At 44.2% G+C, this 144,179-nt stretch overlaps 1 protein-coding gene, 1 long non-coding RNA gene and 1 other non-coding gene across 6 annotated transcripts; 2 read left to right on the forward strand and 1 right to left on the reverse strand.

Annotated features, from left to right (window-relative positions):
• Positions 1-820: 820 nt before the first annotated feature.
• On the forward strand, positions 821-40,700 carry IL20RB (interleukin 20 receptor subunit beta). 3 transcript variants are annotated; one of them, XM_086356895.1, is made up of 8 exons: positions 821-1,039; positions 11,532-11,688; positions 18,327-18,453; positions 20,296-20,486; positions 24,500-24,624; positions 26,788-26,938; positions 31,118-31,260; positions 39,757-40,700. In XM_086356895.1, the coding sequence occupies exons 3-8, from the start codon at positions 18,380-18,382 to the stop codon at positions 39,862-39,864; spliced, it is 792 nt and encodes a 263-aa protein (XP_086213021.1). In that variant the 5' UTR covers positions 821-1,039; positions 11,532-11,688; positions 18,327-18,379; the 3' UTR covers positions 39,865-40,700. The 3 variants fall into 3 exon arrangements, with proteins under 3 accessions (XP_086213021.1, XP_086212932.1, XP_086213102.1); XM_086356806.1 differs by lacking the exon at positions 11,532-11,688; XM_086356976.1 differs by lacking the exons at positions 11,532-11,688; positions 31,118-31,260.
• An 8,173-nt stretch (positions 40,701-48,873) lies between these two features.
• LOC147379146 (uncharacterized) lies at positions 48,874-68,570 on the forward strand. Of its 2 annotated transcripts, none has more exons than XR_015147537.1 (3): positions 48,874-48,943; positions 66,578-66,730; positions 68,075-68,570. It is a non-coding gene; the product is annotated as an uncharacterized LOC147379146 (long non-coding RNA). The 2 variants fall into 2 exon arrangements; XR_015147535.1 differs by lacking the exon at positions 48,874-48,943 and adding an exon at positions 65,540-65,776.
• Positions 63,399-63,505, reverse strand: LOC147379147 (U6 spliceosomal RNA). Its single transcript, XR_015135550.1, has one exon. It is a non-coding gene; the product is annotated as a U6 spliceosomal RNA (small nuclear RNA).
• Positions 68,571-144,179: the final 75,609 nt, after the last annotated feature.

Here is a 144,179-nt window from a genome sequence, read left to right on the forward strand (position 1 = left end):
TTTACAAGATGAAAAGAATTATGGGGATGGATGGTGGTAATGGTTGTATAACAATTTGGATGTATTTAATACCACTGACTGTATATGGAAAAATGGTTAAGATGGTAAATTTTATGTGTATTTTACCACAATAAAAACAGTTTTTAAAATTCCCCAAACAAGTTACTGGAAAGAGTCTGGTTCCCATTTTTCTCCTCCATCTTCCCAATTCCTACTCCCTTTGCCCCCAGATAAACAACCTTGGTAGTTTCTCTGTCTCCTTCCAGGTTTTCTTTTTGCAAATGCAAACAAATATGAAGCTATATATTCTTCATCTCCTGACTTTCAAAAAGATATTAAAAAAAATTTTTTTTAAACATCTCTACTTCTGAAGTGGAGATGTAGCAAAAAAAGTACCCACCTCCAATGAACTCACAAGAGGGAGCCTTGTGAAAGAGAACAGCTATGATGAGAGGGTCAGATAATCTTGCCTGCTACTGCCCAGGAGACCTCTAGAGGTCTATCCAGGGTCCCCCCGGTTAGAGCCTGTGATCCAGGCAGATTTTTTATCTTTTTAAAAAAGATAACAGTAATATTAACTTTATTTACACGCAGGATCTTAGTTCCCCGACTAGGGATCGAATCTGTGTCCCCTGCAGTGGAAGCACAGAGTCCTAACCACTGAACACCAGGGAATTCCCCCCACCACGCTTAAGCTTCCCAGGTACCTTTTCTCTGGAACTCTCCTAGGCCACTCCCACTTGACGCAATATCTAGGTTTAGGCGGAAAGGAGGGTGCTGCACAGCCTGCCTCTTCGGAGCCGGGCTGGTTCCTCTTTCCAGAACAATTCAGGCTTTACAGCAACTCAGACTCAGCTCCAACATCTGTGTCCCGAAGCAAGGATGGCTGAGATGGAAAGCATACTTCATTCTGGAAGGAAACGGCATTCCAGGTCAAGCTGAGTCTGCCAAACACCGACCCTCAAAATGGTTCTAGAAGAAATCAAGACAAGTCTTATCATGTGGTTTTCCTACGCCTTGATTCCTTGTTTGTTTGTGGGTAAGTATTAGAATACTGCCAATAGGCTGGGATTCAACTATAGGTTAAGAAACTGAAAAATGCTTTCCCAGGGGGGGTTGTAATATATGTATAGATCACCTTATGTCTGTTTTTAAAAAGGTTTTTCACTTCCTAATCCTCCATCCCCACAAAGAAGAGGCCTGCATTCTATTAAGAAACTTCTGTTAAATTCCACAGAGCAATCTAGAAAGATAAAGCATCAGAACAAATAGTTTGAAGGTGAGCAGAGATCCACATGCATTTTATTATTCGTTTCATTATCGAGTTTTAAAAGCCACAAAACAGTATTATTTCAGTCTTTCTGTTTGTGCCTCAGAGATGTTCTCTGTAAGGAGAGGCTTAAGTAAAATAAAGATTCTAACAAAACACAGGCGAATAAGAAGACATACTTTGCAACCTTAATATTGGGTCTAAGACTTATGAAAATTGGATTCCTCTCCTGGTCAGGTACTCTGTAACATTTTTAAAAGTATTTGGTTTGGAGCATTTTGCCTGCCAGTTAAGATTACATAATTTTCTCTGCTCCATTTCTGGCTGCTTGCACCTACATGTTTTATTGTTATGAAATCGCAGCTCTTTTGCTTTTGATGTTTCTTCCTGTCAGCATTTAAGAGAAATTTCTAATTTGAATACATCAAGGTACTAGACACTTTGCACTGTTGATGGGTATATTGAATACTTTCTTTTTCATACTTTCTTTTCTTTTTTGGGGGTAACATTGAGAACTAATCATCCAGTGAGTTTAAATCAGGCAACAAATCAGTGCCAAGGTGATTAGCAGATGTTTGGAGCTGACTTAAACATCAAATTTATGCCTGTGTAGCTCACAGCCCTTCACAGCTCTGTGTCTCAGCACGTGATATGTAAATTTGCTCTTTGTTTCGTGACCCACTGTATTTAGACTCCAATCCTCTTTCTCACAGCTCCTTGTAAACAAGTATAGGCCACAGGCAGCTGTTGTCTTCACAGTTGGCATGTAACCCCCTCATTTCCTCCTCCTGGACTTTATTATTGTTCTTCTCCACCAGAAGCTCGATCTCTAGTTCTTACTCCACCCCAAACCCATCGTCCCATCATCATTCCAGGGGGACCCTGCTCCTGCAGATCCATACCAGACCTCTCTCCTTTGACCCTTGACCCCGTGTATTCTGTTTCAGTGGGTTATTTCTGTTTCCTACACTGGCCTGAAGGCAGGGCCAAGGCATCTTTCCTGGTGTCCCCATGGCCCATAGCATAGGCTAAGCGTGTTGGTTGATTGGTTAGTTAGTTGATCGATTGATTAGTTGGTGGGACAAACAAGTTGCCAGGAAACTACTCCTCCACTAAGCCCAAGGGAGAAGATGGGGAGGCTGCATGAGAAGGGGAAAAGCCAGCATATTTTTCCTAATTTTTTTAAACAGGAAATTTATGTTTTTTTGATCCCCTTGACCCATTTGTTAATTTGACATTTTCTTCAATGAAGCAGTCCAGCCTTTTAAGGAAAACTATTTTAAACAGACCTAGAGGTGAGTACTCTTCTGATACCTGTAAACTTGCACAGAAAAACAAGGAAACGAAAACAACCACCACTATCCTTGTCTCTCCCTGCCCACCCCCCCCCAAAAAAAAACAAAACGTGCTAGAAGCCGCAAGAATGTCAGAGTGAGAAGGACCTATGGGTGAGTCTTGATTTTTATCACTTGCTAGTTCAGTGAATGTATCACATCACTTCAATTTCCTTGTCTGTAAAATGGTCAAAATAGCTACCTTGTGGTTGGGAGGTGTCAAACGACGTTATGCAAACAAAGGCACTCTGAGGATGTCAGGGTGCCCACCCCATGTTACCATCTGTTGGTTGTGCAAACTGGTGGTGGTGTCAGCAAATATTTGCTTTAGCTGAGGTTACCTTTATGTGATTTTGATCATTTCCTCTGAATTGTGTTGAAGCCTGAAATGATTTCAGCAACATCTAAATGAACTATTACTTACTCTAGATCCTTGGGAGAGATGGGTAGAGTTCTTGCTCTCTTTTATAGAATTATTTTGCCTTGCCCTGTCCCTTTCAAGTAATTTGTGTGATTCAAGAAACTGATTCCCACTACCAATAATAATAATAAAAACAGCAACAACAGTGACCATCACAACTGCCATTTATGCACACACACTGTGTGCTAGATTAGTAAAAACATTCTCTTGACATCTCACACCAGTCCTGCAAAGGAGGTGATATAATCTCCATTTATACACTAGGGAACAGACTTAGATTCAGTTAGTTACACAATAGTATACATCTTGTAAGTTGGAGAACTGGGATTTGAGCCTGGTTTGGGTGCCCACAGAGCCTGTGCCCTTTTAGTTCTCTGCAGAAGAAGCTGGCACATAAGCAGGACAGGAAAAGGTTGGAGGCACAAAGTGAAAGTAATAAAGAAGATGCTTCTACATTTTCTGACACTTGGCCAGAAGGACTATTGAGGTAAAAGTGACAGAAGCAGATCCAAATGAGGGGAATTGACAGCAGACCCCCTGAGGAGAAAGCCAGTGTGGAGTCATGCAAGGAAGAAGATGCAAGGTTTTCTGCTGGGGAAATTTGCCCGAGGACTTTGTGGTGAGCGTAAACCTCAGAAGGGCACAAAGGTCTAATGTGAGATAGGAACTCTTGTTGTTGTTCAGTTGATCAGTCATGTCTGACTCTTCACGATCCCATGGACTGCAGAACATCAGCCTTCCGTGTCCTTCACTACTTCCCAGAGTTTTCTCAAACTCATGTCCATTGAGTCGGTGATGCCATCCAACCATCTCATCCTCTGTTGTACCCTTCTCCTCTTGCCTTCAATCTTTCCTAGTATCAGGGTCTTTTCCAATGAGTTGGCTCTTTGCATCACATGGCCAAAGTATTGGAGCTTCAGCATCAGTCCTTCCAGTGAATATTCAGTGTTGAATTCAAATCAGACTTGAAATCCTTTAGATTTGACTAGTTTGATCTCTCTGCTGTCCAAGGGATCCTCAAGAGTCTTCTCTAGCACCACAATTCAACAGTATCAGTTCTTCAGCACTCAGCCTTCCTTGTGGTCAGCTCTCACATCCATTCATGACTACTGGAAAAACCATAGCTTTGACTATACGGACCTTTATCCACAAGGCAACGTCTCTGCTTTTTAATATCCTGTCTAGGTTTGTCATAGCTCTTCTTCCGAGGAGCAAGCATCTTTTAATTTTATGGCTGCAGTCACCATCTGCAGTGATTTTGGAGCCCCCAAAATAAAGTCTGTTACTGTTTCCATTGTTTCCCATCTATCTGCCATGATTGGACTGGATGCCAGGATCTTAGTTTTTTAAATATTGAGTTTTAAGCCAGCTTTTCCACTCTCCTCTTCAACCTTCATCAAGAGGCTCTTTAGTTCCTTTCCGCTTTCTGCGATAATGGAGGTATCATCTACACATCTGAGGTTATTGATATTTCTCCCAGCAATTTTGATTCCAGCTTCTACTTCAACCAGTCCGGCATTTTGCATGATGTATTTGGCATATAAGTTAAATAAGCAGGGTGACAATATACAGGCTTGACATACTCCTTTCCCAATTTGGAACTAGTCCATTGTTCCATGTCCAGTTCTAACTGCTGCTTCTTGACCTGCATACAGGTTGCACAGGAGGCAGATAAGGTGGTCTGGTATTACCATCTCTTTAAGAATTTTCCACAGTTTGTTGTGATCCACACAGTCAAACGCTTTGGTGTAGTCAGTGAAGCAGAAGTAGATGTTTTTGTGGAATTCTCTTGCTTTTTCTGTGATCCAACAGATGTTGGCAATTTGATCTCTGGTACCTCTGCCTTTTCTAAATCCAGCTTGTACATCTGGAAGTTCTCGGTTCACATACTGTTTAAGCCTGGCTTGAATGATTTAAGCATTACCTTGCTAGTGGGTGAAATGAGTACAGTTGTGTAGTAGTTTGAATGTTGTTTGGCATTGCCTTTCTTTGGGATTGGAATGAAAACTGACCTTTTCCAGTCCTGTGGCCATTGCTGAGTTTTACAAATTTGCTGGCATATTGAGTGCAGCACTTCACAGCTTCATCTTTTAGGATTTGAAATAGCTTAGCTGGAATTCCATCAGCTCCACTAGATTTGTTCATAGTGATGCTTCCTCAGACCCCTTTGACTTCATACTCCAGGATGTCTGGCTCCAAATGAGTGATCACACCATTGTGGTTATCTGGGTCATTAAGAACTTTGTGGTTAGTTCTGTGTATTCTTGCCACCTCTTCTTAATATTTTCTGCTTTTGTTATGTCCATACCATTTCTGTCCTTTATTGTGCCCATCTATGCATGAAATATTCCCTTGTTATCTCTTAAGTTTCTTGATGAGGTCTCTAGTCTTTCCCATTCTGTTGTTTTCCTCTGTCTCTTTTCATTGTTTGCTTTAAAAAGGCTTTTTATCTCTCCTTGCTATTCTTTGGAACTCTACATTCAGATGGGTATATCTTTCCTTTTCTCCTATGCTTTTCGCTTCTCTTTTCTCAGCTATTTGTAAGGCCTGCTCAGACAACCATTTTGCCTTTTTGCATTTCTTTTTTTGGGGGATGATTTTGATCACCGCCTCCTATACAATGTTACAAACCTCTGTACATAGTTCTTCAGGCAGTCTGTCTATCAGATCTAATCCCTTGAATCTATTTGTCACTTCAGCTGTATAATAGTAAGGGATTTGATTCAAGTCCTACCTGAATGGTCTAGTGGTTTTCCCTACTTTCTTCAACTGAAGTCTAAATTTTGCAATAAGGAGTTCATGGTCTGAACCACAGTTATTGCCCACTCTTGTTTTCACTTACTGTACAGAGCTTCTCCATCTTTGGCTGTGAAGAATATAATCAATCTGATTTCAGTATTGATCATCTGGTGATGTTCCTGTGTAGTGTCATCTCTTGTGTTGTTGGAGGAGGGTATTTGCCATGACCAGTGCATCCTCTTGGTAAAACTGTTAGCCTTTGTCCTGCTTCATTTTGTATTCCAAGACCAGATTTGCCTGTTACTCCAGATATCTCTTGACTTCCTGCTTTTGCATTCCAGTCCCCTATGATGAAAAGGACATCTTTTTTTCATGTTAGTTTTAGAAGGTCTTGTAGGTCATTATGGTACCGTTCTACTTCAGCTTCTTCGGCCTTAGTGGTTGGGGCATAGACTTACATTACTGTGATATTGAATGGTTTGCCTTGGAAATGAACTGAGATCATTCTGTCATTTTTGAGATTGCACCCAAGTACTGCATTTTGGACTCTTGTTGACTATGATGGCTACTCCATTTCTTCTAAGGGATTCTTGCCCCAGTAGTAGATATAACGGTCATCTGAATTAGATAGGAATCAGAGGGGAAAAAAATTCAGGCTGAGGCCAATTTCACTGAGCCAAGATTTGGTTCACGTATTTTGTTTTCATTCATTTTAAATTTCTGAGCACCCACTATGTCCCAGTTTCTGGATTAGGTGCTGATTAAAGATGAACAAAACAGAGTGTCCTGTCTTCAGGGAACATAAGAGCCTACTGGGAAATACACTCAAGTCTAAGGATTTATCATTCATAGTTCTTAAAATTGAAATATAGTTGATTTATAATTTTGGGTTAATTACTCCTGTATAGCACAGTGATTCAGTTATACATATATATCTTTTCCATTATGGTTTATCGCAGTATATTAAATATGGTTCACTGTGCTATACCAGAGAAGGTGATGGCACCCCACTCCAGTACTCTTGCCTGGAAAATCCCATGGATGGAGGAGCCTGGTAGGCTGCAGTCCATGGGGTCGCTGAGGGTCGGACACGACTGAGCGACTTCACTTTCACTTTTCACTTTCATGCATTGGAGAAGGATATGGCAACCCACTCCAATGTTCTTGCCTGGAGAATCCTAGGGACGGGGGAGCCTGGTGGGCTGCCGTCTATGGGGTCGCACAGAGTCGGACACGACTGAAGTGACTTAGCAGTAGCAGTGCTATACAGTAGGGCCTGTTGCTTATCCATTCTATTTATAAAACCTTACATTGCTAACCCAGACTCCTACTCCACCCCTTTCCCCATCCCCTCCCCCTTGGCAACCACCATTCTGTTCTATGTCCATGATTCTGTTTCTGTTTCATAGACAGGTTCTTTACTGTCGTATTTTAGATTCCATATAAAAGTGATACCATATATCACTCATAGTTTTAACTATCTTTCAGGCCCCAGAAGTAAGGTCTAGGTCAGTGGTTCTCAATCTCAAATGCACATTGGAATCACCTGGAGCACTTTTAAAAATACAAACACTTTCACTTTTCACTGGCATGCATTGGAGAAGGAAATGGCAACCCACTCCAGTGTTCTTGCCTGGAGAATCCCAGGGACGGGGGAGCCTGGTGGGCTGCCGTCTATAGGGTCGCACAGAGTCGGACACGACTGAAGCGACTTAGCAGCAGCAGCAGCAGCCAGGATTTCAAAGCCAGAAATCTGACTTAATTAATCTAGGGTGCTGCCTTGGCTCTGGGATTTTTAAAAACTTCCTGGGTCAGACTCCTTAGAGAAGGGTTTATTCCATAACTGGGAAGAGAAAATACAAGTTTGGAGCATCTTGTGGTAATGAAGGAAGTGCTCAAAGAAGGATGGGGGCCAAGCTGCCACAAGTATCCTGGATTGGAACCTGGGATGGAAAAGAGTATCAGTGGAAAATTTGGCAAAATCCAAGTAAAGTTTGGAGTTTAATTAAAAGTAACATATCAATGTTAGTTTCTTAGTTTTGACAAGTATATCATGACTATATTAGATGTTAGCATCAGGGGAAGCTGAGTGAAGGGTTTACAAGAACCCTGTACTTACTGTCTGTACTTTTTCCTATAAATCTAAAATTATTCTAAAAATTAAAAGTCTATTAATAAAAACAACATGAAAAAAGAGAAGGAGAGATGAAAGTAAGTCAAAAGCACACAAAATCCAAAATAGCTCCCAATAACCGAAGAGGGAACAATTTGAGTAACATAATCAACATTGATAGAATAAAATAAATTTCTATGAGTCCACACTGATTATCACAAATCACAAATGGTAGAGCGGGAAGAACTCTTCCTTACAAAATTCCAATTAACACAACAAAACCACTGCTAGAACATCATAGCAATGATCGTTGCAAGTATCATCCACCAATAAATATAAAAATTAATGGATGAAAGTTTGAGGAGAAAGAATCACTGCTCAGTATCACAGTATTTCCCCTAAATTATTTATTAATTATAAGGGGGAAAATGGTAATTTTATAGTGAAGACACTGCCTTAACCAAGTGGTCAAGGGTAACTCCACCAGTCATAAGATATATGAGTACATGGCAAAAATGTACAACCATAATCAAATTATGAAAAAATGTTAGACAAACCCAAACTGAGGAATATCGTACAAAACAACTGACCTGTTCCTGTCAAAAATGTCAAGGAAAGACTGAGGACAGACTGGGGAAGACTAAGTAGATATGACAACTAAATGTAGGACCTGGATTGGTTCCTGAAAAAAGGAAAAAGGAAGGAAGGAGGGGAGAAAGGAAGGAGGGAAGGAAGAGAGAAAGAGATTTACGGGAAAATTTGGTGAAATTCAGATAAAGACTGAGGCTTCATTATGGATATTGGGCCAATGTTAATATCTTCCTTGTCATATTTGTTTCCTGGTTGTGTACATGTGGAAAACTGACTGAAGGGTATATGGGAGCTCTCTGTACTATTTTGTAACTCTTCTGTTAAGTCTGAAATTATTTCAAAATAAAACTTAAAAGCCTCTTCCCCAGTGATTCTAATGGGCAGCCAAGATTGAGAAAGGTTAGTTTAACCTCTATATACCAGTGCTTCTCAAACTTTAATGTTTATGAATTACCTGGGATTTGGGGTGGTGTGTCTTGTTAAAATGCAGATTCTGGTTCAGTAGGGCATAGGTTGCAGGGTTTTGTGCTGCTGCTGATCCAGACCATACTTCAAGATCCTGAAACAATAGACCACTTTCCTGAGGCATGAACTGGTTTGCATACCTTTTGAAGCTGGGATGTGGGCACTAGTTACTAGGCAGCAAGTGATGCCAGCAACTTGTTTAGCAGCCATGTCCTGGCTCGGCCTTGCTCTTTTGTTCAGATCACATACAAGGGGATTCTCTTGAAATAATCTACTGTAATTGAGAGACATGTCATGTCAGTTTGCAGTCCCAGTATCCCCTAAAGTGCAAGCCCCTGTAGTGGTAGTCAAAATGATGGTCCCCCAGTGATATCCACATTCTTTTTCAAAAAACATTTATTTGACTGTGTGGCTTGTGGGTTCTTAATTCCCTGACCAGGGATTGAACCCCTACCCCTGCATTGGGAGCACAGAGTCTTAACCACTGGACCACCAGGGGAATTCAAGATGTCCATACTCTAATTCCTGGAAACCAGTGGATATGTTACCCTGTGGAAAAGGGGATTTTTTTCCCCCACATTAAGATGTTACCCTGTGGAAAAGGGGATTTTTTTCCCCCACATTAAGATTAATGTTATGGGATTTTGAGATTAGGAGATTATCCTGGATTATTGGATGGGCCCAATCTAATCATATGAGTCCTTCAAAGCTGAGAAGCTTTCCTGGATCCAGGGAGAGAGGGATGGGAGGACAGAAAAAGAGGCAGGGAAATATTTGAAACATGAAAGGGACTTAACCAGCCATTGTTGGCTTTGAAAATGGAGGAAAGAGGGGCCGTGCGCAAGAAGGTGGGGCCTTGTCCCAGCAAATGGAAATGGCAAGAAAACAGTCTTCCCTGGAGCCTGCTCTTCTGCCAACGCCTTGATTTTAGCTCAGTTAGACCTGATTCAGATTCCTGACCTATGGAACTGGACAAAAATAAATCTATGTTGTTTTAAGATACTGCCTTTGTGGAAATATATTACAGTGCAATAGAAAATGAACAGGCCACAAGAAAAAGGGATCAGCTTTGTGAATGCAGCTCTGTGCAAAAAATGTTGCTCAGCTAGTTTTGCCACACTGAGCACCAAAATCTTAATAGTCAGGTCACAGTCACCCAGCTCAAGTTTTTGTTGGAAACACCATCCAAGAGGCTCCACCCCATGGGCCTTCTTGAGATACTGAGTCAGACGGTTAAAAGAGAATAATTCTCTATAGTGACAAGAGTGTAACTATTCAGAGGAACCAAATGACCAGAAGATATTCCAACATCTCACTCCAGCTCCCGGGAGAATTCTCATCCAGTGTGGCTGAGCAAAAAACTTCCCCATTTTGTACCCTCCTCCCTATGGCTAATGTGTCTTTCCCATTCTCACTACAAGCTTACTCTCCCCTTCCCCCTTGACTGTATTCTTTTTTTTTTTTAAGTACTTTTTAAAAGTGTTTATTGAATTCGTTACAATGTTACTTTTGTCTTACATTTTGTATTTTTTGTCTGTGAGAGCTGTGGGATGTTAGCTCCCAGACCAAGGATGGAACCTGCACCCCTTGCCTTGGACAGTGAAGTCTTAACCACTGGACCACCAAGGGAAGTCCCTTAACTGTATTCTTTGTTTTTGTATTTGCTTATTTACATCAGGGAGAGTGTCTATTAACTGGTTTATTCAGGGACTTGACTTCAATACATATTACTCCTGGCTCTTAGATGACATTTCTTGTTAATGAGATTGCTGGGTGGATGACAAAGTTTTGTTTTTCTCCATTGAATTGCGTTCTAAGGACCACCTTGTGCCTTCTCAAACAACTGGAGGGGATTTTAAAACCTCTCATAGGTGAAAGGAGTCACTCTCGCTTAGAGTTGAGCTGAAACTAGAGTTCCCTATTTAGTGTCCTAGCATAAAACGGATCCTTCCTCATGTAGTACCACCTTAGTTGTGTGTGTGTGTGTGTGTTTAATTTAAAATTTTGGCTGCACGGCATGTGGGATCTTAGTGCCCAGACCAGGGACTGAACCTGTGCCCCCTGCCTTGGAAGGTAGATTCTTAACCACTGGTCCATCAGGGAAGTCCTCTTCCATACTTTCTATGTGACCCAATTAAACATACCCTGGCATCAGTAGTTCACTGGCATTACTGATTTTCCATCTCATTCCCAATGTGTGTGTGTGCTACATAAACTACAGTGAAACAAAGATAGAATTTGGAATATACTATACAAGTGGAATAAAGATATTGAAGATGTTGCTCATAGGGCTCAGAAAGAAGCAGTAATTTTCATTTTAATATAGGAATGAGACAGTATTTTGCCCATAGTGGAGTTAGATTTGGAATTTCACAGCTAGGTGAAGACAGTTACACAAGTGCAAACTGTTGCATAGCATAATGAAAGAAAGTGAAGTTGCTCAGTCGTGTCTGACTCTTTGCAACCGCATGGACTGTAGCTCACCAGGCTCCTCTGTCCATGGGATTCTCCAGGCAAGAATACTGGAGTGGGGTGCCATTTCCTTCTCCAGGGGATCTTCCTGACCCAGGGATTGAACACAGATCTCCCGCATTGCAGGCAGACACTTTAACCTCTGAACCACCAGGGAAGCTCTATAGCATAATGGAGTGACCTAAAAGTTGGGACATCTCTTGCTGTTGTCCTGCCTGTGTGCCCTTTATGAAGAAAGACATATCCAGAAATTCAACCTCAGAGTGTCTTCCTTAAAGCCTTGGTAAGTGCCCTAATCATTGGGACGGCTAATCATTAGGTCTCCCTCTGTAAACAGTCTCCCTCGCTGATTTAATTGACTGCACTCAATTATACAACTTTTTTCCTAGATGCATTTCATCCTGTTTGCGTTTATCCTATCATGGTCTTTTAAAATGTATCCTGTCATTCAGATAATCAGAATTAATGTTATTTTTTTAGGTGTGATGGCACTGTATTTTTTAACTGAAATTTTGTTGTAATTCTAGATTTTTATGCAGTTATAAGAAATAAGTGGGCTTTCATGGTGGCTCAGATGGTAAAGAATCTGCCTGCAATGCAGGAGACCCTGGTTCAATCCTTGGGTCAGGAAGATCCCCTGGAGTAGGAAATGGCAACCCAATCCAGTATTCTTGCCTGGAGAATCCCATGGACGGAGGAGCCTGGCAGGCTACAGGACATGGGGTCGCAAAGAATTGGACATGACTGAGCAACTAACACTTTCACACTTTTCATAAGATATAACACAGAGGGACTTCCTTGGTGGTCCAGTGGCTGACTCCACCCCCACAATGCAGGGGGCCCTGGGTTTGATCCCTGGTCAGGGAATTGATCTCACATGCCACAACTAAGAGTTTGCATGCCAAAACTTAAAAAAAAAATCCTGCATGCTGCAACTAAAAAAGATCCCTCATACCTCATAAGACTTGGTATGCTACTGCTAAGTTGCTTCAGTCGTGTCTGACTCTGTGTGACCCCATAGACAGAAGCCCACCAGGCTCCCTCATCCCTGGGATTCTCCAGGCAAGAACACTGGAGTGGGTTGCCATTTCCTTCTCCAATGCATGAAAGTGAAAAGTGAAAGTGAAGTCGCTCAGTCGTGTCCGACTCTTAGCGACCCCATGGACTGCAGCCTACCAGGCTCCTCCATCCATGGGATTTTCCAGGCAAGAGTACTGGAGTGGGGTGCCATTTCCTTCTCCAAAGACTTGGTGTAGCCAAATAAATTTTTAAAAAAAGGAAATAATACAGAAAACCCAGTTTCCCCAGTGGTATTTTGCAAAACAATAGTATAATACTACAACTAGAATATTGAAATCCTTGGTATTGACAAAATCCACACATCTTATTCAGATTTCCCCAGCTTTACTTGCATTTGTTTGAGAATGTGTATGTGTGTGTGTGAAGGTTTGTATATTTATCACCGCAGTCAAGATACTGAACATTTCCAATATCACAATGATATGTCTTGTTGCCTTTTTATAACCTCACCCATCTCTCACTACTGTGCCTTTCCCAACTCTTCCTAACTCCTGGCAACCATTAATCTCTCAAAGTCTAAAATTTTGTCATTTGAAAATGTTATAAAAATAGAAATATACAGTATGTAACTTTGGGGGTTTGGCTTCTTTCAGTTGGTGTCATTCACTGGAGATTCATCCAGATTGTTTCGTGTAGTTTGTTCCTTTTTCTTGGATATACCATATTTGTTTAACCATTCACCTGTGGGCATCTGGGCTGATTCCATCTTGTTTATGGACATTTGTTGTGCAAACTTAGTGTGATATAAATTTTCATTACCTTGGGATAAATGCCCAAGAGTGCACTTGCTGGGTTGTGTAGTAATTTACAAGTTTAGTTCTGCAAGAAACTGCTGAACAACCTTCCAGTGTGGTGGTGCCACTTTGTTCCCACCCAGCGATGGATGAGGGATCCACTTTCTCTGCGTCCTCACCAGGGTTTGGTTTTGTCACTGTAAGAATTTTTAGTCATTCTGATAGCTGTGTGGCACTCTCTCATGGAAGTTTAAATTTGCATTTCCCTAATAGCTAATGATATTGAACATATTTTCATGTGCTTGTTTGCCATCTGTGTGTGCTTTTTTGGTGAAATTACTCTTCACATCTTTTACTCATTTTCTAATTGAATTGCTTGCTTTTTTTACTGTTGGGTTTTGAGTATTCTTTATATATATGTTCTAGATATCAATCCTTTGTGAGATATTGTTTGCAAATGTTTTCTCCTAGTCTGTATCTTGTCTTTTTATCCTCTTAACAGGGTCTTTGTGGTGCAAGAGATTTTAATTCTGGTGATGCCTGTTTATAAATGTTTCCTTTTATGGATCATGCTTTGATGTCAAGTGTAAGAAATCTTTGTCTGGCCCTAAAGATTTTCTCCTATGTTTTTTCCTAAAAGTTTTAGACTTTCACATTTTACATCAAGTCCACGGCCTACTTTGAGTTAATTTTTGCTAACATGTGAGATGTAGGTTGAGGTTTTTTGTTTGCCTGCAAATAGCCAATTGCTCTAATATTGTTTGTTGAAAAGGCTATCCTTCCTTCAGTGAATTGCTTTTGTACCTTTGCCAAAAATCAGCTGAGCATATTTGTGTGGGTCTATTTCTGGGATGTCTATATTGTTTCATCAATCTATGTGTCTATTGCTTTGTCAATACCACACAGTCTTAATTATTGTAAGTTTTAAAATTGGGTAGATTGAGTTCTCTTACCTTTTGCTTTTTCAAAATTGTTTTATTCTTGTGCCTTTGCCTTTTCTCTTAAATTTTAGGAAAAGCTTACCTATCTCCACAAAAAAACCTTGCTGGGTTTTTGATAGGAACCCTGTTAAACGTATATATCAATTTGGGGAGAATTACCTTTTTAACTATGTTGAGTTGTCCAATCCATGAGCACAGTATGCCTCTCCATCTATTTAGATTTTCTTTGAAATTTTTTCACTGGCATTGTGGTGTTTTCCCCATAGAAAGATATGTTTCATTCGATTTACACATGAGTTTTTCTTTTGGGGAGGGGCAATGATTGCAAATAATATTTTAAGTTTCTGCATATAAGTTTCCATTGCTAGTATTTAGAGATACAACTAATTTTTTAACATTTATCTTATATCCCATGAACTTGCCAAACTCACTATTAGTTTTCAGAGGCTTTTTTGGTAGATTCTGTGGGATTTCCTACATAGCCTAACATGTCACCTGGAAATAGAGGGAGATTTATCACTTATTTTCCAAGCTGTAATGTCTTTCACTTCCTTAGTTTGCCTTATTACAGTTGCTAGAACTTCTAGTACAATGTCAAATAAAAGTGATAAGTGTGGGCATCCTTGCCTCATTCTTGATATAGGGAAAAGCATCCAGCCTTTTACCATTGAACAAGATGCTAGCTGTAGGTGTTTTTTGGCTATGCTGGATCTTCACTGATTTGCATGGGCTTTCTTTAGGTGCGGTGAGCAGGGGCTATTCTTCATTGCAGTGCCTCTCACTGTGTGGCTTCTCTTGCTGTGGGCACAGGTTCTAGGTGCACAGATTTCAGTAGTTGCGGCTGGCAGGCTCGAGAACTTGGGCTCAGTAGCTGTGTTGTACAGGCTTAGCTGTTCCACGGCATGTGGGATCTTCCCGGATCAAGGATCAAACCTGTGTCTCCTGCATCAGCAGGCAGATTTTTATCCACTGTGCCACCAGGAAAATCCAGCTGTAGGTTTTTTATAGATGATCATTATCAAATTGAGATAATTCCTGTTGTTCATAATTCAAAGAAACGGTTTCTTTTTTTCTTTTTGTTTTGTTTTTAAATTATGAATGGGTGTTGAATTTTGTAAATGCTTTCTTGGTGTCAGTTGAAACAATTATATGGTTTTTCTTCTTGATCTTATTGACGTGGTGGATTACATTAATTGATTTTCAAATACTGAAGCAGCCTTGCATACCTGGAATAAATCCCACTTGATCAGGGTATATAGTCTTATACAACACCAAATCTGGATTGTATTTGTCAAAGATTTTTGCACCTAAGTGCCTGAGACATATTGATCTGTAGTCTTTCGCTTTTAAAAATATATAAATAATCTTTGATTTTGGTATCAAGGTAATACAGACCCCATAAAGTTAAGTTTTTTCCTCTTTGATTTCTGGAAGATATTGTATAAAATTGGTACTACTTTCTCTTTAACTATTTCATAGTTTGTGGTGTTGTTCAGTTGATAAGTAGTATCCGACTCTTTGTGACCACATGGATCGCAGCATGCCAGGCTTCCCTGTCCTTCACCATCTCCCAGAGTTTGCTCAAACTCACGTCCATTGAGCTGATGATGCCATCCAACCATCTTATCTTCTGTTTCCCCCTTCTCCTCATGCCCTCAATCTTTCCCAGCATCAGACACTTTTCCAATGAGTCAGCTCCTCACATCAGGTGGCCAAAGTACTGGAGCTTCAACTTCAGCATTAGTCCTTCCAATGAATATTCAGGACTGATTTCCTGAATGGACTGGTTGGATCTCCTTGAAGTCCAAGGGATTTTCAAGAGTCTTCTCCAGCACCACAGTTTGAAACCATCAATTCTTCAGTGCTCAGCTTTCTTTATGGTCCAAGTCTCACATCTCACATTCGTATTCTCCAGTATAATTATCTGGGCCAGGAGATTTCATTTTTGAGAGTTTTAGAATTATGAATTCAAGCTTTATGTTTATAGTTTTAAAATCCTCACATATCTGACTAGAGAAATGTTTTGTCTACTTCACCAGAGGAAGCATGTCAGAAGGGACTACACCCTGCCCTCCTGTGCTATCTTATTGCAGCTGGCTCTTTTCCCTTTCTTCCCTTGGATGACGACAAGTATAAGGGTGGGGAGGGCAGGAAGCCTCCCTTGAGGGCACCCCAGGTGTTTCCTCACAGGCCAAGCCCTGGATGCTGAGAGTGAGATTGGGCTGCATCACCAGGTCCTACATTAGTGCCCACAAGGGCACTAAGTGGGATGTTCCTGGCAGCCCCCATCCCCTCATGGTTACAGGACTTGATAACGAACAGCAGGTGCCAATTTGGAGACAGACACAAAGATGAAAAGTCCCAGGCGAGGGTCCCAGCCTTATACACACTGTGCTGTTGATGTTATCACTGCAACTGTAACAGCAAAAGGAGGCAGGTGTTGGGCATTAAAAGAGGAGTATGTAAAAGTCAGAGGGGGAGACCACAGTAGGAGATCCGGACTGGGGCTGCAAAGTCCTTATTAGGGATCAGCTTCACAGATGATTCTGTGAAGAATCACAAGAATCACAAATCAGCTTTGATTCTGTGTGCAAGCTGTAGACCCACTGTGTGCACACTCTGGGCACACAGCTGCGTGAGCAGATGCTTGAGTCTCATCTGGCTCAGAGGCCTGCAGGCTGTCTGGGGTGGAGTCTCCAAACTGGCTTGGTGCCCTTCTGTACTGGACTCCTTCCATGGCAGACCTGAGCCTGCACTTCCCAAATAGCAGCTGTGCCCCGTTTGGCCATTTTGGGGACACAAAGGAATTGCTCTGATAGCTGAGGATGGCAGTAGCAAGAGGGGGTGGTGATGAGAAGCTGGCAGGAGCCGATATGGGTTTGCCATGTAGAGGTGGGGAGCTCAGGTTTACGCAACGTGTTTACAGTCACAAATTCAGTGGCAAAGTCCAAACAAAGTCCAGGCCTGCATCGCGGCCAGTGTGACACAAGGGTTGTATATAATGTGCTTCAGTTTTCTCACTTGTACACCAGAGAAACTGATGGTCCTTACATCCCAGTATGGTCATGAGAATTAAATGAGAAAATCATGTGATAATCGAGCTCACGGCATAGATAGAGCTTGGTAAGTGCTCAGTAATATTGTTGTTCAGTCGCCCATTCATGTCTGCTTCTTTGCGACCCCATGGACTGCAGCACGCCAGGCCTCCCTGTCCCTCACCATCTCCCGAAGTTTGCCCAAGTTCATGTCCATTGCATCAGTGATGCCATCCAGCCATCTCATCTTCTGATGCCCTCTTCTCCGTCTGCCTTGAATCTTTCCCAGCATCAGGGACTTTTCCAATGAGCTGACTGTTTGCATCAGGTGACCAAAAATACTAACCATTATTAATGTCAATAATGTTAGCTATTATTATTAATATTAACTGGGTTTTCCAGATGGCTCAGTGGTAAAGATTCAGCCTGCAATCCGGAGATGCAGGGCATGTGGGTTTGATCCTTGAGTCAGGAAGATCCCCATGGAGAAGGGCATGGCAACCCACTCCAGTATTCTTGCCTGGAAATTCTCATGGACAGAGGATCCTGGCAGGTTGTATTCCATAGGGTCACAAAGAGTCACAACTAAGCACCCATACACATACATATTAATATTAATGTTAATATGCTAATCACCAAAGGGAGAATTACAATGATGATAGCAATATTTAGCATGAACACAAATATGGTAAAATTAGAGTTTCTTCTAGTTCCAACCAGTCCATCCTAAAGGAGATCAGTCCTGAGTGTTCATTGGAAGGACTGATGTTGAAGCTGAAACTCCAGTACTTTGGCCACCTGATGCAAAGAGCTGACTCATTTGAAAAGACCCTGATGCTGGGAAAGATTGAGGGCAGGAGGAGAAGGGGACGACAGAGGATGAGATGGTTGGATGGCATCATTGACTCAATGGACATGAGTTCGGGTAAATTCTGGGAGTTGGTGATGGACAGGGAGGCCTGGCGTGCTGTGGTTCATGGGGTCACAAAGAGTCGGACATGACTGAGGGACTGAACTGACTGACTGACTAGTTCCTAAGCATGTCTGACTTTTCGTTAGAAACTAACCTGAAGCTGTGGCATTCCCTGAGGTGAACTCGCCTTGTCAGCTTGTCTGTCTCCTTGGTCCCAGATGGAGTGGCTGTTCTACCTGCCCCTCAGAACCTCTCTGTGCAATCAACCAACATGAAGCACGTCTTGACATGGAGCCCAGTGACTGTGCCTGAAGAAATAGTACACTATTCTGTCGAGTACCAGGGGTAAGCGTTTGTTGTTGTTGTTGCTGTTGTTTTGTTTTTCAGTTTCTCTCCTTTAGGCAGTAGTTGATTCCTAGAGGCACAGCCCTCATTCCAGAGCTCAAGAAGGCTTTGTGAGCCCAGAGAAAGATGATTTCCTATGATCTGCCTCCTCTGTCTTCATGGGCCCTAAGAGAATTGAAGCAACAAGGGAAGTTGTCCCATGGATTTGGCAGTGAACTCTCTGGGAACACAAAAGTATATAAACACATTTTCGTGAAGTTTCTTTCCAACAGTGAGTCAGTTGTCTAAAGCTGAAGAAAATCTTAAGATGAAATGAGTTTGGCTCTGACTTGAGGAAGAGAAATTATTTGGAGACTCAGATATTTTAGGGGTCGGTGAGACCTCAGTTTTCCTGACAGTACACTTGCCCCCAGGAGCCAAAACAAATTGTGACCCTATAGGTCAGCTGGTCCTTCTCCAGGTGTCCAGGCTCTCAGAGCTGTCAAGGAGTGACAGGGATGCAGAAAGTACTCAGTAAAGCTCACTAACAATTCATACAAACCAAGCAGCTACATGCATAGACATTCTCCTAGGCTCAGGGGTACAGACCACAAAGTTTCCAGGCAGAAGAAGATTACATTTAGAGGAGGAGACAGTAAAAACTTAAAGAAATAAGTACACTAGGTCTGCACTGTCCAATGTGGTAGCCACTAGACATGGACAGCTATTTATACTTAAATTAATCAAAATTAAATTCAAAAGTCTGTTTCCTAGTCATATGAACCACATTTCAAGTTCTTAATAGCCATCTGTGGCTACAGGCTACTGTATGCTATGCTATGCTAAGTCACTTCAGTCGTGTCTGACTCTGTGCGACCCCATAGACGGCAGCCCACCAGGCTCCCCCGTCCCTGGGGTTCTCCAGGCAAGAACACTGGAGCGGGTTGCCATTTCCTTCTCCAATACATGAAAGTGAAAAGTGAAAGTGAAGTCGTTCAGTCGTGTCCGACTCTTAGCAACCCCATGGACTGCAGCCTACCAGGCTCCTCCATCCATGGGATTTTCCAGGCAAGAGTACCAGAGTGGGGTGCCATTGTAAAACAACACAAATACAGAAGGTTTTCACCATCACAGGAAGTTCTATCAGGCAGCACTGCTGTGGGTAAGTTCAGATAGAAATCAGTTCTAGGAGGGAGCTAAAATCCATTGCACAGTGAGTTGGCTCTGTGGCAGCTTTTTATCTGATGGTTAGGGAAGGTCTGTCTGAGGATGTGATATTTAAGCCAATATCTGAAGGACAGGAGCGGGCAAGCAGTGTGAATGCAGGGCACTCACACTGAGGGCAGGGCACTGAGACACAGCAGCACGTTGCCAAGTTGGAGGAATCGTGAGGAGGACCGTGTGGAGGGAGTATCAACTTTAGGGGCGGAGCAAGAAGGCCAGAGATTCTTGTCAGCCGGGGAGAGTATGCATTCCATTCTAGGCTCTTTGGAAGTCACTAAGGAGAGAAATGCTCTGCTCTGCTGAGTGACAAATGGTCTGAAGACTGGCAGGAAGGGAAGTAGGAAAATCTGTCCAGAGACGCAGCAAGGCAAGGGGTGAGTCGCAGAGACTAGGGTGGTGACCGTGCAGATGGAGAGACCAGGACAGAGTGGGGTTGATGCCTGAGGCTCCCTGTCTTTGGAGAAGGAGTCAGAAAGAAGGGATGGTTGGTGACGGAGGAGAGGGGAGGAAAGGAATGTGGAGCAAATACTTGTTTTCCTGGCCCATAAAAAGTTAGCGGAGGAGGCGGTTACTTGAAACCATCATTGAGCCAGGGTGGAAGGGCCTGGTGTGACGCTGTCCCCTCCTCTCTTTGGCCAGGGAGTATGAGAGCCTGTACACAAGCCACATCTGGATCCCCAGCATCTGGTGCTCACCCACTCAAAGGCCTGAGTGTGACATCACAGAGGACATCACCGCCACTGTGTCGTACAGCCTCCGGGTCAGGGCCACCCTGGGCTCGCTGACCTCGACCTGGAGCACTCTGAAGCACCGCTTTAACCAGAACTCAAGTAAGGCCCTTCTCTCCTTACTCCCCTGACCCCAGCAGCCTCCCCTGCAGCAGCTGTGCTCACTGAGACTGTTGGGATTCTCTTCAGCATCAAATGAGTCTTATAAAGTCAGAATGCTGCAAACATAGACAACCCTAACTGGTCTGTTGAAAACATTGCCAGCTGCTTCCTCTCTCTCATTTTGAAATGAGACTTTGGAAGTTATTCCTGACTGTCTCTGGAAGGAAAAGTGCTCTGGAAGTGGGTAGAAGCGCTAGGACGGCCTTTCCCTACCATGATCACACATCATTAACTCTTAACACTGCCTCCCATCTGAGGCTTACTGGCCCCATCTTTGTTGCCTGTGTAAGCATCTTCTTTGGCAATAGGGTCTATACATGATCACAGTGACCAAAAACAGCCCTTTGGAAATAAATAACTTTTCTATAGCAATGGAACCTGGCAAACATACTGAGGAAGAAGTAAGGGAAGAATCTGGATTGGTGACCAAACTGGCAGAGTGCAAACAATACCCAGTGTGTAGCAGGGTGTGAGGGGAAAGAGCAGGAGCAGGGTCTGGATGGCTGGGGGTGAGGAAGCAGCTGGTCACACGGTGAAGGGCTTCGACATGAAGTCTCATCAGATCAGTAGAGGAGCGTCATGGAAGAACAGGGGATCTGGTCCAGGTCTGCCTACAGAACAGTCGCACTGGCTGTGGTGTGGAAAGTGAGCTGGAGTAGGAGAGACCTGCAGGCCATGGGAAAAGTGAAGAGAGGGCTGTAACATTCCAGCTGAACCAGGGTGGATCGTGATCCTAGAGGAGGGGGAGGCATGGGAAGGAGAGGACGAATTCTAGAGACATGGTTGAGTTAGAAGGGACAGAGCTCGGTGACCAGTTCCCGTGAGACAGAGGTGGGGGAGATGGTGATGGCACCCAGCTTCCAGATGGGGTTAGGAGGAGTGCCATCCAAGGAAGAGGACCCAGGAGGGGCGGCTGGTCTGAGGAATAAGAGATGCTGCTGGCTTTGGGCTCTTTGAGGTTGAGATTCCTATCAGACATCATCCCATGGATGTCTGATTGGCAGTTGGGAATCAGGCCCTGGGACTCAGACAGGTCACAGACACACAAAATGAAATTAATAGCTAACGGCTTGAGAGCAGGTGAGGGTGTCCAGGGACAAGATATGAGGACAAATAGAACCAGGCTAGGATTCTGGGAAACCTAGGGTTTGAAGAGAATGGAGGACAGGGAGAGAGTCAGAGAAGGGAGAACAGACGGCTGCTGCTGCACCTGAGGGAGTCCCCCAAATAGGTCCTCTTGAAAGTGGTCTCATGGAGCAGGAGGAGCGGGGATGTTGGGCAGGCTGCCAACTGGGGGATTGAGTGGAGGTACAAAGACAGCTGTGGGTGATGATGTGACCCCCGGGGACACACAGGAAAGGCAAATGAAAGGTCTTTGGGGACCTGTATTCTCTGGGTGACAGGTGACCCTCTGCTGGGAGTGAGGACACGGGGAAGTCAGGGCAGCCTCTAAATTAATGGAGTGAGTCAGAGCTTCCTGAGGAGCGTGGGAGTTGGGAGAAACCAGGAGGGTTAGAAGGTGAGGGAGCCCCTGCTGGAGGAGGTGAAGATAGAGCTGAGGGAGAACTTGGTCCTCCAGAGTCAGACAGATGGGATTCAAATCCCGGCTCAGCCACTTGAGTGAGAGGGGCAACGGCTTGCCTTGGTGGGTGGTTGGGGGTGAGATGAAAAGTGTACATGCTCAGGGCAGTGCTGCCTTGTAATAGCACTCAGCTGTTTGTATTATTATTATTACCCTAGGGATATGCCCAGAGTTGAGAGCCAGCAAGCAGAGGAAGAAGGGATGAGCTAGGGGGTGGGAGTGGGACCATTGGAATGGGTGTGTGTGTGTTAGTCGCTCAGTCGTGTCCAACTGTTTGCCACCCCATGAACTGTAGCCCACCAGGCTTCTCTGTCCATGGAATTCTCCAGGCAAGAATACTGGAGTGAATTGCCATTCCCTTCTCCAGAGGATCTTCCTGACTCAGGAATCGAACCCTGGTCTCCTCCATCACAGGCAGATTCTTTACTGTTAGAGCTACAGGGAAGTCCTTTTGGAATGGATACCAGTAGGAATTTTGGTGCAGGATGTGGGCTCCTCTGCCTGCCCTCTCTCCCATGGTAGGACATGGTGGAAGCAGTGGGATCCCAGTGCCAGGCCCTGGGGTAGCCGGAGGGGCACCGGAGGCTGCTGTAGCTCTGCCTCCACCCACAGTGCCTGGGCAGCACCAGCACCACCTCCCTCTGGCTCCTGGAAGCACAGGGTTCCAGCCAAGATCATTGCTGGAGGCTGGCAGCTGTTGTTGGAAAGGCAGGCATGGGGCATTTGGAGATAAGGAAGTGTCTACACAGCTCTGAGGGTGGGTGTGTGCAGTAGCAACTTGTGCTTGAAAAGGCAAGTATTAACAGGAAAAGGGCTCGCTGCTGAGGAGCTGAGGAAAGGTGTCTCCATACCTGCGCCAGAAGCAGAGGATGAGGGTCCTCACACAGGTGGAACCAGCTGCAGAGCTGGGAGGAAACTGAGACTCCTCAGGGCATGACGTCTGCTTTTTGGCCTTTGTAAAACCCCACCCCAGCTTCTCCTCATACATGAAAAATCTGGTTTTAAGGCTGTCTTGGAAAGGATCCCCAGTTCTTAAAGGGAAGCCTGTTGAGAGCAGAGGTTCTTAACCTCAATGCAAATTCAAGTCACAGGAGAGCTTGAGAACCCCTGATCTCCAGGACCCATCCCTAGAGTCTGATTTAAGTGATCTAAGTGCATCCTGTTCCTTGGGAGTTAAAAATCACCCCACACAACAGAGTCTAGAAACGTGGAAAGACATGAGCTTAAAGTCTGGCCATTCACTGGGTGACTCTGGGAATGTCATGTAACCTCTCTGAGGCTCTGCTATGTCATCTGTAAGTAGGAGTAATATTTACTTTCTGAAGCTTGCTGGTTGGATTAAATGAGATGAGTATGTAGAGTACATAGGAGAGAAGTTCCTGCCCCAACGTTGTCAGAAAATCATCTGAACGGAAATGACATGTGGTCATTTTGTCTAATTCTATTCTCTACATAGATGGAGATCAGGGGATCCAATTCTAATCATGTTTAACTTAAAAGTGGAGGAGTCAAACATCTCCTTTCTTACTGGAGGTGTTTCAGAGGCAATTCTAGTGGTGCTGTGTGCTCATATGAAACCTCTAATCTGGGTATGTTTTGCACAGTTGGCCCCTGACTTCCCAAGTCCTCCTGTCCTCTTTCCAAGCAGCTCTTTAGATGCCAGGAAATACTTTGTTCTCTGAAAACTCCCTGCAGGAACTGCCTTTCTGTTGAGTGTCCACTGACCCTGGTGCAGGAGGATTTAGCCAGAACACACTCCCAAGCCACAGCCCACAATTAGGGTGGCCCTTCCGGTCTTGCAGTGTCTGGATCTGAGAGGAAGGTCTGGATCCATCATCAGTAGGCAGGGACTGAAGACTGTCTGTGTGGGCTTTTTGGTTCCTGGTCTACTAGTGGAAAGTATCCATGGGGCCTGCGGGGTCTCTCTGTTTTGGATCCAATAACATGAAAGATGGTGTTTGTGCTTAGGCTGTAATTACTAGAGCTGATTCTTGGAATTTGTAAAACCCTCTGACTTTCCATAACGCTATGAGATGAAGACTCCTTGGACTGGGACTAGAAAGGCCAACCCATCCACAAGCTGCTGATCTGCTGATGTTTGAAAGTTAGCAGCAGACGGTATATGTCACTGATCTATGTGAATTGTACTACATGGCTGTTGTTTGTTTTTTTCATTTGCGCGTCATTCACAAAGAGTTTGCTGAGCACCTGCTGAGTACAGTCTTGCTTCTGCATGCCATGAAGCCGCATCAAAACCCCTCCCCTCCCATGAGCCTGGCGTGTTTCCACTGATGGTTTGGTCATGGTCTCCCTGGACAGAAATCAGTCCTGTCTGGGACTGGCTTTGACTCTCCCCTTGTCTTGCCAACAGCCATCCTCACCCCGCCTGGGATGGAGATCACCATGGACGGCTTCCACCTGCTTATTAAGCTGGAAGATCTGGGGCCCCATTTTGAGTTCTTCGTGTCCTACTGGAGAAGGGAGCCCGGTGCCAAGGTGAGACTTGCAGCCTGGGCCTTCGAGTTAGACTTTGGAGAAGCTCTGAGAGCTGGATGAGGAAGGCTGGCCCCTGCAGTGCCTGCTGTCTGGGGTGGCCGGAGGATGAGCAGGCCTGGGTGAAATGAGGGAACACAGGAATCGGTGTAGGCTGACAATGCTGGCAGCATCAAACTCAAAGGACTGCCTTCGTCCCACCCAGACTTTAGCTGGGAGCCGTCTTAGGACATATTCGCTGAAGTAGAGGGGCCACCTCCTGGCTTTAAACTGTCATAGTTGGATCCACAATACCTGTGCAATGCATTTCTTCTCTCCCATCAGCATGTCTTCTCAGCCATTCTTTCTGCTGTTTAGGGGCAGCAGACAGGACTGTTGCAGATCAACTGGATGATTTCATAAGTATACGAGGCTGGTCCCAGCTTCTTGAGGGTGTGCATCTGGGCTGGGTGCAGAATTCGGGGCAGAGAGCCAGAAGCTAGCTAATAAACAACCCTAATTGTGAGCCAATGGGCCACCGGGAATGCCTAGATGGGGCACGGCCCCTCCCTGTGGGGTGGGTGCTGCAGGCCAGGCTGGGTGGGAGGTCAGCTCTCTCAGAGGGAGTGCCTGAGCTGCAGCAGCAGAAGGCATGAAGTGTGGGTGCACCTATGGAGCCCTGTCCAAGCTGAAATAGTGATAAAACCCACTCGAATCAGCGCAGGGAAAAGTAGGCTCTGTCACAAGGATTGCTGTTGTTTAGTCACTCAGTTGTGTCTGATTCTTTGCGCCCCATGGAATATAGCCCATCAGGTCAGGTTCCTCTGTCCATGCGATTTCCCAGGCAAGAACACTGGAGTGGGTTGTCATTTCCTTCTCCAGGGGATCTTTCTGGCCCAGGGATTGAACTTGCATTTCCTGCCTTGGCAGGAGGATTCTTTACCACTGAGTCACCTGAGAAGCCCTGCCACAAGGATTAACACGGTGCTGTTGGGGGCTCTCACAGAATCTGTGACTGGAGCAGGCCCAGAGCCAGGCTGCTGCACAGCCTCGCTCACCCAGAGGCCCCCGTCCACCTGGGGAGCCCTTGCTTCCCTCTGGGGGTCCTCTCTATGTGCTCTGTCCGTGGCCCTCACCCCAGCTTGCCCTGACCCCTCATCACTCCTTCCCGTGAGTGCCTTTGGTTGCGACTGACTCCCCTCACCATGTCCTCTCCCCTTGGTCCCTGCTTCTGGCTGGGTATTCAGTTCCTCAATACCAGTTCCCAGGACAAGAAATCTGACTGGTCCTGCTGATTTTATCAGGCCAAGCCTAGGGGTTGCCAGATGTTGGCTGGCCTTTGATAGACCCTTCTCTGGCCAAGGGTACCCCTGAGCTAATGCCAGGACATGTGCCCCACCACATGCCCCTGGAAGGGGAGTAGCCACGGTTCCTAGCATTTACTCCTGCTGGGTCAGGGCCCAGTAGTAGGGCCTGGCACTGTGAGCCAGGCGGATGCAGTCATGTGGGAGCAGATTGGGGCCTGGGCTGCAGGGAATGGGCAGGTCCCTCAGGTTCTTTGGGAGAGGAGCACCTGCCCTGAGTCACCTGGGCTTGGCCCAGACAAGCCTCTGCAGGTCTCAGGGGTGGCAGAGGTGGAGGGCTGTGCAGATGGACGGACAGACAGTGGATGGGTGCATGCATGAGGAGGCACTGCCCACTGGCTGAAGTGCTCCTCTTCACTGACCCTCTGGAAGTCATGGCCGGGCCAAGCACCCAGTCAGCTTTCTGTCGAAGTATGAGCCTATCAGAGAGGCCTCCCCGAGCCACTCTGCTGGTGCCTCCTCGTCACTCTCTACCTGCTGGTCCTGCTCCATGATTCCTCATAACCCTCATCACCACCTGATGTGTGTTATCAATGGTCTGGCTTCCTCATATATGACATAAGCTCTGCGAGGGCAGGAACTTTTTGTTCTCTTCGGTGCTGGGTGCCCCTGTTTTGTTCAGTGCCTGAGACTGTGCATGGCACACAATACGTGCTAAATAAATGAGTAATTTTTAAAAAATGAGTGAATGTATAAATGAAAGAATGAGAGGAACATTATGTAAGCATGCTGGAAAGGAAGTATTGACAGCTTTCCTTCCCTCCTCCTCTCCCTTTCCTGGCCTGCTTGGCTCAGGGTGTGACTGTTCTCTGGTTTCCTAAAGGAACACATCAAAGTGGTGAGGCCGGGGATCCTTCCCGTGTACCTGGAGACGGTGGAGCCCGGGGCGGCATACTGTGTGAAGGCCCGGACGTTCGTGAAGGCCATCGGGCGGCACAGTGCCTTCAGCCCGACAGAATGTGTCAAGGTGCAAGGTAAGGCAGCCTGCCTGCCCTCCTGGGGCTGCACGGCGCCTGCTACTTCCTCTGGCTCTGAGTCTCCCCTTGGTTTCCCTGACCTGCTCCCCCAGGCTGCATGGGTTCTGGTGGTGAAACTGTGCTGTGTCCTAATCCCCACCCCAATCCTGAGGTGAAAGTCCACCCTCGGGCTGGGTGGGGGTCCCTTGGCAGCTGTCTGGCACGCTTTCTCCCTGAAAGCTTCCGAGGCCTGAGGACAGACTTTGCAAAGCTGGTTGACCAGGTGGCCGCTGCCTGCGAATCAGGGGCCAGTGCAGGTGAGGCGGCTGGGGCCCCTGAAGGTCAGACCTTGTGAGAGGGTGCCCGCTGTGTATCACAGCTCTCAGCTGGGAGGGGCCTGATGGAAAGTCTGTAGAATCCTCTTCTTTAATTTTTTTCCCTTAAATTTTTTATGGTGTACAAACCTACAATGAAAATGAACAAAATGAAACCCCATATCCCATGATTCTGCCATACAGACACTGCTAGTGACATCTGTGTATAGCTTTTTAGTTTTTAAAATATAACTTTGAATATTTGGTACATATATATTTCAAAAAATATGATAAGAATTTGGAATTGGCTTCCTCCTCCTCTTCCTCATCCATGTCATTCCTATCCACTCCCCCATAGGGGTTAGCTCTTTGTATATCTTTCTGAAAACTTCCCAATGCATTTACAAGTAAATGGAAATAAATTATTATATATGTTTCTTCTTTTTAGCACAAATGGTAGCATACTCTGTGCACTGTTCTGGATCTTTTTATAGATCTTCTGGATCTATAAAGTCTTTTTCACTTTATACATATTATAGATTTTTTCATATCTAAAAAAGAATTTCTTTAACCTTCTTTTACTAGCTACCTAGTTCTCCATTGTGTGTTGTATACCTATAACTAATTTAACTACCCCTCTATTGAGGGGTGGGCTTCCCTGGTGGCTCAGCAGCAAAGAATCTGCCTGTAAGGCAGAAGACACAGGAGACGGGGATTTGATCCCTGGGTTGGGAAGATCCCCTGGAGGAGGGCGTGGCAACCCACTCCAGGATTCTTGCCTGGAGAATCCCATGGACAGAGGAGCCTGTCAGACTATAGTCTGTAGAGTAGCAAAGAGTTGGAGATGACTGAAGCAACTGAGCTCACGTGTGCGGTATTGAGAGCTATTTAGGATTTTTCCTGATATTTTGCTATTATAACCAATGCTCTCATTAGTTACCTGGTACATAGATCACTTGCTGGTGTATGTGAAGGATAAATTCCTGGCAGCAGAGTTGCTGGGTTGAAGGGATACACATTTGAATTTTGACTGCTGTTTCCAAATTATCCTCTACAAGGGTGTTATCCTTCATGTAGACATATGTTCCAGTTGTATTATACATATGTTTTGTGTCTGCTTTTTCACAAATATCATATTAAAACATTTTTCATGAAGACTTTCTGATTACCATTTTATACTATTTTTTAGAACCATGTAGGTCAAGCTTGTTAAAAAAAATTCAAACAACAGAGAAGTATGTAGAGTAAGAAGTGTGCATATGTGTGTATGAGCTCAGTTGCTCAGTCGTGTCTGACTCTTTTGTGAGCCCATGGACTATAGCCGGCCAGACTCCTCTGTCCCTGGAATTTTCCAGTCAAGAATCCTGGAGTGGGTTGCCATTTCGTCCTCCAGGTGATCCTCCTGATCCAAGTTTTCCATTCTCCCCACACCATTGAGGAGGTTTCCTTTGGCAAGTGTGGTGTTTAATTTTGCAATCATCGTGTGAGGCCAGAACTCACCAGCACAGCTGGGACTGTACTGTGCTTACTGCTCCGCACCACCCTTGCCGTCACTTGGTGTTGCTGTTGTGAACGCCTGTTCACGTCAGCACCTATGGATCTACCTCGTTTTAAAGATGCATAACAAGCCGCTGTGTGGATGTGTCACAATACGTGTAACAGAACCCCTCAACTAGGTGTATTCTGTGCTCCCCAGTGTTTTGTGACTGCCACCCATGCTGCAGTGGACATGCTTGTGCATATTATGTGTCCTAATTCTCAAGGAGATGCAACCAGTCCATTCTAAAGGAGATCAGCCCTGGGTGTTCTTTGGAAGGAATGATGCTAAAGCTGAAACTGCAGTACTTTGGCCACCTTGTGCGAAGAGTTGACTCATCGGAAAAGACTCTGGTGCTGGGAGGGATTGGGGGCAGGAGGAGAAGGGGACGACAGAGGATGGGATGGCTGGATGGCATCACTGACTCAATGGACATGAGTTTGAGTGAACTCCGGGAGTTGGTGATGGACATGGAGGCCTGGCGTGCTGTGATTCATGGGGTCGCAAAGAGTTGGACACGACTGAGCGACTGAACTGAACTGAACTGAATTCTCATTTTAATAGCTGACCTCCTGACCTGCCATGCTGATATTTGATGATGTAATAAATCATCCTCTACTTGGGGATATTTAGGTCATTTCCATCTGCTTTTTAAAGAAAATTATTTAGTTTTTGTCTGTGCTGGGTCTTCCTTGCTGCATGTGGGATTTCTCTAGTTGTGCCAAGCAGGGGCTGTGCTCTACGTGCGGTGCTCAGGCTTCTCGTTGCAGTGGCTTCTCTTGTTGCAGAGCACGGGGTCTCAGTAGTTGCAGCTCGTGGGCTCTAGAGCACAGGCTCAGTAGCTGTGGGACATGGGCTTAATGGTTCAGTGTCATATAGGATCTTCCCAGACCAGGGATCAAACCCATGTCCCCTGCATTGGCAGGTGGATTCCTAACCACTGGCCTACTCCCGGAAGTACCCATTTCCATCTGCTTTTGAAGATGATGTTCATTTTCACTGATTCATTCATTCATTCAGTGAATAATTACTGAGCACTGTCACTGGGATATAGCAGACAAGTCCCTGCCCTCACTGAGCTTACCTTCTAGTTGAGTAGACAGACAAGTAAGCAAATGCAATGGTTTCCTGTCGTGGCTCGTGCTATGAGGGAATGCACCAGAGCATGCTGGGGTGGAGGGAGGTGCAGGTGTGCTGCTGTGGGCTCCGCGGACAGCTGGTTATGAAGCTGAGGCTCTAATCTAGACGTTGCTGTGAATTGCTTTATGTGTATGTTTTGTCCTCTTTGGAATTATTCTTGGGAATCTACTCAGAGGAGGGGATGAAAGAGTCTGAACATTTGTGTGTCTCCTGATGCGTGCTGTGTGCTCAGTCACTCAGTCGTGTTTGACTCTTTTGCAACCCCGTGGACTATACCCCACCAGGCTCCTCTTTTCATGGGATTTTCTAGGCAAGAATACTGGAGTGGGCTGCCATTTCCTTCTCCAGGGGGTCTTCCTGACCCACGGATTGAACCCACGTCCCCTGCATTGGCAGGCAGAATCTTTACCACGGAGCCTCCTGGGAAGCCCCGTCTCTTGATGTGTGCTGCCAAATAGTTTCCAAAAGCACTGAGGAGACCCTCCCAGCTTCTCTGCAGCTGCATCAGCTGTGCCACCCTTCACACTGTGGGTGAGCAGCCCAGCTCAGAGGGGCTACACGAACAGGATGGAGAGATGGGGAAATAACCCATCCCCCACTTCCACATCTCCAGATGCTCAGACTTGGCACTCTCTGATACATCACTTAGTAGCATTTGGAGCATAGCCCTCCCTGTGTGACCTGGGGTAAGTCACTTAACCGTCGCCAGGACTTAATACATCAGAGTTATTATGTGACTGTGTTCTGAATTCAATATTTTCCTCCGTAATACAGATCAACGCCAAGAGAAAATTGTGAAGCACACTTTGTTTTCAGTTACCGCCCAGCTCCCTTCTGGGCTGTGCTCTTGGGCACCGCCCCCTCATCCTGCCTGGGGGCCTGGCTCTCTGCCTTCCTTCTGGCAGTGGTGCCAAGGTGTGTGCAAACACAGCTAGTGCTTAATGCATGAGGCTCCTCCCTTTTCCTTCCCAAGAAAAAGACTGTAATCTTCCTTGGCTTTCTGGAAACCAATCTGGATTCTAGAAAAACGATTGAATGGTGGTCACTCTTGTCCCTGGGGCATATGTCAGATCTCAGGGTGCCGGAGTCTGCTCTCTTGATCCGTCTGCAGAGCCAATCCCGGGAAGGCCAGGGAGGCCCAGGACTGGTGAGTGAGTTGGTCTTCAGGGCTGTCTCCTAAGCCGGTTCCTGTCTTTCTGTTTTCAGGAGAGGCCCTGCCTCTGGCGCTGGCCCTGTTTGCCTTCGTGGGCTTCATGCTGATCCTGGTGGTGGCGCTGCTCTCCGTCTGGAAGATGGGCCGGCTGCTCCGGCACTCCTGCTGCCCCGTGGTGATGCTCCCCGACACCTTGGTAACTGCTCTTCTTCCTTTCAGTGTGATGCGCTGTCCAGATGTCATCTGGGCCTGAGCGGGGCATGGACCTCCGCTTCGTGGGTTTACAAGCATTTGCACCAAGAAGGGAGAAGGACCTCCCTTCTAATCAGCGGGGCTGGGAGACCACCCTTCTGGGTGGAGGTTGGCCTCCCCCAGGCTCCCATCAGGCCTCTGCTGCTTGCCCCTAGGGCCTGGCACAGCCAAGGCAGCAGGTGTGAAGCCCAGCCCAGGAGCTCGGCGTTCCAGGAATCATGCACAGTCTTACCCTGAGGACTGGCATGCCAGGCCTTCTTTGCCCCCTCCCATCATTGTAACAGCAGCTACATCCAGAAACATGTTCCAACACAACAGGGTCAATTCATACACCAAGAGTATCCTGGGTTCTTGGGGTGAGGCGCACGTGTGTGAGTGTGGGGCATGTGGACAGTGCTTCACCTTTGGCTGGGGCAGGGGAACTATCCGCACCTGCCCAGTGATTACCCAAGGTGAAGGGTCCCCACAGCTCACAAGCCAGGAGGACCCTGGGCCATCGATCTGAGTCTCCCAGTTGGGGCAGGCCCTGTGTGCTTTGCAGGGGTGGGGGAAATGCAAAGCAGGCCTCCAGAGCTCCCTCCGTGTTGCATCTGTACAGAACTTCAGGAGTACAAGGAAAGCCCTCAAATGACAAGCGCTCCTAGGAATCCTAATGCATTCTGTTCTTGTTGCTGTTCAGTCTCTAAGTCATTTCCAACTCTTTGCCGCCCCATGGATTGCAGCATGCCAGGCTCCTCTGTCCTCTGCTATCTCCTGGATTTTGCTCAAATTCATGTCCATTGAATCAGTAATGCTATCTAATCGTTTCATCCTCTTTTTAAAATTTTTTTTACTTTACAATATTGTATTGGTTTTGCCATACATCAACATGAATCCACCACGGGTGTACACGTGTTCCGCATCCTGAACCCCCCTCCCACCTCCCTCCCCATACCATCCCTCTGGGTCATCCCAGTGCACCAGCCCCAAGCTTCCTATATCCTGCATTGAACCTGGACTGGCGATTTGTTTCTTATATGATATTATACATGTTTTAATGCCATTCTCCCAAATCATCCCCCTTCCCCTCCCACAGAGTCAAAAGACTGTTCTATACATCTGTGTCTCTTTTGCTGTCTCGCATACAGGGTTGTTTTTCCAGCTTTCTAAATTCCATATATATGCATTAGTATACTGTATTGGTGTTTTTCTTTCTGGCTTACTTCACTCTGTATAATAGGCTCCAGTTTCATCCACCTCATCAGAACTGATTCAAATGTATTCTTTTTAATGGCTGAGTAATACTCCATTGTGTATATGTACCACAGCTTTCTTATCCATTCATCTGCTGATGGACATCTATGTTGCTTCCATGTCCTGGCTATTATAAACAGTGCTGCGATGAACATTGGGGTACACATGTCTCTTTCAATTCTGGTTTCCTCAGTGTGTATGCCCAGCAGTAGGATTGCTGGGTCGTATGGCAGTTCTATTTCCAGTTTTTTAAGGAATCTCCACACTGTTCTCCATAGTGGCTGTACTAGTTTACATTCCCACCAACAGTGTAAGAGGGTTCCCTTTTCTCCACACCCTCTCCAGCATTTATTGCTTGTAGGCTTTTGGATCGCAGCCATTCTGACTGGTGTGAAATGGTACCTCATTGTGGTTTTGATTTGCATTTCTCTGATAATGAGTGATGTTGAGCATCTTTTCATGTGTTTGTTAGCCATCTGTATGTCTTCTTTGGAGAAATGTCTGTTTAGTTCTTTGGCCCATTTTTTGATTGGGTCGTTTATTTTTCTGGAATTGAGCTGCAGGAGTTGCATTTCATCCTCTGCCGCCTTCGCCTTCTGCCTTCAATCTTTCCCAGCATCAGGGTCTTTTCCAATGAGTCGGCTCTTCACACTAGGTGACCAAAGTATTGGAGTTTCAGCTTCTGCATCAGTCCTTCCAATGAATATTCAGGGTTGATTTCCTTTAGGATTGACTGATTTGATCTCCTTTCAGTCCAGGGGACTCTCAACCTTCTGGGAAAATCCAAACAACTGAGATGAGACCAGAGACAAGAGATTCTGTGAGAGGATGTCCACTTGGGTCCATGGAAGATAAATGCCATGATCCTTGACCCCCTTTTGTTCCTCTGTTCTCCTGACCATCCTTCCTACATCATTCCAGTGTCTTCTACATGCATTCCTTTCCATAAGGCTTTTAATTTCTATTCTGTTTTCCCCCAGATTTTAACGTGGACAATTTCTCTGAGTATATGCATTTCCTGCAGTGCTGTGTGAGAAAAAGATCGCTAGTGTCCATCAAACCCCAAACAAGTTCTGGAGCTGCACACGTCCACTGACATCTCTCCTCATCCTCAGCTTTGACTTTAGTACAGGCTAGCTGCACTTCAGGAGAAGCCAATGGCAACCCACTCCAGTACTCTTGCCTGGAAAATCCCATAGATGGAGCAGCCTGGTAGGCTGCAGTCCATGGGGTCGCTAGGAGTTGGACACTACTGAGTGACTTCACTTTCACTTTTCACTTTCATGCATTAGAGAAGGAAATGGCAACCCACTCCAGTATTCTTGCCTGGAGAATCCCAGGGATAGGTGAGCCTGGTGGGCTGCCATCTATGGGGTCGCACAGAGTCGGACATGACTGAAGCGACTTAGTAGCAGCAGCAGCAGAAGCTGCATTTCAGCATTGGCCTTAGTCATAGATAATCCTCCAAACTATTAAAAAGCAGCTTCCAGCCAACCTTGCAAAATCCATGCATCTTTCCAATTAAACCATGGAAAATTACCAAGTGGAAATCCTTGAGAGTCTTCAACAAGTCCTATTGAGCTTGTAAGTGTTTTAACTCTTTGGATTAAACATTTCATGTCTACATCTGTAATTTTACACTTGGTGATGGTTGCACTTTGAAATATACCATTAAGAATGCCTTTCCATTCAACTTTATATCACCAAGGAACAGTCTAAAGCAAAAATATATATGCAAGGAGAATTATATTAAGACTGCTTGGTGTGTGTTCCCTATTTTAAAATATAATGTGTTTTCCTTGTCTTTTATCCATAATTGCGTCATGGAGATGGAGGCTTTGGTGCTAAAGGTCTTAGTTTCCTTCTGTGACTCACTTTATTCTTTGTCTTCTTGCTGTCACATTCCACTGTAAATGTGGGGAGCAAACATCAAGATGGCCCCAAGTTCAGTTCAGTTCAGTTCAGTCACTCAGTTGTGTCTGACTCTTTGTGAACCCATGAATTGTAGCACGCCAGGCCTCCCTGTCCATCACCAACTCCCGGAGTTCACTCAAACTCATGTCCATCGAGTCGGTGATGCCATCCAGCCATCTCATCCTCTGTCGTTCCCTTCTCTTCCTGCCCCCAATCCCTCCCAGCATCAGAGTCTTTTCCAATGAGTCAACTCTTCGCACGAGGTGGCCAAAGTACTGGAGTTTCAGCTTTAGCATCATTCCTTCCAAAGAAATCCCAGGGCTGATCTCCTTCAGAATGGACTGGTTGGATCTCCTTGCAGTCCAAGGGACTCTCAAGAGTCTTCTCCAACACCACAGTTCAAAAGCATCAATTCTTCGGCGCTCAGCTTTCTTCACAGTCCAACTCTCACATCCATACATGACCATTGGAAAAACCATAGCTTTAACTAGACAGACCTTTGTTGGCAAAGTAATGTCTCTGCTTTTGAATATGCTATCTAGGTTGGTCATAACTTTCCTTCCAAGGAGTAAGCATCTTTTAATTTCATGGCTGCAGTCACCATCTGCAGTGATTTTGGAGCCCAGAAAAATAAAGTCTGACACTGTTTCCACTGTTTCCCCCTCTATTTGCCATGAAGTGATGGGACCGGATGCCATGATCTTGGTTTTCTGAATGTTGAGCTTTAAGCCAACTTTTTCACTCTCCACTTTCACTTTCATCAAGAGGCTTTTGAGTTAGTCATCTCCAAATTGAGATATGCGTCAATGGACTACCCCAAGTCTGACTTTGTGTGCTTCATAGAAAGTGGAGTCTGTGAACAGAAACAGACTCAGAGACTTAAAGAATGAACTTATGGTTTCCAGGGGGACGTGATACTTAGGGAGTTTGGGATGGACAGGTACTCACTGCTATATTTAAAATGGATAACTGCCAAGGACCTACTGTGTAGCACATGGAACTCTACTGAATGTTATGTGGCAGCCTGAATAAGAGGGGAGTTTGGGGGAGAACAGACAAATGTATATGTATGGCTGAGTTCCTTTGCTGTCCACCGGAAGCTATCACAACATTGTTAATTGGCTAAAAGTCACTTCAGTCATGTCCGACTCTTTGTGACCCTATAGCCCACCAGGCTCCTGTGTCCATGAGATTCTCCAGGCATGAATAATAATTGAATGGTTCTATGAAGACCTACAAGACCTTTTAGAAGTAACACCCAAAAAAGATGTCCTTTTCATTATAGGGACTGGAATGCAAAAGTAGGAAGTCAAGAAACACCTGGAGTAACAGGCAAATTTGGCCTTGGAATACGGAGTGAAGCAGGGCAAAGACTAATAGAGTTTTGCCAAGAAAATGCACTGGTCATAACAAACACCCTCTTCCAACAACACAAGAGAAGACTCTATACATGGACATCACCAGATGGTCAACACCAAAATCAGATTGATTATATTCTTTGCAGCCAAAGATGGAGAAGCTCTATACAGACAGCAAAAACAAGACCAGGAGCTGACTGTGGCTCACACCATGAACTCCTTATCACCAAATTCAGACTTCAATTGAAGAAAGTAGGGAAAACCACTAGACCATTCAGGTATGACCTAAATCAAATCCCTTATGATTATACAGTAGAAGTGAGAAATAGATTTAAGGGCCTAGATCTGATAGATAGAGTGCCTGATGAACTATGGAATGAGGTTCATGACATTGTACAGGAGACAGGGATCAAGACCATCCCCATGGAAAAGAAATGGAAAAAAGCAAAATGGCTGTCTGGGGAGGCCTTACAAATAGCTGTGAAAAGAAGAGAAGCAAAAAGCAAAGGAGAAAAGGAAAGATATAAACATCTGAATGCAGAGTTCCGAAGAATAGCAAGAAGAGATAAGAAAGCCTTCTTCAGTGATCAATGCAAAGAAATAGAGGAAAACAACAGAATGGGAAAGACTAGAGATCTCTTCAAGAAAATCAGAGATACCAAAGGAACATTTCATGCAAAGATGGGCTTGATAAAGGACAGAAATGGTATGGACCTAACAGAAGCAGAAGATATTAAGAAGAGATGGCAAGAATACACAGAACTGTAGGAAAAAGATCTTCACGACCCAGATAATCACGATGGTGTGATCACTGACCTAGAGCCAGACATCCTGGAATGTGAAGTCAAGTGGGCCTTAGAAAGCATCAGTATGAACAAAGCTAGTGAAGGTGATGGAATTCCAGTGGAGCTATTCCAAATCCTGAAAGATGATGCTGTGAAAGTGCTGCACTCAATATGCCAGCAAATTTGGACAACTCAGCAGTGGCCACAGGACTGGAAAAGGTCAGTTTTCATTCCAATCCCAAAGAAAAGCAATGCCAAAGAATGCTCAAACTACCGCACAATTGTACTCATCTCACATGCTAGTAAAGTAATGCTCAAAATTCTCCAAGCCAGGCTTCAGCAATATGTGAACCGTGAACTTCCTGATGTTCAAGCTGGTTTTAGAGAAGGCAGAGGAACCAGAGATCAAATTGCCAACATCCACTGGATCATGGAAAAAGCAAGAGAGTTCCAGAAAAGCATCTATTTCTGCCTTATTGACTATGACAAAGCCTTTGACTGTATGGATCACAATAAACTGTGGAAAATCCTGAAAGAGATGGGAATACCAGACCACCTGACCTGCCTCTTGAGAAATTTGTATGCAGGTCAGGAAGCAACAGTTAGAACGGGACATGGAACAACAGACTGGTTCCAAATAGGAAAAGGAGTACATCAAAGCTGTATATTGTCACCCTGTTTATTTAACTTATATGCAGAGTACATCATGAGAAACGCTGGACTGGAAGAAACACAAGCTGGAATCAAGATTGCCGGGAGAATTATCAATCACCTCAGATATGCAGATGACACCACCCTTATGGCAGAAAGTGAAGAGGAACTCAAAAGCCTCTTGATGAAAGTGAAAGTGGAGAGTGAATCAGTTGGCTTAAAGCTCAACATTGGGAAAATGAAGATCATGGCATCTGGTCCCATCACTTCATGGGAAATAGATGGGGAAACAGTGGAAACAGTGTCAGACTTAATTTTGGGGGGCTCCAAAATCACTGCAGATGGTGACTGCAGCCATGAAATTAAAAGACGCTTACTCCTTGGAAGAAAAGTTATGACCAACCTAGATAGCATATTCAAAAGCAGAGACATTACTTTACCAAGGAAGGTTCGTCTAGTCAAGGCTATGGTTTTTCCTGTGGTCATGTGTGGATGTGAGAGTTGGACTGTGAAGAAAGCTGAGCGCCGAAGAATTGATGCCTTTGAACTGTGGTGTTGGAGAAGACTCTTGAGAGTCCCTTGGACTGCAAGGAGATCCAACCAGTCCATTCTGAAGGAGATCAGCCCTGGGATTTCTTTGGAAGGAATGATGCTGAAGCAGAAACTCCAGTACTTTGGCCACCTCATGCGAAGAGTTGACTCACTGGAAAAGACTCTGATGCTGGGAGGTATTGGGGGCAAGAGGAGAAGGGGACGACAGAGGATGAGATGGCTGGATGGCATCACTGACTCGATGGACATGAGTCTGAGTGAACTCTGGGAGTTGGTGATGGACAGGGAGGCCTGGCGTGCTGCGATTCATGGGGTTGCAAAGAGTCGGACACGATGGAGCGACTGAACTGACTGATAAAATACACAATAGATTTTGAAGGCAGTACAAGGAGAGTGTAAAATAGTTTATTAATATTTTATATTGATTATATATTGAAATAGCATTAAAAAATAAAGTATATTATTAATATTAATTTTACCTATTTCTTCTTAGTTTATAAAATGTGCTACTAGAGGATTTTTAATTGCACAGGTAGCTCCCAGCACATTTCCGTTGGACAGCGCTGCTGTAGAGTTTAAGAAACAATCAGGTATAAGCACTGCAGATGTAGGTAGCCAGCATCCTGAGAATGAGTGGACCATCAGTGTGAACTGATGGCGGGCTCCACACTGACATCCTGTTTGGTGAGCCCTGCTTGTACACTGTCCTGCCCATTATTTGCCGAGCCCTGAAGCCACTTCTTTGCAAACAAGATCCAGAGCAACTCTCTTGATGAAGCTGTTGTCTCCTGGGCACTGGGGTGGAGGAAATCATTGGTGCCCACCTGTCTGTGCCCATGTGCCACTCTTCAGAGTAATGATGAGCAGAGCTTCAGGAGAAGCTGTTTAAGAGTCAAGTGAGTCTGTTGGAAGTGACTGAGTTAGCAACAGTGGAGGGAGTTACCCTGAAAGGAAGATACCTGCATTTTTACCATCAGTTATGATGATGTAGGAAATGGCACCCCACTCCAGTACTTTTGCCTGGAAAATTCCATGGATAGGGAAACCTTGTAGGCTGCAGTCCATGGGGTCGCGAAGAGTGGGACACAACTGAGTGACTTCACTTTCACTTTTCACTTTCATGCATTGGAGAAGGAAATGGCAACCCACTCCAGGGTTCCTGTCTGGAGAATCCCAGGGATGGGGGAGCCTGGTGGGGTGCCGTCTATGGGGTCACACAGAATCAGACACAATTGAAGCAACTTAGCAACAGCAGCAGCATGATGATGTATTGGGGTCACTGGGAGAAGATGGCAAGAAAGTGAAATACGAGTAGGAAGGGACTTTTGTTTATGGAGCACCATCCTTGGAGCGGACACCCTGCTGGTGCTGTTTGTAGAGCGCCTTGGACGAGGTCACTATTCTCAGAGCTCTCTGGTGGAAGAAGGCTAGATTTTTGGAACCAGCACTACATGCTGGACTTTTGTGGGGCAGTGTTCCTGAGGAGGCAGGGCCCCAAGAGATCCACTGGTCAGTGACCTGGGAGATGGTCTCAGTAAAATGGCAAGCCCATGCTCTAGGGGTTAGAATTGTCTTTTTTTGTTTGTTTGTTTTTAAGTTTATTTATTTGACTGCATTGGGTCTTGGTTGCAGTACGTGGGATCTTTGTTGTGGCTCAGAGACTCACTAATTGCGGCTCATTCCAGAGTGTGTGGGTTCAGTAGTTGTGAGGCATGGGTTTAGTGGCTCTGAGGCACATGAAATCTTACTTCCCTGATCAGGGACTGCACCTAAGTCCCCTGCATTGGAAGGCAGATTCTTAACTACTGGACCACTAGGGAAGTCTCTTCGGGCTTTTTTTGCTGCTAGAAAATTAATGAGTCAAATAGTTGGGATTTTTGATGATATTCTCTTCAACTCTGACTATGACTATTAACCTAATGAATATGAATGAAAATTGTCTTTCAGAAAATAACAAATTCACCCCAGAAGTTAATCAGCTGCAGAAAAGAAGAGGTAGAAGCCTGTGTGACCTCAGGGCTCTCTTCTGAGGAGCTCTTCAAGGCCTGGATCTAGCAGATGAAGCGGAGAAATCTGGGCTGCAGGACGCAGAAACCACGAGGGGAAAGGCCGCGCTCTTTTCCTTCAAGGACAAAAGACAAGAGAAGAGCCTGCCATGTCCACGTCTAGAAGCAGCTGTCAGAGGCAGGGTGGTATGGCTGATGGAGTGCGAAGAGGGGGTCAGGGGATGTGACCTCCAACACTGGATCTCTGCCATCTACTAGCAGGATGACTCTGGGGGAGAATGACTTAGTCTCTCTGCTCCTCTGTGCAATGGTTAACTACTTGACCATTAAACTATATGTGTATATATATATCCATATTATCTCTCTGCCACTTGCAGAGCTGTCAGGAAATTGGCAACATTGTACACTGTGATTAGTTCTGCTTTTCTGAAGAGCAGCAGGTCCATGTGTAACAGGGATGATCAGAGACTACACAAGCAATGGCCACTTTCCTGGAGGAAACTTTGAAGACGAAAGGAAGGGTGGGTACAACGAGGTTGATTTCACTTCAAGCCAAATGCCTGTGCTTGCATGTGGGCTAAGTCACTTCAGTCGTGTCTGACTCTTTGTGACTCTATAGACTGTAGCCCGCCTGTTCAGAGGTGACTGAATGGCTCAGCCAGCAATAAGATCTGTGGCCTAGAGGGAGACTACAGCCCCACTGAAAATGGGCCTGTGCAGGGTGAATAGGGTGTTCACACTGAGGACAGCAGCTGAAATGAGTGTGTATGATGAGATGAGACTGCAAAAGGCTGTCGATCGTAAATGTAATGTTTTCTGTGCTCCTTTTTCCTTTGGAGTTGTTACAGTACAGCATGAAAAATAAAAAGAGGTCACCTTGGGGAATCATTTTGGTTTCTTCCAAAACAGTGGTCTTTAGGGTTCGAGTTACATCATCAACATTGAGTCCAGGCTGCATGAAGGCCACCTTTGGTTAGGATGTAAGCCCAGGTAGGGGATGGAGCAGGGGTAGAGTGGGGGACAGCATCTGGCTGCATGGGGGCTCTGACTGAGGCAAGGTGCTCCTGGCTATTCCTGGGGGCCTCACACTACAGGAAATCCCTTGGGGAACTCTTTTAAGATAGCCCCTCAGGGTGTCCTTAATTTTCCCGGCATGTTCGTCCTGGACCCATGACTGAAGCCTCTTCCTGACAGTCTCGCCCACCAGGTGAGGAAGAGTCAGGGTCAGAGAAGGGATGGAGGGGGAGTCTCTTGCAGGCCGAAGCAATTGTTGGGCAAAGCCTGGGTCTCCCTTCATAGACCCCACCCTTCCCAGCTCTGGAGCCTCTGAGCTGGTTTGTTTCCACCCCCACTTCCTGGGCCCCTTCCAGCCAGCCTTGAGGTGGAGACAATCTAACTGCTTCAGCCAGGTGTTTCCCCTATAAGGCAGAGGCCCCCAGCCCTTTCTCCACCTGGGCAAGGGTTTCCAGGGGCCAGAGGAGAGGCTGTCTCTTAAGATGAGATCACTGGAGATCTTCTCTTTTGTACCATTTTGTATGCTTCTGCGTTGTTCGATTCTTTTATGAAGAGTATATGTTCATTTTACCTTTGGCCAAACTGGAATCCCACTCCAGTTTGGAATGGCAAATGGCAACCCACTCCAGTACTCTTGCCTGGAAAATCCCATGGATGGATGGAGGAGCCAGCTAGGCTACAGTCCATGGGGTCGCAAAGAGTCAGACACTACTGAGCGACTTCACTTTTCACTTTCTTTCTTTCTAAACTGGAATCATATTTTCAGTATGCAGGAATAAAGACTCTACTACTCCACCAGTCATGACCCTCTCCTTCTTATCCCCTGCCCTCCACCCTCGGGCCACAGTTGCCCTGTCACCTGTCCAGACCCAGAACTCAGAAATGACCTCTGACTTCCCTCTGCTTGCATCCCTCTCACAGCTAGTTCCCTTGCCCATCCACCTTGCAGGTTTATACAGGTATCCAGACATTTCCCTCAATTATCGTATTGTCCTTCCATGTCCCCAGAATCGTTTATGGAAGTCTGACCATGCACCAAACATTTAGCTGGTCCTTGAGAGTAGAGGGGCGCCCTCCCCCATAGCTGGCCGTTCCATCTTCCCTGGAATACTGGTATTTTGACTCCCTGGCCTCTCCTCCGATTGATTTACCCCTATCACCCGGATTCTTCAATGAGTGAAAGGGGTGTGATTAGTAACTGCAACAGGAATACTGACCATTTCTCACAGTCCTTGATGATGCTCAACGAGCAGACACTCCTGATCCCAGAGTCAAGCACATTTTTCTTAGTCCTGCCTTCAGATGCTGCCAGGGTCCAAGGAACAAAATCCTGGTTCTGTGAGGCTTACCTTTGGATGGTGGGGCCGGGGGGAGGAATAATAATAAAATAATAACAGTATTTGTCATTATTAGGTGAATTATCTAGAATATTGGGAGTGTGTAGGTCCTATGGGAAGATGACAAGATGGAGCAGAAAATGGAGGGGTGGGGTGAGGGCAGATTGCAGCTTCCTCTGAATGAAAATAAATGGAAACAGGAGAACCACAATGCTAGTTAAGTCCTTCCACAGTGTGGGGGACTAAGCGTGTGTGTGTGCTAACTCACGTCAGTCGTGTCCTGAAGCGCAGGACACTATGGACTGTAGCCCTCCAGGCTCCTCTGTCCATGGGATTCTCCAGGCAAGAATACTGGAGTGGGTTGCCATGCCCTCCTCCAGAGGAATCTTTCTGACCCAGGAATTAGAACCCACATTTCCCACATTGTGGGTGGAATCTTTACTGCTGAGCCACTGGGGAAGCTCAGATTAAGTGTGACTCTAGAGCAAATGCTTTGGCAACAAGTCCTTAAGAGTGTGCAGCCTAAAACAGAAACTTCACTCAGTATTTCTACTGTTTGTACTGATAGTGTATTTTTTTTTTTTTGAGCTATTCTCTTAAGTTGTCACAGCAAGTAAATAATTATGTTTGTTTGGATAGGAAGCTAGACTTCAGGATTAGTGAAAGGGAAGGTCAATGGTACACTCAGTTATTTGACTAGGAGCAGTGAAACTGAATTGAGTCTATCCATATGAAGTCATGCCTTTATAAAACATGACATTAGAAGTAGATTTCCTTTTGGGCTTTTTGCTACCAAAATGGCCTAGTTGGCATGTACCCCATATTTTGCCCCCCCCCCTTTTTTTTTTTTTTTTGCTATTTTTCTCTCAAACGGAGCCAGGGTTTCTTGGAGCAATGTGTGATTCCATACCTGGTCTGGGGTAGAAATGAGCAAGATTATAATGCCAGGACACTTATACCTTGTTTGGCCAGAAGCAAAAAGCTTTAAATAATTGGGTCATTCAAAATTATGCAAGGAATCAATCTAAAAGAGGTAAATTTGCCTCGGCCAAAGTTGGGACAACGTGAGCATCAAAAGGAGAATACTGGCTGATATCAATAGGCACAACGCGTTTGCAAAGTCACGGGTCCGTAACTGTACACGAAAAGAGCAAATGTTAATACAATGAATTCTCAAAGAAGATGAATAAAATGTATTTCTACTGAGTCTTGTTATTGAATCCTGTTGGGCTTGTTGACTCACTGTATCTAAGGAGCATACCTGTAAATGCAAACTGGTAAATGTAGCTACATTAGTCAGAAGGCGTTCTTCTCTACCACCCTTCCCTGGCCCAGGCCATGACCTGCTGAATGCCTGCAACAGCCTCCCCTTCCTGCCTCTGCACTTGCCCATCTCCTGTTTTTCCAGGGATTCCCTGGCAAAACTCTTTTAAAATTTCCTTTTATAGACTGTCTAGCTTCTGTGCTACCCTTCCCCATCTCTTAATTTTTCTAATTTTTCTGTGTGCCCTGGTTTTTTCCTTTGGCTAACTTCCTGTGGGCGCTCAGAGTTCTCAGTTTCCTTGGAATCTGGCCTGACCCCGTCCCTTTAGGGACCAGCTTCGGAGCCCGCCTGGAGTGGGGACCTCATCACGTCCACGGGTGTCTGGCGCCACCTAGTGTTTAGTGCTGGAAATTCCTTCTTTTGTTCCCATTTGCCTGGAAGTGCCCTGGGCTTCCTGGAGAGAGAAAAGGAAAACTCGGGCAAATTTCCTAGAATGAGAACTGCAGAATTTCTATGGGCTTGGTCCCTGGCAAACCTCCACCATCGTCAGGGGATTTATAATTTAGCAGACACCATATCCTCACTCATGCTCAGTCTGCCCCTCGCACTCCATGAAGGGCTCTGCTCAGTGCTCCTGTGGCTCTCCCTCCTGGCTGGATCCTGGCCTCTGCCTCAGGCCTCTGTCTACCAGTCTTTCCTCTGTGCTGCCCTTCCATACCTCTTTAAAAAACAGTTTTTGATATTTTCTCCTGTATTCTATAGCCTATCTCAGGGTTTAAGTGACTTATTTGGGTGGTGGTGGGGTTTGTGTCCATGACAGGGGAGTCGTGTTAAATCATTTTGGCACCCAGACTGTGACATTTGGAACCGGCACACAAGAGGTGAACCCAAATTACAGTTTTCTCTTGCTGGCTGTCTGGTCCTCAAGGATCAAACAAAAAAGCCCGGAAAAATCTATCTTCCCTGGAGGTGGGAGCACACGCAGGTGGGAGCAGGAGGGAAGACACAGCCCCTTCCGCCACCTTCAGCGAGGGGCCACCAGCGCAGGAGTGGCAGTAAAACCCCATGAAGGACCCTGGAGGAAAAACTGAGACGCCTTGCCGGGTACCTGCAGAAAGCCCCCAGAGCCAAAGGACAAACTCTCCTATGGGAGGAGGTTTGTGTCCCCGGTCCCTCCATTGGAGCCCACTGGGGAAATTTTAAAAAGCAACCTTAAAAAACCTGACTGTTGAAAAAACTAAGTGCCTGTGTAAACCGAAGTAACTTCTACATTTGCTCCTGTGCTTTCAAATCACCCATCTACAAGGTGGCCACGTATCTCCAAATTTCCTGGAGATGCCAGCAAGTCTTCTGCCAAACTGTCTACTGATGTTACTACAGGTTTCTAGCCTTAGGAGATCACACCCCAGAGCTGGGCCCCCTGATGCCATCCCACCTACATTACCCACACTGGAGGGCTTTCCCGGGTAATGCCCGTTTCACTGAAGACTTTGGAATCTTGCACTTAGAAACAGGTCGAAATGAAACAGCCCTCAGGTTAAGCCTAGGTTGGGCTTCTCTGGTAGCTCAGGTGGTAAAGAATCTGCCTGTAATGTGGGAGACCCGGGTACACTCTCTGGGTTGGGAAGACCCCTGGAGAAAGGAATGGCTACCTATTCCAGTATTCTCACCTTGAGAAGTCCATGGACAGAGGAGTCTGGAGGGCTACAGTCTATGAGGTTGCAAAGAGTCAGTCATGACTGAGTGACTAACATACTTAAGCCTAGGTTAAGGAGGGCCAGTGGGGTGGAAGAATTACTGTATTTTAAATGAGGAGTTTTAATTTAGCAGATGGCAACAAGTAGATGCTAAAATTTTAATATGGGTAACTGTAAGCAGCTCACTTTTAATTTATGAGATAATCTCTTTGCCTGAGAAAAGGATTTGTCTCCTTTCTCTCTCCTCCTTTCCTTGCTTTCTCCCCCCCCCACCTTTCCTTCCTTTATACCTACTTCCTCTCTCTCTCTCCTTTCCTTCCCCTCCCTCTTTATTTCCTTTTTCTCTTTATTTCCTTTTCTAACAAAGTTTTAAACTCTGAAGGAGAATTTTAACTTGGGGTTGGCAAAGACAATCTTCAGGTTGAAGAACTGATAAGAAGTTTGGGTCTGAGGTGTGGTTCTAAATGTGTTGCCTAAAAGCCAAAAGCCAAAAGCCCAGGCCCTAGACATGAGTATGGTGTTGGAGGTGGCCGCAAACATGCAGGGCGTGGGTCTGGACTTCCCACATACCCCAGTGGGCAGCGCTCACACTCCTCTCCTTTCCGCTCTTACCCTACTTGGTTGTTAGAGCTTCAAGACTTGGGGGGATCAGCCAAGGCCAAGCTGGGCTGAAGGTGCAACCCCTGGAGGGAGCAGAAGCCCAGGGAGCAGCATGCTGGAGGCCGAGAGCTCACTGAGTCTGAAGGAGGAGCAGTCTGACCTCTGTATTATCAGTGTTTGCACCTGAGATTTTATCTGAACGTCCTAAGGCCCCCCTCAAGTTTCTTACATGAGGAGGAGGGCTTGGGGAGGCCTCTGGAACTGTGGCTCTCCAGGACATTGCTCCGGCCTGCCCTGTGTCAGCTCCTGTGAGGAAATGACCATTCTTCTCGGTATGACAGGATAGGAGAGGATAAGATTTCTGCTTTAGTCACTAATAAGAAAACTCCTCCTATCACAGGGAAAGTGTTCCCACTTTGGAAATGGGCCTGACCACTCTGTGAAGACTGAGATTGTTGCCAAAACCTTGGCTGTCTGTGCACTAATGCCGAACAGAATACGGAGACAGAGTTATGGAAGAGAAAGAAAGAGTGCCTTTATTACTTGGCCAGGTAAAGGGGAAAAACAGAAAGCTAGTGCTTCAAGAACTGTGCCCCCCGCCCTGGTGGGTAGGGAAAGGTTATATAGTCAGGCAGGAGATTGTGATAAGGATCAAGGCGGTACCAGGCGGCACTAGTGGTGAAGCATCCGCCTGCCAACGCAGGAGACCTAAGAGACGTGGGTTCAATCCCTGGGTTGGGAAGATCCTCTGGAGAGGGCATGGCAACCCACTCCAGTATTCTTGCTTGGATAATCCCATGGACAGAAGAGCCTAGCAGGCTATAGTCCACGGGGTCGCCAAGAGTTGGGCATGACTGAAGTGACTTAGCATGCATATTCTTCTTTCTTCTGCAGTTTCAAAAGGGTGGGTTGTTGACAAGATTAGGGTATGTGCAGGGTCCTAGGAGAAGGCAATGGCATCCCACTCCAGTACTCTTGCCTGGAAAATCCCATGGACGGAGGAGCCTGGTAGGCTGCAGTCCATAGGGTTGCTGAGAGTTAGACACAACTGAGCGACTTCACTTTCACTTTTCACTTTCACACATAGGAGAAGGAAATGGCAACCCACTCCAGTGTTCTTGCCTGAAGAATCCCAGGGACGGGGGAGCCTGGTGGTCTGCCATTTATGGGGTTGCACAGAGTTGGACACAACTAAAGCGACTTAGCAGCAGCAGCAGCAGCAGGGTCCTGGTAGTCCTCTCCTAATATTGATGAGTTTCTGCCTCAGGTGGTTTCATTGCTGCTTCTCCTTTGATTAGCAACTGTTCTGCCCTTTGGAACTCAGAGAAGGTCATGGAGTCTGGAGTCTTGGCTACAAGGAATGGGGAACAAAAAGGCCTCCATGCCCAGGAGTCCCACAAGGCCCTGCTTGGCATCAATGACTGGGTCTGGGACATGTGTCTTCTTTTTTAAAAAAATTATTTATTTATGTGAATGTGTCAGGTCTTAGTTGCAGCATGCAGGTTCTCTAGTTGTGGCACGCAGGCTCTAGAGCAGGGCTCAGCAGATGCTGCACACTGGCCCAATTGCCCTGTTGCAAGTGGGATCCCAGTTCCCTGACCAGGGATCAAACCTGAGTCCCTTGCAGTGGAAGGCAGACTCTTAACCACTGGACCACCAGGGGAGTCCCTGGGGCATGCTTCTTGCATGAGCTAGACTGAGCTAGACATGCCTGGAAGACCTTGATCAAAATGGTGGAGTGAGCACACATCAGATCCTCTCTGTAACCTCCACAGAGGAGTGATTGATGAAATTCACACACACACACACAGACACATACACACACACAATAAATCAGTGAATCAATCAATCTTTGTGACTAATAATGAAGAATAAGCCTACTGCGTGGGCTGGTAAAATGTAGCCCAAAGGTAGAAGGTACCAGGTATACTGTCCACAGGGTGGGCCTCAAGACTCACGTGAGAACAGAGATGAGTGCACCCCATGCTTGGCAGGAGAGTGGACCCATGCTCGCTGCATGAAACTGAGGTAGCGGCTGGTTGTCTTGCCTATCCAGTGGATGGGAGCTGAAAAAGCTCCAGAAATGTGCTGCTTGCCCATGCTGCTGGAAGAAAAAGAGGGATCTTTGTTAAACTGAGGAACTGGGCTGGTCGAGCAAGGGATGCAGCACCTGGAATAGTGTTGGCTGAGAGCAAACGTATGAAAGTCCATAACTGAAGACCCAGTCCTGAGTGTGCAGACCAGGAAGAATGGTCTAAGTCAGCTGCAGAGGTGCTTACCAAGCAAGGACTTGTTCATGGAAAAAACCTGGCAGAATGAGCTGAGAAACAGGAGTGACAAAGAACATTGGGAGGCATACTTTACAGACTCAACGAATAAGAATTCATAACAGAAGGCTGGAAATAATAGATTACCTGAAAATCTAAAACTCATGGAATCTCTCCCACCCCTCCTTAAATTTAGTGGTGGCATTTCTTCCCCCTGCCAATTGAGACTATTTTGCTTAATTCTGGACAACCGAAAGCGCTACAGTCATTTTAACTAGGAGTTTGCATTCATAATTAAAATTGCCTCTTCCCAGATAGTAATAAAAACTCTGAACTCTCTCGGGAGATATAAAGCTTCTTTTGTCTTTGGGAGGTGGCTTCCTTACTTCAGGGAAGGGTGCGGTCAGTTTCTATCTCTTAAACCTCCTTCTCCCTCACCTGCTGCCATTGTGCACGTCTGAGATTGGAGTTCAAGAAGGGGGGATGGTAAAGGGGGAGCAGGAAGGGTCTTACTTCATTTTGTAACAGTGAAAATCTGGATTTGGGATCCCTGAGACTGGCTGAGATTTAAAGCTGATTCTCCTGTGAGTAGTTTTGTGAATTCTTTATAAGGTTTTCCTGCTGAAACTCTCAGACTTCGAGTCCCAGACAGACAATGAATTTTGTTTTTCCAGCTTGTGATGGTTAACTTTATGTGTCAACTTGGCTGGGCCATGGAGTGCCCAGATACTTGGATAAACATGATTCTGGGTGTGTCTGTGGGGGTGTTTCTGGATGAGATTAATGTTTGAGTTGGTAGACTGGGTAAAGCACACTGCCCCTCCCATGATGGGTGGGCCTCCTCCAACCCAGTGACAGCCTGAGTAGAATAAAAAGGCAGAGTAAGGAAGGAACAAAACTGTGTCATTTGCAGATACATGGAAGGACCCAGATACTGATACTGAGCGAAGTAAGTCAGAAAGAGAAAATCAAATATTGTACGTTAATGCATATATGTGGAATTTATAAAAATGATATAGATGATCTTATTTGCATAGCAGAAATAGAGACCCAGATACAGAGAACAAATGTATAGATACCAAGGGGGAAAGGGAGGTGGTGGGATGAATTGGAGATTGAGATTGACATATACACTATTGATACTATGTATAGACAACTAATGAGAACTGACTATATAGCACAAAAAACTCAACTCGGTGCTCTGTGGTGACCTAAATGGGAAGGAAACCCAAAAAGAAGGGATATATGTGTATGTAGGTGGCTCAATGGTAGAGACTCTTCCTGCAATGCAGGAGATGTGGGTTTAATCCCTGGATTGGGAAGATTCCCTGGAGTAGGAAATGGCAACTCACTCCAGTATTATCACTTGGAAAATTCCATTGGCAGAGGAGTCTGGCAGGCTACAGTCCATGGATTCACAAAGAGTCGTAGATGACTGAGCAACTGAGCATGCACACACATGCCTGATTCACTTTACCGAACGCAGAAACTGATCCAGCAATGTAAAGCAACCATACTTCAAATAAATAAGTAAATAAACAAAACTACTTAAAAAAAAAACAGAATTCTCTCTTCTCTGTCCAACTGTTTTCAAGCTGGGACGTCAGATGTCTGTCTTCAGACTCAAACTTGGACTGGAATTTATACCATTGGTTTTTGTGATTCTCAGCCTCCAGGCTCGACAGGAACTATACCATTGGCACCCCTGGGTCTCTACTGGGCCAACTGAGGTTTTGGGACTTGTCAGCCAAATCACATGAGCCAACATAGTAAATCTCTGTCTATCTCCCACTGGGAGGGTCCACAAGACATACCTTAATTTTTATTTTATTTTATTCTATTTTATTTTTAAAATTGAATTATAGTTGACTACATTAGTTTCAGGTGTATGATACAATATTTTGCAATTCAGTATTTTTATAGATTATACTCCATTTAAAGTTATAAGATATTGGCTATACTCCCTGTACTGCACATTGTATCCTTGTATGTTATTTATTTATGTTTGTTTTCATGTAAATCATTTATTTATTATTTAAACTGATAATTTTGTGTTGGGGGATAGCCAGTTAACAATGTTATGATCATTTCAAGTGAACAGCAGAGGGACTCAACCATAGGTATACTGCCGGGGTCCAGCCCCGGTGGATCCAGGGAATTTGAAGGGGAGATGGCTTCGGCGATCAGGATACGATAGAATTAAAGATATAAAGAGTGATCAAATAAGGATAGCTCAGTGAGAAAATTCAGTGGAGAAAAGAGGCTGAATAACTTGGTTTATGTGGAAAGCTAATAAAATTCCAAAATAAGGAATTTGCGTCACCTACGTAGGCATCCTCCCATTCTCCTGGAGGGGAGACACTAAGGCCTCCCTGGTCGGATCTTAGAAGCCCAGGCAAAATTAGTAGGCTTGACGAGCCTCCACGCTCCAGATGGGAATTCAGCCAGAAGGTGAGAGAAAGAACGACATGAGGAGACCAAGTTTTGGTGAACAAGGCCCGCACTTTATTTTCCAAAGTAGTTTTTATACCTTAAGTTGCGCATAGAGGATGATGGGGGAAGGAGTAGAGTCATGCAAGGACAGCAGTCCTTGATCCTAACCGAAGCCAGGCTTTCTTCCTGCAAACTTATCATATGCAAAAGTTTAGGTGATTTACATCATCTTCTGGCCAGGAGGCCTGTTAACATTTTATGACCCTTTCTTCAGAAAACTTTTCTCTAAAGGTGATTATTCTAAAGTCAGGTGCCACCCTCTGAAAGCATTAGATAAAGTTGCATTCCTATAGAGCAAAGGTGTGGTGGACTATAACAAGAAAAGAATTAACTCAAGGGTCCAAGGTTACAAACATTAAAGCTACTACTTACATTCCTATACACCAATTATATTAATCAATACACTCCCAGGGACACAGTAGGTAAGGGATATGGAAACTTAGCAGCAAACATTGGCCCAACAAGTGAAAAACTCTTCACCAATACAATTTCTAATCCATCTTTTAACTGCTCAAAAGAATCTGTATTTAGACAGTTTAGAACATCTCATGCCTCTCATGGTTAGGAGGCTGTGAACAATCACACGTGGCCGGAAGAACCTATTCAGGCAGGCTAGAGAACTTCCAAAGGAGTTTGTAGGTTGAAACACTCTTGTCACGCCCAGGAACTTTATTAACTGGAGCTGTAAGTTAACTCTTTTTCAGAGAGAGGTGGTGGGGGACAGCCCCCTGTAAAGTCAGAGGTGTAGGTGAGAGCACAAAAGTAAAGTAGGCAGACTCTGGTTTTTGGGGTAGGTGCTCGAGAATTTCCAGGGGGACTCCTGAGGCTCGATCCCGCCTTTGCGTACGCCAAGCCTCCTTCCTCATGACCTTTGCCACGGGCGGAGCTCCTCACGCTGGCTCCCGGCAGTGTACATGTATCCATTCTCCCCCAAACTCCTCTCCTATCCAGGCTGCCACATAACATAGAGCAGAGTTCTATGTGCTACACAGTAGGTCCTTGTTGGTTATCCATTTTAGATTGTGTGTTGTTTATTTTATACCTGCTAGTTTGTATCTCTTAACCTCCTTCGCCTATCTTGCCCCTCCTCCTACCCCTCTCCCCACTGGAACCGCTAGTTTGTTCTCTGTATCTGTGAGGCGGTTTCTGTTTTGTTATACTCTTTTTTTTTTTTTTTTTTTTGAGTTTTTGGATTTCACATTTAAGTGAAAACATACAGTATTTTTCTCTGCAAAGATCTTTCACCACCACTGTGAGAAGTAAGTGTGAGAGGGGAACCCTGGCATCCTTGAAGAGCAATGTGATCACCCTTTTCTGCAGGTCAGATCTCACAGTGGGAGCTGCACTAACTGAGACCTAAATGCAATGGGAGTAATTGCATCCAGGGGTGGCAGGAGCCAAATGGTGGCAAGCAACCACCAAAGCAAGGTGGATGTGGTTAGTGTAATGGACAGCAGAATAAGGGCAGCGATCAGGATAGTCTGACTCACAGAGACCTGGGGCATTGGCTAGTTGATCACAATGCTCCTAGAAGTGAAATAGATAGGAAGCCTCCTACTCAATCTGTAGAAACAGAAAAATTCTAGATCAATGGGAAAAAAGTCTAACCTAAATCATTAAAAACAGAGAACTCTGTGTTGCAGCACCATTTAGCCAAGACATGGAAGCAACCTAAATGTCCTTCAACAGATGAATGGATAAAGAAGATGTGGCACATATATATAAGTGGAATATTAGCCATAAAAAAAGAATGAGATAATGCAATTTGCAGCAATATGGATGGAACTAGAAATGATCACATAAGTGAAGTAAGTCAGAGAAAGACAAATATCATATCACTTATGTGTGTAATCTAATTTAAAATGATATAAATGAACTTATTTACAAAATTGTAACAGACTCACAGATTTCAAAAACAAACTTATGGTTACCAAAGGGGAAACATGGGTGAGAGGGATAAATTAGGAGCTTGGGATTAACATATACACACATATAAAATAGATAACCAAAAAGGACCTGCTGTATAGCATAGGGGACTCTACTCAGTATTTTGTACTTTGGCCACCTCATGCAAACAGTTGACTCATTGGAAAAGACTCTGATGCTGGGAGGGATTGGGGGCAGGAGGAGAAGGGGACGACAGAGGATGAGGTGGCTGGATGGCATCACTGACTTGATGGACGTGAGTCTGAGTGAACTCCGGGAGTTGGTGATGGCCAGGGAGGCCTGGCGTGCTGCGATTCATGGGGTCACAAAGATTCAGACACAAATGAGCGACTGCACTGACTGACTGACTGATAAGGGAAAAGAATCCGAAAAAGAATGAATATATGTATACCTGAATCACTTTGCTGTAAACCTGAAACTCATGCAATATTGTAAATCAACTATACCCCCAATAAAATTAAAAAGAGGAAGAGGAAGAAGGAGAAAATACTAGAAGACTATGGCCTCCCAGTCAATCCCCAGACCTGAGCCAGTTTATAGACCCAGAATGAAGGAGGGTGGTGGCTGGTGCCCTTAGGAAGGATGCTGGCACATTTAAACATGGTACTGTTACTCTTCCTCTCATATTTCCTGAAGGGACTGACTTACAGCCTTTTTTCAGGGTAACTGCATTGGGGAAAAGGAAATAATTGGGCATTCTGGGGATGACTGGACACTGACTCTGAACTAACAGTGATTTTGGTAGACCCAGCATGTCAGGGAGTTTTGGAGGTCAGATGATCAGGTCTGTGTCAGAGTGGAGCAGTGGGTCCCTGAGCACATTCTGTGGCTATTTCCCTGGTTCTGGAGAGCACAGTGGAAGAGATACACCTGCTGGTTTGCAGAATTCCCACACTGGCTCTCTAACCTGTGGCCTGAGAGCTATCATGGTGAGAAAGGCTGAGCAGAAGCTGCTAACGCTGCCGCTGCCTAGGAAACTATTAACTCAAAGGCAGTACTACATTCCCAGGGGGACTGCAGAAATTAGTGCCGCTATCAAGGACTTGAAAGATACAGGAGTAGATTTCTCCCCCACCTACTCTACCTCACCAATTTGGCCTCTGCTGAAGAAGGTGGATCCCGGAGAATGACAGTGCATCACGGAACATTATAAGCTTAACCAGGTGGTGTTCTTCTTAAGATTAAAAAAAATTATTTATTTTTGGCTGCACTGGGTCTTCATTGCTGTGCATGGGGTTACTCTAGTTGTGGCGAGTAGGGACTACAGTCTAGTTGCGGTGCACAGGCTTCTCATTGCGTTGGCTTCTCTTGTTGCTAAGCACAGGCTCTAAAGCATGTCAGCTTAGTAGCTGTGGTGCGTGGGCTCAGTTGCCCCATGGCACATGGGATCCTCCTGGACTAGGACCGAACCTGTGTCCCCTGTATTGGCAGGTGGACTCAACCACTGGACCACTTGGGAAGTGCCCAGGTGGTGTTTTTAATTGCAGCGGCTACCAGACATGGTTTCATTGCTTAAGCAACTCAACACATCCCCTGGTATGCAGTTATTGACCTGGAAATTGCTTTTTGCTCATTACCTGTTGGTAAAGGTCACCAGAAATAGTTTTCTTTCAGTTAACAAGATCAGCAATACACCCTCCCTGTCCTGCCTCAGAGGTATATCAGCTCTCCAACCTCTATGTTATAATTTAGTTCACAGGGATCTTGATCACCTTTCCCTTCCATAAGATGTCACACTGGCCCATGACACTGATGACATTATGCTGATTAGACCTACTGAACAAGAAGTAGCAAATTATCGGTATTTGAATGTTAAAGGATGGGAAATAAATCTAACAAAAATGCAGGGACCTTCTACCTTAGTGAAAATTCTAGGGCTCAAGTGGTGTGGGCATGTCAAAATATTGCATCTAAGGTAAAGAATAAGTTGTTGCTCAGGCCCCTCTAACAACCAAAATTGTGGCACAACACCCAGTGGGACTATCTGCATTTTGGGGATAACATATTCCTCCTGTGATGTGTTTCTCCTGCCCATTTACTGAGTGATCTGAAAAGGTGCTAGTTTTGAGTGTGGCTCAGAACAAGAGAGGACTTCACTGGTGGCTCAGACAGTAAAGAGTCTGTCTGCAGTGTGGGAGACCCAGGTTCTATCCCTGGGTTGGGAAGATTCCCCTGGAGAAGGAAACGGCAACCCATTCCAGTATCCTTGCCTGGAAAATTACATGGATGAAGGAGCCTGGCAGTCTACAGTCCATGGGGTCGCAAAGAGTCTGACATGACTGAGCGACTTCACTTTCAGAACAAGAGAAGGCTCTGCATCGGTCCAGGCTGCCCTGCAAGCTGCTCTGCCATTTGGGCCATAGGACCCCGGAGGTCCAAGGGGGCTTAGACTGTCCTGGCAGATAGGGATGCTGCTTAAAATATTTGGTGGTCCCTGTGGGTGAAGCACAAATTGGGCCCCTAGGGTTTCTCTGGAGAACCCAGACTAGTCCACAACTCAGCTTTCCTCCTTAGCTTCTGGTTTCCCCAGACACTGCCACCTCCTCTGAATGCACAGGCCCTTGGCCTCCTCCCAGTGAGCCAGGCACCCAGCCTCTTTTTGTCTCCAACAGCAGGGAATACATATAGGGCTCTGTGCATGGGACCCCCAAGTTGGGGTTAAAAGATAAACTGCTCTTCAATCCACCCTTTGCCGGGGTTCAGTGACGCTCAGAGCACTCCAACACTCTCTCCAAAGGTACCCTCTTCACACATCCTTGAAATGTCCAACAACTCAATCCTTTTTATATCCTCTCAATAGGTGTTGGGTACAATATTTGGATATTGCTTTCTTTTGGCTGTGCTGGGTCTTCATTGTAGCATGTGAGCTTCTAGCTGTGAGGTGTAGGCTCAGCAGTTCCAGCGTGGGGGCTTCTCTCGTGGTGCACAGGCTTAGTTTCCCTGTGGCATACAGGAAGACGGGAAGCTGCCCATCACTGAGCCATGTTGATATAGGGCTTCCCAGGTGGTGCTAGTGGTAAAGAACCCAGCTGCCAATGCAGGAGACTCAAGTTTGATCCCTGGGTGAGGAAGATCCCCTGGAGGAGGGCACAGCAACCCACTCCATTACTCTTGCCTGGAGATTCCCATGGACAGAGGAGCCTGGCGGGCTATGGTCCATGGGGTCGCAGAGTCAGACACAACTGAAGCAACTTAGCACGCATGCATGCCAAGCTGTCTGCGTAAGATCTGCATGCCACAGGGAAACTAAGCCTGTGCACCATGAGAGAAGCCCCCACGCTGGACCTACTGAGCCTGCACATCACAACTACAAGCCCACACACTGCAGTGAAGACCCAGCACAGCCAAATGATCCCTAAGGGATCGCAGATTCTTAACCACTGGACCATCAGGGAAGTCCCTGGACATTACTTTCGAGTTTAAAGTCATGTTATGTACTGAAGAGGTAAAGATAGAAGAGGACCTTTGTAAGGAGATCAGGAGATCATTAAATGTGAACAGGCAGTTATGAAAAATATTGCTCTTGGTAATAAAAGACTTCAATATGTAGGCTAAACAAGAGGCTAGAATAGTTGATAGATGAGTTGATCCAAGGAGAGAGAGAAATTACATTTAAAAGCACCAAAAGATAGAGAAATGAAAATGTGAAGTTGAGAGTCATGGAAGACTGAGAAATTCTAATCCAAGAGGAGTTCTGAATGAAAAAACTGATGAGATCATAGGTGAGGGAATGGATGAAAAACTTCCCAACTGAAAAAATTCCAGCTTAGATACTGTACAGATTGTGGTGAGAGTAAAGTAAAAAAACAAAAAATCCCTCCTGAGCACCATGGCTACCGTGCCTCACTGGGAACAGACAGGGAGGGGGCCACCACCACACCGACCACATTCCCATCACAGGAAACATCTGGGTCAGGAGTGTATCCTGCCTCCTCGGTCCAGGATGGGAGAATAGAGAGCATGTGACTGGCGTCTCCACAACTTTCTACTACTTCCTTCTCTCTCCACAAACTGATCAAACAGGTTTTTGATTTTTTTAAAAAAAATCTATTAAAGATAAACAACTTTTCTGCTGCTTCTTGTGATGAGCTCAAGGCACTTGTTTAGGGTTCAGACACATGGAACACAGTAGGAGCTTATTCCAGGGCTTTTTTTCTCAGTGTTTATTTTTTTTTTTAGGGGATAAAAAGTAAAAGTGTTAGTTGATCAACCATGCACGATCTTTGTGACCTCATGGACTTGCTGCTAGGCTCCTCTGTCCATGGAATTCTCCAGGCAAGAATACTGTAGTGGGTAGCCATACCCTTCTCCAGGGGATCTTCCCGACCCAGGGACTGAACCCAGGTCTCCTGCATTGCAGGCAGATTCTTTACCGTTTGAGACATATTTATTTGGCTGTGCCAGTTTTGGCATGGGGAATCTTAGTTTTCCTACCAGGAGTCAAACCCACACCCCCTGCAATGGTAGCTCGGAGCCTTAGTCACTGGACTACGAAGGAATCTCCTTTTTCTCATTGTTAACACTCAACTCGCTAATAGGGCCTGGCTGATTCAGTGATGGGGACTGGGTTGGTAAGCGAGGAAGCAGCAGGACCCATCTCTTAGGCCGTATTCTGATTGCTCTCCTATTGCAGAGCTGTTGCAGGCAATGGTTTCACAGGATGAACAGAATAGGAAGGGAACTAACAAGATTTGTCTAGTCTTTTGATTTGTAACCTTTAGGCCAATTAAATCGATCTCCAAAAGCAATATCCGCTTATTGTAAAAAGTCTGAATGATAAGGAAGTACACAAATCAAAAAACTTCTCCCTTCCTCCCCTTCATCCTTCAACCTGGGTGTGAGCCCTGTGATTATTTTATATATAGAAGGAAATGGCAACCCACTCCAGTATTCTTGCCTGGAGAATCCCATGGACAGAGGAGCCTGGTGGGCTACGGTACATGGGGTCGCAAGAGTTGGACACGACTTAGCGACTAAAGAGAGAGAGATAATTTTTATTTATTTATTTTTGGCTTCGCTGGGTCTTCATTGCAGCCTGTGGGCTTTCTCTAGTGGCGAGCAGGGGCTACTCTCTAGTTAAGGTGTTCAGGCCTCTCACTGCAGTGGCTTCCCTTGTTGCAGAGCACGGGCTCCAGGGCGCATGGGCTTCAGTACTTGCAGCACATGGGCTCAGGAGTTGAGGTTCCCCGGCTCTAGAGCGCTGGCTCAGCAGCTGTGGTGCATGGGCTTAGTTGCTTCGTTGCATGTGGGAGCTTCCCCAGTCCAGGGACTGAACCCGAAATTCCTGAGTCTCCTGCATTGGAAGGCAGATTCTTTACCACTGAGCCACCAAATACTCACAGGGGGACTTCCAGGTGTGCATCCTTCCAGATTCTTCTCCCTGAGAGGTGGGATGATATGTGAAGTGCCACCAGCTCTGGTTCGCCCACCCTTCTTACCTTCTTCTCTAGAGGAGCCCTCCTCCACTCCTGATTTGAGAAGGTAAATCCTCATCCCCTCGGGGAAGCTGCCACCATGGAATCAGAGATGAAATATGCCAATTCTTAAGTTTTAGTCTGAGAAGTTCTATTCCCGGATATGAAATAGGAAAGACTGCCTGGCCAGTTTTCCCCTCTTCCCAAACCCAGACTAGACAGAGCCGAGGATGAGGAAGACGAGGAGGAAGCGACAGAAAAACAGGGTCTCCTGTGCCCTCCCGTTGGGGTTAGATATAACCATGAGGGTGTTATGGAACACTAGGGGCAGAGTGTGCGGACTCAGGGGCTGAGGGGTCAGCGATAAAGCTGCCATTTGGAGCTTTGGGAAGCAGACACCTATCCTCTTAAAATGGGATACTAAGCAGGCCCCTAAACCTAAGGGCCAAGGTAAGGAAAGAAAACTTCTGCACTGACTAAGTCTAAATATAAAATACCTGACTTTACCCAGGACTGACCATGGTTAGTCAGGAGGGATGGAGACTCCAAATAAAGGTAAAATTGAATTATGTAACAACGAAAGTCATGACAAGTGCACCCAGCTGATATATATATGGCTTTTGTCATGTATCTATATAATTTTAATATGTAGTATATAGATATAATATATCAATATTTATATAAAAATATATAGTCTGTCTCTATATAATATTTGGCCTTTTAAAATTGTTTCCATTAAAAAAAAATTTATTTGGCTTTACTGGGGTCTTAGTTATAGCATGTGGGATCTATTTTCCTGACCAGGGATCCCAAAGCTCCTCCTGCTTTGGGAGCGTGGAATCCTAACCACTGGAAGTCCCGAGTTTCCATTTTTTTAAAAAAAATTCCCAACACAGCTGCAGTGACTATCTCTGTGCACTTTTGTGACTATATGTAGGTCGGATTCTTAGATCAGAAGTCTGTGCAGTGTGAAGTTGAATTCCACTTACGCTTTCGACTCTATTCCTCCGTTTCTTTCTCAATAGACTATCCTATGGGATGAAAAAGTAATGGTTTCAATTCTTCCTCTCCTTCCAATTTAAGATATTTAACATGAAGTGTGGGTTTGTCTATCACCAAAGAGGTTCTGGAAAGTGAATTTTTTGTTTCCCATTCTGTCTTCCTCTCAGGTATTTGTAAATACCTGGATCAGTGGCTTTTATTTCACTTCACTTATTCTTCCCTGGTGGCTCAGATGTAAGCCTCTGCCTACACTGTGGAGGACCTGGGTTCCAGCCCTGGGTCGGGAAGATCTCCTGGAGAAGGCAATGGCAACCCACCCCAGTATTCTTGCCTGGAAAATCCCATGGACAGAGGAGCCTGGTAGGTTACAGTCCATGGGGTTGCAAAGAGTCGGACACGACAGAGCGACTTCACTTTCTTTTCTAAAGGAACCCTCCAGAGCCAGCTCAGTTCCGAGAGATGCCACTAGGTGTCAGTGTAGGTCTTGGTTGGTGCCTTCTCCCGGCTGCTGTTAATTTGATTTGGAGCCTCTGCGTCCTCTCCTGCAAAATAACAAATGTCCGTGATGCAGGGCACTTTCTTCGGGAGGGACTCCAGGGAGTTCAGGAGTTTGCATACGAAGCCAAGAAAGCGAGGGGCTTCTGATAATGATATTCAATGTCTAACGGAGTCGCTTACAGGCAGAACCGGGGTCTCTCCCAGGTTTGATGTATGAGATTATTACGGAGAGGTAATGCAGGCCGACGAACGCTATATGGTGGGCTGTGCAGGTGGGTTCCTGTGTGAATAGGGAATCCTGGCGCTGCCAAGATGGTCACTTCACAGAGTGGAGGGAGAGGGGTGCAATGGGGACCACCATGGAGGGCCAGGCTCCCTCCCTGTTCTCGGCAGCAAAGGACAAGGCCTCTTCTGTGGGATGTGAGGGCGGCCAGACCTGGTGAGAGTCTCTCCCAGGGCCTGCGGTGGAGAACAGAGCATATTTCCTTGGGGAGATGGCCAGAGGGGCTGCCAAGGGGTTGCTACTCTGGAATCTAAAATGTTGACTGAATCAGTATTAAATTAGTGCAGGGAGCTCTTCAATTCAGGCCTTTATGAAGGTGACAGGAGTGAAAGAGGAGTGGGCTGGCACTCTGGAATGAGGTCCCAGCAGAGGTTCGTCCCCAGCTGACCTCCAGGGACAATGGTGGCAGGGCCGGTAGACCCCTAGATAGGGTTGCCAATAAAATAGTCTTTCTTTTCTTCTTTCAGCTGTGCAAACCTTGTCCATGGCCCACCCATTTAGACTGGAGTCTTGTTTTCTGTTTTGCTTTGAGATTCTTATGTTTGAGCCATACCACCAACTTGAAACAATAATTTTATCCTCTTGTTTTGATGTTTTTACCTCCCCTGGGGAGGAGTCCCTGCAGGCTCTAAGGGTGATGAGAACATCCTCTTAAGGCCTCCACATCCCACCCCACGTTGTTCCAGGACCACAGATGTTTTACCCCTTGGGACCCAACTGTGATCACTGCCACTGGGCATCTGGCCATAGATGAATGGATGCTTGTCCTCTGCAGAGTGAATTCTCACCCTGTCATCCAAGTTTTTACTCAATTTTTGCTCATTGGCTCGGCTGTTACCCCCAGGGTGAAGCGCAGGCCCCAGCCAGGTCTCGTCTCTCCCGCAAGCCCTGACCCCAGGCCTCAGGCTCAGGTTAGAGCCTGAGTCCCCACCTCAGATTTCCCCTAGACCTGTCCACCCTGACAGCTTTCTTTCTCTCTTTCTCTTTTTAGTTTTCTCCTCTCTTGTTTACTATTTATGTGGCTACACTGACTCTAGTTGTGGCATGTGGGATCATAGACTTCATTGCGGTACACAGGATCTTTTAGTTGGGGCATGTCGGATTTATTTATTTATTTTTTTTCTTTTTATTTGCAGCATGTGGGATCTAGTTCCCTGACCAGGGATTGAACCGGTCTCCCTGCATTGGGAGCTTGGGGTCTTAGCCACTGGACCCCCAGGGAAGTCCCCAACAGCTTTCTTAGCTGCAAGTCTGGATCTTAGACCCTTTGTTTCTCAGAAGATCCTGGCTCCTGCTGCAGACTGTCTGCCTTTCCCCTGAGCTCTGCAAATCATGGAGTGTCAGGCAGGGGCTTCATAGCACCCCATAATCCTGCTACACTCCTACAGGGCATCAGCAGTAGGGACTTATAGATCTGCATCCCCTTGGGGCCTTAGCATCCTTTCCCCTAGTATATGTAAGGCCTTAATGTGCGTAACTAAGAAGGGTCCCCCAATGGCCCCAAGGTGACTTACCATCCTTACCCAAAGGACAAACAGGCAGACAGTGTAATTTGTTCAATTCTGGACTTACTCTGGACAGAGTTACTTTTACTGTTGACAGAAAACTCCTCAGCTTTGTACGATATGATATGATATGCGAGGTAAATCTATCATTTTGACTATTTGCTGATCTGTGGACGGGCATATAGGCAATTACTGTCTGTTTTCAAATGAGTGAACACTGGGCTCCGGCTTCAAACCTGGGAGGAGTGACTGCTCGCCAGCCTGATGGGGTGGAGTGGAGGTGGGGCTGTGTGTGCTGAGTGACTGTCGTTTTCCTCTTACTCTCTTGCTGTCCCTCATTCCTTGGCCTCTCCTCCCTAAACCCGGGCACTCAGCCTGTTTCTGGGGTCTGGATGTTGGGTTTCTGTCCTGCTCAGTGTCCTTCGCTGCTTCCATCTACAGTGGGAGGGCCATTTTAAACCACACTGGGTGGCAGAGTCTTGGATCTGGGACCAAGGGCAGGCAGGCACTGTGGGGCTTTCTGTGTGACACTGTTAAATATGCTTCCAGGCTCTTGCAGCTGAGGGTAAGGAAGAAGAGTACTGGGGTTCCTATTTTAGCTATTTTGTGCTCAGTGTCACATAGCTGACAACCATAAAAATGGTTCAGTGGTTGGCAGGCAGGCAATTGGGACGTGGGATCAGCCAAGAGGTGAGGGGGGCTGGAGACTGCTATGAATAGGTGAGTTGTGGGCTGGAGAGAATTCTGGTGGTCTGGATCAAGCTCTGGAAGACTCTTTTCTACATTTCAGTTCTGTCCAGGACTGGTAAACAGACTTCTGTTTAAACCGTCTGAATCCCTTAAGTGGGATACTGGCCATTAGAGAAAAGCATAATGAAGCCAAGAGGGAGATGTGCAGAAATGGTGAAAGGGACCCCAGGGGGTCTGGGTGGAGCATGGAGTCCCCTCCAGCCTTTGTGCACATTGGGACTGGAGCCGTCAGCACACCCTCTTGTGACAAGTGATGCACAAAGCTCTTGGACAGCCTGGTCAGAGGATCCCTGTACTTTGCTGGCGCCGACCCTCCAGTCTCCATCCATGTGCTCAGATCCACTTTTTTTTTGGATCCCTTCCTCTCAGTGCCAATTCTAGTCTGGGGTCTGGACTTGGGGATGGAGCTCTGCCAGAGCTCAAGTGGGACCCCCAGCCAGACCCCCAGCTGTCCCCTGATGAACAGCAAGCCCAGAAATCTGTGGAGAGGACAAGCTGGAGGAGGCATTGTACATGCAGCACGGGGGATGTCATTGTCATTTAGTCCCCTCCAGGCGTCTCACACATGCGGACATTAGGCCAGAGGTGTGGATACAGTCAACTCGCTGGGACTTCTTTGGCCCCTGGGCTCCAGGGCCTGGCCTGGCTGTGCTGTTGGTTTCATCACTGGTCATCATTCAGGTTTCTGCCTTCCTGAGTCCAGGAAATGGGGAAATAGATTACTGTGCTGTCATCACCTGAATACCCCCAAACAGCCCTGTTTGAAGACCCCATGCAGGCGAGGGTCTTCCAAGGAGGGGCAGGCGTTCCCCCAGCAGTGCAGCTGGGGCTCTGTCTGCTGCATGCCAGCTTCTGTTGGAACAAGTGTTAGGTTGAGCTGCCTCAGATTCCCTGGGTCGATTAGTTCCAGATATTAAAGCAGACATGGCTCAGATTCACCCTGGACACCCACTTCTCCTCCATTCCTTCAGCTAAAAGAATTCATCACCAAATCCTCTTCTTTCACTTTTTGGAAAAAGTACTCCATACATCTGAAAGATGGGACAGAGTCATGGCAGGAGTGCTGAGCCTGCCAACGTGTTGAGTGTGTTGCCTACACGTACCACTGAATCACTGGAGAAGGAAATGGCAACCCACTCCAGTATTCTTGCCTGGAGAATTCCACGGACAGAGGAGCCTGGCAGGCTATAGTCCGTGAGGTCGCAAAGAGTCGGACACGACTGAGCGACTCTCACTCACTCACTGACCACTGAATCATAGTAAACTGTGGAAAAGTCCATTCTAAAAAACCCACACATTTAACTAATTTATGTTTGATGCTCCAAATTAAAAAAAAAATTATTTATGTGTTTTTAATTTTTTGGCCACACCATATGACATGTGAGATCTTAGTTCCCCAACCAGGGATCGAACCTGCATGCCCTGCACTGGAAACAGAATCTTAACCATTGGACTGCCAGGGAGGTCCCCCCTCTTTTTAAAAAAGTTAATTTTTAAATTTTTATTAAAAAAAAAACCATGGCACATGTCATGAGTTTTCACGTCATCCTTGCATGGGGGCCAGGCTAATGGTCTCTGTATTGTTCCAATTTGGGTGTATGAAGCCAGCATTGTGTTCCAATTTATTCATTGGGGGTACTATGTGGTATGGGTGGAATCTGTAGGAAACATTTTTAAAAAATAACAAATGACATCCTGTGGTCTCTCTTCCTTTTTTATTTTTATTTTATTTTTTACCTTAAGTACAATGTATACCGATAAAAAAGATGTACGTTGCATGTATCTGTGATAATAGCCTCGGCCAAGGCAGTCTGAAGCATATTAACAACAGACTTATCTGTGGAGCAGCACCTTATGTAAGATGCATTTTCCTCTAGAGCCAAGCAGCGCAGAATCCACCTACATGGCAGATAAGTGGCCCCTGGGCCCACATGCAGCCCAGTGCCAGGGCTGCGGCTGGGGAGTTTTCTCAGCCACAGAATTGACACAACAAGGGTAGGATTTCCATTTAGTGCAACAGAAGCTGCCATGTAAATTGGCACTTGGTGCTTTGCAGTCTGGCTGTACTAATGTCATCTATGGAACCCAAGATAATTTCAGTGACATCTTTCTTTGCTCTGGCGGAGGAATGTGCTTTCAGCCAGGGTCCATCTGACAAGCCTGGGTAAAGATTTGCATGGCAGGTGGAGACCGTGTATAAAACTGTCCCCCACCCACTCCAGTGCTCTTGCCTGGAGAATCCCAGGGACGGGGGAGCCTGGTGGGCTGCTGTCTATGGGGTCGCACAGAGTCGGACACGACTGAAGCAACTTAGCAGCAGCAGCAGCAGCAGCTCTGCAAAAGATATAGGGCTAAATAACTTCTTGGTGGAAGCTGATGGAATAACCTTGATTCCTTGCTTCTGGGTGGCCAGGGGCTCCTTAGACTGTGGTGACCAAATGGATCATCCAAGAAAGCTGGCACCCTCATCTGTGCAGCTCTGTGAGCCTTGGGTGTGTGGCTTGGTTAGGGATGTGATGCTATTCATCTGTAGCTCCGCCCCCATCCAATCACAACCTCTACCCTTCAGCCCCAGGTCCTAACTCACACCCATGTGGCCGCAGATTGGCTGTTCATTCTGACCTGCATGCCATCACTCCCTGGTGCAGATGCAGCCTTTCCCCAGGCTGCTGTCTGTTTCCCCTTCCCACTTCAGTTCTCCACTGCCAGCCTTCCCTGGCTTCTCTGCCTTCTCAGTTGTTCTACTGTTGGTCTCTCTAGCAGACCAGTATTGCTCATTTCCCAGAGCCTCCGTGAAACCATCCAGTCTTTGCCTTTTGCTCTTTATCCAGGCCTTGGAGCTCTTAGGAAAGTCATGAAGGTGGAGTCAACATCTAACATCAGCTGGAGACTCTGAGTCGTGTCGAACTTCTCTTCCTCTTGGGACTCCTTCTTGGCATTTCCCTGGAGGGAGCTTCAAGCCTGGGACCTCAAGGCATGGACTACTTCTGCCTTGTCCTGTCTCAGGGCAGTGGGGTCTTCCCCTCCAACTTTCGTGCCTCAATGACTCTGTCGCTCCTTACGCTCCTTTGGTCTGTCTGATTCTCTCTCTGTAGTTTTCTCCTCATCATCCTTTGCTGGACTTTTCCTAGGAGTGGTCAGCATTTCTGCTTCCTTGCTTTTATCACCTGCATGCCTCTAATTGCTTTTTTTTTGGTCACATATCATGAGGGAACATAGTTTGCTGATCAGTGATCAAACCCCTGCCCCCTGCATTGGAAGCTTGAAGTCTTAAGCCCCAAACCACCAGGGAAGTCCCTTGTAATCTTTTGTTATTTAATTTCCATTTCTTCCATTTTGTGAAAATGATATTTTTGAAGGACACAGATGAGGCTGTGTGAGACTCAGTGACTGTTCCTTAAGCTAGTGTCAGGGCTTGTCTTGTATGACCACCATATCCCTCTTTTGGTAGACAAAATAATGACCCTTCAAGGATATTCACGTTCTAATCCCTGGGATCTGTGATTATGTTACCTTATATGGCAAAAAAGACTTGGCAGATGTGACTAAATTAAGGATCTTGAATTGGGGAGATTATCCTAGCTTATCTGGGTGGGCCCAACGTAATCACGGGAATCCTTATAAGGAAAAGAGGGATATAGGAGAGTCTACTTTGGGGAGGAGCTGTGATGACCCAAGCAGAGAGCAGATTGATACTGGGCCAGGAGCCAAGGAATGCTGGCAGCCTCTAATAGCTAGAAAAAGCAAGGAATGGATTATCCCATAGAGCCTTCAAAAGTAACACAGCTCTGCCAATACTTAATTTTAGCCCCATAAGACCCATTTCTGATTTCTTCCCTCCAGGACTGTAAGAGAATAAATTTGCATTGCTTTAAGACATTGAGTTTGTGGTAAGTTGTTACAGCAGCAATAAGAAACGAATACACGTCTCAAAACTCTCTTTTCTCTAGATTGTCCCATCTAAAGTGATGGAAACTTCTGCTTCATCTTCTGGTCTTTTTCAACCTGTTTCCTCCAAAATAGAAAAATGCATTTAGCATTTTCACAATGAATATTTGCAGAAGTAGTCTGTTTAAAATGATACCACTGTATTTAGCACATGTGGGGATACCTCCCTTCTTAGAGAATCTTCCTCCACCCACAGCCCTTAATGGGTAGACCTCAGATCCCTGACCCACCCCCAAAATAGCTGATTGACTCAGGGGTGTGCATCTCATCTAAGGGGACCTTATTGGTCAGCTGGCCTGGTACAGAAGAGGGGAGTTGGGCCAATCAGATGCCCACTCTGGGAAATCTGTCTGGTACCAAGTTTTGGTTCATGACAGGCACTGGAGCGGAAAGACTGGTAGATTTATATCTGGTATGGCAATAAAGGACTAGATGAAATTCAGAGAGTAGAGAAACTCAGAGGTGACTAATTGGAGGATGAGAAGCGGGTGAAGGTAGAGATACTGAGGAACCGCTAAGGCGGAGGAGGCAACAGCCTCTGTGTCTTATAGCAACTTTGGTTTCACCTTTGCTGAGGCCTGTGAGTTTTCCCTTTCTCTGAGACACTCCCCTTTGACTTGGATGGATTTCTGTTCCTTAAGATCAAAGATTCTCAGACTAGAATGATCTGTGTTTGTCCAGTTGCTCAAGCCAGAAACCTGGGATGTCACCTTTGACTCTTCTTGTCTTCTCTGTTGTCCCAGAGCCTGAATACATAAGAAGGAGGACAGCATGGGTCAGACCCTGAGAAAAACCAACAATTTGAGGAGCAGAAGAAGAATCTTCAAAAGGAGAAGAGAAGGAGAAATGGGAGGAAAACTAGGAATGCTTCCTGAAGCATCCCTGAAGTGAAGGAAGTGAGTGCTTAGAAGCACTGAATGCCATCAGATCCCAAATCAACTGATTTTTGTTTCGATGGGTGATGAAAAAGGAAACAACTTTTTGGAAACTCAGTATCTTAAAACTGGGAGCTGGGGGAAGAGCATTTGGGTGAGGGAATACATAAGCCATTCTCCAGTGGAAGCCAAGGCAAGTTGTTTATTAATGCCAACTGCAAAATACATACAGGGATGAGAAATGAGTGACGAGGATTGCAACTAGATCTGACTTTGAGCTCCTCAAGGTCAAGGCTTGTGTCTTATTCACCCACCTATTTGCAATACCTGGCTTAGCTCCTGGCATTCATTCATTCTTGCCACAATCTCTGTCACATATTTAGGTATCAAGAACATAGTAGGCATTCAGTTGGACAAATTAAGCTCTTTTTACATCATGTTCTGAAAATTGTTCATTTGAAAAACTCCAGACTTCCCTGGCTGACAGTTTTAGCCACCAGAATGCATGGGAAGAAGAGACAGTTTGTTTAGAACTAAAGATATTTTCCACTTGTTAAGGAAGGAATCCAGATTTTGAGCAAGTATTGAACTGTGTGCTAAAGAAAATATTTAATGAAAAGAAATTTGTTGTTTGTATGGATGGATCCATGCAACTAAAACTGTTCATACAGAGATAATCCTCGCTGAAAAAGGATTGCCCCGAATGAAGGGGATACCCTGAATGTGCCAGGTTACCACTCTGAAGTCATAATGATCCATATGGAGTACTTTGCCCCATCAAGGGAAATTCAATGTGGACCCTGGACCTTTGACAGTAGAAAATAAACTCCTTACCTCTGTGGCTCATTTTGGAAAAAAGAAAAGGGAAATTGTATAATCAAATGTGCTCTTTTGAAGATTCTGAGAGCAGCAGGACAGAAATCTTGTGGGTAGTATGCTTAGGTTGGGTTGAAAACAACTGGAGTGTTTCTGTGTCCATAGGAAGCCCTCTAGGTTGGATGCAGCCTGGCTTTGTGAGAACTGATTAGGATGCAAAGCAATCTTGCAGTCTTGTTCCTGGAGCGTGTCTCACCTCTGTCCCCTCAACTCTGCCTCGGCCCATTCCTAAGTGTGAAAGTTCTGATTGTTATCTTGGTTACAGAATCCCATTCCTTGTCTGTTTTCTTTTGCCCTTATCCTCACACTTCTTTGAATGTCCTTTCATGGGACGCCTTGATCTGCTCCCAAAGAAATGCAATTATCAGAAATCAACCTCTCTCACCCATTTCTGCCCTAAGCAGCTTTTGCCCACTGGTGAATTTTGCATTGTACTGAGAAAGTCAGCAACTAATACTAGTAACAATAAAATATGTTTGTATTTTTTAGATGACTTTTTCCACTGGGGACTCCCTGGTGAGAGCCAGGCGCTGAGCAGAGTAAGTGTGTGTATGAGCTGGAAATGGAGAGCAAGAAAAAGACCTGGCCGGTTGAAGCCTTTCCTTGACAGCTAATTTCCATTTTTTGGTATCAAGGGGTCTGTGCCAGTAATTGGCATGCAGATTGTGTCTGATGGGCCTGTTATACAGAATAAAGGAATCTGCTAGTTAGAATAAGCCAACCCCAGGCTGATGGATGGGGCATAAGGAGGTCATTGCAAAAGAGAAATTGTGTGTGTGTGTGTGTGTGTCCCTGTGCGTGCGTGTGTTTCACAAGAATTCCACCCCCCCATCTCCCTCTTGATCCAGCAAACTCTAATCTTTCATATTGCATTGAGACAAATGTTGCTCCATTTCTCTCCCTCTCTCTGTTTTTCCCTTAAAGGGATATTTGATAGAACCCAGTCCAGGTTTTAATAAAGTGTGGGGGCAAAGGAGAAATTAAAGCAGTGTCATGGTTTGTTAGCAGCCCAGGATCTTCCAGGATGGGCCCAGGCTACAAATTATACTCTGGAATTAATTGGCAGAAGGTAGTTCTCCCGTCCATCATGCTTAATCCAGAGGTGTGGGTGGAAGGGGCTGTGGGGCATCTACAGGAATGTATATACTCTTATCCACTGCCCCTGTGCTTTGTCCAAGTCACTGGTGCCATTAGGTAGCTGTTTCCTGGACCCTCACCCCATGCCTCGTTTAGGTAGGAGTTGTACCATCTCCTGTTACCTCTAGATTATAGGTGCTATATAATGTTGTGTCAGTTTCTACTGTACCGCAAAATGAAGCAGCCATACATTCATTTATCCCCTCCCTTTTGACTTCCCTCCCATTCAGTCCCTCACAGTGCATTAAGTAGAGTTTCCTGTGCTACACACAAAACAGAACATTATTATATTTAAAAAAAGAAATAGATGAATCCCTCATAGAAAATTCTTTGCTTTATTTTTCATTAGAGAAATTCAGTTGTGTCACTGAGCAGATGTCAGCAAGAGTTCTGAAGGCTTTTGTCTTCTGAACTGATCCAGAAGGGTCCCATTGGGTTATTTTTTTCTGGCTATGTCTTTCCCCAAGGCTGCCATAACAGGTGAATGCAGAACATTTAAAGGGTCCAATTGTAGTCTATACTTTTGGGTAGGACTATGATTTTACCTTTTTAACTCACTAACCTCTAAGAGTGGGGCCAAGGGCCTCTAGAAAAGTGGTACTGGAGGGAAAGTAGAATGAGGAAGAAGACAGAGGAAGAACAAGGACAAGCGGCTAAGGAGTAGGAGGGAGGGAAGTGAGAATGAGAATGAAGAGAAAGGGACAGAAGAGGGAGACCAAAGACGAGAACAGAGGATGAGTTGGAGGTTCAGTTCAGTTCAGTTCAGTTGCTCAGTCATGTCCGACTCTTTGTGACCCCATGAACTGCAGCACGCCAGGCCCCCCTGCCCATCACCAACTCCCAGAGTCCACCCAAACCCATGTCCATTGAGTTGGTGATGCCATCCAACCATCTCATCCTCTGTCATCCCCTTCTCCTCCTGCCCTCAATCTTTCCCAGCATCAGGGTCTTTTCCAATCAGTCAGCTCTTCACATCAGGTGGCCAAAGTATTGGAGTTTCAGCTTCAACATCAGTCCTTCCAATGAACACCCAGGACTGATGTCCTTTAGGATGGACTGGTTGGATCTTCTTGCAGTCCAAGGGACTCTCAAGAGTCTTCTCCAACACCACAGTTCTTCTGCACTCAGCTTTCTTTATGGTCCAGCTCTCACATCCATACATGACTACTGGAAAAACCATAGCCTTGACTAGATGGACCTTTGTTGGCAAAGTAATGTCTCTGCTTTTCAATATGCTATCTAGGTTGGTCATAACTTTCCTTCCAAGGAGTAAGCGTCTTTTAATTTCATGGCTGCAATCACCATCTGCGGTGATTTTGGAGCCCAGAAAAATAAAGTCTGCCACTGTTTCCACTGTTTCCCCATCTATTTGCCATGAAGTGATGGGACCGGATGCCATGATCTTAGTTTTCTGAATGTTGAGATTTAAGCCAACTTTTTCACTCTCTTTCACTTTCATCAAGAGGCTCTTTAGTTCCTCTTCACTTTCTGCCATAAGGGTGGTGTCATCTGCATGTCTGAGGTTATTGATATTTCTCCCGGCCCCTCCTAAACCCCAATCTGAGGACAGAGGCTGCCTGCCTCCTCTCTTGGTCCTGCCAGGGAGCTTCCACGGGTCCAGGACAGTGCTGCTGTGCCACCTACAGGCCTGGAGGTTGAACAGAGGCAGGCGATGTCTCTGCCAACATTCCTTTGTACTCTGTGCAGCCCCTACTTAATGCCCTCTGCTGTGGAGGAAAGACCTCCCTCCCTTTTGCCAAGTGTGCCAGAGGGTCTTTTATTGGCTGCTGATGTAGGTGGTACTATTTCTCTCAAACACATCAGTATCTCTGAGTTTTTGCTTCACAGAGGATTTTTTTGATGGCAGAAGAGGGTAAAAAGGAAGAGGAGGAAGTCAGTGGTATGGTAACTGTTCCTGATTCAGCTTGGTGGTTGGGGCACCAGACCTGTGGGCTGAATCCCTGGAGGATACGGGGGTCCCTGCTGGCTCCCAGGTTTCACCAGGCTGCCCAGGCCCAGGGGTGAGCTTGGGGTGTTCTAGGAGTTGACAGGGCCCTTTGCTGAGACTCTGGGTGCTGACAGTGCTGATTTGGGACCCAGGTGATGAGGACAGGCACAGATCTGGGGAGACCATCTTCCCCTTCTGCATGGGGACCAGCACCGTGAGGGCACCTGAGGACGGTGGCTTTGGGAGTGTCTGTCACAGCACCCACTGCACAGCTGGAGGCATTTCCCCATGGGCTGCTGGATCTGAGGCTCAGGGGATACAGACAAATAAAATGTGGGGTCCCGGGGAAGGGAGGGCTGATGCCTGGATGCAGCTCATAGGCCAGTGGTAAGTCCATGGCAGGCTCCCCTTTGAAGACTTCCAGAATAGCTGGGTGTGCTCTAGGTCTATCTGGGGGCTCTGGAGGCCTACTGTTCTGTACGGGGAGTTATTAAGCCCATCTGAGGTCATAGTTGACTTTCTAAGTCCTAACTTTATAATTTGGGCCACCTTCCCAAATGATAAAGAAAAGGCTGCTGCTATGGGGAGCAGGTCACTTGTCAAATTATGGGCCCCCTTCTAAGAAGGTCTTCCAGCAGGGGTACTGACACCCCAGCCTTGCCTCAGGACTGGGAGCCTCCTTCTTAAAAGTCCCTTCCCCTTGTGTTCTCAAAATGTTAAAAACCTTACACAAAGCTCTTGAGCACTCAGGTGGGCCTCATTTTATGCTCTGTTGATATTTTTTCCTGCTTCCGCATTCTCTTGCCTGCCATGGGTTTTGGCAACTCTGGACAGGACCAAGGCCAGCCAATGAGAATTAGAGAAACCTCTGTGTAAACTTTGCACTAGTTATAAAGAAGTGTCCTTTCCTTGGGAAACTAGCCTCATGCAGGGTGCAGAGTGTGATGACTGAATCACAGGCTGAATTTGAGCCCCCACTCACCTCCTTGTCCAGGCGCCCTGTATAAACTGCAAGGGGTCTGGCCTCTCCTGCCTTTCCACTTGTCAAGGCTGCTACCACTGTCATGTGACCACACTCTTCATATTCAGCATCATTTTCTTATTGCCGGCTGTGAATTTTGTTGATTTCTACCAAAAATTATCTTCCTGTTCTCCTTAAGCATGTATCCACCTTTGAAGCATTGCTCCCTGAGGATATGAGTTTGTTACTGTGTTAGCCATGTGGCCATTTGGGTTGTAATTGAGAAAACAAAGTCACTTTAGTTATTACAACAGGAGGATTTTAATGCAGGAAATTGTTTAAGCAGGTGGTAGAGTTGCTGAGAAGACAAACAGTGGATGGATAAAACAACCTAGAAATTAGCACTAGCAGGGAGCTGCTCCCACCCTAGGAGGAAAGCGAGGTGATGGTGTTACTGGGACAGCCAGCTTACAAGTGAGGCTGCACACATAAGGCTCAAAAGCCCACAAGCCAAAGATGGGAGCACGGACAGATATACACTCTTGGTTTCTCAGTGGCATCATTAGGCTGCCAAACCATCCCTGCTGCTGCTGCTAAGTCGCTTCAGTTGTGTCCGACTCTGTGTGACCCCATAGATGGCAGTCCATCAGGCTCCCCTGTCCCTGGGATTCTCCAGGCAAGAACACTGGAGTGGGTTGCCATTTCCTTCTCCAATGCATGAAAGTGAAAAGTGAAAGTCCCTTTCAGTCGTGTCCGACTCTTAACGACCCCATGGACTACAGCCTACCAGGCTCGGATCACCCTTTTTCATTTTCTTGTTAGTGTTGCAGAAGTCAATCTGTCGAGAAACCAAGCATTGCACTCCAGACTCAGAGTAGGAGAATTCAGGTTTTTACACCAGCAGGCCCAGAGGAATTAACACTTCCAGCTATGAGCCCTGAACAAAGGAATTACAGAGTTTTTATAGACAGTGCATGACACCAGACTTTAGGCGCAGTGGGGACTGAATAGGCTAGTTCAAAGTAGGGGTCTCATATACTCCAGAACAGTGATTAGGATGCGGCAGCAGGGGGCTGGGGGTGCCTGACCTTCACACAAACAAACATGGTTAAGCAGGATTACAGGGGCTGGGTAATTGACAAGGGTGAGTGAAGAGAATTTCAGCTCCTAGAATTGTTGCAAGTTTCTGTTTTCCCAAAACTATGTAATTTACGTGATTATGCAAGGAGCTGGGTGAGTTGCAGAAGCAGAAGGAACATGAGGTTTTTTCTAGCTGGGTGCAAGTTTTTAAATTTTCCTCTTCATTAGCAAATAATAAAGGCCTATATTTGTTTGAATCTGTTAGATTTTCTGTTACTTATAGCTAAACATGTCTGATGTAATAGTCGTCCAATGTGGACTTATGTTAACAAGTGTGTTACATTTTATCACCCTTTGAAGCAACAGCTGGCTGGTTGAGGCCACAGTGAACCCCAGGCCTGTGGGTGCAGTGCCCCTCTATGCCCCTCAGTGGCAAACTGTGGGTGCCGATTAGTGATGGAAGCGGAGCCTGAGTTGAAGCATGCTGGGATTCAGTTCCAGGGTCTCCCACCGGACACCGCCATTGTGTGATTCATTCAACACACCCAGCCACCTGTGTGCCTTCTAGGAGTCCTGGAAGAAGTGTTTTCCACTTCCTTCTGGCCAGTGAAGACTCAGGGCTTCCTGATTGCCCCACATAATATAAACACACAATTATAGTATTTATCCTGGAAGCTCCCCTGAGCCTGGTACTCAACAGTGCATGCAAAGATCTCCTCTTCTTTCTCCTGGGTACTCTGATCTCAGGGCAGTGAGTTAATGAAAAAAAATTGCTTGAGGCAAGGCTTCCTTTTCTGTTCCTTTACTGTTGATTTTCAGTGTGAGGTCAGTTCTGCTTGTTTATTGGGAGCGGCAGTGGTCAAGTGTACCTTGTAACTGGGAGAGTACAAACATTTGTCTTAAGAATTGTCTACCAGTGTGTTAATTTTACCCAACTGGTGTGCTCAGTTTTGTGGCACACAAGCCAGGCTCAACTACTCCACACGCTGGTAGAATTGGTCTCTGAACAACCAGAGAGTAAACATTTTTGGATGGATTTGCCTTTTCTTTCATCTTTTGGGAGTTATAAAGCTTTTTCTATTTTGTGTTAGAACCACTTTGCAACCACTTTTATGTCTTAGTATTACACGGTACAGAAATTCTGAAGTTGATTTAATTCATCATCATCATTCTTGCCTGGATAATCCCATAGACAGAGAAGCCTGGCAGGCCATGGTCCATAGGGTCGTAGAGAGTTAGACATGACTGAAGCAACTAAGCACTCATACACGCATCATTATAGCATCATGTATCAGTATATAGGGCTTCCTCTATGTCAGGCAGTGACTCATTTTAATCCTCATGACAACTCTATAAGGTAAGAGTTCAGGGTCATATTGTGTCCTCAGTTCAATCCCAGTGCCTAGAATGTGCCCTTATTTGGAGACAGTGTCTTCATAGAAGATAATCAGGTTCATTGAGGTCACTGTGTGTGTGGGCTCAGTAGTTCCCAACTCTGTGACTCCATGGACTGTAGCCTGCCAGCCTCCTCTGTCCAGGCGAGAGGACTAGAGTGGGTTGCCAATTCTTTCTCCAGGAGATCTTCCCAACCCAGGAACTGAACCCATCTTGCATCTCCTGCAGATGGATTCTATACCACTGCACTGTTTGGGAAGCCCAGTTGAGGTCATTAGGGTGAGCACTAATCCACTATGACTAGTGTCCTGATAAAACAGGAAAATTTGGACACACAGACATACATCACATAGAGAAGACTATGTGAGACACAGGGCCGTCTACAAGCCAAGGAGAGAAGCCTCAAAAGGAACTAGAATTGCCAGCACCTTGACTTCAGACTTCCAGTCTTCAGAACTCTGAGATAATAAGTTTCTGTTGTTTAAGCCGCCTAATTTGAGGTGCATTGTCCTGAGTCCAGGATCTGCACTGCGCCCCCAGCAAACACCAAAATCTGCTGGATGCTCATGTCCCTGTGTAAACTGGGGCAGTGCTTTTGGATGTAGAACCAGTGGATATGGAGAGTCCACTCTAGTAAGTATTCTATTATTGTCTAATATCTTCATTGTCTATTGTTGTCTAATATAATTCATTATTGTCTATTATCTTCATTTTCAGAAGAGGAAGCTGAGGCACAGAAATGTTGGGAACTTCGCTAAGTTCATTTAAGAGGAAGTAGGGGTGGTTCTAGCTTCGCAGGGACCCAAATGTGTTGAAAGTGGTCAAGTGTGGTGGGTGTCTTCAGTCTTGGTGGCCCGGGTATCATTTGGAACAGGACTTCCCTCTTCCCCAAGTCTTTCATTTATAGTCAGTGGACATTGTGTGAAAGTGGATCTGATGTTTGCTTAACAGAGAAATGAGGCTATGTTCATGAACACTTCACAAGAGCCGGGGATATAGCTATTTGCTGGACTTCAGAAGGAGGTGGGCTCTGCTGGCTGTAGAGATGTTCAAGTGCTTTGAATTACTTCTGCCTTTGACCCTCCCAGTAGGAGATCTAGACACAAGCATATGTGCCCATGTACACACACCCATCACTTCTTGTATACACACATATTAACTTGCACACATTCTTCACTTATATCCATATTTACAAATAGAAACACACAGACCCATATCTGAACACATGTACAGGCAAACACACTTGTCCCCCTGAATACACATGTGCTCATTCTCCTGCATGCTTACATTGTTATGCACCAACATGCCTGTCCTCACGCTCCCTTCCACATGCATGTGTGCGTGCACACACACACACCTGAGGACATAGATGGTGAAGCAGGCTCAGACCAGTAGCCCTGCGAATCATCAGAGTGTGTGACAAGCTAGTGTTCATCTTAGGTCAAGTTATTTAGAAGCAGATCCTGAGATCAGAGGGAGTGTGCAAGAGACTAATTAGGGAAGTGCTCTGGGGGAGTTCAACAAGGGAGTCAGGCAGGCAGGATAGGGGTGGATGAAGTGATCCTTGGTGGTGCTCTCGAGCACCAGTCATCCCTCATGGTGTCTCTCAGAAGGCAAGGAATCTGGCTGTCCTCTTGCACCCGTCAGCCATGCACTGGCTTCAGACTTAGTGGGGGCTAGTGGCAGTAAACTCCCAGCCACTTGTGTCTGTTGCTGTGTCTGGGTGAAAGTTCTAGCCACTCAGGGGTCATCTCCTGAAGACTGCGGAGTGAGAGCTCTTGGAAGCAAAGCACAGGGGGAAGGAAGCTAGGGGCGCCTGGCACTGGCACACGGGGTCTCAGTGTCTCTGGGCAGGGTATAGTGTATGTATGTGTGTGTGTCTGTGTATACTGAAGGGAGTTCCGGGGGCTCTGGGTGTTCTTTCAAGGAGCGGAAGGATGATCCGGGGGCCTACGGAGGGGTGAGGCCTGTGGATGTTGGTCCTGACCCAGGAAGGCCCCCTGAGCAGAGGCTGGATCAGGTAGCTCAGTGAGGCGGCCCATGGGCAGAGGCTATTTGTCCCTCTAGGGGTCTTTGTGCGTTCTTGGCCAGGAAGTGAAAAAGACCAAGGTCAGCCTTGGTGCCAGTTGCAATTCTGTGTACGTGGGGCAGAGGCAGATCGTAGGGAAAATCTCCCACATTGTCTGTGAGAAGATAGATAACCCGAGATCCTGGGAGAATTCCTATGCCCTCCATGTACTTAGCAGCTCTCAGGGGGCTGCTGCAGAGATCTGGTTCCGCTGGTCTATACAATGGGCTGAAGGAGGTGGGTAAGCAGTTGTCTCTCTTGCTTACCAGCTCCTTTGGCCGATTGGATGTCAATTTCTATATACAGGATGGCAAAGCCCACCCCTCCAGCACCCTAGGGTGGGGGCTGGGGGCAAAACTAACCTTTTCTTGGCATCCCCCTGGTAAGTTAATCTCTCCCCATTTTGCAAATAAGGAAAATGAATCAGAAGAGGTAAAGTGAGTTGCTTAAGGTCATACAAGGATATAGTGGTCAAATTGGGGTTCAAACGGACACTTATGCTCCTAGCAACTAGATTGGGGCCACTGGGCTAAGGCAGTGATGGCAGCATGGCCAGAAGCTCAAGGGCAGGGTCGCAGCGGGCCAGGCCAGGGAGCACCTGCCAAGCCCAGTGCAGGCCCTCTTTCCTCAGTGTGAGAAGACCACCAGGCCTGGTGTTGCTCCTGGCATGGGCTAGTCTGGCAATTCACTGGGAATAAACACTCAGAGGTAGAGAAAATAGACATATCTCTCCTAAGCAAGCAATGATTTTCAGGGACTGAACAGTTTAAATTCATATTTTAAAATCATTTATTTGCAAGGCACAGTCCTGCTAAAATATAAACCAAATTTTCATTATTGAACAGAATACTTAACATCCAAAGCTCTGACTGGTTCAGGGTGTTTGAAAAAAAAAGGGGGTAAGAAATTGCTTTATCTTTGTCTGCATGACTAAAAAGGTCACCGTAGAGGCCCTTCCAAAGGAGAAGGAAGGCCAATCTGAGGAGAGATTCCAGCTTAATCTCTAGGATGTAAAATTTAGTCGAGTGCCAAAATGAGTTTCCCACCTTCGAAAATTAAGCCTCACCTGTAGCAATGGGAAGAAAATGTTGGCAGTTTAAAAATATTAATTTTCTCTGCTACAGGTTGTTTACTTGGCAGCTGGTACCCCACTTTCAAGCAAAATTGCTTATGGCTCTTAATAAGTATTTGGTAATTTGGTTAAAAACCAGTATTTCTAAACCTGCCTTTGGCTTTAATGTAGTAGTGTTTGAAAACTGATTCCTCAAATAATGGGAGGTTGAGGATGAAGATGTCATCTCTTAGCAGCCTGCTGATTCTGAAGAATAGCCACGCTTTAAGCTTCTGGACTTCTGTTGAGAAGGTGTAAATATGGATATTTGTATACTTCAAAAAAAATATCTTACTAAATTTCCATGCATTTTGAAAATATTTTTCCAATTATTAATATATTTTTTTTGTTTTGAGATAGTTATAGATGCGCATGCAGTTGTAAGTAATAATACAGAGAAAAAGGCATTAAAATATATGTTTTGCAAATAGCAAAGCAGAAATAGAGACACAGATGTAGAGAACATAAGTATGGACACCAAGGGAAAAGGAGGGGTGGGATGATGTGGGAAATTGGTATTGATGTATACATACACACTGCTGCTGCTACTGCTACTAAGTCGCTTCAGTCGTGTCCGACTCCATGCGACCCCATAGACGGCAGCCTACCAGGCTCCCCTGTCCCTGGGATTCTCCAGGCAAGAACACTGGAGTGGGTTGCCATTTCCTTCTCCAAAGCATGAAAGTGAAAAGTGAAAGTGAAGTCACTCAGTCATGTCCGACTCTTCGCAACCCCATGGACTGCAGCCTACCAGGCTCCTCCATCCATGGGATTTTCCAGGCAAGAGTACTGGAGTGGGGGTGCCATTGCCTTCTCCAATATACACACTACTATGAATAAAATAGATAACTAATGAGAACCTAGTGTATAGCACAGGGAACTCTACTCAATGCTCTGTGGTGACCTAAATAGGAAGGAAATCCAAAAAGGAGGGGATATATGTAAACATATAGCTGTTTCACTTTGCTGTACAGCAGAAACTAACACAACATTATAAAGCAACTATACTCCAATAAAAATTTAAAAGATGTGTGTGTGTGCGTGCATTTCCTTCATCTCATGATGCTTATAACTTCCCTGGTGGCTCAGATGGTAAAGCGCCTGTCTACAATGCGGGAGACCTGGGTTTGATCCCTGGGTTGGGAAGATCCACTGGAGAAGGAAATGGCAATCCACTCCAGGACTATTGCTTGGAAAATCCCATAGACAGAGGAGCCTGGTAGGCTACAGTCCATGGGGTCACAAAGAGCAGGACACAACTGAGCAACTTCACTATTCACTATGATGCTTATGGACATCCTTCTACTTGCTCTGTCTGGTGATGAAGGAATCCTGCAGGAGGGTGAGGCATATGAACTCTGAGTTCAGGCATAGCTTGAACTCTGAGTTGATCTGCACCAACCTACCACCCAACTAAAAGACTGTGCATTTTTTTGGGGACTTCACTGGTGGCCCAGTGGCTAAGACTCTGTGCTCCCAAAGCAGGGGGCCCCGAGTTCAGTCCCTGGTCAGGGAACTAGATCCCACATGCTGCAGCTAAGATCTGGTGCAGCCAAATAAATAATTTAAAAAAAAATTGTGCATTTTTATCCTCTGTTAATGTTACAAGGGAAGAATTTAGCTACATATGTCAGAAGTCCAGGTGATAATGAAATGTACCTCAGGTTTGCACCTTGTAAATCACCATGAAACAAGCCATAGAAAAATCAAAAGAGAATGAAATAGCATATTTATTTATACAATGGAAGATAAATGTGTGATATTTAAAGCAATAGAAGATATCATCAGAAACAAGGTTAGTCAAATCAATTATAAAATAATTTCAACTTTTGGTAGACAAAAAACACTAAATGAAGTGAAAAATTAGAAAATTATTTAAATTATTTAAATTATTAAAATTAGGCTTCAGGTCCAAAATAGATACAGAGTTATGCAAATTTATGGTGAAGACCTGTATTCTACTTGAGGATTTATCAAAAGATATGAAGATATTGTTTACATATAAAGAATGACAGGTAACATCTTTCATTCATATCACCTTTACCATTTATAATGTTGCAACATCATTGTAGGGAATAGATTTTCTCTAACAAAAATGTCTTGTTTTTGTTTCTTACAGATGATAAACTAACATGCAAAGATATTCAATGTGAATAATAATTAAAGAAACACAAGTTTGAACAGCCAAGGAATGCCAACAGGAAATTAATAAAAATAAATAAGATCAAGAAAACCAGTTAAATTAGGTTCTGCATGGAAAACCCACACTGTTGTTGGCCACTCTGTAATTTGTTCCTATTTTTCTCAAGTGCAATCTGGAAATTTATAATAAAAACTATTCATATCTTTTGACTTGGTAATCCTACTTTTGGGAAAATACCCGAAGGTAACAACCCAAATGGAAAAAAAGCCATTTATATGAAGATATTTATGGCAGCATGTTCATAATGGGGGGAAATAGAAAGTGACCTAAATGCTCAGTGAGTGGGAATAACTAAGAGAACTATGGTGAATCAGAATTCCCTGTGACCATGAAAACTGAGAAGTATGTGAGCTGTGAAAATGTGCACATATCACAAAGCTAAGTGCAAGCAAAGCAGAATGCAGAATAGACTAGCCACTCTTACGACTTCACATAAATGGTGTTTGTGCTCTGATGAGTTTGGGAAAAAAATGTAGGTAGATGTAAATAGCTAGGAGTGTTCAATTCCTCCTTAATTTCCCTATAAAAGTATTTATTTAAGTATTTGTCAAAAATTTACTATTTGACAAAGCAATGAGATGGTAGTTAAAACTTCATTATATGTGTAATACATGCAGACAATTGTTTTCTAATGTGTAGGGTATTTCTAGGTTTCCTTTGGAGGACTGACCTCACTGTTTCTGTACTATTACTCCTACTGTAGTTGGTTGATCACCTGAGCCTTCTGCCTGCAGAAAGCCATCACAAGGTTGCTGTGGGTGGCCTGGAGGAGGTGGAGTCCCTTTTCCCTCCTCGTTCCAGATACCATCTTCTTACTTGTCCCTGAAGTTAATACATCCTCTGAGTTTTGGCCGATGGACCACCAGGGAAGTCTCCCAGTTCTTCTTCCCTCCCACGTTCCTCTTCATCCTGGCAACCACTAATCTGCTCTCTGTCTCTATAAACTTTGCCTTTTCTCTATATTTCTATAAATTAAATCATAGATTAGAAAAAAGTATATCCTCTGAAACTTGAGGAGGAATTAAGTAATGCTCTGCCCCAGGGATCTAAACATAGAGTAAGAGCAGCATTGGGTAGGTGAAGTCTGACCCTTGTCCATGGTCTACCAATCTTTTTGCCTTTGTCTAGCAATCTTGCCTTGGAGAAGGCAATGGCACCCCACTCCAGTACTCTTGCCTGGAAAATCCCATGGATGGAGGAGCCTGATGGGCTGTAGTCCATGGGGTCACTAAGAGTCGGACACGACTGAGTGACTTCCCTTTCACTTTTCACTTTCATGCTTTGGAGAAGGAAATGGCAACCCACTCCAGTGTTCTTGCCTGGAGAATCCCAGGGACTTCGGGGCCTGGTGGGCTGCCGTCTATGGGGTTGCACAGAGTCGCACACAACTGAAGTGACTTAGCAGCAGCAGCAGCAGCAGCAATCTTGCCTAGTGGTAAAGAAGTCACCTGCAAGACAGGAGACCCAGGAGATGTGTGTTTGATCCCAGGGTCGGGAAGATCCTTTGGAGTAGGAAAAGGCAACCCACTCCAGTATTCTTGCCTGGAGAATTCCATGGACAGAGGAGCCTGGAAGGCTACAGTCCACGGGGTCGCAAAGTGTTGGGGGCCAGAGTGAGGTACTCCACCCATGGCAAAGGTCATGAGGAAGGAGGCTCGACATACGCAAAGGCGGGATCGAGCCTCAGGAGTCCCCCTGGAAATCCCCGAGCGTCTACCCCCATAACCAGAGCCTGCCTACTTTACTACTTTGTGCTCTTACCTACACCTCTGACTTTACAGGGGGCTGTCCTCCACCACCTCTTTCGGAGAAGGAGTTAACCTAGAGCTCCAGTTAATAATAATTCCTGGGCGTGATAAGAGTGTTTTAACCTACAAACTCCTCTGAAGGTTCTCTAGCCTGCCTGACAGGCTCATCCAGCCACATGTGATTGCTCACAGCCTCCCAACCGTGAGAGGCACAAGATGCTTTAAACCCTCTAAAAACAGGTTCTTTAGAGAAGTTAGAAAACTATTAGTATAAGTATAATGGGCTGATTAGAAATTGTGTTGGTGAAGGGTTTTTCATTTGTTGAGCCAATGTTTGTTGCTAAGTCTCCACATCCCCTGCCCTTACACACATTAATGAATATATAGAATTAACCTTTGATATTAATCACGTTAGACCTTAGGCTAAGTAAATTCTTTCCTTAACTAAAACCCACTACACCCTCACCCTGTAGGAATGTAACTTTATTTGGGTGGCGTCTGTTTTGAGAATAATCAGCCCTGGAGAAATAAGTGTCCTGATTGACTGACCGCTGTCACAAGGAGAGGGTCGTAAATTGTCAGCAGGCCCCCCTGGCCAGAAGATGATGTAACACCCCTAAGACCTCTGTATACATTTGTGTGAAGCACCTGACTTTAATAAAAGTCAGGACTGCTGTCCCCGTGTGACTTTTGTATAACATCTTAGTGTATAAAAACAGACTCTGGAAAATAAAGAATTGGGATCAGTTTCTCGAAATACTGGTCTCCCCATGTCTCTCTCTCCCTCTGGCTGAGTCTCCATCTGGAGCGCGGAACCCACCATGCTTACTAATTTTGCCTGGGCTTCTAAGATCCGACCGGGGAGGCCTCAGTGTCTCCTCTCCTTCGGGAGAACGGAAGGACGCCTGCGGCCTACGTAAGTGGTGCAAGCTTCTTGTCTTGAAGTTTTATTGGTCCCCCGCGTAAACCAAGCTACTCAGCCTCTTTTCTCCACTGAATTTTCCTACTGAGCTATCCTTATTCTATTACTCTTTATATCTCTAATTAATATCTAATTGAAGCTATCGTATCCTGACCCTCGCCGACGCCGTCTCTCCTTCGAATACCCTGGATCAGCCGGGGCTGGTCCCCGGCAGCAAAGAGTTGCACATGACTGAGCAGCTAACACTTCCACTTTTCATTGATTGGATGACACATTCCTACAGAGACATAGGAGGGAGAGAACATCACAGATCATTATTTCCAGCCCTCTGCCTTCAATTAGAGCTGGCTGAAATAGGGGATCTATAGTACAGTGCATGTTAGGGAAACACAAACCTCACAATGTAAGCTTGGCAGACTAAGAGAAAAAACTTAAAGACACTGACATGGGAGTCCCTGGACAAACAGCTCAGTCAGATCATCTGGCTGGGAAGATGATGGTTCATGAACTCTACCACATACTAGGGACTTCTGGTCACTTTCCGTTTTTTAAAGTCTTTATTGAATTTGTTACAATATTGTTTCTGTTTTATGTTCTGGATTTTTGGCTGAGAGGCATGTGGGATCTTAGCTTCCTGACTAGGGATTGAACGCACACATCCTGCCCTGGAAGGCGAAGTCTTAACCACTGGACTGCCAGCAAAGTTTCTGCTGCTGCTGCTGCTGCCATGTTGCTTCAGTCGTGTCCAACTCTGTGCAACCCCAGAGATGGCAGCCCACCAGGCTCCCCCGTCCCTGGGACTCTCCAGGCAAGAACACTGGAGTGGGTTACCGTTGCCTTCTCTGAGGAAAGTCTGTAGTCACCATTTAAAAGTCATATTCTTAGGAGCAGATAGGATAGCCATGAAGAAGAAATAGGATACTATGAAGAAATCTTACATATAAGAGAGAGACAAAAACAAATAGTTATAAGCATTTTCAAGTAAATAGTTGCCATAGGAAAAAGTGAAAAACAACTATCATTAATATTCTCAGAGAGCTTAAAGAAGATATTTCACAAGAAAAGTAAGAAAAACTACTATTGGACCAAGAACTATTAGAAATTAAAAATATGAAAGGGTGAAATGATAAACTTAATAGAAGAGCTGAAAAAATTGTATGACATCTCTCAAAAGGTAGAAGACAAAGTCTAGTGATAGAAAATAGGAGGGACACAATTAAAATAAATTAATTAAAAAAAAAGAAAATAGGAGGGACAAGGTGAGAAAGTTAGAGGACCGTGATGTTCACCAACACCCAAATAATGGAAGTCCCTGAAAGAGAGAATAGAGAGAGCAAAAAAGAACACATCATCAAAGAAGCAGCTCAAAAGGATTTTGAAAAATTAAATATGTGAGTATTCAGATTGACAAGTGTCCCTGAGTGTCAAACATAATGAAAGAAAATCAACTGACTCTAAGATATATCAAGAAATTGCAGAACACTGGGGCTGAAGTAGATTTTGAAAACCTTCAGAAGGAAAAGTCAGGCTATATAGTGATGATTAAGAATCAAGTCGTTTTGGACTTCTAAACACTGGGAACTAGGCTAGGGTGACAAAGTAACACCATCAAAATATCAGATGGAGTGACTCTGATGCTCAGCGGTATTAGTCAGAATTCTCCAGAGAAACAGAACCAATAGGTCACATACATCCTATTGGTTATATAAATGTTTAACGGAATATATTTGTGTAAATATATATAAGGAATATTTCAAGGAATTGGCTCATGTAATTGGGGAAACTAGTGAGTCTGAAATCTGTAGAGCAGGCTGGAGACGCAGGCAGGAACTAATGTTGCTGTCTGGAGGCAGAATTTCTTTTTCCGGAAGCCTCAGTTTTTGCTCTTAATTTCTTTCAACTGATTGGTTGAGAGTCACCTACATTATTGAGGGTAACTCCTTTTACTTAAAATCAACTGATTGTAGATGTTAACCATATCTATAAAATCCTGGCACAGCAACATCTAGATTAATGTTTAGCTAAGTAATTGGGTATGGCCTAGCCAAGTTGATGCATAAAGATAACCATCCACCACCAAACTATCAATTAAGGATGCCAGGAGAATAAGACATTTTCAGGCATAGAATGTCTTAAAATGTTTATATTCCATACATTCTCAGGAAGCTACTCAAGAATGTGCTCCAACAAACTGAAGGATCAAACCAAGCAAAAGGGAGACTTGGGTCTCATGGTGGGCTCCCTTAAATACTGAGACAGGGATTCTTGTGCAGGTGATTTATTGAGGAGATCTGTAAGGGATTTGAGGAAGTAGGTCTAGGAAATAGAGAAAGCTCAACAAGGAGTGATTTTAGGCAGAGTTCAGTCTAATCCTCCAGGAATATGCTGGAGGGCAAGTTACTTTACAGTTGTCCCAACCTGAAACAAAGGAACTGGCTTGCATACTCCCCTCTGGTCCATCGAGAGATGCTCTAGGGGGTGGCAGGTGAAGGGTGAAAATTTCAAGACCCTTGGGTCTCCAGGTTCAGGCTGAGTGCCCTCAGTTGTCCAAGGACAGTCCTCCGAAGATGAATTGAAAGTACTGGCTGTTGGAAACAAAAGCACACTGAAGCCAGGAAGTGTGTGTGTGTGTGTGAACATGAAACATGGTGAAATAGGGACAGAGGAAACAGAGACGCCAACTCAGGAGAGAAGAAAAGAAATCTCCAGGATAATGGTGAAGGGAAACCCCAAGAGGACAGACATGCAAACTGTTCAGATTGCTGGAGTGGATCAGAAGACTGTGAGAAAACTATTCAAAAAATAAAAATGATAAAATTCCTAGTGAGTTTGAATATATTGAGAAGAGATTTACATGTATGAGGAAGAGTTCACAGCTAGATTAATGATAAGAATATAGAAAACTTAGCAAAGGAAATGACAAAGTAATGATAAACTCCAGGGAAAACAAAATGTAGTAGAAATTAACACCAGCTCGTAAGCTTCATGACTCAGTTGTGAATAGCATTTACATGATCATAATAATGTAAACAGTGAGGCTATTGAGTTTAACTAAAATTATAAAGAAATTCCATTGGGAGAATGAGGATAAGAAGGTATGTGGTGGGGCTGGCGACAGAGACACAAAGTCTCATCTTCTGTACTGGGAAGCCAGTGAAGAGTGCAACTGAAAAATCAAAAAGTATCAGTATCAGCATGTTTCTTAGAGATAGGGAGGAAAACATTTAGAATAATCATCTTAAAGTTGAGAGTGGTTTCCTCTGAGTGGTGGTGGAATGGAGCAGTGTATGCAATTGCCATTTTTCATACAAGGCTTATAAAACAATTTGACTCTTGAAACTGTGGGCACAAGAAATTTTTACTAGAAGTAAAAGAGTAAATTAAAAAAAGAGAAAATGCCTCCAGGCAGAGATGACAGAGATGTGGGAAATGATGAGGAATAGGATTCTGATTCAGATACATTTCAGATGGTTTGTGTTCTCCCCACCCCTGAGTAGGGGCCCAGGATATAGCAGTGCTGGTAGGAAGCCTCTGATCTGTAGACTTGAGAAAAAAAGGCATCTTAGAACCTTGAAAACTTAAATGCATGGAACCATGAAAGTTTGTAATCTTCTTAAAAAATTAATATTTTATTTATTTATTTATTGGCTGCACTGGGTTTTAGTTGGGGCACGCAGGATCTTCAATCTTCGTTAGGGCATGTGGGCTCTTATGGTTAGGGCACGAGAACTCTTAGTTGTGGCATGAGGGATCTTAGTTCCCTGATCAGGGATCGAACCCAGGCCCCTGCATTGGGAGTGTGGAGTCTTAGCTACTGGACCACCAGGGAAGTCCCAAAGTTTGGAATCTTATATTCATAGAATCTCTTTTTAATTCATTCTCTAAAATGCAACTCAGCTGTCATCTCCTCCAGGAAGCCTGTACAGATTGATCCTTTTTCCATACCCCTGAGATCCCTGCCTTGTCCTGATACCCCAGTACTCATCAGCCTGTAGCATCATGCTGCTCACCTCCCTCCCTCCTCCACTGATGGCAGAACACGAAGCCTTAATCATTTCCAAGTGAACTCAGTCATTTCTACTTCGAACACGATTGTTCAGGATTCCCACCCCAGCTCCCATCCTCTCCCTGGAGGGACATCCAGTCTGGGGACCTAGAGGGGCCTTGGCTTCATGGAGGGCTCCCGGTCTCTGGTTTTGGCAAGAGTCCATGTTGGCACCTGGGATGTGTCACTTACCCCTCTGGTTGGTTTGTGGTATCCTGAACCACAGACACCGCCTGAGGTATCTATGTCATGGATCTGTGTCTTCCTGGTCTTGCCCACAGCGCCCCTTCTTGTCTGCTGTCCCTCCTCAATCATATCCTTGAGTCCCTTGAATGAAACTCTGGAGCTTCTACAGTATGACGGAGGCTCAGAGAAGGCTCTGCACATCCTATTTGCTCAGACGTGCCCCGCCTGCCACCGTTTTACCCCACCGCATTTTTACTGAGATGGGGTTGTGAAACTCATGGGTCCCCGCAGGACCTCACTTACCCGGCTGGCCCTTTCCTGGGAGTGACATACATCCCTTCTCCCACGGATCCCTGAACTATCAGACTAGTTTTCTGTTGTTGCAAAACAATATTACCACTAATGCTGAGATTAACAATATTACCACTAACGCTGAGGTTTAAAACAAGACACACATGTCATCTCATGGTTTCTGTGGGTTGGGAGTCTGGCCATGGCTTAGAGGTGACTTTGCAGTCAAGGGGCTGCCAGGGGTGAGTTCTTCCCTGAGGCTTAACTGGGGAAAGATCTGCTCCAGGTTCTCATGGTGGTCGGCCGCATTCCATTTCTCAGCCATGGGCCTCGGGCCTCGGTTTCTCGCTGGTGTTGGTTGGAGAGCGCTCTCAGATCCTTGTCATGTAGTCCTCACAGGGGTGCTCCCAGCATGGCAGCTGGCTACTTAGAGTCAGCAAAGGAGGGTATCTCCGCATACGGCAGACACAGAAACTGTGTGTAGTGTGATCATGTACCTATAATCATGGACATGCTGTCACCTGTGCCACATCTGATAGTTGGAAGCAAGTCACAGGTTCTGCCCACACTGTGGGCAGGGGAGGGGATTAGCAGGGGCATGAGTACCCAGAGGTGGAGGCAGATCCGTCACTGAGGGCCAGCTCAGAGTCTGCTCCCTGCAGGGTCTGGCTCCAGGGTCTTGAACATCCAACTAGGGGTGTGGGGCCCCCAATCCTGCATTAATCTCTGATTCTCCCAATACCTCTGTCTCCTCCTGGCCTGTGGAGTCTTGGGTGGGGGAACTAACACGACTCAAGCATGTCTTCTTAATTCTACTTTTGCAGCATGCTGCCTTTGTGTGCTCAGAAGCCTGGATTTTGGTATCTCAAGCAGTTTGCAGTTAGAAATTCCAAAATTCATGGATCTTGAGAAAGAAGAATGGAACTGGAGGAATCAACCTACCTGACTTCAGGCTCTATTACAAAGCCACAGTTATCAAGACAGTATGGTACTGGCACAAAGACAGAAATATTGATCAATGGAACAAAATAGAAAGCCCAGAGATAAATCCACGCACATATGGACACCTTATCTTTGACAAAGGAGGCAAGAATATACAATGGATTAAAGACAATCTCTTTAACAAGTGGTGCTGGGAAAACTGGTCAACCACTTGTAAAAGAATGAAACTAGAGCACTTTCTAACACCATACACAAAAGTAAACTCAAAATGGATTAAAGATCTAAACGTAAGACCAGAAACTATAAAACTCCTAGAGGAGAACATAGGCAAAACACTCTCCGACATACATCACAGCAGGATCCTCTATGACCCACCTCCCAGAATATTGGAAATAAAAGCAAAAATAAACAAATGGGACCTAATTAACCTTAAAAGCTTCTGCACATCAAAGGAAACTATTAGCAAGGTGAAAAGACAGCCTTCAGAATGGGAGAAAATAATAGCAAATGAAGCAACTGACAAACAACTAATCTCAAAATTATACAAGCAACTCCTACAGCTCAACTCCAGAAAAATAAATGACCCAATCAAAAAATGGGCCAAAGAACTAAATAGACAGTTCTCCAAAGAAGACATACAGATGGCTAACAAACACATGAAAAGATGCTCAACATCACTCATTATCGGAGAAATGCAAATCAAAACCACTATGAGGCACCATTTCACGCCAGTCAGAATGGCTGCGATCCAAAGTCTACAAGCAATAAATGCTGGAGAGGGTGTGAAGAAAAGGGAACTCTCTTACACTGTTGGTGGGAATGCAAACTAGTACAGCCACTATGGAGAACAATGTGGAGATTCCTTAAAAAACTGGAAATAGAACTGCCTTATGATCCAGCAATCCCACTGCTGGGCATACACACTGAGGAAACCAGAAGGGAAAGAGACACGTGTACCCCAATGTTCATCGCAGCACTGTTTATAATAGCCAGGACATGGAAGCAACCTAGATGTCCATCAGCAGATGAATGGATAAGAAAGCTGTGGTACATATACACAATGGAGTATTTCTCAGCCATTAAAAAGAATACATTTGAATCAGTTCTAATGAGGTGGATGAAACTGGAACCTATTATACAGAGTGAAGTAAGCCAGAAAGAAAAATACCAATACAGTATACTAACGCATATATATGGAATTTAGAAAGATGGTAACAATAACCCTGTGTACGAGACAGCAAAAGAGACACTGATGTATAGATAAGTCTTATGGACTCTGTGGGAGAGGGAGAGAGTGGGGAGATTTGGGAGAATGGCATTGAAACATGTAAAATATCATGTATGAAACGAGTTGCCAGTCCAGGTTCGATGCACGATACTGGATGCTTGGGGCTGGTGCACTGGGACGACCCAGAGGGAGGGTATGGGGAGGGAGGAGGGTTCAGGATAGGGAACACAGGTATACCTGTGGCGGATTCATTTCCATATTTGGCAAAACTAATACAATATTGTAAAGTTTAAAAATAAAATAAAATAAAAAAAAAGAAATTCCAAAATTCTATTTTAAACTAAAAAGCCAAATTCTAACATACATTAGGTGCAGCCAGATACTGCTTGATTCCACTTATATGAGACACCTAAAGTAGTTGAATTCATAGAGTCAGAAAGTACACTGGTAGGTGGCAGGGGTTGGGGATGGGGGCTGGTGGACTGAGGAGTTAGTGTTTCATGGGGACAGAGTTTCAGTTTAGGAAGGTGAAAAATTCAGGAGATGGGTGATGGTGAGATTTGCACAACACTGTGAGTGTACTTAGAGCCACCGAACTGTCCAGTTAAATACGGTTGAAATAGTACGTTTTATATCATGTGACTTTTACCACAATAAAAAAAAAATGAAAAAAACTCCCCCAATCCCCCTCAAAAGCTGAAAACTTATGTCTTTTTTTTGTCCTTCCTTTTCAATGTAACAAACCCAAAATTCCCAAACTGCTGCCTCAAATGTACAGAAAAATGATGGGCAAGAGTGAATGGTAGGGAGTCCCATCCCCGTGCCCTGCTCCCACATGTGGGAGCTACAGGAGTGAAAACCACACAGTGTCAGGGCCCTGGGTGCAAATTCTGGCTCTGCCACCTACTTGATTTGTGGCCTTGGGCAAGTCACTTATTTTCTATGAGCCTCAGCTTCCTCCCCTATAAGATCATAGGGCTAATACTTATGCTGTGAGGATTAACTGGAATAAATCTGGCCCAAACTCCTTTGTAAACTATAAAGTACCATATATGTGTGCATTCTCATTATAGTCACACAAGTGCCCAAGAGGCTCCTCTGATTGTAGGCAACACCCAATTGTGATACGGTTTCTTTGTTGTTCTGGGGATAGAATCGCAGCCTTTGATTAGATGTGTAAGACCAGATGCTGACTACAAGCTTGTAGCTGTGTCTTGGGCAAGGCCTGCTTTGTCTTGAGGTTTTACCAAATCAGCGTCCAATAACCAGAGTGTAATATTAGGTGTGTGGATGTTCCTGGTAAATGACAGATGTGGAATGAAACAACAGTCAGATTCCTAAGCTGGAAGTGAGATTCTAAAGTGCCACTTGAGGGACTTCCCTGGTGGTCCAGTGGTTAAGACTTCATCTTTCAATGCAGAGGGCGTGGGTTTGATCCTTGGTTGGGGAGCTAAGATCTCACATGCCTTGTGGCCAAAAAACCAAAACAAAGTAGAAGCAATATTGTAACAAATTTAATAAAGACTTTAAAATGAGTCCTATCAAAAAATCTTTAAAAAACAACCAACCAAACAAATGCAACACAAAAAAACAAAACCAAAACACCAAAATGCCATTCAGACAGAGTTTATTCATTCCTTGCACAGCGTTCTTTCCATCACAGCGGCGTTATGACTCATTGTGTTACGAGGTTGCTATGGTCCCAGGCTGTGTGAGGGCAGAGTTATGTTATGCAAAGACTTGCAGAAGTGCTTTCTCCTTTTTGGACTTGCTCAAACAATATTAATTTTAATAAGTATTTATGGAGGCTGGCTGCCATCGGATGGTATGGACGACACAAACAGGCCATAAAATTCCTTTAACTTTCTCGCGAAAATCTCATCTTCTGCTGCCTCATAGCTCATCTTTTACTAGAAGAAAGAAATTGATACATCAAACTGCAGATCCAGCTGGAGGTCCATAAAATGAGAAAAGCAACCTGTTACCTGGGTATGAAATGAGGGCCCTCCTGATGGCAGAAGGAACTTCCCAGGGCTGTCTCATTCTGTCCACAGATGTTTTGCATTTGTCTTTCTGTAGTTGATCTGAAGATCTCTACTCTAGTTGGGGCTTTCCACAACATTTCTCTTTAAAGGGACCTCCTTGCCGCTCCAGTGGTTAAGAATGTGCCTGCCAGTGCAGGGGACACAGGTTCATCCCTGGTCTGGGAAGATCCTACATGGCATGGGGCAACTAGCCGCATACATCACAACTACCAAGCCTGTGTACTGCAGCTGCTGAAGTCCAAGTGCCTGAGCCCATGCTCTGCAGCAAGAGAAGCCACGGCAACAGGAAAGCCACACACCACGATGAAGAGTAGCCCCTGTTTGCCACAACTAGAGAAAGCCTGAGTGCAGCAACGAAGACCCAGCGCAGTCAAAAGGAAATAAATAAATAAAGATAAGAAAAAAATTAAACCAGTTGAATCGAACATGCAGTATATAGGCAAACCGCATTATTTATCTAACATTCTTATCAGGGTGACAGTGGGTATACCTCTGGCTTCACATTGACATGGAGTAAAGAGAGGGTGAGTTAATCATCCTAATGGTGGTGTTTTGGGCAGAGAACTCAGAAGTTGGCAAAGGGAAAGCATTAATCCATAGGCGTCAGAGCCGGAAGCCTAGCTTAGCCTGCTCTGCAGAAAAGAGACACAGGGACAGGGAACCAGTCAGTGTCTTGGAGGCAGTTCCCGCCTGCAGGATACAGCGAGCAGGGTTAGGCACTGCTCCAGGGTGGAGAGTATTCGCTCCTTGTGTTGTTTCTTTAGGCCCAATGGTGCTAACTCTGGAGGGGTGAAGGCAGACGGATGTTACCAACGTTCTGTGTCTTATGTGCTGAGCCCAGTGTTAAGGCCTTTATGGATAGGGCCTTATTTAATAAAAAGTCTATGAAGCAAGTACAATGACCATGACTTTTATACTCACAATAGCCTCAAAGACTCAGATGAGAAGAAATGAAATTTTAAAAATGTCCCTAACATTGAACTTAGAGGCAAATCTTACTGATAGAAGATCTGTAACCTAACAATATTTCAAGCCTTTTCAACACAAAATATTAATCTATTTGTCCCTTCTGGTTGAAAAGATATCCATTTCAAGGTCTGTGGCCCCACCTCCCCCAACTCCACTCACATTTCATTTGTCCTGTTTAAGGGAGCCTTCGGGACCCAGTGGCATTTTCTTGGTGGGCTTCAGGTCTGTGTTGGCTCATTGATGAGGTATCTGCTGCAGATGCCCCTCCTTACTTCTTTCCACCTCAGTTTGTGCTTAGGCCAGGAGGAGGGTATCTTCCCCTTGGCCCCACTGCTACCCTTGTGCTGTTGCTGTCACCCTGAGCTCAGCTGCAAAGAGCTTCCTCTGTCTGGAGGATCAGCGATGGGGTCCACTTGCCTTGTGCTGTGCTTACTTCTAGACTGACTCATGGTGTTCATTCTCAATTAATTTCTGTTTTCCATTCATGCTCATGGACACCCCTAGGGCTCCTGCAGCCAGCCCATCACCTCTCACTGTCAGCTCTGCAAGGTTGCTGGCTGAGTCTCAGAGCTCTCAGAGGGGCAGAGTACAGCTCTGTCCACTCTCAGATGCCCTCTGCCCAGCCTGAGCCTGCCCTGGGATGAGAGGCAGGGATCTGGGTTCTTACAAGGTGTCTCCTTCCTCTTTCTCTCAAAACTTTCTTCCTTCTCTTGCATCTTGGAGCTCTTCCATTTGCTTTGGAGTACAAGACAAGTGTACTTTCTCTATTGGCATCCCCATTTAAACATCTTCATGTTTCTCATCCAAAAAGTGACCTCTTTTGATCTCAAAAGATAAATCATGCAGCCATTTGTTCCCAATGGTGACTGTTGCTAGCTCGATGGATGTCCTTCCTTCCCTTTAATTACAGAGTATGAGTGGGACAGTGACACTACACTAGCATAACAAATGCTTTGAAACACAATTTCACTAAACTAATGAAGGGCTTCCCAGGTGGCGCTAGTAGTAAAGAACCCGCCTGCCAATGTACGAGATATAAGAGACACAGGTTTGATCCCTGGGTCCAGAAGATCCCCTGGAGTAGGAAATGGAAAACTACTCCAGTATTTTTGCCTGGAGAATCCCATGGACAGAGGAGCCTGGTAGGCTATAGTCCATAGGGTAGCAAAGAGTTAGACATGACTGAAGTGACTTAGCATGCATACTAATGTTATCTCCATTTCACAATGAAGAAACTGTCTCAAAGAGGTTGAGTATCTGACCAAGCTGGTACAAACCCCAGAGTTGTCTTAAAAAAGATGTTCCCCCTACCCACCTCTTGCACCAATCATGCTACTTTCCAGAGGAAGCCCATGCTCCTTGCCAGTTGCTGAGTGGGTACAAAGGAAACCCTTTCAAAGCAGGAGTTGCTGGTCTTAAGGTACAACAGAAGCCAGAGTCCTCATGGGAAGACTGGCTGTGTTAGGTGGGGTTGTAAGAAACATGCTAAGGGAACAGACAGATGCTAGCAAACAGGTCCCTGTTGCTTCAGCTAAAGCAGGAAAAAGGAAGAGAGGGTGAGTAAATTCCCATGTATGAAGACTGTTCTCTGTGTTCAAGAGGTCGGAGAAGCCAGTGAAAACCTCCAAGTGGGTTCTGTCCAGTGAGATGACTGAAGAAACAAAGGAGGAAAAGATAAGGGGATGTGCTTGATTTCTGAGAGCTGGTTCACCAGCTGGTAGGAACACAGGATTCAGGACACACAGGAGGTATGTGAACTCCCAGTTCCCCAGAAAGAAACACTGACTGTCCCAAATGTAATAGAGTACTCTCAGCTCAATGATTTCTTCTCCCTGCTCAAATCTCACTGAAAAGGCAGAGGAATTAAAATGGGAATAAATCTACAAGAACAAAGAATACAACAGAGAATGAATCTCCAGACACTGATATTTGGAACCCCCCATACAAATGGCTGGGTTACCACGTGATCTCCTATTGCAAAGTCTAGAAGCCAACAAGCTCTGCCAAAGCACAAAGAGCTTCTGGTCAACCTTTCAGGACTTCACTTTTAGATGGGCAACCATTGACCATCAGACATTTGTAACAAGCCTCGTATGTGACCAAAAAGGCACACAGGAAAAGGTAACTGAAGAAACCCAAATGAGAAAGAAAGAAAAAATCTTTATAAAAGCTCCCTATAATTGAATATCCTCAGAGTGATAAGAGGTAATATAATATTAAGTATCCTTAGAGAGATGAGGTGAGGTAATGTGGAAGAGTTCATGGGAATTTAAAATGTGATAAAAGTGATATATTTACTAACTGAGTTGGAAGATAAATTGAGTAAGATAGTGTGGAAGGTAATCCCTCAGAAATAGAATAACAAAATAAAAGAGATGGAAACTAGAAAAAGAAAAGATAAAGCTGGAGAATCAGGTCAAGATGTCAGTATTTGATGAAAAAGAGCCCTAAAGAAAGAATGAGGGAAGTGGATGAGAAGAAGCTATCCAAGAAATAATGCAAGAGAAATTTATAGAAATAATATAATTTCTAAGACAAGAACTTCTGGATTTAAACTTTCAGCAAAATGAATGACCAGAGTTCGACTATGAGGTACATCTTCATGTAGTTTCAGAACACCTGGGATACAGAGACAAGACTAAAATCTTCTAAGGAGAAAAAGCAGTCTATGCCTCACATATCAGGAATTGGAATGGTGTGGGATTTATCATGGGAACTCTGCAAGATTGAAGACAATGAGTCATGCTTTCAAAATTCTAGGAAAGATATGTTTCAGTCTAGAATTCCATATTCTGCCAAACCATCAATCAGGATTGAAGGCAGAATATTTGCAGATGTACAAGTTTTTACAAACACATCTCCTTTGTTCAGATGTTCAGAAAGCTACTGGGTGTGTGTTCCACAGAACGAAACTGAAACCAAAAAAGAGGAGAACGTCAATTTAATGTGGGAAGAGCCAACACAGGACAGCAGCAAAGGGAATCCTCAGGACAATGGGAGGATAATTTCCAGTATTGCAGCTAGTCTAGGTCCAGAGAGCACCCGTTGAGATTTGAGAAGGATGGAAATCTCCAGAAGGAATGGCCTCAAGAAATTCTCTGGGGGACTTCCCTGGTCCAGTGATTAGGAATCTGCCTTCCAATACAGGAAACACAGGTTTAATCCCTGGTTGGGTAACTAGAACCCACGCAATGCGGGACAACTAAGCCTACACTCCCACAACTACTGAGCCCACACTCTAGAGCCCATGCACAATTGGAGAGAAGCCATGGACTGCAATGAAGAGCCTGCGTGTAACGAAGACCTGACAAATAAATAAATATTTTAAAAAATCCCCTGGAATTGGTAGCTTATCTGATGGGATGGCATTGAGATTGTCCATATCTTCCACAAGATGAAGTGACATATACAAGATAAAATAAAAAGATCATGAGATAAAGATATATTAATATTATTTAGAAATAAGCAATCAAGAATAATAGTTTAAAAAGCTAAAAATGGTTGCCTCTGGGTAGCAAGAATCAGGGATGTAGTGGGAGTTATCCTGAGGAATAATGTTTTCATTTAAGTCTGTAGTTTTGTTTAAAAGGATGCATATATATATTATTTTGAAATTGGTGATATTTGTCATTTTTGACCTATAAAAATGGTAGTTTCCTTGGTCCTACTTAATAGAAATGAAATTATAGCATAAGTGTGAATCATTAAAACAGTGTTATACACATCAAGATGTATTAGTTCCATAGTATTATAAAAATAATTTTTAATCAAGATAGAAAAAGGAAAACAAATTATGAGCACTTTGGCATAACTCAGTGGATGAGATAACACTTCGGTTATGTCATCTCTGCCCTTCTAGTATTCTTCATGTCTGTGTATGAATTATGTTTTCATGACAATGTTACATCTATCTGGTTTCTATCTTGATAAATGATTATTTGAAGACCATGGCAAAACATTTGTATTTCTTGTTCATCTCTTGGTTTCTCTTGATGCCTATCAGATCAGATCGGTCGCTCAGTCGTGTCTGACTCTGCGACCCCATGAATCGCAGCATGTCAGGCCTCCCTGTCCATCACCAACTCCCAGAGTTCACTCAGACTCATGTCCATCGAGTCAGTGATGCCATCCAGCCATCTCATCCTCTGTCATCCCCTTCTCCTCCTGCCCCCAATCCCTCCCAGCATCAGAGTCTTTTCCAATGAGTCAACTCTTCGCATGAGGTGGCCAAAGTACTGGAGTTTCAGCTTTAGCATCATTCCTTCCAAAAAAATCCCAGGGCTGATCTCCTTCAGAATGGACTGGTTGGATCTCCTTGCAGTCCAAGGGACTCTCAAGAGTCTTCTCCAGCACCACAGTTCAAAAGCATCAATTTTCGGCGCTCAGCCTTTTTCACAGTCCAACTCTCACATCCATACATGACCATTGGAAAAACCATAGCCTTGACTAGATGAACCTTTGTTGGCAAAGTAATGTCTCTGCTTTTGAATATGCTATCTAGGTTGGTCATAACTTTCCTTCCAAGGAGTAAGCGTCTTTTAATTTCATGGCTGCAGTCACCATCTGTAGTGATTTTGGAGCCCAAAAAAATAAAGTCTGACACTGTTTCCACTGTTTCCCCATCTATTTTCCATGAAGTGATGGGACCGAAAGCCATGATCTTCGTTTCTGAATGTTGAGCTTTAAGCCAACTTTTTCACTCTCCACTTTCACTTTCATCAAGAGGCTTTTGAGTTCCTCTTCACTTTCTGCCACAGCTGTGGTGTCATCTGCATATCTGAGGTTATTAGTATTTCTCCCGGCAATCTTGATTCCAGCTGTGTTCCTTCCAGTCCAGCGTTTCTCATGATGTACTCTGCATATAAGTTAAATAAACAGGATGACAATATACAGCCTTGATGAACTCCTTTTCCTATTTGGAACCAGTCTGTTGTTCCATGTTCAGTTCTAACTGTTGCTTCCTAACCTGCATACAAATTTCTCAAGAGGCAGATCAGGTGGTCTGGTATTCCCATCTCTTTCAGGATTTTCCACAGTTTATTGTGATCCATACAGTCAAAGGCTTTGTCATAGTCAATAAAGTAGAAACAGATGCTTTTCTGGAACTCTCTTGCTTTTTCCATGATCCAGCGGATGTTGGCAATTTGATCTCTGGTTCCTCTGTCTTTTCTAAAACCAGCTTGAACATCAGGAAGTGCACGGTTCACATATTGCTGAAGCCTGGCTTGGAGAATTTTGAGAATTACTTTACTAGCGTGTGAGATGAGTGCAATTATGCGGTAGTTTGAACATTCTTTGGCATTGCCTTTCTTGATGCCTATACTAAGTATCTATCTTTCTGTATCTGTAACTCTCTATTTAATCCCTTTCTCCAAAAGCTTTCTCTTTCCTGACTTGGTTCAGATTTCCTGGCAGAGACTGGACAGACCTCAGACTGTCTAGGGTCAGGAGAGACGCAGTGGCCCACTGTCCAGGGCTGGTTCTGGACCTTGCAGAGAACACAACACCTCTACCCTGGGAACTGCTCCCAGGAGCTCTGTATGTGAGACAGGCCTGGGACCTGGGACTCTTTGCTGCAGTGCTTGCACTGGACACAGCTCTCCTCAAGCTACAAAATACAAAGAAACTATTTGGGGCTAAAAATAACAACATACATGGGCAGTTAGGGCAAATTCTGAACAAAAGATACAAAAAGACCAAAAAGCCCAACTGCCAGTTCTGAAGAGCCTGGAGCAAAAGCAGGGTAAAGTGTCTGCCTTCTGCACACAATCCCACCTGGAGGTGGTCGGATTACCGAGGCCGTCCCTCAGGGACCCTCACCCCAGGTAAAGAACCAGTTTGCCCTCCTCAGGGTGTAAGCAAGGGAAGCTGTTACTTGTTTTTGCTTCCTTCTGTGGCAGCAGGGGTCCCAATAAGGCCTTGCTTGAGTTTGTTGTCTGGTCTCTGATCAATTTCTATTGATGAAGGAGGTCAAAAACCCTGATCAGTAATGCACTGTAGGATATCTCCTTAGAGCTGAATGGGACAGAAATGATAATTTACCTGATCAGATTCCCTTCTCCAAGAATTTGGACTTGAACTGGAGAGACACCAGATATTTTGTTTCTTTGTGGAGTGGCAGAAGCTGTGGGTCTCTCAGGAGGCGTGGATTATGCAGTTTGTCCCATGAGCTGAGGATCAGGAAACGCCAGGCTGCAGACACAGGGCAGTGAAGCACATGCCCAGAGAGAATCAGAAAAGAGAGGTGGAATAGAAATCAGGATGACTCCTAGTTATAGTTCTTTCCTGAGAAAGCCTGCATTCTTCTCAGATTCTATAAGACAGCTTAATGATCTTAAACAAAAGTCTCCCCCCTTTCTTTGTTGAAATTAGATCGTGTGTGATTCAGTGATCTGCCACCATAATACTGGTGGTGACATGTTAATTTCGGGAACTCTGTAATTCAGTGATACACAGGACCGCTTATGTTTTTGAGGATGGAGAGAACTGGAATGTGGGTCCTGGGCAAATTGAGGGGAATTGAGGATGGGGACTGGGAGGGGTTCTGTGTGAGTGAAATTTACCGGGCTTACTGAATAGGATAAGAAACTCCCCGCTTCGCAGGCATACCTCAGAGAGCACCTGACTAGACTAGCTAAATATTATTTTCCTTCAAGTTGTGGTTAAAGTTAGTCTTTGAAGTGCTGTGGATAGTTTAAAACCTAAATGAGTCCAGTTGTGGTGAGTAAGGGGAGACACCCTTTCTGATGAAGATATTCTCCCTGGTCTTCAGTGTGTGCAGCGTGGAATTCAGTGTAGAAAGCGCCTGTCTGGATTAATTTCTTCTCATGCTCAGTGTTTTTCTTCCTTCCTTCCGCTCTGTCTGACCTGATATGATGTCATTTGGGCTGTATTAAACATTTTTTTTTTAAAGAGTGAACATTATACATTTCATCCAAAAAATGCTATTTCTGGGTCTACAATTCATCTCTGCCACGGCATTTTCCTGGTTCCTAAAGGACTCTGGTACAGAAGTATCCTCTCCCCCTCCTCCCTTTCACCTTGGATTCAGCACTAAAAAATGTAAAAGACGTTAATAAGGCAGGAGGTGCTTTATGCCACAGGGTATAGATGATACTATTGGAAATGAGGAATCTTCTTCCTGAATGTTGTCAATTTGTTACTTTTCTGAGTCCGCTGGTGGCGGCTCAGCATGGGGCCCCCTTATCTCCCGGCCCAAGCAGCTGGCTTTGGGCACAAGTCTGGACTAGGAGAGATTGCTTCGCGGCCCCAGTGGGGCATTTCACAATTTCCTTTTCCTTGAGAAACTTTAAAAAGCCATCTAGGCCTCACTACCTGTGCACTTCATGTAAAGCAACTGTCACGTGACTTGGTTCAGCAAAGGCAGCAGCAGAGTCCCTGCTGTGGAGAAAGCAAAGCATGTCATCCCACGGGGGGCTGGCGCCTGGGACACAGGGCACAGGGGGTCTCAGAGTTAGGCCGGTTTGGCTCAACAAGCACTTATTTGACTCCTACTGTGTGCAAGCACTGTGCTAAGTCGGGGGGACACAGGTGAGTAAGGGGTGATCTATGCCTTCGAAGGGGCTTCCGAGATTGTGCGGTGGTAAAGCATCTGCCTACTATTGCAGGCGACTCAAGAGATGCAGGTTGAATCCCTGGGTCGGAAAGATCTGCTGGAGGAGGAAATGGCAACCCACTCCAGTATTCTTGCCTAGAGAATCCCACTGACAGAGGAGCCTCATCTGTCCATGGCGTTGCAAACAGTTGGGCACAACTGAGTGACTGAGTGCAGCACAGGACAGCACATGCCTTAAAAGAACTCACAGTTCAGTGATGGTGATGGAAAAACAAACAAATAATTAATATATAGCATGTAAAGTACAGAACGGGAAGGAACTTCAGGAGCAGGCACTGAGAACTGGTAGATGTGGAAGGGTGAGGGGTGGAATGTGGAAAGAGGTGTTCTTCTGTTCTGATACTCCAAGAACGAACAGGAACAGTCAGGAGTAAATTGAGGGAAAAGCATTTGAGGCAGAGGGAACAGCATGAACAAAATATGGAAGCATGAGACCAAGAGACCCATTTGGGAGATAAATAGATGGCTAGAGTGTTCAAGAGAAGAGAGGGAATATATGAAACAGGGCTGGAAAGGTAAGCAGGGCCTGGGCACTTGTGTACCTTGTTGTGGCGGGGGGGAGTGGCCTTGTCCTGTAGGGGCTGGGGAGCCATCAAAATAAGGGTGTGTCTTGCATGGATGGGGGGCTGAGTCTGAGGAGCAGCCCAGGGGGTGAGGCTCAGGCCCAGAAGCCCTGGGGAGAATCTGGTGGCAGAGTGAAAACTGAAGGGCTGGCAGCAGCAGTGCAGGACACCTTCAAGTGCTGGGAGTCTGAGTGGGACCAGGACAGCTGGAGACAGCCAGGTGGATAGACAGGCAAGGAAGAATTGATGGGTGCACTGGCCTTGAAGGCTGGGATCTTAAGTCTGCACTGTGAGGTTAATACTGAGGGTCAGAATAAGTCTGAACAGACCAAACTAGGCCTCCTGCAGAAGCTGGAGGCTCACCCAGCTGCTGACATAGGATGGGTCAGGAGTTGTGATCCCCACTTCTTCCCCACCCCAACCCTGCTGAGTTAGCTTTAGGTGATCACAAATTTCCACCCAAGAGTCTGTTTCAGTGCTGGAGGTGACAGATCAGAACCAGACCTAGTCATCAGGCTGCTGATGGGGTACCTGTCAATGGCTGTGGTGGCTTGGGCCAGGTGGTGGCCCTGGAGGTAGAGAGAAATGGGCTGATTGAGACATATTTTGTAGGTTGACACAGAAGGACTTGGTTATAGGTTGGATTTAGGGGTGAGGAAGAGGCATTTCAGGACTGACTCCCAGATTTCTGGGTTTTAGCTACTAGAGGTTGGTGGTAACAGCTGTTTATGTGGTGTGTTCAGTTGCTAGGGCTGCTGTGACCAAATACCGCAGACTGGATGGCTCACACAATAGAAGTTTATTTTCTCACAGGTCTAGAGTCTGCATGTCCAAGATCAAGGTGTCAGCCTGGTTGGTTTCTGCTGAGGGATGAATTTGTTCTAAGCCTTTCTTTGCTTTATATTGATAGATGGTGGTATTATTCCTATATCTTCACGTTGTTTTTCCTACGTATGTGTTGGTGTCTAAATGATACCAGTCATATTGGATTAGTACCCACTCCAATAACCTCACTTTAACTTAGTTATCTCTTTAAAGACCCCTTACTCCCAAGTATAGTCATTTGTGGAAGTACAAGGAGTTAGGATTTGGTGTGGGGGGAGCATAGTTCAGGGGCTTAGAATTTTGAGGGGGGCATAGTTCAGACCATAACAATGGGGAGGAACAGTTTTCTGAAAAATTTAAATAATTTACTATTGAATGTATTAATTTTGAGAGGTCTATCATAAATACAAGTGAAAATATCAGGAAAGCAGTTGTATACATAGGATCTGGGGCTCTGAGGTGAGGTCTGAGCTGAAGATACAAATTTAGGAATTATTGGCAAATCTAAATTTTCTTGAAAGCGATGGGAAGTGGCTCTGTGTGTAGGGAGCAAGGGCACTTGTATGTTCTGTGACATACAAGGAACAAAGAGTCCGAGTTGAATCCCATGGATTCACAGAAGTTCTTCCCTCCTATAAGGCTATGGCCCATGACTTCAGGCCTGCCACAGGTCAGTTCTCAAGGCCAAGTTCAATGTAGAAAGTGAAAAGTGAAAGTGAAACACTCTCATTCGTGTCTGACTCTTGCGACCCCATGCACTGTACAGTCCATAGAATTCTCCAGGCCAGAATACTGGAGTGGGTAGCCATTTCCTTCTCGAGGGGATCTTCCCAACCCAGGGATCAAACCCAGGTCTCCCACATTGCAGGCGGATTCTTTACCAGTTGAGCCATCAGGCCAAGTTCAATGTAGAAACTAGCTTGAAAGAAATGTGGAGTACTTTGGAGTACCTGGGACTTCTCCATTGCAAATAGAGACTGATTTTAAAAGAGAATCCTAATTATATCATCACTGTAAACATAACCCATGTTTATTTTTCAAAATATTTATTTATTCATTTATGTTGGCCGCACCGGGTCTTAGTTGCGGTACACAGGATCTTTAGTTGTGGCACGTGGGATCTAGTTACCCGGCCAGTGATAGCACCCGTCTCCCGCGCTCCATCGGGAGCCCAGAATCTTAGCCACTGGACCAACAGGGAAGTCCCATCCTCCTCATTCATAAAATGGAGACATTTATAAAATGGTATAACTACCATTAAAAGCTGTGATGAAGGAAAGCGAGAAAACATCACGTCATCTGTTGTTGTTTTTGTGCTTCATCTTCTTCTAGTCTCAGTCCTTTATTGCAGGATCAGCTATGGCAATGGTTTCATGTGGGCTTAACTTCCTTCCTTTGATAGCGCCTCGGCTCCCGCATGAGTGTCTCTTGCACTTACTCTGGGGCTTCTGTGACACCACGGCAGGGGATATCAGTGCTGGACACTCAGCCATGCACAGCCTTGAAGTGTGACAACCCTCAATTGATGGGGATGGAAACCAGTGGATAAATACTTCTCCTTGTTGATCTTTGGAGGCCACAATTCTAAGACACTTTTTGTATATTTCCTCAAGAGAACCTGGCCAGATGGATCATCAGTTGCCCATGGTGCTGCTCAATTTGACAGCATCCTTATATTAGCAATTCCTCCTTGCCTGCTTCACTGTCCTTGGTTGCTAGAAATCACTTCCCAAATAAACCATCTGCTCATCTTTTCTCTGGGAATTTAGGCTAAGATATACCTCTAAACATTCAACCCTGGCATAGTCATTCTCAATGCAAATCCATTCTAGAATATCTCTGTGTATATAAGACTGTCAGAAAGTAAAAAAAAGTTTATAGAAATAAGATAATGGTTTCCAGCTTTACTGAGGTATAGTTGACATATAACATTGTGTAAGTTTAAGATGTATAACACGATGATTTCATGAACTTGTGCATTGTGACGTGATGACTACAGTAGGGTTAGTTAACACCTCCACTGCTTCACATAATTACCATTTATTTTTGTGGTGAGAATATTTCAAATCTACTCTATTAGCAGATTTCAAGTATATAATACAGTACTGTTAACTATGGTCACCATGCTGCACACTAGATCCTCAGAACTTATTTATCTTATACCTGGAAATTTGTGCCCTTTGACCGGTCTCACTATTTTCCCCACCCTCCAGTCCCTGGTAACCACCATTCTATTCTGTCTCTGTGAGTTTGGCTTTTTCAGATTCTACATACAAGTGATGTCGTGTGGTATTTGTCATTGTCTCTCTGACTTATTTCACTTAGCGTAATGTCCTCAAAATCCATCCATGTTGTAATAAATGGCAGGATATCCTTCTTTCTCATGGTCAAATAATATTCATGAATTACAAATGTATTAATACATTTGTTGTTGTTGTTCAGTTGCTCAGTTATGTTTGACTCTTTGTGATTCCATGGACTGCAGCACACCAGGCTTCCCTTCACCATCCTGGAGATGGTCCTTCACCATCTCCTGGAGCTTGCTCAAACTCATGTCCATCAAGTTGGTGATGCCACCCAACCATCTCATCCTCTGTTGTCCCCCTCGCCTCCTGCCTTTTTTCTTTCCTTGCATCAGGGTCTTTTCTTATGAGTCAGCTCTTTGCATCAGATGGCCAAAGTATTGGAGCTTCAGCTTCAGCATCAGTCTTTCCACTGAATATTCAAGACTGATTTACTTTTGGATTGACTGGTTGGATCTCTTTGCAGCCCTTGGGACTCTCGAGAGTCTTCTCCAACACCACTGTTCAAAACCATCAGTTTTTTGGCGCTCAGCCTTCTTTATGGTCCAACTCTCACATCCATACATGACTACTGGAAAAACCATAGCTTTGACTAGACGGATCTTTGTTGGCAAAGTAATGTCTCTGCTTTTTAATATGCTGTTTAGGTTTGTCATAGCTTTTCTTCTAAGGAGCAAGTGTCTTTTATTTCATAGCTGCAGTCACCACTTGCAGTAATTTTTGAGCCAAGGAAAATAGTCTGTCACTGTTTCCATTGTTTCCCCATCTATTTGCCATGAAGTGAATGGGACTGGATGCCACGATCTTAGTTTTTTGAATATTGAGTTTTAAGCCAGCCTTTTCACTTTCATCAAGAGGCTCTTTAGTTCCTCTTCACTTTCTGCCATAAAGGTGGTGTCATCTGCATATCTGAAGTTATTGATATTTCTCCCAGCCATCTTGATTCCAGCTTGTGCTTCATCTAGCCTGGCATTTTGCATGATGTATTCTGCATACAAGTTAAACAAGCAGGGTGACAATATGCAGCCTCGATGTACTCCTTTCCCAATTTTGAACCAGTCCGTTGTTCCATGTCTGATTCTAACTGTTGCTTCTTGACCTGTTATTGGTAGTTCACCCTGAGGCCTGACTGCTGGGTGGGGTTATGTGTGGGTGAGGTGCACAGAACATTGCCTGTGGACCAGTTAGGGGGATCTGTGGGCCAGGTGTCCCTAGCAGGTGTGGGTGGGCTGGATGGAGTTCTTGATATAGCAATTGGTCTACATTCTTTTAATGTTCTCCAAGATTCCTATATGCTGCTCTTCCACTGTCTTCCTGCCTTCCAGTCACATAGTTCTTGAATCAATGACTCTGGATGGAGTAAGAGAGAAATGGGCCTTCTTGGTAGCATCCTGCATGTAGGGAAGTCAGGTGTCTACCCAAACACTCTCTTTCCCCTGTGGGACAAATCACAGGTCACGAAGAGACAGTGTCTCTTGACCCTGAGCTGGGCTGCTTTGAGAAGGGGTGATGCAGGTAAAATCAAATTGTTCCTCTTATCTCTCCCTCCAATGCATTCAGATTTGCATTTTTTCCTTCAGTGGCATGCTGGGACTTCTCCACTGGAAACCTGAACTTCCAAAAAAGCTCTTTGTCCATGGGCAATTGTCTAAGACAGAATTTTCCAGGGACTCCCAGACCATGGCTGAAAGGGCCTGGAGAAGGTTCATGGGCCACCATTGCAGGGACAGAGCTGGGACAGAGGTCTCTATGCCTATTGTCTGCCACATGGGTGGCCATGACCCTCAGGGTCCCTTGGTGAATAGTGCTGGACCCCACAGACCCTTTGTCTGTGGATGGATGCCAAATTGTCACTGAAGCATGTGTAAGGGTGAATGAGGAATTCTTGGTCATGCTGGTGACATCACTCCCCAGATGAGATAATTTTACACATCTTCAAATAGTATATATTTTTTAGCATATCAAAGAAGATCCCTAAGAGAATCTATGTCTAGGACTAGGGTGAGATGACTCAGACTCCTATGGTACAAAATTTAAGGAGATCTTCACTCTTAGGGTCATGTACATGCAAGGTCAGCCTCTTGCCTTACCCTAGTCCCAGGCCTAGGAAAATCAGTAGGGTCTCTTGATGACTAAAGTCTGAAAGCTTGTCTAGAGACAAGGCATAATGCCTGTTGAATAGGGAAAGCCTTTAGGGGCAGAATATTCCCCTCCTTGCACCACAGCTTGGATAAGTGAAGATGGCACAGTCTTTTAAGTCTTTTTATTTATTTATTTTTAAATTTGATGTATGGTTGATTTACAATGTTGTGTTAATTCTGTTGTACAGCAAAGTAATTCAGTTATACACACACACACACACACACACAGAGAAAAATTGAAAATGAAAGCCGCTCAGTCGTGTCTGACTCTTTGTGACCCCATGGACTGTAGGCTGCCAGGCTCCTCTGTCCATGGAATTCTCCAGGCAAGAATACTGGAGTGGGTAGTTGTTCCCAACTCCAGGGGATCTTCCTTACCCAGGGATCAAAATGGGGTCTCCTGCATTGCAGGCAGATTCTTTACCAGCTGAGCTGCCAGGGAAGCCGCCCCCCACCTCACACATATATACTTTTCAAAAAATTCTTTTCCATTATGGTTTCATAGGATATTGAATATAGTTCTCTGCGCTATATGGCAGGGCTTTGTTGTTTATCCATTCTATATGTAATAGTTTGTACCTGTTAACCCCAAACTCCCAATCCATTCCTCCCTCATCCCCTCCCCTTTGGCAACAATAAGCCTGTTCTCTTTTGGAGTGAGTCTGTTTCTCTTTTGTAGATATGTTCATTTGTGTCATATTTTAGACTCCACACATAAGTGATATCATATGGTATTTGTCCTATTCTTTCTGACAGCCCCTAAGTCTTAAATAGGACAGGCTTTGGTATCAGATGGGCTGGGACACCTACATGAGAATCCATCTGTTGGAGAGTGGTGGGCGAAGCACGCCAGTTTGTTGGGAGAGGAATCTGCTTCACTGGAGTCTAGTGATGGACCTTACTCAAAAGGTAGGTGCCCTGGGAATTCTAGGAAAGTGAGAATCACTTCTGTATTGGGAAACTGGAGGAAAATATAGCAAAGGAGAGGACCACCAAGTGAATTTCAATGTAACATAATAATCAAGGACCTGTATATATAAGACACTGTGCTGAGCTGGTGGGGACATAAGGATGGAGGTGCAGTTAGGGTAACATACACCCTGATGCTCTCCAGATATGAGGTGTGGGGCAGCCTGTGTGTGATAGAGGTGAGGTTGGGGGTCTGTGTGACTTGGGAATGTTGGGCCCATGATGGTTCTAGTGACTATGGGTAGGGAGAGGCAGGTGGGTGGATACACCTTGGATGTATGTACACAAGGGTGGATGGCCTTGGGTATGTGTGAAAGGTGGTAGGACTCAAACTTTAGTCTGACTGTATCAATGTGACGAGAGTTGTTCAGAATCCGAGTAGGTTTAAGATAACGACATGGATGTAAGTTTCTGTTTGGTTGCCTGCGGGATTGTGCTAGCTGCTTTCAAGTTTGCTTCCCCATTTCTATATAGGGTAATAACTCCACATTTCTTCCCACCCTGAAATTCTGCAGCAAAGCACAAACAACATAAAACATGATAAAAATATAACTATTATATTAAAGAAACAGAATTACTATGGAGAAAAATTAAAAATCAGCCTAAAATGTTAAAACATAAAGATGGGTTTCAGAACAATTTCTTACTGTGGTGTGGCCCGTCATGGTTCTGTTCCAAACACTACAATTCATCATTCATTTCCTTTTGCTGATTAGAATGTGGCTGCAGAAATTCAGGAAGCCTTGGGCTGCAGAATTCATTTCACCCATCCTAAAACACTGATCTAGGACACGCTTGACTTGCTCTGCCCACTCTCTGAGCAAGGAGGCTTTTCCTAAGAAGGTTTCACAGCTTATCCAAGGCAGCAGTTTATCCCTGAGCCCAACCCAGAACCCAGAGTTTCTGTCCCTTAATATGGTTTTGTTTTCATCTGGCCTCATGGCTTCTGTGATGTCATGAAGCAAATGTCTATCTTTGATATTGCTTTCTCTAAGGAATTTACCACCTTGATTCCACCTATATGGGAATGGAATAAATAGAGGAACATTTCCCTGCAGGCCTTGTAGTTCACAAGAGGAAATTTCAGAATTATATAGCGTGTGTGCGTGCTAAATCTCTTCAGTCATGTCGAACTCTTTGCAACCCCATGGACTATAGCCCCCCAGGTTCCTCTGTCCGTAGGGATTCTCCAGGCAAGGATACTGGAGTGGCTTGCCATTTCCTCCTCCAGGGGATCTTTCTGACCCAGGGATCGAACCTGCATCTCTTATGTCTCCTGCATTGGCAGGTGGGTTCTTTACCACTAGAGCCACCTGGGAAGCCCCTCCAAAGATGTCTATGTCCTAAATCCCAGGAATCTGTGGGTATGTTTTTACATAGCAAGAAGGAATTAAGTTGCAGATAGAACTTAACATTGTTAATCAGCTGACTTTAAGACAAATTTTTGCTTACTTGGTGGCTCAGTGGTAAAGAATCTGCCTGCAATACAGGAGACACGGGTTTGATCCCTGAGTTGGGAAGATCCCTTGGAGGAGGGCATGGCAACCCAATCCAGTATTCTTGCCTGGAAAAGTCCATGGACATAGGAGCCTAGCAGGCTACAGTCCATAGCGTGGCAAAAAGTTGGGCATGACTTAGCAACTGAACAACAACAAGCTCTGTCTCACTGCCTCTCCTGATAGGGGCTGGGCCTGGTCTGGCTGGTGGTGTGTTCTGTGCTGGTGGCAGGCCAAGGAGTTTGTCACTTACCTGGGGATAGTTTGGCTGCTGAACTTATGGATGTTTTCAAAACTGGAGGTACAGTGGATGTAGGAGTGGAGAGGTGAACTAAAGAATGGGATCTGAATGGGTCAACAAAAGCGAGGAAGGTGAGAGGTGGATACTGGAGACAGGGAGCGAGGTTGTGGTGGTTGAGGGTGGGAGATGGATCAAGAGAATAAATAGAGTTGTAGTTGAATACTTGGGAAAGAAGCTGTTATCTGGAGCTGGCTTTAGCTTCATGGCATGGCTCCTGGCAAAGCAATGTGGCAGACGCCTCTCACCCAACATGGGAGTCATCTTCCTGCTGCTTCTCCAGGTTTGAGTGTTCTTGATGAGGCAGGACTACATTTTCTGGAAAGAGAAACCCTGAGTTTAGAGACAGTACCTTGAAAATTCAAGTGTTTTCATTTTCTTACAGGTCAGCCTGCTGCTGCTGCTGCTGCTGCTGCTGCTGCTCAGTCGCTTCAGTTGTGTCTGACTCTGTATGACCCCATAGATGGCAGCCCACCAGGCTCCCCCGTCCCTGGGATTCTCCAGGCAAGAACACTGGAGTGGGCCGCCATTTCATTCTCCAATGCGTGAAAGTGAAAATTGAAAGTGAAAGTGAAGTCGCTCAGTCGTGTCCGACTCTTTGCGACCCCATGGACTGTCCTACCAGGCTCCTCCGTCCATGGGATTTTCCAGGCAAGAGTACTGGAGTGGGGTGCCATCGCCTTCTCCGACAGGTCAGCCTAGTCTGAGCTTTAAGTCTCTGTCCCCATTGCCACAAATCATCTTATTATTCTTGACTTAGCTGTCACTGAGCTCTGTCAGTCACAGAGTGTCAGCAATAAGCACGTATATGAGCTCACTTAGGAGAAATACTGGCCGGGGCTGCTGGTTCCCACCCCACAATGCATGCATCCGTGCTCAGTCACTCAGTCATGTTCGACTCTTTGTGACCCCATGGACTGTAGCCCACCAGGCTCCTCTGTCCACGGGATTCTCTAGGCAAGAATACTGGAGTGGGTTGCTGTGCCCTTCTGCAGGGGACCCTCTCGACCCAGGGATAGAACCCGTGTCTCTTGCATTGCAGGTGGATTCTTTATTGCTGAGCCACCAGGAAAGCTCCCCACCCCACAATAAGTTGTATCTATTTTTCTTGGATATTAAAAATACTCTTCTTTGACCCATTCTGTCCACATGTCTTCATTCCTGTGAAGCTAGTATACTTCACCTCTACTTTCTCATGTCCTGCTTTTCTTCACATGAGCTCAATCACCTAGTTTTCACCGCATTCACCCCATAGATACTTTCTCACTAAGATCCCCCTGGATTGCCACAGCCAATGGGACTCTTTTAGTGTTTACCTGAAGTCCTCACTCTATGGCAGCTACTTTGGACCACATCCCTCTTCTTGATTTTCTTCATGGGCTTCTTTTTCTTAAGTCTCTTTTATTTGAAATTTTTATATAATTACACATTTGTTTATTTTTTAATTGTATAAATTAAAATATATTATCAGTTGTATAAATGATTTGGCCGCATTGGGTCTTAGCTGTGGCACTTGGGACCTTTGCCCTGCCATGTGGGATCTTTCACTGTGGTATGTGGGCTCTAGTTGTGGCCCCCAGGCTTAGATACTCGGCAGCATATGGGATCTTAGTTCTCTGACCAGGGGTCAAACCTGTGTCCCCTGCATTGCAAGGTGGATTCTTAACCACTAGACCTCTAGGGAAGTCCCCTCATTTTTTTCTACAATTTTAAAGGTTACTTTCCATTGACAATTATTACAAAATGTTGGCTATATTCCTCATGTTGTACATCCTTTAGTCTATCTTACACCCATTAATTTGCACCTTCCACTCATCCACCCTTTTATTACCCCTCTTCCTCATCCCCACTGGTAACCACTAAGTTTGTTCTCTATATATGTCAGTCTGCTTTTTTGTTATATTCACTGGTTTGTTGCATTTTTTAGATTCCACATCATACCGTATTTGTCTTTCTTTGTCTGACCTATTTTACTTAGCATAATGTCCTCCAAGTCCATCCATGTGTTTGCAAATGGGAATTCTGTTTATGGCTGAATAGTATTCTATTCTCTACCTATCTATCTACAACCACATTTTCTTTATCCATTCATCTGTTGATGAGAACTTAGGTTGCTTCCGCATCTTGGTTATTGTAAATAGTGCTGCTATGAGCATTGGCATTCTCCTTGGGCTTCTGTGTTATTATTTCTTTGTTATTATTTCATTGTCTTCTCCCATCTCTCTGGCTATCCCTGGCTCATTCCTTCTGGTTCATTTGCTCCTCAGAGGTTGCTGTTCTACAGAGTTGTGTCCCGTTCCCTCTCTTTCCTATCTCACTGTGTATTTTTTCCTTCCTATAATTATGGAATAATATTCCATAATATATGTAGGTCACTGACCCCCTCACATCTTTATCTATGGTTCAGATCTTACTCCTGAGATCTCAGATCGATGTATTCAACTGCCTCCAGGATTATCCCAGAAGTATTTCACACTTAACATGCCCCAAATTGGACTGATTATTTCCTAAAAAACCTGACATTGTTCACCTATTACCTTTATCAGTAAATGTAACCTTTTATTCAGAAGTCAGGGCCTTGGGTATCATCCTAGACATGCCTCCACCTTCATCCTTCACATGAAACTAAGGATCAAGTCCTGTTCTTTCTACCCTGTTGACATCTCTCTTGTTAATTTCCTCCTCATTCCCTAATCTTATAATTAGTCTCCTTGGCTCCAGTCTCATCATACAAAAAGTGTTCTTCAAATTCTTGTCAGTGTGATCTTTATGAAATACAAGTTTTACCACTTCACTCTCTGGCTTAAAACTAATCAAAGGCTTCCCACCATCCAGGAATAAAGCCTAGACCTGTCAGTCTGCCCTTCCTGTGCCTCACCTCATTGCTTTGTAAAAGGATGAATAAGTGAATGAATCCATCATTGAAGTCACTAATAAACAAGGTGTACCAAACAGCTCAAGATCTGCCCCTGAGGAAGCCCACTTATCATGCTTATAAGCCTATAGGACGTCCTGAATAAAAAGTTTCAAAATCAGAGGCTAAGTTTAGTCTCTGTGACTCAGGAGGGCAGTAGCACGTAATTTCAGGGAGATGGGTTTCAGCCCAGCATGACTGTCTCTGTGAGCTGGCCATAGAGCAGTGGATTCCCAGAGGATGTGAGCTTCCCACATCTGGAAGTGACCAGACAGGAGCTGAATGACCAAAGCAGGAAGATGGAGGAGGGACCCCTGCACTGTGTGGAGTATTGGATCTCTTATCTCCATTCTGTGAGGAGACGAGAAAGGGAAAAAAAAACAATATTTGTTGAGCACTGATTATGTATCCTGTGTTGTGGTTGATGCTTTATATTATTAGCTCATTTTCCCTAACAATCACTTTAGTGGGAAAGCGCTATTATTATCTCCATTTTTTTGATAAGGGCTCTAAAACTCAGAGAGGTGAAATAACTTTCCTAAGGTCACTTGGAAGGTACATGACAGAGCCAGGCTTATAATCCAGTCTGGAGTGGTTCTCAAAGTGCATCCCAATCAGTGGCATCAGCGTCACCTGGGATCTTGTTAGAAATGCAAATTTTCAGGCCTCATCCAAGATCTACTACATCAGAAACTCTGGGGGTGAGTGGGACCTAGACATAATATTTTAACAAGCCCCCCAGTTGATCTGATACCTGCTAAGTTTGAGAATGACTGCTCTAAAGAATGTTCTATTATATTTAATTATATTCCTGGGAAACATTAGGAAGCAAGTTCATCTCAAATTTCTGGAGAACTTTGGGGAAAAAACCTGCTCTCAGTCCACATGGCATACACATTTAGTCCACCACCCTCGAGTGTGGGGCAGGCCCGGGGGCTTCATGGTAGGTCCGAGCATCCCGCCGCTCCCAGCAGATTACAAGGTAATTCAGAACTACATTTTCCTTGAGAACAGCTTCTTGTAGCTTCTCATGTCATTGTGCATAAGGAACAATATGAATCTGGATTTTAAAAAACCCCAAACATAACCCCAAACAAAAACACCTTACCATATAAAATACAAAGAAGATAGCACAAATCCTCCAAACCACTTTTTAGAGAATGAGTTCAATAAAAGCAAGGGAAAAATTTAAAGCCCCGTAGAATTGCTGGTAATATGCTATCATTTATTTTGTGAATTCAGCAACACTTGGAGGGAGACCCAGACACTATAGCATTTAAAAATAACGCAACCTTGCTCTTGAAGCAAGTGGCAAAAGCGAGAGGTCTCCGTGGAGCTTTGCTAAAGGGAAAAAAAAAGAAATTAGAAACCGTCCACTAATGTGCGGGCGAGTAATGAAATAAGAATCTGACACTTGGTGCATTGAAATGCAAACAAGATGTCCCTGTGTTACCCTGGCAATTCATCATAAGGCCGGTGCATTGCTGCTTATTATACATGAGGTGCAGTGAATTATTACCAGTCTGGTTCTTCTAACAAACTTTTCAAAGTATGTACATGATAGGGTCAAAAGAGATTTATATACGTGTGTGTGTGTGTGTGAACTCATGCTAGGATGTGCACAAGAAGTATATTTCTGCCTATGAATACATGGACCTGAATATACTTGCATTATAGATATGAAATTCAGGAGGTATGACCCAGGTATTTGGAAGCACTCTCTCTCTCTCTCCCTCTTTCTCTCTCTTTCTGTGCAGATAGATCTGCAGATAAAATGGAATTTAGTGTCAGGAAACACCAACCCAAACAGGTTTTATTTGCAAGAGTTTTGATGGGTTAAGACCATCTTGGAAACCTATGGTTGGAGATACTGGATCATCATACATGAAAGAGTTGGAAAAGAAAGAGATGAAATGAGATTTAAAACCAAACCAAGACAAAACCCGAAAGGTGACGAGCTAGGTCTTGGGATTTTAGAGACAATGTTTGGGACACACATATATATCTGTATGAACACGTGTCAACCCATGTTATTCCTCTAATGGAAAGACATCTTTTTGTTGAGAGAGGCTGAAGAAAACAACTAATGCTTTGATTTGTTTGACTGTCTTACATTTTAATGCAGTGAAATCTGAAACATTAACATGTTTGTGGTGTGTGTGTGTGTGTGTAAGGTTTGAGTAGACGTTTGGCCATGAGTTTGGCAAGAACTCACAGTGAGGCAAGAAGATATGGTAAGTAGAGGACTGAGGGTGAGGGGAGCAGAAATTGAGCTTTACAGGTGTAAAGTTGAGCAGTTAGTTTTACTGTTAGTGTCATGAACCGATGGCAACACTGAGGCACAGGGAGATTAAGTATCCAGCCAGAAAGTGATGCAGCTGTGATCTGAACTCAGACTTACCTTTCAAGGTTGCTTTAAAAGCCTCTGATGTGCCCAAGGAAGGGAGAATTGGGCTGTGAGGAAAATGTAGTCACGTTTCACAGGCCAGTCAACTAGGAACTAAGGCGCCCCCTTCTGTTTGCCATGGGAGTGACATGGGAGATGCTGGGAGTGAGGAAGCAGGAAGGCTGATGAGGGGATTACAAAGATTTTCTCAATGGAAACATTTCAGGCACATCTCCAAAATCAATTTCATTACAGGATTTGGCACAAGGTTGGCATATAAGTGGGATAAAAAATGGACATTCATTTAAAATACACAGAAAAATGTCTGAGAGAATATAGAATCAACTTCAGGTAACAGCACTTCTGGGGAATGAGATTATAAGAAGGGAGAAGCAGGAGGCTTTACTCATTATTCACATACCTCAGTTTTATTTTTAAAAACTTTTTGTCGTGGGAAGTTTCAAACATATATGAAAGTAGAGAGAATAAAATAGTAAAACAAAATAGGATGCTTTACTCTGCCCAGGTTCAACAATTATCAACTCATGGCCAATCTTGTTTCATTTTATCCCATTCCCCCAGCACATTCCTCAACTCCCCAGCTTATTTTGAAGCAAATCCAAGACAGCATAGCTTTTACTATAATGTATTGACTTTAAACTGGACATGGAACAACAGACTGGTTCCAAATAGGAAAAGGAGTACGTCAAGGCTGTATATTGTCACACTGCTTATTTAACTTCTATGCAGAGTACATCATGAGAAACGCTGGACTGGAAGAAACACAAGCTGGAATCAAGATTGCCGGGAGAAATATCAATCACCTCAGATATGCAGATGACACCACCCTTATGGCAGAAAGTGAAGAGGAACTCAAAAGCCTCTTGATGAAAGTTAAAGTGGAGAGTGAAAAAGTTGGCTTAAAGCTCAACATTCAGAAAACGAAGATCATGGCATCCGGTCCCATCACTTCATGGGAAATAGATGGGGAAACAGTGGAAACAGTGTCAGACTTTATTTTTTTGGGCTCCAAAATCACTGCAGATGGTGACTGCAGCCATGAAATTAAAAGACGCTTACTCCTTGGAAGGAAAGTTATGACCAACCTAGATAGCATATTCAAAAGCAGAGACGTTACTTTACCAACAAAGGTTCGTCTAGTCAAGGCTATGGTTTTTCCTGTGGTCATGTATGGATGTGAGAGTTGGACTGTGAAGAAGGCTGAGCACCGAAGAATTGATGCTTTTGAACTGTGGTGTTGGAGAACACTCTTGAGAGTCCCTTGGACTGCAAGGAGATCCAACCAGTCCATTCTGAAGGAGATCAGCCCTGGGATGTCTTTGGAAGGAATGATGCTAAAGCTGAAACTCCAGTACTTTGGCCACCTCATGCGAAGAGTTGACTCATTGGAAAAGACTCTGATGCTGGGAGGGATTGGGGGCGCTTATGGACCCAAGGGGCAGCCATTTTGCAGGCTGGGTAGCAATCCTAGAAGTTGCCTTGCACACGAAGAAGAGTTGGGCCAATCAGATTTTCTCTCTTTCAGGACCACGAAGTGGAAGATGCCAAGAAAAAGAGGCTGTGAGGAGCCAGAGTTGAAGCTTAGGGGTTGTGTGAAGAGGAGTTTTGAGGACGAGTGGGGGCCAAGAGGATGCTGGAGAGTCCAAATTATGAGGAAGGCAGAGAAACGGCAGTTTGAAAGGATGAGCAGTGAGGAGACTGCAGCAGACAAGCCCCAGGGAGACAATCTACCTGATGACAGCTGAATCCTATCAGTGAGGGAGAGTGGAAGTCTGCCTATCCCAAGGGTCTCCTTTTTCTGCTGGTAGGGGCTAATGTGACCAGGAAGTCCCCTGTTCCTGGAATTTAGGTTCTTTCCTCTCCCTCATTGCTTCACATACATCCTTAAAAATCTTCACTCCCTCCCGCAACTTATTTGAGTTTTTTGCAACTAAAAGAAGTAGTTGAGGGAAGAAGGGACTAGACCAGGTTGTCTATCTTATAGACTCAGGTATCAGTTTATAGATGCTCCATCAGAGCTTATTCTATTGTATGTGATAGAAAACCCAGCTCAGTTTGGTTTCAGACCAAATAGTGTTGCATTGGAGAAGGCACTGGCGACCCACTCCAGTACTTTCTCCTGGAAACTCCCATGGATGGAGGAGCCTGGTAGGCTGCAGTTCATGGGGTTGCTAAGAGTCAGACACGACTGAACGACTTCACTTTCACTTTTCACTTTCATGCATTGGAGAAGGAAATGGCAACCCACTCCAGTGTTCTTGCCTGGAGAATCCCAGGGACAGGGGAGCCTGGTGGGCTGCCGTCTATGGGATCGCACAGAGTCGGACACGACTGACGTGACTTAGCAGCAGCAGCATTGCATTGTCTCACATAACTGAAAAGCCAGTAGTTAGCTCAAGTGTGCTGCGTTGGGGGCTTCAGACACTGTCCTCAGGACTCTCTCCATACGTCTTTGCTCCGTTCTTTTCTGTGTTGCCTTCAGGCAGGCTCTCTCTAGGTGTACATCCTATGTGCATGGACGGTCTTCTTCCTAGCTGAGCTGGCAAAAATCCTGGGAATGAGGACTGGACCAACTTGAATTAGATACCTGTGCCTGAACAAATCTCCATGGCTGTCAGAACTTGGTGGATTCGTGGGACCAGTCCTGCTCAACTTCATGAATTAAATTAATGGCAAATGCTAGACAAATAGATTTGGCCATCTACCAGGGTGTGCTTGTGTGTGTGTGTATGTATCTTTAAATGTATTCATTAGTTCCAGCCACCAGGAAATGAGGAGCTTAGACAAGAAGGAAAAAACAAGGGATAGCCATTATCTGGACACAAATGCATAATTATTTAAGTAAAAATTAATTCAAAAGCCAAGACACATTTAATCTGTTTTCATTACTATTTTTTCATCTTCCCAAATAACTTGGAATTTCATATAGTTGGTGGCAAACCATGATTAGAGGGTCATAGGACCATCAGAAAATGAGGTTCTCTATGACCCTAGAAGCAAACCAGGATGTGTAGCAGAAAGGTAGGTGCTGGAGTTGAAAGGGTGGAATCTGATTCTGTCACCTACTGGCTTGAGTTATTCAACCCTTTAGGCATCAGAATTTGTAATTGGAGATGGTGATAGACATCTTCTGTTGTTGTTGAGGCTTAAATGCAAGATAAGATGTCTGGCACATGGGAGGTGCTGACTAATGGTAGCTATTGTTATCAGGACCTTGTTTCATGGCTACATAGATAAGCCTGCAAGATCCTTCCGTCTTCAGGCAACACACAACAACAAACATCATTTCAGACTTCCTGTCGGGCTGCTCTACCTGAGCCGACACTCAGCTGTGTGTATGCGTGTGTGTGAGTGGCTCAGTCGTATCTGACTCTTTGCAACCCCACAAACTGTAGCCCACCAGGCCGCTCTGTTCATGGAACTCTTCAGGCAAGAATACTGGAGTGGATTGCCATTCCCTTATCCAGGGGATCTTCCTGACCCAGTGATTGGACCTGGGTCTCCTACATTGCAGGCAGATTCTTTACGGTCTGAGCCACTAGGGTCAGGACTCAGTTGACCCCCTGTAAAGAAAAACTCTGGTAGAAATCAGTTGGCAATGAGCACTTTGAAAACTACAGGTGGCATGCAGCTGATAGCAAGTTAATAACTAGCTGGTTCCAGAAGAGCCTGATAATGAGTAGAGAAAATGTATGTCAAATAGAATTCAATCTTTTTATTTCCCAAACTAGTTTGTCCTGGAAAGATTCCTATTATAAATGATATCCTAAAACCTTATACCCAGGAGTTGGTAAAGCAGTCCCCCAAAGGGTGTTCATGAATGTTGTGTGTATATATTTGTGTGCACGTGTGTTTTGTGTGAGTAAGAGGAATAGTGGCATTATTGAAGGGGCCATTGGTTTGGGAATAGAGGCCAATGAGGCCCCTGGCTGGTGATAGGACCTTTGCCAAACCTGTGACTATGCTATGCTATGCTAAGTCACTTCAGTCGTGTCCGACTCTGTGTGACCCCATAGACGGCACCCATCAGGCTCCCCCGTCCCTGGGATTCTCCAGGCAAGAATACTGGAGTGGGTTCCCATTTCCTTCTCCAATGCATGAAAGTGAAAAGTGAAAGTGAAGTCACTTAGTTGTGTCCTACTCTTAGCGACCCCATGGACTGCAGCCTACCAGGCTCCTCCATCCATGGGATTTTCCAGGCAAGAGTACCTGGAAATGGCTGAGGGGCTTGGGTCCCACTTGAGGCTGTAGAGAGAAGACCCAGAGAAAATATCTAAAGGGAGAATCCAAAATCTGGTTTTGAATAGAACTTGCAGCAGCCAGCGTTGTAAGAGACAGAGGGAAGCTGGCTCTGTGGCTCATGAGCTAAGTACTGTGCCATCTAAGCAGCCAGGCACCTACTGCCTCGTGCTTGCAAGCCAGGTGTGGTATTGACGCAGTGAACCAGCTCCCAGTCAAAGCCCACATGGACATCATCTGTCACTGACCCTTTCTTCAGTTTATTAGAGGGGAATGGTGTGGCAGCTAGAGTTTTATAAAGGTTAAAATATCAAAGTATAGGGCTTATAGTTAGGGCTGCTAGCTTCCAAGTCTGACATTTCTAGGCTAGAAATGAAGTGCAATGAGAGTCTAGTCGTTCATTCATTCATTTGTTCATTTCACCCTGCTGCTGCTGCTAAGTCACTTCAGTCGTGTCTGACTCTGTGCGACCCCAGAGATGGCAGCCCACCAGGTTCCGCCGTCCCTGGGATTCTCCAGGCAAGAACACTGGAGTGGGTTGCCATTTCCTTCTCCAATCCATCTTCTTCTTAAACAGAAGCATTTTCCAATTAAAGGAGAAGCCACTGAAGAACAGGTCTATAGAAGCACCCCCAGCTTCAGTTGACATTTTAATATAATTGATGGTAAAAATAAGAGTTTTGAGCTTTCTAGAAGAAAGGGAAACACACTGCATCTGGTAAAGGGAGGCATGCCAGCACATCTGGAGAAAAATTTTTTCTTGTGATAATTTCCCTAGGTAAGCACCAAACAAGTGTGCAAGTTCCTCTAAATTTTAGTGGCTATCTGAGTGTGGTCCTGAAATCATATACAAAGCCCTGTGTCTTTTGAAGTAAAATGCTGACTCATGAGTTAACAGTTGGGAAATGTGAAGATGTAGAAACGAAGAATAGCTATTGGGCTGGAGAACTGGTAACAATTTAGACTATAAATCTGCCACACAGCAGAATCACAGAACTCCCAGTTCCCTGAAAGATATAAAGGCCTGACATGGCACAAATTCCGAAATTGTTTCTACAGGAAGCAGACTCCCATCAGATCAGATCTGCTGATCACAAAAACATAGACCCTAGATTGGTTGAAACCAGATAGTTGATGGTGTTTGAAACTTCACCTTGATGCCAACCAATCTGAAAACTGTCCATGAGCAAATGATGCCCTGCTCCTTGAACATTATAAAACTCCTCACTACACTTTCCAGTAGGGGGCACAGTTCTTGAGGTGGTAGCCTACTCTGTTCCCTCTTTGCCTGGCAAAATAATAAACCTACTCTTTCTCTTTCCTCCCAAACTCTGTTTCTGTATTTTTATTCGGCATTAGTGCACAGAGAACAAAAGATTTTGGCAACAGACCCTGGGCCACCATATGGAACTTGTTAGGCAGATCCTCAGGCTCCATACCATACCTGCTGCTGCTGCTGCTGCTAAGTCGCTTCAGTCGTGTCCGACTCTGGGATTCTCCAGGCAAGAACACTGGAGTGAGTTGCCATTTCCTTCTCCAATGCAGGAAAGTGAAAAGTGGAAATGAAGTCGCTCAGTCGTGTCCGACTCTCAGTGACCCCATGGACTGCAGCCTACCAGGCTCCTCCGTCCATGGGATTTTCCAGGCAAGAGCACTGGAGTGGGGTGCCATTGCCTTCTCCGCCATACCATACCTACAAGTCAGATATTCTGAGGGATGAGGCCAAGCAGTCTGAGCTTTAACAAGCCCATGAAGTGTTTCTGATGGATGCAGAAAAATTTAAGAACCACTGTTTTAAATGTGTTTAAAAGAGGGGCCAGGTGTTCCTGACTATGTTGATACCAGCCTGCCTTGTTTAGCTTGCCCTCAGCAATCTGCAAATACAGACTATTTCTTGGCCCTCCTCATGCCTACGGTTTATAACACTGGAATAGAGAGACGAGAGCTGTCTGTCAACGGCTCTATTCAACCTTCACTTGTTTTTAGGAAGTCGATGGCTGTATTTGAGAGGCACATTCTATCAGTTTTTTTTCACTTGCAGACTTGCAGTGATCTAGCGTGAGTGCACCTTTGCATTTCCTTCAACTTCGAATCTTTGTTTTATTGCCAGGGAAAAAGCCCCTAAAAATATGACTAGATAATTTCTTCTCAGTTTTTTTCCTTAATATGTGCCTTATTATCTTATTTGAGGTAGAAATTTAATTTACATCCACTAAATCTAATAAAATTTCGAATTTCCCATAATATATCCTTATATTTGTCTTCCTATCAGTACACTCATTCATCTGGATTTTGCAGAACAACTAGTTTTTCCCTTTCTATGGAATTTCATGCTTTTTATTTTTTTCCTAAAGTGAACAAATAAGTTTAGTAACAGTAACATGACAAATCCACATAACTGTCTTTCAGTTTTGAAGACAATTGAGAGACTTGATTTTTATCAGGTGTATCATTTATATAGACTCACCCAATATACAATCCACAGTTAAAACATTTTTGAGGATTCTTCATTTAGAGCATTTCAAACTCTTGGTCTAGGTCAAGTAGAATATCATATGCATCTGTCTTTTTTGGTCTACCCTGTCTAAGGCAGTGCCACTTACACCATCTCTGTATAAAAGCACAGCTTTGTCATAGCTATATATTGTCTTGAAATTGGGTAGACTAATTCTTTCTAATTTATTCTTATTTCAAAATAGTTTTAATTATTTTAGTGCCTTTGCCTTTCTATATAAGTTTTAGAATATTCTTGTCTATATCTGCAAAAAATTTTTGCTGAGATTCTGGTAGGAATTATGATAAACTGTATATCAGTTTGGGGAGACGGACAATATTTACCATGAGATCTTTACCATGTTGAGTCTTTCAATTTATGAATATGGTATGTCTCTCCATTTATTTAGATCTCTGATTACTTTCATCAGCATTGTATGGTTTTCAGTAAGCAAGTCCTATACATGTTTATAAGATTTATATTTAAGTATTTCATTTTTTGAGAGATTGTGAATGGTATTGTATTTTTAAATTAGATGTCCATGTGTTTATTGCTAGTATATAAAATACAAGAGAAATTTTCATGTTTATGTTGAATACTATGACATTTTGGAATTTACTTATTAGTACTTGGAGGGTTTTTTACTATTTTTTAGAATCCTTGGGATTTTCTATGTAGATTATCATGTCATCTGCAAATAGGGACAGTTTTCTTTCTTTCTTTTTGCTCTGTATGCCTTTCTTGCCTTATTGCACTGGATAGAATGTACAGCATTATGCTGAATAAAAGTGGTGAGGGTGGACATCCTTTCCTTGTTACTGATCTCAGAGGAAAAGCATTTAGCTTCTCACTATTAAGTATGATGAATTAGCTGTAAGTATTTTGGTATATCATCTTTATTGAGTTGAGGAAGTTTTTCTCTATTCCTATTTTTCTGAGAGTTAAAAAAAATAATGAATGAATATTGGATTTTATCTAATGCTTTTTCTGCATTGACTGATCTTTTAGCCTGCTAATGTGGTGGATAGCATTGATAGATTTTTGAATATTGGACTAGCCTTGCATTTCTAGGGAAAAAGCTTAGTTACTCAATATACTGCTGAGTTCTATTTGCTAAAATTATGTTAAGGACTTTTATGTACTCATGAGGGATATAGGTTGATAATTTTCTTTTTTGTGTTATTTTTGTCTGGATTTAGCATCAAGGTAATATTAACTTCATAAAATGAATTGGTATCTGTTCCCTTCTCTTCTTTTTTCTAGACGAGATTGTGTACAGTTGGTGTTAATTCTTCCTTAAACATTTGGTAAAAATCTCCAGTGAAACTACTTGGGCCTAGAGGGTTTTTTTTTTTCGGTCGTTCCCTGATAGCTCAGTTGGTAAAGAATCTGCCTGCAATACAGGAGGTCCCGGTTCAATTCCTGGGTTGGGAAGATCGCGGAGAAGGGATAGTCTACCCCCTCCAGTACTCTTGGGCTTCCCTTGTGGTTCAGCTGGTTAACAAACCGCCTGCAATGAGGGGGACCTGGGTTCGATCCCTGGGTTGGGATGATCCCCGGGAGAAGGGAAAGGCTACCCACCCACTCCAGTATTCTGGCCTGGAGAATTCCATGGACTGTATAGTCTGTGGGGTTGCAAAGAGTCGGACACGACTGAGAGACTTTTACTTTCACACTTTTTCACTTTCAAAATTGTGGATTAAGTTGTCTTAATAGCTATAAAGCCATTCAAATTACTTTTTTCAGATTGAGTGAGTTGTGGTAGTTTTTGTCTCTTGAGAAAGCGGGTCATTTTATCTATATATGTACAGAGTTGTTCATGGTATTCCTTTATTTTTCTTTTGATGTATAAGGATTTTTAGTGATATTCTCTATTTAACTTCTGATACTGGTAACTTGTGTATTCTTTTTTCCTCCTCAGTCTTGCTAGAGATTTGTCAATTTTATTGACCTTTTCAAGAACCAGTTGTTTGTTTCATTGACTTCTCTATTCTGTTTTCAGTGTCATTGTTTTCTGCTCTTTATTGTCTTTCCTTCTGCTTGCTTTGGGTTTATTTTTTTGTTCTTCAGTGGAGAGCTTAGATAAGTGATTTTAGACAGTTCTTTTCCAGTGTGTACATTTAGTGCTATAAAATTTCCTCTAAGAACTGCCCTAGCTATGTCCCACACATTTTGATAGGTTGTGCTCTCATTTCCATCCAGTTCAATTTATATTTTGATTTCCCTTGAGATTCCTAATTTGACCCATGGATTACAGTAAGTCTCCTACATAAGAACCTTCAAGTTGCAAACTTTCAAAGATGCTAACATGCATTTGCATGTCCAATCACCTAAGTTAGTTCACGTGCCTGGCATACATCGTCACATGTCTACGAGTGGTTGTGCTTTTGTGTACTTTACTGTATTGTGCTGTATAGAGTACAGCAGTACAGTATCTTCATTTCAAGCTAGATCTGCAAGAGGACAACTTCACTGAACTCCTTGCTGTGCAACACAAGCAGCTTATTAATGAAGACTTAATTGGAAAAGACTCTGATGCTGGGAGGGATTGGGGGCAGGAGGAGAAGGGGATGACAGAGGATGAGATGGCTGGATGGCATCACTGACTCGATGGACATGAGTTTGAGTGAACTCCGGGAGTTGGTGATGGACAGGGAGGCCTGGCGTGCTGCAATTCATGGGGCTGCAAAGAGTCGGACATGACTGAGCGACTGAACTGAACTGAACTGAACTGAATGGAGTTGGAGGTCCAGAGAAAGGATGAAGACAGACAAGAGGAAGAAGAGAACCAGAGAGATTCATGATGTAGGAAATGGAAAGGGGATTGTCTGTATTTGAGGATGCACTGTTAGTTTTTAAGGCACAGGACCCGAATGTAGAATGGCACATGAAGGGTGCAGCAGCCACTCAGAATGCAATCCAGTGCTATCGTGTCATCTATGATGAGAAAACAGGAACTACTGCCAGATATCACTGGATTGTTCTTGCAAAAAGGTGGATGGAATTGAACCTAGCAAGGAACCAGAACCTGTGTCACCAATGTCAGACTGTGAGTTAAATTGCAGCTTGCCCTCCATTACCTATAGCTGATGATCTTTCATCTCTATTATCCCTCACCTCCTCTACCTCCTCTACCTCCTCCAGATAGAAACACTTCTTATCTGTTTACTTGATGCCAGCCCCTGTGTGCCAGCATTGTACTGTACTTTTCAAGGTAACGTATTCGAAGATTAAAAAATATTTTCTTTATTTTTTGTTTTATATGTATTATTTATGTGAAAAATATTATAAACCTATTAAAATACAGTATTATATATCTGACTGTGTTAGTTGGATACCTAGGCTGACTTTGTTGGTCTTATGAACAAATTGGACTTACAAACACACTCTTAGAACAGAACTCATTTGTACGTATGCCCTGGTAGCTCAGATAGTACAGAGTCTGCCTGCAATGCAGGAGACCTGGGTTCGATCCCTGGGTCAGGAAAATCTCCTGGAGAAGGGAATGGCAATTCCTTCAGTATTCTTTCCAGGAGAATCCCATAGACAAAGGAGCCTGGTGGGCTGCAGTCCATGGGGTCGCAAAGAGTTGGATATGACTGAGCGGCTTTCGCTTTACTGTATTTGTTAGTGTGTTTAGTTTCCAAGTGTTTGGAGATTTCCCCATTATCTTCCTTTTTCTTTCTTTTTAAAAATAATTTCATGTGGTTACTTTAATAGTTTTAAACATTTATTTATTTTATTATTGGTTGCTCTGGGTCTTTGTCACCACACACAGGCTTTCTCTAACTGGAGTGAGCAAGGGCTGCTCTCCAGTTGTGCTGCATGGGCTTCTTATTGAAGTCGCTTCTCTTACTGCCGAGCATAGGCTCTGGAACATGCCAGCTCCAGCAGTTGCAGCCTATGGGCTCAGTATGTGTGGCACGTGGGCTCCAGAGTGCAGGCCCAGTAGTTGTGGCGCAGGAGCTTAGTTGCCCCATGGCACATGGGATCTTTTCAGACCAGGAACTGAACCTGTGTTCCTTGCATTGGCAGGTGGATTCTTAACCACTGGACCACCAGGAAAGTCCTCGCCTTTATCTTTCTGTCACTGAACTTTAGCTTGATTCTATTGTGGTTGCAGAATACACTCTTAAAATATCAGTTCTTTTAAGTTTGTTGAGACTTGTTTTATAGCCCAAGATATAATCTATCTTGTTATATGTTGCACGAGCACTTAAAAAGCATGTGTATTTTGCTGTTATTGGGTGGAGTGTTTTATAAAGGGCTTCTTTGGTGGCTCAATGAAGAATCTGTCTGCCAGCACAGGAGATGTGGGTTCGAACCCTAGATTGGGAAAATTCCCTAGAGAAGGAAATGGCAACCCACTCCAGTATTCTTACCTGGGAAATCCCATGGATGGAGGAACCTGGTGGGCTACAGTCCATGGAGTCACAGAGTCAGACATGACTTAACGACTAAACAGCAGAAGTAGCAGTTCTATAAATTGGTTAGATCCTGCTGGTTGAATGTGTGGCTGAGTTCTTTGTCTAGCTTATTGTATGTCTAGTACTATAAATTGTTGAGTGAGGGGTGTTCAAAGTCTCCAGCCATAACTGGATTTGTCTGTTTCTCCTTTCAGTTCTTGCTTCACAAATCATTCAGTTCTATTGTTTATTACATACAGATTTAAGATCGCTATGTCTTCTTGGTGGACTGACCCTTTCATCATTACAGAATATCCTTCCCCACCTCTGGTAATTTTCTTTCTCTGAGGCCTACTCCTGTTTTCCTTGATCATGTTTGCATGATATATAGGTTTGTATTCTTTTACTTTCAGCATGCCTTTATCATTACCTTTAAAGCAATTTCTTATAGAAGGCATATAATTGGGTCAGATTTTTAAATCCATTCTACCAATTTTGGTCTTTTAATTGGTGTATTTAAATGATTTACATCTAATCTAATATTTGATATATATTTTTTCTTTTAAATTAATTAATTTATTTTAATTAAGGAATAATTACTTTACAATATTGTGATTTTTTTTTTTTTTTGCCATATATCAACTTGAGTCAGCCACAGGTATACATACGTTTCCCCCATCCTGAATCCCCCAACCACCTCCCTCGCTAGCCTATCCTTCTGGGTTGTCCCAGAGCACTGGCTTTAGGTGCCCTGCTTCACACATTGAACTTGCACTGGTCATCTATTTTACATATGGTAATGGGCATGTTTCAATTATATTCTCTCAAATCATCCCACCCTCTCCTTTTCCCACTGAGTCCAAAAGTCCATTCTTTACATCTGTGTCTCCTTTGCTGCCCTGAATGTATGATCATTGGTACCATCTTTCTAAATTCCACATATATGTGTTAATATGCAGTATTTGTCTTTCTCTTTCTGACTTACTTCATTACTCTAATCACTGATGTATTTATGCTTATGTCTGCCATTTTATTTTGTGTTTTCTATTTGTTCCCTCTATTTTATTTTTCCTTTGGGTTGGTTGATGATTCTTTAAAATTCCATTTCGATTTTTTGTATAGTGCTTTTGAGAGTAAATTTTTATAGCTTTCTTTTTAGTGGGTGCTCTAGGTATCACATTATATATACATAACTTATCAGTCTATTGGTACTGTTATTTTACCAATTTGGTGGAGTACAGAAAACACCTATATTTTTCCCTTTTACTATTTACCATTTATAATATATTATCTTAAATATTCCCTCTATGTACATTTAGAACCATATGGTTCTATAATTTTTCCTTCAACCATCATTCATAATTTAGAAAACTCCAGAGGAGAAGAAATCCATTTTACTTGCCCACATTTTTACCTATCGTGTCCTTTTTTCTTTTATAATTTTCCAAGCTTTCCACTTTTATCATTTCTCTTAGGAGAATTTTGTTTAGCTTTTTTTTTTTTTTTAAAGAAATAGGTCTTCTGGTAACAAATTCTTAGTTTTCCTTAATCTGAGAATGTCTTGATTTCCCCTTCATTCCTGAAAGATATTTTTGCTGAGTGTAGAATTCTAGGTTGAGGTCTCTTTTTTTAACACTTAAAAATATTCTGCCACTTTCTTGTGGTTTCCATGGTTTCTGATGAGCAGTCTATTGCTATTTGAATTATTTTCCCCTATAGGTAAGGTGTTTTTTTTTTTTTTCTGGCTGCTTTCAATATTTCAATTTTGTTTTTAGTTTTTAGAATTTTAATTATGACGTGACTTGACATGGATTTATTTGGGTTTATACTGTTTAGGAAATCTTCTTAAATCTGTAACTTTTTGTCTTTTGCCAAAGTTCAGAAGTTTCCTCCAAGTCATACTTTCTTGGAGGACTTTATCAACCCTCCCCTCTTCCTTCTTTCCTTCCAGCACCACCAATGGTGTGAAATGTTGGATCTTTGTTATGTCCCATATGTCCCCCAGGATTTGTTTTTTTCCAGATTGCAAAAATTTTCAACACCCTTGCCTTTATCTCCCTTCTTTCCCCTTGTTTGTCTACTCCAAGCCTGGCTAACCTCAATTATCTGCTTACACAAGAGAAGCAGAACATTAACCATAAAAAATACATTCTCACTTAAATTTGTGATCATAAATTTAAAATAAGCACTTGGGTGCTAGGTCTGAAATCCTAGCCTCTTTCATAGTGGGTTTACTCTGTTTTCTTACCAAATTTCCTGCAACATCTTCCTTCCTCCTCTTTTGGTTAGTGACCTTATTGTATCTTTCAGGTACATTTCTGTTTCTCCACAATCAAATGTTCAAACCTTTTTGCCCCTACACTGACATTCTCTGTCTCTTGTTACAGTGGAAGAAGATTCTTCAGTGTGTACTTGAATCCCTTTCTCCTCTTACCTCACTCAGAACTCTGTTCCTGCAATCTCTTCTCCTCCTCCCCATCTCTTCAGCCTCTCGCTTACAAGTGGGTCATTCTTGCAAGTCTACAAGCACATGCTGAAATACCATTCTTTATCTGACTAACTTCATTTAGCATAATGCCCACAAGGTCCATCCATGTCAGAAATGGTGAGATTTCTTCTTTTTTTTAATGACTGAAAAATATTCCACTGTATATATTTATATATTTTCTTTCCTTTTCAGTGACTTAAAACAATTTATTACTATCTTTCATGGTTCTGTGAATTGACTGGGCTCAGTTGGGCAGTTCTTTCTTGAGTTCCCCCAGTCAGATGGCATTTGATTTTCATTGTTGGTTGGGTCCTCAGCTTGGGTATTGACTGAAACACCCACATGTGGCTTGAGCCTCTCAAGCATGGACGGAAGGTTCATAGGGTGAGCATTCTAAAGGGAAATACTTCCAAGAGACCAACGCAGCAAGGCTCCTTACAAACTAGTCATGGAAATCCCAGAATGTTACTTCTGCCTCACTGTTCAAGCAATGGTTTGAGGTCAGACCAGATTCATAAGAGGTGTTTTAGATTTCACTTCCTATGGAGGAGTGGCATGGTCACATTGCAAAAGAGTATGTGAAATGAGAAGTATTATTGCATCTATCTCTGAAAAATTTAATATGCCTCAAGGTCTCTTTAGCTGCTGTGATGGGTAGTTGGGGGAAGAATGGGAGTGGCAAGTACTAAAGACAGACTGTCTAAGAATTTCTCTGGCAGACACCAGGAATGAATGGAAGTGCCAGATCCTACAGTAATGCATTTTCAATTTTACCTGAAATTGTCAAACTGCTCTTCAACATGACAGTACGTTCCCACCAGCACTCTGAATGTTCCTGTTTCTCTATATTCTCCAGTCTTTGATACTCTCTGACTTAGAAAATACTTGGCAATCTACAAAACATGAAAGAAGTGATCTTTAAAACAAACATAAAAAAGAGATGTCACATCATGTTACCCAACTCTTCAGTGGGGTCCTTGCATTTAGAAAAAAAATCCACACTTAAAAAAAATATGTGGCTTCACAAAGCCCTCTGCCCAGGTCTCCACCATCTCCTTGTGGCATTCATTCTGTTTTACTTCAAATACCAGGGACATGCTGGACCTGTTTCTGTTTCTCAAGACAGCCAAGTTTGGGCCTGTCCTGTAGCCTTTATATTTGCTGTTCTATCTGCCTGGGTTGTTCTGTTCCCAGCTCGTAGCTTGACTGTCAGCTATCTTTGAGGCGTCAGGATCAGGGAACAAATACTTCCTCAGAGGGGCCTTCTTAGACCATCTTGTGTAAGATGGCAAATCAGTGCTCCCCCCTCCCCCATTTATTTCCTATCAGATTATCCCTTTTCACTTACTACAGCTTGTTTATTTATATTTACTTGTTTATCATGTATAGGCAATATAGCTGATCCTCCCATCTTGGGAAAGTGAAAAGTGAAAGTCACTCGGCTGTGTCTGACTCTGTGATCCCATGGACTACACAGTCCATGGAATTCTCCAGGCCAGAATCCTGGAAGGGGTAGCTGTTCCCTTCTCCAGTGGATCTTCCTTACCTAGGAATCGAACTGGGGTCTCCTGCATTGCAGGTGGATTCTTTACCAGCTGAGCTACCATCTTGTGAATCTCCAGCAAAATGTCTTTTGAGCTCTCTGCTAACTCAGGATTATGCAGGAAAAGGAATTTTGGGAAATGTAGTTCTAGCAAAGTTAGGTTGACACAAGACAAATCTACCACAGATTCAGCATACTTCTTATGGTTTAGGAAAGGAGCCAATATTTACTGGATACCTTTTATGGGCCAGGGACCATGCTAGATGATTTACACATATTCTTATTTAATCCTCAGAACAGCTCTATGAAGTAGATGGTATTATTCTAATTTTATTAAAGATGGAATCTCTAAGAGATTGCACTGCTTGTTGCATGTCACATAGTTACTAAGTGATACCACTGGTATTTAAATCTAAGTCTTTCCAATTCCCAAATTCATTCATTTCAATGAAACAGTCCCAGGCTTAAAATGATGAGATAATTGCATTGCTATTTATACCATTTTGGAAATCAGTCCTGAATATTCTTTGGAAGAACTGATGCTGAAGCTGAAGCTCCAATACTTTGGCCGCCTGATGCAAAGAACTGACTCACTGGAAAAGACCCTGATGCTGGGAAAGATTGAAGGCAGGAGGAGAAGGGGATGACAGAGGATGAGATGGTTGGGTGGTATCACCGACTCAATAGACCTGAGTTTAAGCGAGCTCCAGGAGTTGGTGATGGACGGGGAAGCCTGGCGTGCTGCAGTCTATGGTGTCACAAATAGTTGGACACGACTGAGCGACTGAACTGAACTGAATTTTGTCTTAGTAAAGAAAAGCTGTTGGTGACTGTTAGCTTTTCATCTATACCAAAAGGAGACTTGGCTCGGGTTGCCCATTTAAGCCAAGATAACCCTCTGAGGCAGAAGATCTCAATTATTAACTTTTATTTATTCATTTGTTTAAAATGTTTCTTTCTGATAATTATTTTATTGATCTACCATTCACTCTCACATTCAGTGAAACTATTGCCTCTTTTTCCCCCCAGTTTTGAGATATAATTGACATAAAGAACTATATAAATTTAAGATGTATAGCATATGACATTTATTGTGAAATGATTCCATCAATAAGCTTAGTTAACATTGGACCTCAATTGTTAATGGGCACTGGAGTCACCCACAGAGTGGGTGATGCTCACAAGTATTTTCCAAGCTCCTTGAGAGTTATAATCACATAGGGTATTTGTCAAAAGTACAAATTTCTAAGCTACTCCCCAGGAGATCTGAGTCACTAGATTTAGGGAAGGGTTGGGAAACTGTTCTCAAACAAGTGTCCCAAAAAGTTTGTATCATAAGACAAAACTGGGAAACACTGCCTTGCTCTCTACTGCAGAGCTTTTGATGGAGTGGCAGCTAATGAGTTTGGAAAGGAAGGTCTCTGGAATTTAGGAAGAATGGCATGGATGCAAGGTACACCTTGCTCATAAAAGCAACTCTCATGACCAAATGTTATTTATACAACTGTATATATGCAGACACGTGTGAGTACTCAGATAGTCAGGTTTGACACTTAGGCAGTTCAAATGAGAAAATTTATCTAGGAATTAGTAATAAGGGTGCTGGAAAAACAAAATAGAGGAAAGTGAGGTTATCCAAATAGTAGTAACTTCAGGAAACCGCTAGCCTTCCAGGGCTTGGAGGGAATAAAGGGGGAATAGAGCGATCTGGAACTGGGAGGAGACTGAGGCTTAGCCACTGTTGGGGTGGACTACTCAAAGGGGTGGGGTGGGAGAGTGAAAGGAGCAGAGACGGAGAGACCCAAGTTAGAGAGACAGAGAGAGAATGGACAATGGCTTCTGCCTTCTTCCTGCTCTTGAGTCTCTTTTAGTGCTTCTCATTGGCTGAACAAGACTGGAATTCTGCTGGGAATGAGTGTGGGAATTATAGTTTGAGGGTGTCTATCCCACTGTGATACTTACAGAGCAGAACATAGATAGAGGGCATGGAGCTGAGAGAACTTAGGTTGGTGAACACTGTGTCCATTTTACTTTCAAGTGTTGGTGAACAGTGTATGATGTGGTTTATGACTTAATGAATGAAAAAAGAATCTATTGCCATTGGTTGATACTAGAGGTTGAAACTGACACCCCTGTGGTGAGTCAAGACCACAATCTTATTTTGCAAAACTTACACATAAAAATAAGTTTGAATTGGTTGTTGAATGCAAATTATAACATTTCCATAAACATCAAGAATTTCAATTTCTCTTGATAAGTTAGAATATTTAGCAAAATTGGAATCTCATTTCAACATGGCAACAATCAGCTGAAAGAAGATAGTGGCTGCCCCAACTTTTACAAAACTCTTATCAGTCCTTGCTTTGGAATGTGACTTTTTTTTTCCCTTCCCACCTATAGATGGCCTCAGGTCATGACCCTCTTCTGACTGGACACTTGGCTGGTTATTTGCCTGTTGACTCTCAGCTCCATGCCCTCCAACTATATTCTGCTCTGTAAGTATCACAGTGGGCTAGACACCTGCTAACTACAATTCCAACACTCACTTCCCAGCTGAATTCCAGTCATGTTCAGCCAATGAGAAGTGTTGAAAGAGACTCAAGATCAAGAAGAGGACAGAAGCCATTGTTCATTCTCTGACAGACTTAGACGGTATGTTCTTCATACGTGCCTTCCTCACATGTACTACGTGCCAGGTCTCTGTGGGCGTTCAAGTTTACCACTGCCAGTATTAATACACCATTGCAATTTTTATTTACAAAAATATAGAGTTTTAGCTTATAAAAAATGTGAGAGAAGAGGTTTATCTGTGCCTGAAGCAATTTACTAGTCTGTGCATCGTAGTGAGAAGGAATATTAGTGATGAGGATGCTGGTGGTTGAAGGCCCTCCTAAATATCAGGTAGAAACTTCTAGTGGTGAATATTGCTCTCTTGGAAGATGTTACAAATCCTCTCTAGCCCTGAAAACTCGCTCTTTAATGTAAACAAATGTCACATTGAAAATGAAATCTTGAAAGTGAAAGTTGCTCAGTTGTGTCCAACTATTTGTGACTCCATAGGCTTTTCCATGGACTTCTCCAGGCCAGAATACTTGAGCAGGTAGCCTTTAGGCCAGAATACTGGAGTGGATAACCTTTCCCTTCTCCAAGGGATCTTTTCAACAGAGGGATCAAACCCAGGTCTCTCGCTTTGCAGACAGCTTCTTTAGCAGCTGAGCCACAAGGGAAGCCCAAGCATACTCGAGTGGATAGACTATTCCTTCTCCAGTGGATCTTCCCGACCCAGGGATTGAACCGGGGTCTCCTGCATTGCAGGTGGATACTTTACCAACTGAGCTATCAGGGAAGCCCTAGTGGAGCTTGTTTGTTTCTAAAAAATGTGGGTCCCCTCTAGGTACTTAATGCCAAAGTCCCTGCACATCTTACAGGGAAGAGAGGGGTCACAGACATGTGTAATCCTCTCTGCTATTTCCTCAGTAAGCAAGTAACTACAGCAACACTTAGCAAATAGCTTGGTGACCATCTTGAACTCAAGGAAACTTCAAAAATTAACTTGCCTTTGGACAGGAGCTTTGATTAGGAACTCTTCAAAGATGCTTTTCTTCACATCAGCATAAAGTTATTACCTGGTTTTGCTACTAAGATTATAAGAACTGTTTGAGCATAGTTCTAGAAAGAACAAGAATTTTTATCCAGCTGACACTGGGTCAGAATCTTGTCTTTACATTTGCATGTGAATATCATACAGGAGCTGAAAAGATCATTCATTGTATTGCTTATGTAAAAATTAATATAAAACCTTGGAATTCCAAAGCTGCATGACTTACCAAAACTAGGAGGAGAGATGGACAATTATAAGGTGCCCTTGGCTAAGGACAGAGGGAAAGGGGCTTCCAGGTAAGACCAGCTTTCCCAAACGTCTTCTCTGCCATTATCTGAAAAAAAATTTAATGGAAGCGAAAAAGCAACATTTTACTAGAATATGTTTATATGAGGAAAAACATACAACATTTATTTATTATAAAGTTAATGAGAACAGTGAATCGGTTTTCGTAAATCCATACATTTGAGATTAGGGTACAGACCCTTACTGTGGCTTTACAACCTCAGAATTCCAGTTCATTTCTGTGTTTTCTTTGGGTTGCAAATATTGTGAAAATTTCAATCCATATGAATAAGTAGTTGTAAAAGGTAAAAGATTTTAGATAGCTGTTTTTACAACTTGGAATATGTTTTAATTAAATGGAGGTGAGAGAAGATTATTCTGAATTTTGCACACAAAGAAATTAGTAGTAGGAGTCTGTGTCTGCCGCCTTCCAAATGTGTTAGAATTTGAGTTACTTAAAAGTTAAACTAAAAAAAAAAATTAGTTTTTAACCATATTATCTTCACAGTTAAAACATTAAATTACAGAAAACGTATACTACAGTTTAGTAGTTCCTTCCTCTAGCTCTTCCTTCCCAATTCCTTCTCACCAAATACAGCTACTTTCAACCACTTTAATCTGGTTTTCTGAGTTTTAACCTCTACATCTCTAAATAATCTTGTTCTACTATTCCTTGAGTCACCTGTTTTAATTATCTGCTATGTAATTACTTTTATGGTGACTGAGGGTTTTACCCTGTGAATCCTCACCCGTCTTACCTTCTACATTATTGCTACCCCTCTTCTCTCGATGGTACAAAGCTTGGTTCAACTTAGTGTTTACATTATAATGACAATGTAAATATTGTTTGCTGCTGACCAGATAGTTTACTATGACCATTTCTGCTACAACCTTTATTTTTCCTTGAGTTGATAATTGCTTTGTTTATTTATTTCATTCACTTAGTTTACTATGTGATTGTTATGGGCTAAATTATGTCCTCCCCGAATATGTATGTTAAAATGTTGGCCCTCAGTACCTCAGAATGTGACTGTATTTGGAGACAGACTGGATTTAAAGAGGTGATTAAATGAAAATGAGGCCATTATAGTGGGCCCTAATCCAGTATGACTGGTGCCCATAAAAAGGAAATTAAGAAATGAGGACACAGATGCATACAGAGGAAAGACCACATGCAGACACAGTGGGAAGGTGGTAGTCTGCAAGCCAAGGAGAGAGGCTTCAGAAGAAACCAACCCTGCTGACGCCTGGGTCTTGGACGTCTAGCCTCTAGAACTGTGAAAAAATATATTTCTGTTTTTAAGCCCCTTAGTTGTTGGTATTTGTTATGGTAGCCCTAGCAAACTAATGCAATTGACTAATTTTTTCCCCCAAATGGTCCAACAATTATATCAATAATTTTCCCAAACCCTAAAGAGTTCCAAACATTCTGTCCACTCCTCCTACCTTCCTATCCCACAGCCTTCTTTCAGGGATGCTACAAGCTAGTATGGAACTTTGGGGCACATGGCCCTCCATCAGACTTGGTGAGCCACGTGTGGGCTGGGTTTCAGTGCCCTGGGACTTTTGGATGGCGTGTCTGTGGGTAGGACCCAGTCTGGATGAGCACACTTAGTGCCCCACCTGCAGTTCCCCTGCTGTCATCGGCACTTATTCTCCAGGCTCTGGATGAATGACACCCTCCTCTTCCCCACTCTCCTTGTCTGCTTCACTTGTTTCCTGAATCCTGTGTTATTCTCTTTATGGTTTACTCCCTCCTTTTGACAAAGCAAGCTTCCCAGTGATTTTCTAGAAATGATATATGGGAAGCCACATCTTAAATCCTTAAATATCTGAAAAATTTTTTATTATACCCTAACTCTTAATCAATAGTTTGGTCAAGTGTGAGGGTATAATAATTCAAGGCTGAGAATAAAATTTCCCTCAGAACTTTGAAGTTACTGGTCTACCGTATTCTGTCAGCCAGTGTTGAAAATTCCCATTATATTTGTTTCTTTCTTTTTTCCCTAAGCAAGCAAAGTTTTTTTTTTTTTTAATTTATTTACTTGGTTGTGCTGGGTCTTGGGCTTCCCAGGTGACTCAGTGGTAAAGAATCCACCTATAAATGACAGGATTCTCAGGAGACATGGGTTTGATCCTTGGGTCAGGAAGATCCCCTGGGGGAGGAAATGGCTACCTACCCCAGCATTCTTACCTGGAAAATCCCACCAACAGAGGAGCCTGGCAGGCTATAGTTCATAGGATCACAGAGTTGGACACGACTTAGCAACGGAGCATGCATGCATGCCAGATCTTAGTTGCAGTACATGGGATCTTCAGTTGTGGCCTATGGGATCTAGTTCCCTGAGCAGAGATTGAACCTGGGCCCCCTGCATTGGGAGCATGGAGTCTTAGCTGCAGGCCCACCATGGAAGTCCCAAGCCAAGCTTTTTATTAAAAGTGATAGCTTTTGCCCAAGGGAGTAGGCAGAGGGGAAAAGAAGTGGCAGGTGGCCAGGGTATTTCTAATGATCTGATTACCTGTATTGGTACACAAGGAACAATTCTGAAATCCTAAGGAAAGCTCACTTACAAACAGTACTTTGCAATTATATATAGAAAATAATGCAAGAATAACGTGATTTTACACTGAGCAATGATACATGTAGAAGCATTTAGGAACTCTGAAGACATGAAAAAGATTCTTACCATAATTTTGACCCCGGTTGGAGGGGTATTTGGTAATGTGGAAGAGAAAGACTCCACCAGTGATGTACAATTCAGTTCATTTTAGGCTTGATTCAAATTTGGCACAGAGAAATCAGTTATTTTCAGGAAGCATAGAGAAATGGTTTATTTGGTATGATATCTTAGGATGCTTCATGCTGGAACAGGCCATAAAATTATTGTTGGGAGAAAAGTGAATATTCTGTGAGTACAAGGAAATTGCCTGATCCAAATTCATTCAACAACAACAAAAATTTTAACAGAGTTTTATTTAATTATTATTATTTTTTGGCCATGCCATGTGGCTTGCAGGATCTTAGCTCCCTGACCAAGGATCAAACCCATGGCGCCTGCAGTGGAAGCTGAGAGTCCTAACCATTGGCCCTCCAGGGAATCCCATCATTCAACAAATGTTCACTGAACATCGCCATGTGCCAGTGCTGGTGCCAGGTGTTGGGGATGCAGAGGTGAGCCAGATAGACCTGGCCTCTGCAGCCCTAATGTCTGCCCTGAGTGGAGGAAGTGGACATTAACAAATCAGAATACATGAAGCAGTTACTTAATTAAATTGAGATGAGGTTTATAGCAGAGAGTGTGCAGGCAGTAAAGGGAGCCTCTGGTTGGGGGGCAGTCAGACCCTAGTCCAGGGGCTCATGTGAGTCAGGCCTCTGGAGGAAGTGAGCTTTATCTGAGAGTAAAGGATGGGTGTGGTGAGACATGTGAAGGACATCAGGAAGAGAGCTCCAGCCAGGGGGCATAGTGTCTGCTGGGCAGGGAGAAAAGTGGTATATTTTAGGAATCTAGGAAGCATCCATGTGGCTGTACCATGCTGGATGAGAGTTGGGGAGACAAGGATGGAGGGCTCGGCAGAGCCTCAGCTGTGGAGGGGTTTGGTGTTGATCCAAACAACAAGCAGGAATTACAAGCTTTTGTAAAGGGGAATGACATGATCAGATTCACCTTTTAAAAAGAATGGTTTGAATGGATATGGGAAAGGATGGAGGCAGGGGATAGGTATTGCCATCAAGGGTCGCGATGAGGTAGCCTGAATTTGTGTTGTGGGGTCAAAAGAAATGGGGGAGATTCTGGAGATACTGGGAGATAGAATTGACTAAATAATAGTTTATTCTCCTCGAAGAGAGAGGTGTTTTCTGCCACGGGGCTGAGTGTTTGTAGCATGTGGCTGAGGGTAGGACAGGAGTGGTGAGATGGTGGCAAGGCAGAAGGAATCTGTTGAGACCCATCGGAGCCTCCACTCAGACAGACAGAAGAATCAGGAAATCCTGTAGCGAAGACCCAGGGCTGAACAAGTTTCTGACGTCTGTGTAGACAGCAAGGGGTTGGGGACAGAGCCTTAGGAAGAAGTGGTTGGCAAGAAAGTCAGCTCCTGGCCACCAAGAGATGTGAGGTGGCCTTGGTGAGTCTGACTTAGTGGGGTTCTCAGAGTTCTCGATGAGGGTCAGAGTGTCCCACAGAGGGCTGGCCTCCCAGAGAGGAAAGATGACCTCAGAAAAATAAAGATTCTCATCAGCTCTGCTAATTCTGCCCTCAGTAGACAGAGATATGGCTCCTCAAAGGTGACTCAGTTCTGCCAATGTGACAGAAAAGCAGTGTTTTCCCAAAGTTCTGTGCATGCTATTCATCAAGGGAATACAGTATGTCCCATTGTTCAGAGGCGTTTGTTCACAGAACCCTGTTTTCCATGGAGCATCCTATGGAATAGGAAGTAAATTCTCTAGAACTCACTTTGGAAAGTGTGCAACTCGTTAATTACTATTATGGAGATGTGTATGAATTATGGAGGGACCGTAAGGTAAGGGGCAGCCATGCCCATCCCAGGAGGTGAGAGGAGACAGAATTTCAGACGCAGCCTGAAGGGTGGGCGGGGTCTGCTGGGTGGGTCAGGGTGAGACAGGGAGAAGAGGGCTCCAAGGTTGGTGCTGGACGCAGTGGGACCAGCACACTTGGATTTGTGTGTTTCACCAGCAAAAGAATCACTGCTGTGAATGCAGAGTCTTTGGGCCCTTGTAGTAGAAGATTTCTGAAATAGGACTGAGTGAGAAATACAGAAAGATGAAGAAGCTAGGATTAGTTGATAACAGCTAGAAACATGGACATTTCTCATCCTGCGCACAGCAGGGGGAGAAGGAGCATCACCTAAGGTAGAAGGGGTATTGCTTAGGCCTGCTTGGGTTTGAGGTGTTGTCCTTTCTGGGTACATGAATGTCTTATTAGCATCCGATACAAAACAATTAACAGGGGATTCGCTCATGGCCTTTCAGTCTCAAAACTACAAAGTTCCTTTACAAACACTGCAGGTGCTGTTATAAAAATAAAGTGACCATAAGAGGGCGCCAAAGACAAAAGTATGCTGTTCTTTTCCTAAGGCATGAATTCAGCAGAATACTCTGAAAACAGGGCATAAAAGGGAAGGAGAGAGATCTGAAGAGGGCAAGGTTTCAAGAATTGGAGAAAGAATGAACTCACCCACGGAGGGTTAGAGATTCATTTATAGTTGTAGTAGCAAAGTATGAAAATTACAGACAGAACAAAACAAAATCTATCCACTGTTCAACTAGAGCCCATGTTACAAGATTTTCAAAAGGGACTTAAAATTTTTACCCTAAAGGACAGTTTTGTGTTTTGCCTCCAGACCCCTAAAACTCTGTGGGTGAATAGGCCTTTCTCTTTGAAGACAATGTCTGTCTTTCTGCAGGCTCTAAATGAATATAATCCCTACAGTTTCTACTCCTCAGAGCACAGGTCAGGAAGGACTGGACATTTCTTTCTGCTGTCTCATCCTCGGGTGCTTCTAGGGAAAAGATGAAATTCTATTTCAACATGCTTAAATTGTTCAAGAGCCATTTAAACAGTAATTCGTAGTTTTTGTTTTTCAGATGATTGAAGCATGTTTGGCTTCTCTGATTTTATTTCTGCGATGCTAACATATCCACTTGTATAAATAATATTCATGAGTTGAAAGAGCTTTAATAGAGTTATGGAATTTCAAGACTCGTTTGAATTGCTTAAAAATGCTTGTTTGGATGGTGAAAAATTAAATCTTTTTGCCTCTCCCTCCTCAATAGTTTATATTTATGAACAGCTAAAATGCTAACCTTCACTAAAATAAATGGATTTCAAAGAATTCTGTGATCCATGACAGACTATTTGGGATTTTTATTAAATAGCACATAAATTTATACTGAAAATTTCTGTTAACCCAAAGAATAAAGTAAGAATTGTTCCTCGAAGGGAATGGGGTTCTTTCTCTGTGGTGCCAAATTTCCCAATGAAAACAGAGGAATTCAGCTTATAAAAAATCATGCATCAGAAAGTTCAAAGGTCCTGAAAATCTTGGGCTGGCCTGTGGCCCTTGAATACCTAGAAAACTTGAAATAGATTCACCAGAGTGTATAAAAGAATGTGTTAGATAGGGAGACTGGTTTCTAGAAAGAGAGCTTGTGCCTTGCTTATCATATAAACATACATATTTTCTCTTTCTTTTTCCTTTTTGGTGAGGGTGTCAATAAGAAGTTGTGTGGTTGTGATGCAGGTAACTGCTTAAGCTTAAAAAAACCCCACGAAACAATAGATCTCTGAAAGCATTTAACATTGAAAGCTGTTTCCATGGAACTGAGGAGGCCGTTTTTATCCAAGAGAAGAACCGGGGGCAGAAACAATCAAGGTTAGGGATAAATGGGCGCCTCGTGGATAGAGAAGTGCTAAAAGTGGGGACCTCTTGGGATTAGTGTTTTGATGCATCTGTAATAAATGACCAGAAAGAGACGAAGGACAAAAACTCTTCAGGTTTGTGGAGGACATCAGATGCACAGAATCACTGCTGGGCTGAAAGTCAAACACACTTAGAAGGGAGGAGAGGAGGCAGAAACAAGTGTAGTGTAGTGTGTGTGTGTGCACATGTGTGTAGGCATGTGTATATAGGCAGGTGTATATATGGCAGGTTGGGAGATGGTGGACCAGGACTGGACACGCTAAGTTCAAAGTTATGAATGAGGAGGTGCTGCCAGGGTGTGGCTCTGTGGGCTGTGTGAGCGCTCCTCAGGTAGCCATTACTGCCAAGTAGAGGATCTGCTCAGCCTGGGCTCCAGAGGGCTTTTGTGTGCTCAAAGTTCTGAGTAAACCTTGTAAAGTAGATTCTTTGAAATCAAACCAAATGCTCTTCTGCCTTCATAGGCTGTATGAAGAACAAAAGAATATATAGTTGTGTATATGTATATATATATATAAAACATTTTTTCCCCACTAGGTTTTCAGCAGTGAGCATCTCTCAATGCCCTGCAGCATTTGTACTTGGAAGGGATGCAACAAACCCTTGTGTTCCTGCTGAATGTCAAATGGGTCCTGCTGTCTACAGAGGCAGGGAGAGCAGGACTCCCAGGCCTGTGCTGCCTTGCTCCAACTATCTTATCTCTTTTTGTTTCTCTTGTGATGATGTGTCTTCTTTTTGCCTCCCCCCACCTCTTCTTCATGAAATATATCAAACGTACAGAAAAGAACTGAGAATAATTTAATGAGAGCATTCGTACCCACCTCTGACATTTCACAATATTAACATTTCATTTGTGCTAGATTATTCTTTTTGAATACGTAAAACATTACACATTCAGTGGAGGACTCCTGTACCTTTCTCAAAATCCTCTTCTCTCTCTCCTTCCTTTCTTTTCTCCTTTCCCAGAATTAATTACTTTTTTTCAAAACTGATGCATATTTCATCTGACATTAAATTTTTGCTGCATTCCACATGTTTGTTTCAAAAAAGCCATATATGGTGTTTTTTTTTGAGGGGGTATTGCTAAAACTTTACTTATATGGTACAGGGTACGTGTGATTTTGCTGATCGCTTTGGTCATTCAGTACTGTCTTGGAGCGATATCCTGGTGGTATATTGAGATTCAATTTATTCATTTTCATTGCTGTTTTGTATTTCATTATTTAATATAGTAAAATTAAATAATCGAGTCACCATTGGATGAACATTTAAGTTGTTTACAATTTTTCACCACTTACAACCAATGTCCTTGTAACACTCTTTGTGATTCCCTTGAGCTTATACAACTAAGAATTTTCTATTCATTCATTGGCCACTAGTCACATTTGGCTGTTGAGCACTTGAAGTGTGGCTAGTCCAAACTGGGCTGTGTTGTAAGTGTAAAAAACATACTGGATTTTAAAGACTTAGTACAAAAAGTAGATTGTAAAAATCTCAGTAATTGAAAACATATGGGTTATAATTTGAAATGGTATCTTAGCTATGTTCAGTAAAATGATTCACTGATATTAGTTTAACCTGTTCCTTTTTATTTGTAGTGTGGCTCCTAGGAAATTTAAAATTACACATGTGGCTTGCATTTGTGGCTCATGTATTTCTATTGGACAGTGCTAGTATTAGTATGATTCTCTAGGTTTGGGTTTTGTGTATTTTTCTCATTTTCTCTTCACTCCTTCTTTATCTTCTTTAATGGCATTTGATTTTTAGAGCCAGTGCTTACCTATGAAGTAGCTCCTTTCACTGCAAACCCACCAATCATGTCAATCTTCTTGTAATCGGCCCTCTTAGGCTCTCCCTGGCTGTTTAATTTCTGCCTGTGCAGGGTAACTGCTCGGGATACTTGTGTGCGTTCAGATGCTCTGGATGGCTGAAGGTGTTTGATGCTTGACTCTCGGATAAGGGGAATGTGTGACTCATTATTTATGGAGTTTTGGGTTATCACAGCACTCCATTACGCCTTCTCAAAATTATTGGTTTGAAATTCTGCTTAAGGACACAGATTTAGCTCTAAGCTATCACGCCCAAACTTATAGTATCTGTGAGTCAGCTTCTCTACCCAAGAAACTGAATAAATCTCTGAAATGCTAATCCATCTTTAAGGAGCCCAGTAGTCAGAGTTTCAAGAGAGAGGTTCCCCTCCCTTTCTCCCCCACGAACCCTGGCCATTATTCTCGCTAAGAAGGCAGGGATTTGAGACACTCTCAATCCTGCTTGAGACAGGGATCCTGTATGCACCATTCTTGCTGCTCTCACAGCAGCCTAAAAGATGGCAGCTAAGTCAAGCTGGAAGGCGCTTCTGTTCCCTATAGTGGTGGCTCCCCCATGTGTGACACGGCTCTGCTCTCTCGGCATCACCATTTCCAATGAGAAAATAAATTGCCTCTGTGCAGTCGCATGCAAAGCAGAGAGCCCTGTGAGCCGGCTGAAGCCGGGAGGTTGATGGAGAGCGGGAGTTCCGCGCACCGATTGTCAGAGGGAAGAGCGACGGATGATTTTTCATTGTCTGCTGAGCTCTGAGCACACCCTCTCGGAGTGGGTCTCAAATTCGAAATCAAATCTTCACAGCGGCTTTTCCAAGCTGCTCGGTTTTAGAAGAATGGCACTCTGGTCTAAATTCTTCAAAACCCCACAAAGTTGAGCGACACAGCTTCTATTTTAGCCGAACTTCACACTCCCCTCTACCAGGGCTTTGTCTACACAAATGGAGGGCCTGTGCTGTGGTTAGAATGAGGGCTTTGGGGCCAGGCAGTGCTACGTGTGAATTGCAGCTCCGCCACTTTCATTAGTCTTGTGAGCTTGGGCAAGGGATGGGTCTCATTTTCCGTAAGCCTCATTTTCCACAGCTGGATAATGGGAACAACAAGCAACATTCACTTCTCAGTTACTGGAATGATGATAACTATGACGACAACTGTTGTTATACTGTAAACCAGTCTGGAAAGATTTGATTGAATCAAGCAAGTGGATGGATGCTTTGGAACCAATGGGCTGTGTGGTTGACTTTAATCAATTGTTTTCAAGCTTACTCTGAGATGTTTACCTCATGATCATTAAGTCAATTTTTCCAGGAGAGTGACTTTCCAATGGACACTCTGCCCCCATCTCTAGGACACTAGATCAGAATATTGAGACAATATGGCTCCTGGAAAATATATACATTAAATTTTATATTACAGTTTGAATTTGGAGAATTTTATAAAAGCAAAAACTTCTTTTTCTACCGGTTTATTGCTACCAGCCCATCTCCCTCCACCCGCATGCACACATGCTCAGTCATGTAACCCCATGGACTACAGCCCGCCAGGCTCCTCTGTCCATGGCTTTTCCAGACAAGAATACTGGAGTGGGTTGCCATTTCCTTCTCCAAAAACTTATTTTTTATTCCACATGACCGTGGCTCAGAAAATATGACACAGCCTTCTTGGCTGATAAGGCTACATGGAATATAGATTCTAGGAATGATCTTCAAGGTGGGGAGAAGGACTTTCTTGGTGGGGAAGTGGATAAGACTCCACGATCCCAAGGCAGGCAGCTGGGGTTCAGTCCCTGGTCAGGGAACTAGATCCTACATACTGCAACTAAGAGTTTGCCTGCTGCAACTAAAAAAAATCCCGCATGCCACAACAGGGATTGTAGAAGAACCGGTGTGCTGCAACTAACCCGGTGCAAACACACAAACAAAAAGGCGAGAGACTTGCATGTGTGATATTTTTGTGATAAACACAAAACCGCTTTAGGGCTGCTTCTAAATAATTTTACTTGTGTTCCTGCAGTTCTGTTACTTGCCACTAGATGTACGTGAATGCCGTTATAGACTGTCATCATTAGATCAGGATAGGTCTATTCCTGGCTAATTTACCTGTTGTCCTTGTTTTATAAAAATAGAATTTAATTTAGACTATGGATTGTGGTTACAAGAAGCCATCCGAGGCAAGCTGGGGGAGAAGTGTTAATGGGCCTAGGCTGAGCATCCTTGATGAGCACGTCACTCCTAAGGGATTGAAAAATGTTCTTGGGAGGCAACAAAAATGCTGACTCTTTTAACGTAGGCAGCCCAGAGACACATGCGTTATACAAACAGATATACAGCATATCTGTGGCCCTGAAATTCAGCAAGGGACAATTGGGGAAAAATACCTAAAATGACACCTTAGGGGGATGGTAACAGAAAGAGGGTGAGAAACACCACCTGGCTTCACCCGGGTCATCTGGGCTTATTCTGATTGGGGGGGAAGTGATGGACCAGTGAGGCCCCAACAGTCACTCTCAGCTCCCCCAGGGGTATGGAGCCCCCAGAATGTTCTCACTGCCACCCACCACCCCCAGGCCTTCTGCTTAGAGGGGCATGGAGTGAAAACCCTCCAGCAGCTTTTATGCTCCTATACACACATTACCTTAATGCGCTTGCTTACAATAGCTACCTTACCTCATTTTCTTCCTGCTCTTCAGCTTGGCCTTCAAAACCTGTTCCTTTTGTATTTTTTCTGCTGTTGCTATTTACTCCTAAAAGAAGAGCTTGAGAGAGTCCCACTGATGGGTGCATCTTAGTTTTGCCCCTGACCCCATGACCCTTAACATTCAAACAAGATATAATTAGTTCAGTGGGTGAGTTACTGTGTTAATCCCCATTGTGGGCTGTTCTTTCCATTCTTACAACCAACTCCACGCAAGATTGAGCTCTGCAGGCAAAGGAGGTCTTCTCCTCCTCTAGGGGTTGGGGCTGGCTTTTCTTCGGCTCCCCACAGCCAGGCTGAGCCAATCCTCCTGTTCCTTCATCCACCTGAGGATTTTATTTAGGCCTCTAATGTTTTTGTTCTTATCTCACTGCAGTCCATGGGGTCACCAAGAGTCGGACACGACTGAGCGTCTTCACTTTCACTTTTCACTTTCATGCATTGGAGAAGGAAATGGCAACCCACTCCAGTGTTCTTGCCTGGAGAATCCCAGGGACGGGGAGCCTGGTGGGCTGCCATCTATGGGGTCGCACAGAGTCGGATACGACTAAAGTGACTTAGCAGCAGCAGCAGCAGCAGCACTGTATGTTACACTATATGTTAAGTGATGCCCCGAATCATACATTATACACTCCCATCTCCACTTTCTGAGTGGAGAAACTCAGAAACATTTTGAATGAAACACTTTGAGTGAAACATTTTCATTTCCATGATTACCTGCATTTCTTTTTTTTTAACTAGGAAAATTTCACTGAATT

Source organism: Bos grunniens, chromosome 1, assembly GCF_055505025.1.
Source record: "Bos grunniens cultivar Pamir isolate PY7600 chromosome 1, Bosgru_T2T1.0, whole genome shotgun sequence".
NCBI classification, from domain to species: domain Eukaryota; kingdom Metazoa; phylum Chordata; class Mammalia; order Artiodactyla; family Bovidae; genus Bos; species Bos grunniens.

What these genes read in the sequence shown, in the direction of transcription:
- IL20RB (XM_086356806.1), top strand. Translation starts at nt 967, where the DNA reads ATGGTTCTAGAAGAAATCAAGACAAGTCTTATCATGTGGTTTTCCTAC. An exon ending in GATTCCTTGTTTGTTTGTGG is followed by an intron (nt 1,040 to 18,326) that starts GTAAGTATTAGA and finishes CCTTGGTCCCAG; the next exon opens with ATGGAGTGGCTGTTCTACCT. An exon ending in TATTCTGTCGAGTACCAGGG is followed by an intron (nt 18,454 to 20,295) that starts GTAAGCGTTTGT and finishes CTCTTTGGCCAG; the next exon opens with GGAGTATGAGAGCCTGTACA.